General features: G+C 31.9%; 3 protein-coding genes and 1 non-coding gene across 5 annotated transcripts; 1 reads left to right on the forward strand and 3 right to left on the reverse strand.

Moving 5' to 3' along the window:
- Positions 1-7584: 7584 nt before the first annotated feature.
- Positions 7585-7659, reverse strand: Trnas-gga (transfer RNA serine (anticodon GGA)). Its single transcript has one exon. It is a non-coding gene; the product is annotated as a tRNA-Ser (tRNA).
- Positions 7660-19134: 11475 nt separating this feature from the next.
- On the forward strand, positions 19135-74232 carry LOC129615659 (NADH dehydrogenase [ubiquinone] 1 beta subcomplex subunit 2, mitochondrial-like). 2 transcript variants are annotated; one of them, XM_055530977.1, is made up of 3 exons: positions 19135-19269; positions 19342-19465; positions 74062-74232. In XM_055530977.1, exons 1-3 carry the CDS (start codon positions 19166-19168, stop codon positions 74128-74130), a joined length of 297 nt encoding a protein of 98 aa, XP_055386952.1. In that variant the 5' UTR covers positions 19135-19165; the 3' UTR covers positions 74131-74232. The 2 variants fall into 2 exon arrangements, with proteins under 2 accessions (XP_055386952.1, XP_055386953.1); XM_055530978.1 differs by lacking the exon at positions 74062-74232 and adding an exon at positions 21750-21906.
- LOC129615658 (uncharacterized) lies at positions 30483-54697 on the reverse strand. The gene is made up of 2 exons (XM_055530976.1): positions 54613-54697; positions 30483-31732 (listed from the first exon to the last, which is right to left on the reverse strand). Exon 2 carries the CDS (start codon positions 31315-31317, stop codon positions 30670-30672), a length of 648 nt encoding a protein of 215 aa, XP_055386951.1. The 5' UTR covers positions 31318-31732; positions 54613-54697; the 3' UTR covers positions 30483-30669.
- A 53079-nt stretch (positions 74233-127311) lies between the features above and the next one.
- LOC129615660 (probable Golgi SNAP receptor complex member 2) lies at positions 127312-143714 on the reverse strand. Its single transcript, XM_055530979.1, has 3 exons — positions 143483-143714; positions 143324-143429; positions 127312-127801 (listed from the first exon to the last, which is right to left on the reverse strand). The coding sequence occupies exons 1-3, from the start codon at positions 143611-143613 to the stop codon at positions 127406-127408; spliced, it is 633 nt and encodes a 210-aa protein (XP_055386954.1). The 5' UTR covers positions 143614-143714; the 3' UTR covers positions 127312-127405.
- Positions 143715-144179: the final 465 nt, after the last annotated feature.

Genomic DNA, 144179 nt, shown 5'->3' on the forward strand with positions numbered 1-144179 from the left:
CAGCTTTGAAGAGAACTCTCCCTTTTGGAATGTATAATCTTGATCCCCAAAAGGTGTTTTTCACATTGAAGTCGCCTCCTATTATGAAATTATCGCCTAGTTCTTGGATCATTGCTTTATAGTTTTCGTGTTTCAGGTTGTGTCTAGATGGACAATATATTGATGAAATTTTATATTCCTCGTTTTGGTTTTTATTTTAATAGATGAAATTTGTATACATGATTTTTCTATCTTTGTAGCCTCATCACACTTAATGCTATCTTTAATAATTAATGCCGAGCCCTCTCTCGATCTGTTGCTTGGGTATGTAGCTGATAAAGTATGATAATTTTTAGTTTTTACATAGGTGTTTATTACAATGAGTTTCAGTAATCTATCTTTCTTTCAGTAATCTATTTCTTCTCATCTTAAGCTCCTTCGCAACTTCACATCCCCTATAATTAGCTGGATGAGCTTTGTCACAATTAGCACATTTTGCTGGATCGTCTTTTGCTAACTTACACTCAGTAGTTAAGTGATTTTCGCCACATTTAATACATTTGGTCTCGTTTTTACAAAAACCTTTAGTGTGATTAAACTCCTGGCACCTCTTACATTGCGGGATCTGGTAATTTCTTCTTAGAAGTTCAATTTTGACAATAAGATTTAGTATCTCCCTTATTTCATTAATTTTGTTAATGTTTCTGTTTTCTCAAATGTTAACATAAATAGAAGAAGTGTTTTTCTTCGTTCACATCTATTCCCATTATCGTTTAAGAAAGTTTCTGTTTTAATAATATTACAAACATACTATTTTGAATGCTTTGTCTTTCAAGTCTTCTAATATTTATTTTTTTTCGCAATACCAGTGCAAACCACGCGCCATATTAATTGACCTACTATCTTTATTTTTTGCAACATCTCTGTAGTCGTCCGAATTTTACGTTTACCTTCCATTGGTTGTTGCTAAGTGAAGTTATTTTAAAAAAATTTTTTGTTTTTTCAATGGTTGATAATTTTTCCGAAATAATTCTTTTTTTTTTTATTGGTATGAAAAGAAAACTTCCTTTTATTCGGAATAAAATTATTTTATTTTTCGCTAATATATTTCTTCAAGAAAATCAGCTTTGATAAAGTGCGTATGTAGCGCACGAAATATGTTAGCGAAAAATAAAAGTATTTTATTCCGAATAAAAGGAAGTTTTCTTTTCATACCAATAAAAAAAAAGAATTATTTTAAAAGTTTCTGTAACGAATTTCTTTAATGTTCCTGTAATTTTCTTCACCCCTGATAGTAATTGGAGGCGGCTTTCTTGCAACGTTTGACTGTGTGTAATAACAGCTGGTTTTTGTTGCTGGGAATCATTTTTATGAATTTGAAGTTCATTATTTTTGTTTATAAAACTCATATTATCAATAACACTGACTTTTAGATTATCAATTTTAGAATATTTGTTATTAAGTTCAGGCGAGTATTTTGCTTTTTTTTCTTAGGATTTCTTTTGACTATATGCCAATTAAAATTATCCTCAGTATTAAAACCAGTAAGATCACAACTTGAACTGGTTGAGGCGGAGGAATTTTTTCTTTTCTCTTTTTTTGGTTTTGATTTTTTTGGTTTCAGTTTGTATTGGTGCCTTGTTTTCTTCTTTTAGAGTATTTAGTTCTTCTTGCATATTCTTTATAACATTTTCTAGGTACTCTATTTTTTGCGGAGTAGTATATTTTCCTGTACAACATTATTGGTAATCTCTATATGTATTTTAGTGAACTCGTAGCACAAAATGTTAATGCAAGACTTATTTTAATGTATAAAATATTTATAAATATCTAATTTTTGAATTGTGCTTAAAATTTTTGTTTACTAACATAGAACAATGCCAAAAGGTTTGAAAAAAAAGGATTAGAAATAGATGGTAATAAGAGTTGTGTAGGCAAGAAAGAAACAAAATATTGTAAACAAACGAGTGTATCAAAAACATTGAACTGAAATAAAATTAAATTAAGTTAGATAAAAATTTTGTTATTTTTATTTTGATAATAACAAAATTTATTTTTCATTTTATTAAAGTTAGGTAAAAAATTCGAATATATGAAAGCAAAAGATATATGAGTTTGAATTTTAATGTATCAATGTATACATGAATGTACCTGGTACAGTAGATACACAGTATCAGGTAGTGACATAGAAATAAAGTAATTTATAAAGAAAAAATAGGTGTATGCATGCTGATTAATACTTTATGAAATATAATTATTACCGATTAATGGGTAACATATTTTAAATTTATTAAGATTGAAATAAAAATAAAAAAAATGAAGATAAATTATTTATTTTATTTAGTAACAATTATTAATTACAAATGCTTAACTAAATATTTTCAAAAGTACATATTTACCTCTCCACATCTTTTGGCAACAAATGAAATTTTCGTGTCGGCTTTTCTTCATCCCAAACACTTCAAATAATGTGTACCCATTTTTATAAAAAAAAATATTTTTTTCACAACTACTTAAATTTTTTTTAAATATTATACGTCAAAACTTATTTTCATTATTTTTCAAATTTATATTATATAAATTATAATAATTTTTCTTAAACACTTTTTTTCTTCTTCGCTTTTATAATATAATACACATTTTTTACCACCTTGTACTGGAACAAGTTACAGAAATAAAACTCCCACCTTTAAAATTCTTAATATTTTTTCCTATACTTTATATAAGGGAAAATAAATAACTCCCGCTTTTAAAAATACATTATAAAAAAACAGGTGGACATCTACTGCATACTTTTTCCCTCTCCCAAAAATTCTTATGTGTACAAAAATGAAAATAAGAAGGTATACTGCTTAACTCTTTTAGCTAAGGGAATTTTTTGTATACAAACATTGGTGAATGATTGCATTAGTGCGATGTAAACGAAGAGTCGAACTACTTATTGGTAGATATACTTTGCTTCAAATGTTCATAGATATGCATAACTATGTAATTATAACCGAAAAACAGAAGTACAGAAGAAAAGTATTAAATTGAACGATTGAACGAGAATTCATGAAAAAAGGTAGTTCATTCAGAACGAATCACTGAAATTAATGATATTGTCCATTACTTCTAATTTCACTACATTTTAAATTACAAAGTTTTTTAGCTATCCTAGTTCTGGGAATTTCTATATTTGATTATAGTAGAATCTAAATTAATATATTTACAAAATTTAAAAAATTAAATTAACGTAAACTTTACAAAGTATCACAATCCAAAAAGTTTAGTAAAAGCTTTTGACATTGTACACTTTTCCAAAGTGCGTTCTGTACGTAGTGGATACGTAAAATAAAAGTAAATTGGGTATCGAAAAAATCGAGCATGCTCTTTTTATACAAGTCATATAAATGTTGTCAGATATAACCAATTAAATAAACTTGTACATATTTTCAGCAATAAAGTGCTAGTTATTAAGTTTTTCCCTTAAATGCAGCATAAAATTAACATTTGCACAGAGCTTTAAATTTAAATTTTCAAAAAAACGTCAAAGTATGTATTAATATTGTAAAAATTGTATTCCAAAATGTATCAAAAGCTTTAGCAGTTTTTTTTCCAATGCAAAGATATTGAATACTCTAAGTCGGTACTATTAGTTGACAGATTTTAAAGATCGGTAAAACTTTTAAGAGTATATAATTTAGTCACAAGTCATATTTTATGACTTTAGCAAATTAATAAAATAACTTGTCTATAACTTTGAAATTTATATGCTATTTCTAGTTCTTAAATAGTTAAAATAATTAAGCAATTATTAGCAGTCAAAAAATTTAGGAACTATGAGCAAAGTCAGCAGGATAAATTAAAATTTTCAAAACCCATAGAATTTGTGATTGATCTATTGATAATGAATAAACGTAAAATTTTTGATAATTAAGAACAGTTCGATAGTTTTATATTTATAGAAAAGTGAATGGGAATAATTGTGTGAATTGTACAACATTAAAATTAGCACGTAATAATTATGAAATTGAAAACTAAATAAATCGTAGAGCAATGAAAATTAACATATGGAAAGACAGCTAAGACTCATGTCTTTATATCTAAAAATTCCTAATGCTAAAAGAGAAACTTGAAAGAACGACTTTATTTTGTATGGGTTTTTTTAAATCATGCGATAGTTTAGGTAAATTTGTGAATTAGCCTTACTAACAATTTCAAAATAATTCCTAATAAAACTAAAATCACATATATACCTAAAAATATTTATATGGACTTTTAATTTAAGAAGAATTCACATATGAAATAATTTTTATGAATTATGAAGTGTATAAATTTAATTAATATAATATATACATAAAAATTATATAGATTATATTAGCATTCTGGGAGACATATCATACAAAATTAGCAAACTTGTTCATTTCAAATGTACATTTGCGCAAATTTGCAAGTCAACTAAAGCCACTTAAAACAACTTAATACCGTGACTTCAATAATGCGCTTACGACATAAATTTTACAAAGTACCAAATTCCAAAAAGTTTAGTAAAAGCTCTTGACATTGTACACTTTTCCTAAATGCGTTTTATACATAGTGGAGACGTAAAATAAAAGTAAATCGGGTATCGAAAAAATCGAGCACTCTTTTCTTATACCTTGCCATATAAATGTTGCCACAAATAACCAATTAAATAAATTTGTATTTATTTTCAGCAATAAAGTGCTAGTTATTAAGTATTTTTCCTAAAATGCAGCATAAAAATGCTATGTTTTTAATTATGTGGTAACGTTTTATAAGAATGAACATTTCAACAGAACTTTAAATTGAAATTTTCAAATAAACGTCAAAGTTGTATTGATATTGTAAAAATTTTATTCCAAAATGTACTAAAAGCTTTAGTAAATTTTTTTACAATGTAAAGGTATTGAAAACTCTGAGACGGTACTACAACCGTATTAATACCGTACTTAAATCTTTTTTAAAGCATTATTGAAGTCACGGAATGTCGGGCTTCTTTTCAATCACTAAAGTTCTCTTTTTTTTGCAAAATCGGTTATTTTGTGAAATTGCAAAGGACGCTTACGACGTAAACTTTACAAAGAAAGTTACATTCCAGAAAGTTTGGTGAAAGCTCTTTACATTGTACACTTTTTCTAAATGTGTTCTATGCGTAACAGGTATCGAAAAAAATCGAGCACACTTTTCTTATATATGTCAAAAAAATGTTGCCAGAAATAACCAATTAAATAAACTAGCATATATTTTCTGCAATAAAGTCCAAGTTATTAATATACAGGATTCTAATACAACATGTAGTTGTGAAATTAATAAGCAATGTGCTTATTGCACTCATAATATTAACTTAATGAAAATCTCTTCATACAACTGCAGAATAGATTGATGATGTAATCAAAGGAGCGAGTTAAAAGCAGAAAAATTAAAAAATTTTCTCCTCGAAATGGCCTACCGCTTTCTAGGCGGACGCTCTACCAATTGAGCTACAGAGGCATGAAGAAATTGCCGACGAAAAATGTTCTTGACATTGCTTTGTACGTAATTCACATGATTACTAAGTATTTGTTTACGTTGAATTGCTACATGCAATCTACTATTAGAAACACACAATCACAAGAACGGTTCCCTGACATCTCATCATACGAGACATTTCATCATTGTAACATTTCATCATTGTAACATTTCATCATTATAGCAATTCATCATTGCACATTTCAACATTATAAATCGGTTAGAGATGATAGCTCTCTCTGAGTCTAATTGGTTTGCAGAAAACAAAAAAAAGGAAACCCAAGAGGGTAATATGAGAAGGCATCTTATACAGGAGAGTAAATTGGATACTCATATTACCCTCTTGGGCATGGATGGACCCATTTAGAAGGAGATCAGGTCACGCGATCCCCCAATTGGTGATTGTCGAGAAAAATGGCAGAGTTAAAGATGATAACTCTGAGAAAAAGTCTAATTAGTTTGCAGAAGACAAAAAAATGAAAATCCAAGAGGGTAATATGAGAGGGTATCTTATACAGGAGAGTAAATTGGATACTCATGACTCAAGAATAACCGAGTTAGAGAGTCTTTATAAGGTGCTACAAAACGAGACCTGCCAATTACAGGCAGAGAATGTAGATTTAAAAAATCAAATAAAATCTGCATCAACAGAAAAGAAAAACAAAGATGCGGAAGTTATTGTATATGAAACCAACGAGGAAGAACTGGCTAGAGAAACTGACTGGATCCTAAAACTGAATAATGCAAAGAAGCGAAAAATGGAAAAGTCTCCTGCAATAAATTCAGAGAGGACAGTTAAAAAACCAATGAAAGCAGTCCTAAAATGAAAGCTGAAAATCCAAAAAAGCACAAGCCTCCTCCAGTTATATTGAGTAACATTAAAAACTACTACTAGTTGAAACTCAACTAAAATTTGATGCTCTTAGAAGCAGCAAAACCATTCCGCAATGCAAGAGATGCCAGAGATTTGGACACACACACAAAAGTTTTGCCAAAGAGAGGCTGGATGTGTAAAATGTGCTGGTAATCATGTGAAAACAGAATTCAGCAAGTAGGATAATTTTCAGCCCAAATGTTCGAACTGCAATGAGGCACACCCTGCTAACTATCGAGGTTGTTTGGTTGCAAAAGAATTGCAAAAAAGAAGGTTAAAAAAGAATGAAACCAAACAAAATCAAGTTAAATTTAATGAACAGAGAGCTCCCAAAAAAGGTTTTAAAGGTAGTATCGTATTCACGAGCGCTTTAAAACAAAACCCCACAAAGCAGGAAAAATTAGGAACCTGAGAACAAAACCCCACAAAGAAAAAGAACTGACGCAGACATTATGCAAATGATGTATAGTATTTTGATTAGAATTGACGAGATCTCTAAGAGATTTTTAAAAATAGAAAATGGGTACACTGAGGTGTATACGGAGACACCAAAGAAATTAAGAAAAGATGTACGTAAATGAGGTAAGTATAGTAACTTGGAATGCTAATTGTGTTCTTAATAAAAAACAAGAATTGGAGATTTTTCTCACAACGAGAAATATAGATATTTGTTTATTGTCGGAGGCTCATTTGACATATTATACGGGCCTTAAAATAAAAGGCAATGATTGCAATAATTAAAGAACATAAGGAAGAATTGAAGATAGAGACAGCTGAAATTCAGTTCATTTCGATTAAAATTAAATCGACTAAACAGGGCTTTAGTGTTGGTGCTGTATACTGTCTACCAAATTACAGCATTAAGAAATATACCTTTAAAAATCTCCTGTACAAAAATGGACATAGATATCTAATAGGAGGTTAACATACAGATTGGAATTCTAGAATCGCCTCAACTAGAGGAAGAGAGCTAAGAAAAGCTATTCAAGAACTAGGCTAATGCTATCACTCCACTGGCACTCCTACTTATTGGCCTACTGACAGTAACAAGGTTCCTGATGTTATTGGCTTTTTTATAACCAAAAAGATATCAGAAAGCTTTCTAAGCCTTGAAGATAATTATTTTATCTTAATGGAAATTTCTTCATGCAACTGCAGAACAGATGGATGACGTAATCAAAGGAACGAGTTAAAGGCAGAAAAATTCATTAAAAAAATTTTTCTCCTCGAACTGGACTCGAACCAGTGACCTACCGCTTTCCAGGCGGACGCTCTACCAACTGAGCTACAGAAGCATGAAGAAATTGCCGACGAAATGTTCTCTACATTGCTTATACTGTAATTCACATGATTACTAAGTATTTGTTTTGTTTACATTGATTGCTACATACAATCTACTATTAATATATTAATAAGTCAGTGGACTAGAGATTGGAGGGTGAAGTTGAATGAAGCAAAATCGGTTCACATAAACTTCAACAATCGGAAAATAGTGAATCCACCACAAATTTACGTAAATGGAACGAACGTAGCGATCCATAACTCGGCAAAATACCTAGGAATGACTTTAGATGTCAAGCTAAGGTGGAAAGAGCATATAAAGAAGAAACACATAGAATTAGAAAATAAATATAGAGAAAATTATTGGCTCCTAGGTCGTAAGTCCAATTTGGCAATTGATAATAAAATCTTAATTTATAACCAAATCATTAAACCAATATGGCGATATGGCATTCAGCTGTCGGGTTGTGCCAAGAAGACTCACATTAACAAAATGCAGACCTTCCAGAATAAAGTTCTACGGGGCATGGTAAATACGCCAAGGTATATACGTAACAGTGATATCCACAGGGACTTAGGAGTTCCTTTGGTTGTGGATGAAATTAGCAGTTGTGCTATAAAGCATAGGGCTCGTCTAGAACAGCACGTAAATATGGAAGCAGCTCGGCTGCTAGACAATGAACAAGACCTTTCGATTTAACACAGAATACCAATTTCCTTATGGAAGGTATTTAATTCCTGTACGGAAAAACCAAGTTAGCGCGGAGGTAATAGTTGGTCTGTAGAACCAGTTTTATCCATTCAGGGTAGGAACCGATTTTTTACGGTAGAAGTCACGCTCCCCCACTGTCGGAATGAAAAGGCAGATAGCGCCATCCCTCTTCGCCTTTCGAGATTTGTTCACCTAGTAGAAAAAAAATTACAACGAACAATAGATTGTAGATTGTAGATTCTAAGGGAACCGAGTGGGACAGGAGTATCCTCCCAAGCCACCGCAGTCATTTTTGACTTATTGTAGCCACCCTACTCTCCCGTCTATAATATCCCCGTCCCAATCACAAAGCCGGAGATATCCCTAAGGGAGTTGGACAACAGTTCCCGAACACTTAGGGACCCATGTCCAAGACAATTGCGGCGCCGAACAGCCAGTGCCGGACAGTCGCAGAGAATGTGCACGGCGGTTTCATCGCCACCCCCACGAAATCTGCACAGGGGGGAGCCCGACTTCCCCAGCCTATGCCGGTGGTACTTCACCGGGCAGTGCCCCTTGAAGAAATTCGCAATAGTGCGAACCCGGCTCCATCCCAGCAAATCCGCGGCGAATCCGCCGGAGCACGCCAGAAGAAACACTTTCGCATGACGGCACGCTTTCGTGTCCCGCCAGTGACGGCCGCATTCCGCCGCGAGTAGGCAGGCAAGCCTGGCCCCCACGGCAGAAGAAGGCAGACCGCAGAAAGGCAGCGGCTGCACAAAGGCAGCCCCAGATCCCCTCCGCGCCAACTCATCGGCAACTTCGTTGCCCGCATAGCCACTGTGGCCCGGCACCCAAATGAGCATCACTTTCTCATCATTGTTCTCTGATGCCAATTCCCTAAGTGCAGCAAGGCAGCTCCAGACCAGCTTGGATGTAACCTGAGCTGAACGGAGCGCCAGCAGTGCAGCCCTGCTGTCTGAGAACACATAGATGGTGCGGTTTCTATACCCCCTTTCCAAATTGATTCTCACACAGATCTCTATTGCATGTATTTCAGCCTGGAACACTGCAATACGGGTCAAGGGTTGCATATACACGCGTGTCCGGGCGGACACCGTATACGCCCGAACCAACACCCGACTCCGTTTTGGACCCGTCCGCATACCACACGCTCGAACCCGACCTAAGTACCGGACCACACCAATCCCACGTCCATCGATCGGGAAACAGAACCCTTGTCGAAGTTGTACCACGGCAGACAGGTATCTGACATGGTTATTCTTAGAATCGAATCGCCCTTAATGAAGTCTCTGTGAGTTCTGTGGGGCAACTTTAGCCCTGCTAATACGTTCACTAAACAGAATTGGGCTCGTTAATCTGTCCCTGCTTCTGCCTCTGGTGAAGGCGACCAAAGTGCTCTTGCTTGGATTTATGTATCCAAGTCCATTCTAGTGGATGATCTGTTAGATCGTGTGGTCCATTGTAGTGGATGATCTAATCGCTGCTCTCAGGGGCTCCGGAGCGCGTGTCTGGGGATACGCTGACGATGTGGCCTTCGTCGTACGGGGAAAATTTGAGAGCACTATTTCTGACCTTCTACAGCAAAATTTACGTGTTGTGGAAAGGTGGTGCAAAGGCGTTGCACCACCTTTCCTATATTTTTTCTGGGACTAATTCCCCAGGTCCCCCCGATGAAGCTCCTACACGTCCACAAGGCCGCCGCAGCTCTCCCGATAACTCTATCGATATGGGTATTCCAAGAGAAACGATCATCCAGGGTTACCCCCAGATACTTCACCTCCCTCGAATAACTAATACGTTCACTAAACAGAATTGAGCTAGTTAATCTGTCCCTGCTTCTGCGTCTGGTGAAGGCGACCAAAGTGCTCTTGCTTGGATTTATATTTAACTCAACGCCTTTGCACCACCTTTCCACAACACGTAAATTTTGCTGTAGAAGGTCAGAAATAGTGCTCTCAAATTTTCCCCGTACGACGAAGGCCACATCGTCAGCGTATCCCCAGACACGCGCCCCGGAGCCCCTGAGAGCAGCGATTAGATCATCCACTACAATGGACCACAGGAGGGGCGAAAGAACCCCGCCCTGCGGACATCCTTTTGCAGCGGAGACGAAGAGTATATCGTCAGCTATGGTGGACTTAATAATCCTATCCTGTAGCATCCGATTAACCCATCTGCTAGTTGTCGCACCAATCCCTCGTTTGTGCAACGACTCACAGATGACATGATATGGGGTGTTGTCAAAAGCTCCTTCTATATCAAGGAAGCAGCCAACTGCTACCTCCCGCACTTCCAGTGAGTTTTCAAGGACCCCCACCAGACTCTGCAGAGTGAGTACAGTAGACCTTCCCGACTGATAGGCGTACTGAGATTCATGCAAGGGATTGCTTCCCAGTGCACCGTCCCGTATAAATCTATCAATCACTTTTTCCATTGCTTTCAATTGAAAAGAAGTAAGGCTGATTGGATGGAAAAACCTTGGGTGGTTGTTTGGTCGCTTACCCACCTTCGGAATATACGTCACTTTAGCCACCCTCCATGCCTGAGGGATGTAACCCCACGCATAGCTGGCACGAAAAATTTCCAACAGTGCTCTAGCGATATGTTGGAAACCCCTCTGCAAAAATGCAGGATATATCCCGTCATCACCTGAAGATTTGAATGGCCTGAAAGAGAAAACATCCCATCTAATCCTGCCCATCGTGAAGAGTAGACGAGATCGTTGCCAGTCATCCCTCCTGGGCCAGGATGCCCTCGGTTGGATGACTGCATTTGAGTGATTCCAAAAATCTCCGAGTCAGGAAAGTGTGTTGACGCCATAAGCTCCAACGTCCGCTTTCCGTTCTCAGTCATGGAGCCATCAGGACGTTCCATTAGGCCCACCCCGCTAGTATACTTTTTGGAAAGCACCCTGTGAAGACGCGCACTGCTGGGGAGTTCATCAATGCCCTTGCAGAACGCCCTCCACGAGATTCTCTTCGCTTTCCTAATTTCTTTATTGTATTTTGTGAGTGAGTCCTTATACTCTTCCCACGAACCTGACGCCTTGGCCTTATTGAATATCTTTCTGGTCTTTAGTCTAAGCCTTGAAAGCTCTTCATTCCACCACGGGCACTTCCTATTGCTCCGCCTCGGCTTAGCACGGCAGCTCCCGTGATAGGCATTAATAATAGCCGCCGTCAGGGCCTCGCTGGCCAGTTCGATATCCATCACCGTTCTGACAGAAGCAGGAACGGATCCAATCCCATCCATGAGGAGCGCTTTGAATTGACTCCAATCTATTGGGGCACCCGATAAATTTCTTCTGCCAAGCCCCCGGAGACCATGATATCAAACCTAATCTGCCTATGATCGGATATGGATGTCTCATTTGAGACATGCCATCCACCAACCCTACTGCCAATAAATTCAGTGCAAAGGGTGATGTCAAGGACCTCTTCCCTAATTACATTTATGAATGTCGGCCTATTGCCCTCATTCATAATCATTAATTTATTGCTATATATAAATTCAAGTAGGCACTCATCTCTTTTGTTTATATTGCTGCTTCCCCAGACCGAGTGGTGGGCTTTGGCATCACTTCCTATTATAAGTTGGAAGTTCCACCTTCCACAAAAGCCCACTAGATCCTTCAGTTGCTCGTCCGGGTGGGCACAGTCCCCCGGGAGGTGGGATGAGCACACAATGAACTCTGTCCAGCCCCCGCAGGACTTCACCTTCACCAACGCAGCTACTTGATCCTTAGAACGAACAATATATTCCTATATAAAATATTGATAAAAGCAAATAAGAAGTAAAATAAATGAAATACTATTAGTCATGTGTCGTTCTCGATCGAACCAATCTTAAAGAACAAATCACTTCACTGAACTTAGCTGATTAGTTCACTTCTTCAAAAGCGAATCGTTCACTAAGAATTCCAATTCTCTTTTTTAGTTATTATAACAAATTACGGATCAAATATATTTTATTTACAACTGGTAATTGATTTACATTTTATATATTTCCTTATTTCTTTCTGTACTAATATAAATATAATACAAGTAAAATTTAACGATATACTACATCCAATACACATAAAAACGAACGACATATGCAATGTTGATAAAAGCAAATGATAAGTAAAATAAACGAAATACTATACACACAAAAGTTACCCAATCAGTTGCCTTATATAAATACAATACAAGTAAAATTGAACGATATACTAAATCCAATACACATGAAAACGAACGATATACTCGTATATGGAATATTGATAAAAGCAAAGGAGAAGTAAAATAAATGAAATACTATACACACAAAAGTGACCGAATCAATTGTTAATATATATACAATACAAGTAAAATTAAACGATATACTAAATCCAATTTTATAACAAGTAAAAACGTTTCAGTCGGTATGAACCGATTGAATTATACCCTGCACCTTTCATTGTTGTATAGCAGTTACTCAAACCTGTGAAACCATTCTATAGAAACTTCACGGATATGTCTGACCTATAATTGAACACACAACTACCAAGTTTCATGAATCTGACTTTATTATTTTTCCAAATATTTAAAATTAGCTTTTGGAGTTGTATGGCAGGTGCCCGAACCTGCCAAACAATTCCACTAAAACTTCGCTAATATATCTGATCTATAATTGGATACACAACTGCCAAGTTTCATGAATCTAACTTTATTACTTTTCCAAATATTTGATATAAGCTTTTGGACTTGTATGGGAGCCACTCGAACCTGTCAAGCAATTCTAACAAAACTTCAGAAATATCTTTGACCTATAATTGGACACACAACTGCCAAGTTTCATGAATCTGACTTTATTATTTTGCCGAATATAAAAAATTTGCTTTTGGAGTTGTATGGCAGCCACCCGAACCGGTGCAGCTATCTCATTAAAACTTTTAGAGCATATGTAGAATATGATTGGACACATGTGTACAAAATTTTATATTTGTACCTTTATTAGTTTTTGAAATAATTAAAATAGACTCTTTGAGTTGTATGGCAGCTACCCGAGCCCGTTGTCCGAATTGGTCCAATAACAATAGGGTTCGTCCTTGGCACAAAAGAAGCAACTTGTGAAAGTTTGGTGTCGATTGCATTATTCGTTTTTGAGTTATCGTGCGATCGGACGGACGGACGGACGGACGGACATGTCTAAATCAACGCAGAATTTTACGCTGAGCAAGAATATATATATATGTCCATACCGCAGATGACTCCTTCAAGTAGTTACAAACTCCATACCAAAGTTAATATACCCTTCACGAAGTGCAAGGTATAAAAACAAACGATATACTCCTATATGAAATATTGACAAAAGCAAACGAGAAGTAAAATAAATGAAATTCTATACATACAAAAGTGATCGAATCAGTTACAAATATAAATTCAATCCAAGTAAAATTGAACGATATACTAAATCCACACAAACAAATAAAAACGAACAAGACCTGAAATGAAATTTTATTCTGAACAAATAAAAGTATTGTATAAAACGAGGCATGAAGTATATGTGCAATACAAATAAAAACCAAAGTATATCTATTAATAAGTAGTTCGACTCTCCGTTTACATCACACTAATGCAATCACTCACCAATGTTTGATTTAAGCAGTGTACCTTCTTATTTTCATTTTTATACACATAAGAATTTTTGGGAGAGGAAAAGAGTACGCAATAGAATGTTTGCCTGTTTTTTTATAATATATTTTTAAAATCGGAATATATTGAAAATATTTTTAATTTTTAATGTTAAGCGTTTGTAATTTATCATTATTAATAAATAGATTATCTCTAAATTTTTTATTTTTATTTCAATCTTAATAAATTTAAAACATATGTCCTATAAATCGGTAATGATTATATTTCATAAAGTATTAATCAGCATGCATACACCTTTTTTTCTTTATAAATTACTTTATTTCTATGTCACTATCTGATACTGTGTATGTACTCTACCAGGTACATGGAAATGTACATTCATACATGAAATTTCAAGCTCTTTTGCTTTCATACATTCGAATTTTTTACCTAAAAAAATTAAAAATAAAAAATTAAAAATTATAAATAAATATTTTTTTTTAAAATGAAAAAAAAATATTGCTATTATCAAAATAAAAATAACAAAATTTAATTTACTTAATTTAATTTTATTTCAGTTCAATGTTTTTGATACACTCGTTTCTTTACAATATTTTGTTTCTCTCTTGCCTACACAACTCTTATTACCATCTATTTATAAATAAAAATGGAATATTTTTTTAGAAATTGGAAGTGAAATGCGAACGAAAACTAACGGAATGGAACGAGTCGGACTACTTATTATAGATATACTTTGATAAAAACGAACGAGAACTGATCAATTTTAAATAAAACGTGATACAAATAAAATTGACCGATTTGACCGAGTACGCTCAAATAAATAGGTGTTGCGTGATATAAATGCCCCGAGGGTGTTGCGTCAAAGGATGCAGAGGCAATAGTGCACGAAAAAAGGAGAACGTAAATGCTGCACTTACATTTACTTTGCCAAAGAACGAGGTCATCAGGGATAAAAGTGTACTAGCATTAGGAAAAACGAATTCGACACCACTGAAGTATTTTTAATTTGTAAGAACTTTAAATTTTATTTTGTTGTCTGTGGCAAATATAATTTATACAAGTACCTACTAATGTTAAGATTTTAACAATTAAAATAAGTATGAAATTTAATCTCCAATAAATGAAAATTAAAAAAATTTGTGAATTTAGTTGACACAGGTACATTTATGTCATAAAATTAATTGCTTTTCTTATCACAAATTACTAGTTTTAAGAAAAATGGGTAAAATTTAATTTTTTTATGTAAAAATCTCATGTAGTTTTTTCAAAAACAATTTTGTTATGTATTTATTATTTTGGTTTTAATTAAAAAATATAAAACCTGTAGTTTATTATACTGTAATTTGTTACCTGGAATAAGTAACTAGTTTAAACTAGTTAATAAGAACAAAAAATTTAATTTTGTTAATATTTAAACGAAATAAAACAATATCTGCATATTTTTTTTTATTTAGTCGTTTTTTTTCAAGCATTCAAAATCACCATGAACATTTCCAATTTTTTCGAAAACACCTAATACGAGAATATATTTTATATATGTAAGTCGCAAATAAAAGTGACCAAATTAAAAATCTACCTAAATAAGAAAATTTAAAGACTGGACTAATTGATTTATAAAATATTTAAAAAGGGTATAATAATTATGATAGTTTTTGACCTACATATGTTAAATAAAAGAAAAAACTAAAACAAAAAATCATAATAAGTTAACGCATTAAATAAATTAAACAAAAGTTTAAAAAAATTATGATAGCATTTCAGTTTTTTTTTTCGAGGATTAGAAATAAAAATATTTAATTATAATTATTTTTATTCTATAAATTTCTTATAAGAAATAATAAACTTAAACTCAAATGGTTAAAAATTTTTATATCTTCAAATTTAAGAAATTATTAACAGTTTTTTAAGTAAAAGTTTAAATTTTTCTCTACGTTTTTTTAAACTTTTAAAATAAATAAAAACATTTTGCGGTTCAAACCTTATTGTTAATTTATTATAAATTCGAAGAGCCATATATTTATAACCAAAAAAACATGCAATTACATGCGCAGAAGAGAAATGAACGAAATTAAAGATTGAACGAGATTTTATAATCGGTCAGTGAAAAAAAGTAGTTCGTTCAGAACGAATCTAATTTCAAAAATTTAACTAATTTTTTCTTGTATTGCAATCTTTAAATATTGAACAGAGTTTGGAAGACTTTTTTTAAAAAATTTTTCTAATCGTTTATTATCACTACCATTTATTATTATCACGTAAAACGTAAGCACTAGTAAGGTAGAAAAAGTTTGAATTTTATTTTTTTCTAATTAAAAATTTGAAAAAAGTTAATCTTGTGGAAAATTTATTATATTAAAAAGGGTCCTCTATAGATTCCATAAGGGCTGTGAACTACTTATTTGTTCGCGAACGAACTATTCTTAAAAAACAAATCACTTACCTGAACTTAGTTTACTAAGATTAATTCACTTCTTCAAAAATGAATCGTTCATTGTTTACTAAGAATTTCAATTCTCTTTTTTTCTTATTAAAAAAAACTACTCCATATACATATTTTTTTACAATATGCATAAATATTTAAAAAAGGATAATAATTATGATCGTTTTTTACCTAAAAATTTTAAATAATCAAAAAAACTAAAAAAAACTAATTACAAGTTTTCATTCTAACCCGTTAGGATTACAGCAAATTAAACAAAACCTATACTAATTTCGTATACTAAATCCTGTACTAATTTTTCTTTAGTTCTTTTTATTCTAATTATTATAATAGAATTTTTTTTCTATATCGAATAATTATTCCATAAATTTCCTATTAAAAATAAGAAATTTAAACTCAAATGATTTAAAATTTATATTTTTTGAAATTTAAGAAATTATTTACTATTTAACTGTCTCAAATAAAAGTTTTCAATAAAAGTTTTAATTTTTTTCTATTTAAAATGGTTTTAAACTTTTTGGTTTAAATAAGCTACATTTTGTGGATTAAAAATTATATAATATTACTAACAAAGAACAATGCTGAAAAGTTTGGAAAGAAAATGGACTCAGTACAAAGAAAATGCGATCATTATACCCTGCACTTCGTGAAGGGTACATTCATTTTGGCATGAAATTTGTAACCACTTGAAGGAGTCGTCTTCGGTATGGACATATAACTATATTCTTGCTCGGCGTAAAATTCTGCAAATTTAGACATGTATTTCCGTCCGTCCGATCGCACGATAACTCATAAACAAATAATGCAATTGACACCAAACTTTCACAAGTTTTTTCTTTTGTGCAAAGGACGGCTGCTATTGTAATTGGACCAATTCGGACAACGGGTTCGGGTAGCTGCCATACAACTCCGAAAGTTAATTTTAAATATTAAGAAAAATAATAAAGTTGGATTCATAAAACTCAGCAGTCGTGTGTCCAATTTCAGGTCAGATATATTTCTGAAGTTTTGGTGGAATTGCTTGACAGGTTCGGGTAACTGCCATACAACTCCGAAAGTTAATTTTAAACATTTGGAAAAATATTAAGGCTAGATTCATGAAACTCATGAAACTAGGCCATCGTGTGCCCACTTATAGATCAGACATCACATTCGTAAAGTTTCTATCGAGTGGTTTGGCAGCTTCAAGTAATTACCATTTAGCGATCAAAATTATTTCTAAATATTTCAAAAACAAATTTTTAAACTCAGATTATCAAAGTGTAGGGTATTATTCAGTTGGTTTATACCGACTGAAACGTTTTTACTTGTTTCAACTTAAAAATCTTATTAGCTTAAGGACATACTATTAGTAACTTTAGGATAAAATACTATTTGTTCCTAATTTTCATAAAAGAAAGTTTGATTAAATCAAAACTCATTACATATTTGGTCTGTCTGGAATAAAACTTGAAAAAACTTTAAAAAGAGAAAAAATGACGAAATTTCTGGAAAAAGGAAAAAAAAATTCACATTCAGAAAACTTGAAAAAACTTTGAAGAACTTTCTAAATATGTGACAAATGTCAAATTTAAAAGGATTTATCAAACATAAACATATATTTTTCGGTTGTACCAAAAAACGAAAATTTTAATTTTGGATTATAAAAGTGTGAAACTTAGAAAAAAACCATTTGTGAATACATTCTGTTTAATTATTTATATTATTTTTAATTAAAAATTTAAAAAAAAAATGATTGTTGATGAAAAAGTTTTTGACATAACCAAGAAAATGTTTGTTCAAAATGGCACATGTTTCCAGAGTTGTAAAATTTAAAAAGTTTTTAAAACACTAAATTTTACTTTACAATACTTGAAAAAACTTATTATAAACATTGAGAAAAAGAAAATGTCATCATTTTTTTCTCATTTTTGTTCAAAAAGTATTCCAGACGCTTTGCATGCAAAAACTTTATAAAGCTTTTAAAAGGTTATAAAAACTTTCTTATACCAGACAGACCTATTCTTCTCTTTAAAATTTACCATAAGTATGCATAGTAATATAATTAAATAAATAAAACATATGATAACTATATTTTATAATCGGTTAGTGAAAAAAAGTGGTCCATTTAAACCGGGTCACTGAAAGGAACGATATTGCCAATTATTACTGTGAACTATCACTCGCTCTTAGGGTACAAGCCTTTTGTCACAGCCATGTTATGGGAATATGACGTATGTATATGCGGTAATGTCGTTTTACCGCTATATTTAGGATTAGTTATTTAATTTCGAGCAATAAAATAATAATAATGACTTTTTAAAAAATTTAAAAACATAAATTTTTGGTTGCGTTCATTTGACTTTTTTAATATTACTGCGCGCATTTCTGTATTCTTTCTCAGCGTCTTCGTGTCAATCAAAGATTTTCAATCATAATTGAGGTTGATGAAGATTGACAATGTAAACATATATGCTCATAAAATGAACTTTGTGTTATATATTTTTATTGATTTTATTTTCTAAGAATTGACATTTTGAATTCAAAACCTGTGTTCTTTTCGATGTCAAATAACAGTATATATATTTGGTGGATTCTAGCGATTTTCTGTTCCAAAATTTATATGAGTAATCTAGCTACCTTTCTTGTGTGACGGCAACACTGTATTCATGCTATATATTCAAGTTTCAGAAAATATTTATTTGTCAACTCCTAGAAAAGCATTGGTTCATTTTGATATGAGAAATTGTTAGTGAAAAAACTCTAATTTAGCAATGGCATTATTATATAAGGTAATACCAAATCAAACCTTACGTTATGTTTTAAGTAAGAGTATATGGAATCTGAATAGCAGACAGCAGAGGAATTCAGGACACGCGTGAGTTAAATTTGTTTTACTAAATGCTTATGCAATAGGAACAGAAAAATTCAGTTTAATAATGTATTCTAGGGTATCATATCGTATTGCGCCGACTGTTCACTCTAAGGCAACTCATTTGGGAGCTAATTTAGTTGGAGCCGCAATGTGGTGGTGGATTATATGGCACTTATGGCATGAATATGAGCATATAACGGTAAATTGATTTATATGTATTATATAGGATTTGCAATATTTTCGTTGTCTACTTATTTCAAGTTAATTAAGTTGTGCATAAGTGCATACTTAGTTTTAATAATGCGAGTTCCATTTTTAGATTTGAGATATTCAAATTTAATACTTTATTACGTTTCGAATTATATAACAAAGCACCGTCCATCATTCTCACGAATATGTAGGTTTCATGGATAATATAAAACATGTATGGATTCAGTATCCATATATGTATGTATGTAGAATAGCATTAGATCATTTTGAGATTTACAGTTCCATCAATTTTACTTCTTAAGGGTCTTTCAGTCATTTGTTTTTGTAGTTTGCGCCGGTGATCTTTGTCAAAGCAAATGATAATACGGAAGTACATTTTTCCTAAAAGTTTCACAAAAAGAGATATTTTGCAAAAGAGGTATTTTGCCATAATATATCACATTTATATTGAATATGGATACACTTTTTGGACACAGTATAAAGGCGGTGTCACAATTCTATTTTGAAATTCAGAGTAGGTAGACACAATATTAAGTTGAAAATATGCCAAGAGTGCTTATTAACCGAGTTTTCCTAACATTGCTTTTTGCAAAATTAACTACCCCGAGAATATCATATGGCGTCCTTCTTTGATATACCCCTTGAAGTCTTTGATTTCAGTTATTTCAAATAGTAAAAAATTAGTTTAGATTGACTTTAAGTGTCTGTAACTCGAAATCTTTTAGGTTGTGATCATTGTATCCATACAAAAATTTTGTTTACTTATAAGGTTCTATAATATGGTATATAGCAGTGCACTTACGAGTCAGCTAATTAGATGACCGTATGAAGCTTGTAAGCAGATCAGAACACGGTCGATAGCGTAAAGATTCTCAAAAATCTCAATTCGCAACAAAATCAATTTAAGGAGTTTATTCAATATTTTAAGAAAATTTTTGATGACTATTTGTAAACTATTTTAGTCGGTGCAAGACAAAACTCAATTTTAGTTTGTTTTATATTGAAAAGGCAGAAATTGAAAAAATTCAACTGAAACTATGCCTATACTTATATTGTTGACAATTATTTTCTTTGTAAATTTTAAAGCGGCAATGTCAATGGTTGGTATAGGAAATACCCTTTTCAAGCAATAGTTGCCTAAGTATAAAATTTTGTTATTGCCTAAACATGAAACAGTGCAATTTCCAAAGAAAAATTTCATGCAATTCTATAACTTTTGTTTGAGTGTTACTTTCAAAGTGAAAAAGGCGAATTTTTATTATTTAACATACAAAGTTCATTGATTTATAGCACTAACTAGATTTTCGTTAGTAAAATTTCATTTTAGTTGTAAGAGTTTTTACAGCTGTTATACAACTCAAAAAACAAGTTGTTCATATATATGTATATTGAAGCTAAGGATTGCAATGATTTAAATTTTTAAGGAAAATATTGATTAATAAATTTCACCTACACAATCAACTATTAAAGCTGCTCTAAAACAACTCCAAAAAGAATTTATTCATAGAAGACTAACGTGGTGCTTGTTTCATAACGGAGTTAATGTTCTACTAATACACCCAACTCTTTTTTTACACGGTCTTCGTTGGAACGTATCTACCTGCTACTCATATTAAAATTGAGGATGTGTTCCACAATTTTAAAAACCCGTGTAAGATCAAAAAAAGAGTTTTAGGTTGACCTAAAAACCGTGCAAAAAAAGTATAATATTAACCAACAACTATTATAATAAAAAAAACATATACATATTTAATGTACATTAATATTAAAAACAAAAACAAAATACAGTTCAAACATGATTAAAAAAGTATAAAATAAATCTGTGGCAAAAAGAAATAATCGCTAAAATCGACTTTAGCGAAAATTAGATAAATATGCTATAATGTTCTCCATATTCATATCTATGTTCTAAAAAATTCTGGTGTCTCTATCATGTAATTTAGCAAAGGTATTAAAATTTTTCCTTTTTTATTTTAGTGTTAATAATGAAATAATAGCATATGGAATAATTGGTAATATATGTATAATTTAATCATTAAAATATTTTCAACTAATGTCTTTATATCTAACAAGTCCCAATACTCAATATTCAAGTCCCAAATTAATTTTACGAAATATTACGAATTTTTGGCTTTGTTGCTGGTTTTTTCTTTAAATGCCACTGATCGTGTCATATTTTTTATTATTTCTTTTTTTTTAAGTAAAAAAGAGTTTAATATATTAAAAAATCTCAGGATATTATTTTATTTTATTTGATTTTATTTTATTCTCAGGATATTATACACATTTTTTAAAAAGCTTCCCATTAAAATTCTGTTGCACGAAAAAGAAAGAAAGGTAGGAGGGAAGATAATTTCATTTTAAAAATTTGAAATTCATATTTCAGTATGGTTTCAAATGTTAATGAGGACGGAGGTATGTTTTTTCATGCACATTTTGTATTTCCCAATAAGGTAAGTTGAGTAGTGTCGGCTAACAAAAATGTTATTAAAAGTAATATAGGTTACTTATAAAATTGTTTCAAATAATTTCAGTTAGTTTTTAAGTTATTAAAAATAAATATGTATGTACCTACTTCCAATAAATTTTTTTTTTATTAATTATTTTAAAACTATTTCAAACATGTTATATTGAGTGCTTCAAAAATTTTGCTGTGTTCTTTTTTCATATTTTATTAGCAGGTAAACAAGAGCAATCTATTTATAAAATGTCCCTTCATGTGTATGTATGACCTATCTTAATTCTAAACGGAAAGAATATTATATAAAGAACAAAAATTTTAAAATACCTGTTATTTTACAGTCGGAATTTTTGAGTCATTTGGTAAAATACCATTTATTTCAAAAAATAAAAAAATATTCAAATCCGGTCATAAAAATATATGATTGTTTTTTCCAAACATTTTAAATATTTTTTTTTCTTAGATAATTGATATAAATGATGTAAGTTTTTAATATTTTTTCAAATAAAAATAGAGGTAAAATTTTGAAGTTTATATAAAATTTGTACTTAACAAATAGAATTTGATTGTATTTTAGATATTATTTTCTAATTCTCTCTTAAAATTTTTTCTTTACTATGTATTTATATCAATATTCATTAATTATATTTTCAACTTGACACCAAAGTTACTCCCTATATCTTGAGTTAACTTACCTTACGTTATGAGAAAAAAAAGCTGTTCACATGAAAATAATGAAATGTTTTCAGTAACATATAAAACGTTGAAGGCGAAGGATGTGCTTGTTGTTTTTCCGCTTTTTTTTTTAATTTTAAAATAATTATCAATGAAAATATTAATATATTTTCTTGATTTTTCAAATATATTTTCTAAATTTTACCTTCTTAAAAAATAGCCACTTCGATTTAAAAAAACCCATATAAAATAAGGTCGTGCTTTCAAGTTTCTCTCTGAACATTGGGACTTGTTAGATATAAAGACATTATTTTCAACGTAATTGTCTAAAATAGTTAAACCGTTTTTAAGCGTTTATTTCAAAATTATAGTTTATTTATTTTTATTCTTTTTTTTATTTTCATATTATTTTTTTATTTTTATATTATTTTTATTTATTTATATTCTTATTGTTCCTTATGATTTTGAACTTATTTGTATACTCAAGGAATAATAAGTAAGAATTACTTTAGCTTTTATTCCAAATTGCAAAATTTAAAAACATATCGTCCTAATATCTTAAACCCAAGTTAGATGAAAATAAAATTTTGGAACAAAAAGTTAAATAAACTTTAGTATCTTGACCTTGTGCGAAACAATTTGGAAGAAGAGACAAAGCTTTTAAATAAACATAAAAAAAATTTGAATAAAGGTCGTTTAAAGTCGTTTAAATTGTCGTTTAAATTGTACAAAATAGACAAAAGTTAAAAAACCAAATAACAATCATAAGTAGAAGAAAATTTTGCAACCTAACAAACTGCTTTTGAACCTTGATCTTATAAGTAACTCGTAGAAATTATAAAAAACAAGACAAAAAATTATGAAAATTTTTATTTTTATTCTTATGTAAATTAGCAAAAATCGATTTTAGAGATTATTCCTTTTTGCCACAGAAATAAAAAACAAAATATAATCCAAACATATTAATATTTAATTTACGCAATAATGTTACCTTTTTGTTTTAAGTAAATCCAAACAAAAATTATATTGGTACTAAAACTTATAAAAAACAAATATTTTTTTCTTCGACACACTTTTAAATACAATTATGTTTACATTCTTAATGATAACGCAATTTTGAAAAACACACATATAAAGTGCGACTAAGAAAATTCTGGGAATTTCCCCAGTTATATTTTTACCGACCGTATTGTGTAAACAATAGGTAGGTTTGTGATGGCAACAAATTTTGCATATCGAGTTTTCGGTGGGAACGTACTTCTCCATAGTAGGGAAGTGTAAATAAACTATTTTTAGCAACCTTTCGGTCAGTCGATCTGTCGGTCTGTCGGTCTGTCCGTCTGTCGGTCTGTGTGTGCACGCGTGTATCTCAAGTTCGGCTGAACCGATTTTGATGAAATTTTATATGCAAGTTTGTTTCCACCATGGCACGGATCGATCAACTTTTGGTATATATCAGGCCTCGGGAACTGCACTTTTTAGCGGGCCTGTTTTACATTTTTCACCATTTTGAAGAAAGTATTCAACCGATTTACTTGAAATTTCATATATAAGCTTTGCTCGATCATACGCAAAAATTCCTAACTTTTGGAAGAAATCAGGCATCAGCAACTGGGCGTTTACTACGGGCCAAATATACATTTTTGTGTATATAAAGAGAAATAATCAACCGATTTCATTGAAATTTAATATATGAATTCCCCGTATTAAAACAATGAACATTTAAATTTTTTGGAAAGATCAGGCATCGGGCCAAACATACACTTTTGTGTATATAAAGAGAAATAATCAACCGATTTCATTGAAATTTAATATATGAATTCCTCATATTAAAGCAATGCACATATAACTTTTTTGGAAAGATCAGGGCTCGAGAACTGATTTGCGGGCCGATTTTACATTTTTCACCATATCCACAGAACAAATTGATGGAATTTCTTGAAATTTGATATTTGAGTTCTGGTTGTTGCCGAAACTAAGTGGCGAGCATTTAAGGGAATTCAGATAGCACAAAGCGAAACTCTACTAAAAGCCAAATTTACATTTTTCTAAGTATGTTAACTATAAGCTTACTAATGTCCTAAAAATTGGAAAGAAGTATTTAACAGACATTTTTATAATATTCTGTAACACTTTCATTTAACTAGACAATACACAATGCGGTCGGTTATGTGCTGACCACATCAGATTTTTTTAACTGGGTGTACAAAAATTATTTGAATTTAGAATAAATAATTCGTGTAAAGAAAAATATTTTTTGCTTTTTGTGGACCGTGTTATTTCAAAATCAAGAGAGTTGGGTGTATGTTATTAGGAACTATAGAAAATTCTAGTATGGGCGTCTTCAATCATTTTCCAGTATATATTTTCATAATTATTTGTAATATGGCACTTTCTTTTCCCACATAATTTTCTCCCGAATTCGAGTACTTTTTGATCGTATTGATTGTCATTTTTTGATTTTGCTTGCATTTATTTATGTGTTACTTATACATTACGAAAATTAACTGTTAAAATTGGCTAATTTTGTAGAAAAGGAAAACAGGTAAGAAAAAATAATTTTTTTATTAATTATAAAACATCCCTTAACATATTAAGAGTTGCTTTATTTGCATATGACAGTCATTTGCGAGTTAAAACTGATTGACGTTACTGATTTGATCGTCAAATTAATGGCATTCTAGAAAAGCAAAAAGTAGTTGAATTTCACTCAAGAAACTAGTACGACCATATGTGTCTATAACTGTGCCTTTGTTGGGGAGGTGTTTAATGTTTTAATAAGTTTAATATCAGGTAAATTTTGCTATATATAATATATTACAGGGTGATTCAGTAAGAAGTTAGGATGCATATACCATCGGGTAAACGGTTGAAAATGAGTAAAATTTTTGTTCGGAACATATGTTAGTGTTGAATTAGAGCCATTTTTAAGCTAAAGGAATTTTATGTAAATTTGTCAAAATTTTAACACATTTAAGTTTTTTTTTGTTTAGAACTTCCGTCTATATACAGGGTGGCGCAAAAAGAACGATATGGTTTGAATTCTTGATAACTTTTTTATTTAAATGAAAATATTAATTTTTTTTTGGTAAATACAAATATACAAATGGCAATTTTTTTCGGTTTAAATATAAAAAATTATACCCGGCAAGTGGTAGCCATTAGCTGCTTCGCAAATTCGTGCTCTTTCCAGCACATTTTCCATCACTTTTCGCAAAATATCAGGCGTAATGGCTCTGATCTCGTCCCGAATATTGTTTTTTAGCTCGTTTATGGTCTGTGGCTAATTTACGCCTTTTCTTTTAAATAATCCAAAAGAAAACAGTCTGGTGCTGTTAAATCTGGTGAACGCGGAGGCCAACTAAAAAGACTTCTGCGCGAAATAATGCGATCACCAGAAATGTCCCGTAAAATAGCCATTGTTTCCCTTGCAATATGAGCAGTGGCTCCATCTTGCTGAAATCACAACTGTGGATGATTTTACACTGCTGGCCTCAAAAAGTTTTCCAGCGTAGTTCTATAGAGAGCGCCTTTAACGGTAACGGCGTCGCCATGTCCATCTGCAAAGAAATATGGGACAATTATCCTTTCGGACGATATACCGCACCAAACAGTACATTTAAGTGGGTGTAATTGGCGCTGATGTACTGCTCGTGGGCTCTCCGTCGCCCATATTCTGCAGTTTTGCTTATAAACAAAACCATTTAATTGTAAGTGAGCTTCATCGCTCATTATCAAATTGTGTATGAAATTTGGATTTTCTTCTGCTTTTTGTTGGAAAGAAATGGCATAATCAAGCCTTTGTTGATAGTCTATCGGCTTCAACTCTTAGCTGAATTTTATATGGGAACATGCGTATTGAGACCAAAATTCTCTGAAGGGATCTTCGTGATAGTCCCAGCTGTGTCGAACGTCTCCTTGTACGTTTCTTACTGATGCATTTTCTTCAAAATGTCTTACCAGGCGGTTTATTATTGCTGCAGAGGGCAGATTCCGCACATTGAAATATCACCGATATGCTCGCCGAGTTAAAGTAACTGACCTGTGATTTTGATAGCAAAATTCTATGATTTTTGTTCGCTGCAGCGTTGTGTACTGCTCCATTAAAAATTTTCCAAGCCTTGTTTACAAGATTCTGAAATAAAAAAAGAAAAAAATTAATAAATAAAAAAGTTATCAAGAATTCAAAACATATCGTTCTTTTTGCGCCACCCTGATGTACATATATATACCAAAAAGAGGAAATTTACTAGCACAAATAAAAAAAACTAAAAGACTATCAACATACCGACCACCAGACGCTGAAAAAGTTGGAAGAATACTAAAAAAAACGATAAGAAAGGAAAAATAAATAAATACGTTTTTTATTCTTAACTTCCGTATATATATTATGTCGATAAAATTCTATTATGTAAAGTTTGCGCAAAATTTCATACATTTTTTTACTACACAAAAGACCTTTTCATAAACACAGTATATCGCGATATATGGCGAGAACTGCGCTATATTTGTGTTCATAAACAAATGTTGCTAATCAAGTTTGTTCATAAAATTTGCTAATTTATCATTTCGTCTATTTTACAAAAAATATTTAAATTACCATGGCTAGCGCAGTTAAATCTTTAATCAGGAAAGTAGGAAGAATACTAGAAAAAGTGAAAGAAAAAATAAATAAAGGCGAACGTGAAAAAAGAATATTACTATAGGTTTAAATAAATAGCAAAATTCTATGTGTTAATTTTTGACCGATCAACTTTGACCTATTAGACAGGTTAGATTTCTTTTGAACAGATTCAATACGATAGCTTCTGACCCAATTACCTTATCAAGCTTGGAGTGTATTGTGAAGTGCGGAACACAGAACAAAACCAAAAGCATCGTTAGTCGCGAGTATAAAAAGAATGGGACCCAAATCTAATAAAAAGAATAAAAAGAATGAAAATTCTTTTATTTCTTTTTTTAAAAAGAATAAAAATTCAATAAAAAGAATGGGACTGCGGATCGCCGGACACAGTAGACATCAAACAGAGTCGAACGGAGGGAAACTTGATATGATCTACATGTAAAATAGAAATAGGTCCATATTAAATTACAAAAATAAAAACCTATACTAACCAAATGACATCGATTTGGCCACCCTCTCCTATAGTCTTAATAGTATCAGAGACAAACCTTATAAAGAACATATGCCCTTCGTTTGTACTGGTAACATACGATTTTCTTCCAAGCCGAAGGAAAAACGGTAGACACTAGTGCATGAATATACACTAAAAAGTGTTCAATATATTTTATATTAACAAGAACACTATCTTCATGTTGTTCTAGATCGTTGCACGACATAAAAAGCTTTATGTTATAGTTCTTGTTTTTTTTTTCTTTTTCTTTCGATATTAATTGTCGTTTGCACATATCAAGTAAAATAGAATAAAGCTTTCTCCAATTTAACGTATGTTTGTTGTGCACTGTAAAACTGTACACGATATTCAAATAACTGTACACTACAAGTGTTTGTTATTGTATATATTCAGTGATCGACATGCCAAAAAAGAAAAGCAAAATAAGAAGTTGAAAAACATAAAACAAAAAGCAAAAGGAAAAAGAAGTCAAGGACCAACAGCAAACCATAATTTATGGTTTGCTGTAAATAATTTGTATGTTTTTCCTCAAGTTATTTTCCATTGCAATTATTTTTTAGCATGGAAAAAACCATTGAAGAAGTTCATATGTCCTTTTTGTTTACTTAAAAGTTTTTATTTTCATGTATTATAAGAGAAATGAACAATTAAAGGCATTTAATTGATTCGTTTTAGGTTCTTAACTGAAACCTCTAATTGAAATCTTAAAATTAATATTTTGCTTAATTGTTGTTGGTCTTTAATAATTAAAAATTATATTTCTGTAGATTTATTGGTAAATGATAATAGTTATATATATACAAATGTAACCTATACCAACAAATCACAATATTAAACATGCTACGATTTTCTTGGATATAAACAAGTTTTCAGTAAACATTTGTAATAAAAGGAAAATATGTCCGTCTACCAAAATAGGAGCATAAGATCTACAGTCAATTTGACGTTCTTAATTTTGGTGAAATCTTAATTTTTAATGAAAGTTAGAATGTACTGAATTTATTTTGTACCATTAAATGAAAAGCAAGCGAAATTGACGCACCCTCGAAATTTGCCTTATCGTTTGTAATGCTAAGAAATAATGGTTTTAGATATAGACTCAAGTGTATGTTTTTGATCAGCTTTGTCTGTCCGTCCGTCTCAACGATAACTCAAAAACTAATTGAGTTAAATTCACCCAATTTTCACAAATGATTTATTATAGTAAACGAAATATTTGCAAGCCTTGCAAATATTATTTCTGTAGTTTTAAAATTGTGCTCCATTCTGTGTCTGAGATATTTTAAGTTTATTTTCTTTCTTTAAAATAAACCCGTAATATACATATGAATATGTTTTTTTCCTAATATTTTAACATAAAACTTAAAATAAGAAATGCTCTTAAAAATAATTACGAAAAAGTACATAATTAAACAAATAATTAGTTCCTTTTAGATCTAATATCTTTTGAGTAATTTATTTTAGAACCTCGCGTTAAGTTGTGTCGCACAAAATCGTAAATTACTTTTGGCAATAAGCACTTTAAGCGATCAATTACTGTATACGCATAAAATAACTCGCTACCAAAATGCATGCACGTATGTATAACACTAATAATGCGTAACGCTAATACTATATAGGGTAATGCGTCAGGGTAACCCTGAAAAATGCGATTTGCCAGATGATTTTTTTTATTGATAATTATATTTTAAAATGAAAATAAAAAAGCTTTATCCTTACAAATCAATATCAGCGAGTTTCCGTTCTAAATATTTTTTTGAAAATACCCTATTTGTAAAAAGTTTAATGCAATAGAATAACATTTTCTTATAAAATTTTGCCCTAAAAATATATTGTCAAGAAATTTAATGTACACTTATGTTTTGCTTACTAATACATTTTGCAGCAGATCGGGAAAAGAATACATAACTAAATGCGTACGTACATACTTATAAAACAATGTAGATTTCATTAACTCTTTAGAATTTTCTTAAGAAAGTGTTCACTTATTGTTATAACTCACACATATGAATTTCCAAATATGAATTTACATACAATATTTATACCTCCAAACGTAAATAAAAAATTACCCCAACAGTATGTAGTATCATTTTGTAAAAAGCGGACTCAAGCATCTTGCGGGGCGGTGAAGGGGAAGAGTGGGGAGAATGAATGCTTTTTCTGGGACCCTAGGACAAAACCATATCTAATGCCTTTTGTCCCTTGTCTCAGATAAGCAGATTAATATTATTATAAAAGTTTAAAGAAAATTTCCAAAAAAATATTGTTATAATAGTTTGGAAACATTCGCAAAAATTTTAAGTGTATAAATGTGTATGTAAGTTAAGAAATTATAGTTCAATTTCTTATAAAAAAACATTTTTCTGGACTGATGTTCGTTTTATTGATTTAATGTGTTTAATTATAATGAATAAAACTTAACTGAACTTAATTACTATTTTTGAACATATTTATAGCATATAATTGATTGTTAAGCAAAATATTACAATTATAAAGTTAAGGCTAAATTATAAAGTTAAAAATGCTTGTTAGGTATTTATTGTGGAAATTATAAAAATAAATTTTTCACAGGTAAATTATTTAACAATATTCTTATGAAAATTATGCTGAACTCAGTGTCTGATGTTATGCGCGTGTATCATATATTTGTATATGGCAATATACAAATTAATTTCAGTAATATGGCAATGATAATTAAGGTGCATATGGCATTGAATGTTATGTTAACTGCCGAAGTTGTAGTGAGCTCGCTCAGTTGTTTGACATTACCTAAGTGCAAATTGTGCAGATAATATAGGTTGAGTTTCATTTTTCCTGGGGATTTCTTGTCGCTCATTATTGATGGCAAAATGATTTGAGACGATTGAAATTCTTTGTTGGTATAGGTCTCGTTTTTTATTTGAATTGTTTCATTATAAAATTCTATGACGAAGTTAGCGTTAAGGTTTTTTGTTGTGTTGTTGGCTTTGACTGTTCCACTGAAATTATTGAGGAATATTGTATTTTCATTATTTCGACCGATTCCCTTCTGTTGAACTCGTACTCACAAGTATTGTTGCAGTTTCTCAGAATTTGTGTGATGCAGTGGTCATCAGGTAATTCTTGTATTTGATCCATTTTGTTGATGAAGGTGTTTTTATACTTGTTACATTCGTTGCTAATGCCAAAAATTTGTTTGAGGTTCGTTAGTAGACTTTTGTATGTTAGATGCAACTGCTTATTATTTTTAGTGGTGGCTCTGATTTTAATATAGTTATATTCGACACCGCTGGTTTTGGGTAGTGATAATATGTAGAGTACAGTCATGTCTTGGACTACTACTGTTGGTGTAGCGTACTCGATTGCATCAATAACATTGAAATACGGTAATGTTTGCATTTCAGAAATCAATTGGTTGATTTCCTCTTTATTTAATAAGTTGGTGTTCACTATTTTTCCTTTGGCTAATTGGACTGCTCTTACGATTTCTTTTATTTCTTCCTTTATCATATTAATTTGGTTGAAAAGCGTTTGGTAATTAGCTTCTTTTGAATTTTCATCGAACCTTTGAATAATTCTATTATATTGCATCAGAATATGTTTTGTTGTATTTGTTAGAACTTGATTGATATGATATTGCTCATTATCGTTCCATATCAAATTGTTATGGCTTCTAAGTATTTCATCCGAATAGGTTGCATGAGAATAGGCGCTGAAAATCCAATTTTTTTATCATTTCCTTATAGCGGAGTGTTCCGTGAGTTCTTTAACCAAATCTTCGGTTTGTTGAATTTGGAAGGTGAGTTGCGTTTTAGTAAACTTGTTGGAATTCAACTGATTTGCTTCCACTTTTGATCTTTGTAGTACGTCTTCGTAACTGGTGAAGTCGATCCAATGAACTAATTTTGGATTTTCATTTAATATTCGTCCCACGCCTTCCTTTATAGCCATGATGGGTGACTTGAACTCGTATATTTGAAAGACTGTTGATACCCTAAATAATAGGCTGAAAAGAGAAAAATGTTTTGTTAGTTGGGGGAATTCTTTTTGTGCGCCTTATGAATTCTTCTTCCGTTTTCGGTTGTGACTGTAACATTGTTATTTCTAGCTATTATTTCTGTTTTATAAAGGGGTTTGTTCTTGCTCTTTATTTATTTTTATTTTATTTATTTATTTATTATTAGTATCAATTTGCAAATATCTTAAGATTAATACAATACAACTATTTATTTTATAACTATGTATGCAAATTGATGATAAACTATACAGTAGTGTAAATCAACACTAACGATGTATAGTATTATGCACCGATGCTACCACATATTACTTAGTATTAATACAAATTTTGTGGGGTGGGTATATTTCTGGTTACTCAAAATTACATTTACATTTATTTACTTAAAATAAATTTTAATTGTTTTTTTTTTTTTTTTCTTTGAAATTAATTAATTTACTATTTTAAAGTTTTCTAATTGTGCAAGTACAAAAAGGGTAAACCGAGCAACATATATAATCTAGTATTATTTTAGACACCTTATTTTTATAAAATTCTTTATAACTACAATTGAAATATTTTTTTGTTATGTAATCTTTGAAAATTTCGATACCTTTCTTATTATCAATTCTTGAAATATGCATGTCAATAACGAACTTTGGTATTTGTAACATAGAGGGATTTATCTTATCATAAATGCCTGACCAAATTACCCATTTCAAGTGATTTATTTCATTTATAGTAAAGTCTTCTTTATAGTTAAAAGAAACTGCATTATAGCTTTTATTCACGAAACACTGTGACGGAACATCTACCGATTTTAGCATAGTTAATTGTAAATCATCTGCATTCATAAGTAGATTTAACAATTCGCAGCACGATTTTATACGGAAGAGAGAGGTACAAAAAACTAGTATTTTTTCAGGATCCATATCAGGGCGTACATTTACTACAGATCTACCATGAATATATATTGACTTTATGTAATTGTTTTTCGACAACGAAAATAGCTTTTCCAGGCTCATATGATTTAGTTTGTTTCCTTTTATTCTTTTCTCTATTTATTTTGTCTTTTTGGGTTTTACAAATTCTTTCAGTAAGATCTTCATAAACCTTGTCTTGAAAGTTTGTTAGGTTCTGGTAATTGATTCGTTGTGTTCTTCCATAAAAAATGTCTGATGGCTAGCCATTTCTTAATAAGGCTAGCCATTTGCGGAAAATAGTGTTTCTACATTATTCGTCCCTTATTTTCCTTCCAGTTCCTGTGTGCTCGTTTATGATCATGGCTGATGATTTGGTACTTATTTTCCTCATAGTTGGCATTTTGCACGATTCGTTGTGTTATGCGAATTTTGTATCCTTGGAGATGGTTTTTTTATAAGTCCTGCAGCAACTGAATTCAATTTTCGGGTATTTTAATACCATTGAGGATTGATAGCGATAGTGTTCTCTTTAATGCTTCTAATAGATTTGTGTTGGTGATATCCTGAAGACCAATATAATGTCGGTGGTAATTTGGATGAGGGTTTTCGTAGGCAGAAGGTATTGGTCCTTGTGAAACGATGATCTGATTTTTGAACACGTTAAGTGGAGCTTCGCAATGTGGTATTAAGTCGCTGCTCTCCTCTTCTGCGCTGTGCACTGCGCTTATTATTAACTCGTAGTTGTATTCCTCTATTCATGATTTTCATCTCTTAAGCTTGGCGTTGTTATTTCTGTTGTCTAGACTGAACGATAGAGGTTACTGGTCCGTTAAAATCTTTACTTTCTTTGCACCATAGAGATAACACCTGAACTTGTCCAGAGCCCAGACTATTGTTAATAATTCACGCTCGTAGGTTGCGTATTCTTCTTCTGTTTTGTTGAGTGTTGAGTGGTCGTGATGCGTATGATATTGAACGACCCTTGCCTATGTCGCCCTGCGACAACACTGAGGCTATGTTCGAAGTGTCGGTCGTAAGAATAAAAGGTTGTTAAAAAACGGGGACTACTAATAACTCTGTTGATGATAAGGCCTGTTTCAGCTCTTTGAATGCTCTGAGTTCCTCTTCATTGAATGTGATTGCTATTTTCCTTGATTGATTGGCCTTTACTTGGGCATTTTTACCTCGGTTAAGGTTGGTAAGTGGTTTAGCTAATTGTGAGAAATCCCTGATAAACTTCCTGTAATATGATGCCAACCCTAGGAAACCTTTCAGTTCTTTCAAATTTTCTGGTATCTTCATTTTTTGTATTGCTGTGATTTTCTCGGGATCTTTCATCAGTGTTTGAAATTTTTCGTTAAATGAGATCTCATTCATAGTTTTTTAAAACGTCTCATAAAGAGAAATACTTTATCATAAAAATATGGATTTCACCGGCAAAATAAAAAACAGAAAACACATCATGTGATACAACTCCTCATTTCAAGTAAATGTATTTTGTCATATAGACTTCTTACACAAACAAAATATAAACGAAAAAAAAAAGAAATAATCTGCGAAATTTTTGCAGCGTTTTTTTTGTTTTCTTTACATAATCTTTTAAATTATTTTAAAGCGATAAAGCGTTCTCTCATTAGTATAAAAAAGAAGAAAATAAAAAGAGTTCTGTTTTGCAGCATCGTTTTAATTCGCTTATAAATTTCGCTGTAGAAGTTAAAATGTATAAGAAATATTTTTTAGTATTAAAAAATATAAGTCGATTTCTCCTTTTTCGTTATTTGATCTAGTGAACGTAAAGCTGTGTTTTTTTAGAGTATATTTTAGTGGACAAAATCAATATTTTTACAATATAATATTTCTCTTTATGAGATGTATTTAAAAAATGTAAATGAGATCTCATTTTATAAACTAAGAATTTCACAATCTGATGAAAACTGTTAGTTTATTAAAAAATAGGTATCTATATTATAAAAATAATGAATATTGGATATTTAAGCTGTAAGTTGTATTGAAAAACTAAGTTTTAAGCTGTATTAAAATTAATTAAATAATAAGTGTTAAATATGGTATTTTAGTAAATAGAACATAGAACTTATGGATTTTATGTTTTGTTTTGTATTTTTTCTTTTTTTTTAAATAAAAAATATGAGTACTCAAAAATATTTATTTTTTTTAAGAAATAAAAATTAAATATATTGTTTGAAAATGTTTTTACTTTCAAAAAAAAAAAAAAAAATAGGAAACAAAAAAATTTTTAAATATTAATTTTTAAAAAATAAAAAAAATTATTTTGTTTTGTACATATGTATATTATATACGTATTAGTAATAAAAAGTTAAAACCTTTTTTAAATTGAAAATTTTAACTCAAAAAGTAAACAAAAAATTAAAAAAACCTTTCTAATAAACAAATATAAACCTACACTGAAAAGAATCCAACAAAATAAAAAAAAACCTTTACTCACAAAGCTATTAAAATCAATAACACAAATGAAAACCTTCAACTCAATAAAAAATTACAATCGCTTTCACGATATACATAAAATGTCTCATAAACGTCTCATAAAATAACGGATTATACTTTACTGATTGACTTTCTGATTCTCTTTCTTTTGGATTTTATTAAAAATTTTTGCAATGGTATCACGCCAATTGAATAAAACATTAAAATCTCTTATAATTTCGTCTCAAAATAATAAATACTATTGAAAACAAAAATAAGAATAAACTTCGGTAATTAGACTATTTCAAGATAAAAAAATATAAGAAATTTTTAAGGTGATCCATTCTTGTTTCAATGTTGTCTGGCCTCTTAACGGTATCGTAATGTTCGGATATATTTTCAACGTGTTTTCTTTGCAATCGATGATTGCTTCCAGTTGTTTCGGGGTATCGTCGCCGATGATCCCATCGAATGATTTCAGTCCTGGTAGCAGGAAGGAGTCTGATTTCGTGTTGTTGCCGTGTGGTTTGAAGAGTCTTGCGTTAACTTTTTGTGTGATAGTAATACGAGTATGACCTCCAGCTGAGCGTACAGTTAATGAGCGTACTGTGAGCCTTGGTTTCTTTGCGTGTTCTAGTTTTATAAAGTTTTTGTTTGCCCCAGTGTCTACAAGAAACTTGAGCATTTTGTTGTCGGCTGCGTTGTATTTTATGTATGGAATGCTCGAGAGGCTGGGAGTATAAAATTTAATTCGTCTTCTTCTTCGCATTCCGATTCCTCTGATTCGTGCTCGTACTTGGCGCTTAGTTGCTCTTCATACTGTGCCGCATCTTCAGAAGTTTCTTAATTATAAAATCTCTGCTGCTTACGATTCATGTAACTTGTGTCGCTTGGTTATTTGAAATTTTTACTAGACAGGTTTGAATAGTCCACCTGTGAGTTCAACTTCCATCAGGACATGACCATTGCATTGATTCTAGCTACCACTCTATTGCTTGAGCCCTTACTGTTTATCGGTATACTACGTACGCTGGCATTTTGGATTTTGAAGCATGAAGAATACGCTTCTGGTAAGGATTGATGTTGCTGAATGATGAGCATTCTTGATAAATCTCGGTTTAGCCCTCTTATGAACACATCTAGGGCAGTGTTCTGATATGTTTCACTTAGTGCTTGTAATGTGTCGATACTGTAATTTTCGGTTTTTATTTTGTTGATTATCAAGGACAGTTGATAATTTACGTTGGCGTAGAATTCGTCAATTGTGAGGTTCTTCTGAGTTAGATTAGATAGTTGGTGTACAAGTGTCCTGACATCTCGTTATCAGCATAATGAAGGGACAAACATGCCTTTATTTCGTCCCAGCTGTTGTCAAAAATATTGTGTGATATTAAAGCACCTTTCGCATTGCTTCAGATTTTCTCGCGAATGTTCTGTAATATTGCTCTACATATTGGTTTGTGTTTTACGATTGCTTAATCTGCCAGTATGCTTTCGACGCTATGAACCCATGGTACGTACTGCGTCCGGTTTCCATCGAATACTTGCAGCTCCTTTACCTCATTTGCAAATATCTTTTAAGTCCAGCTCTGTCTTTGGGCCTACTGGTCCTGACGAGAAAGGTTGTTGCGTTGGTCTTCTTGTATTTTGCAGTGCTTTGATCATGTTGAGTTGGGCGATGAGAGCCCCAGTCATCTCTCTCATTGCATTTTGTATTTCTTCGATTTTTTTCTCCATGTTTATTTTTTGTAAATAATGATTGGCTATTTTTTAGCTCGAAAAATGTTTTTAGTCACTCGTTTAAGTTTAATGAAAAATTTTTATTCTTGGTTTTACTTGTACTCACGTTAGGAGTAGAATGCTTCGCATTTTTTTCTTTAGATACGTGTTAGTGATCCTTTTTGGCCCAGAGCGTTGATAATTGCGGTAGGCCTACTGCGATACGATTGGTGTCACTTTCTTTATGTGATCTGCAACTAACTCGTTATGTTCCAATAGTGACAACGTTCTGTAGTTCTAGGTCCCCGTTACTCGGTCGCCAGTTAAGAAATTATACTTCAATTTCTTATAAAAAAACATTTTTCAGGACTGATGTCCGTTTGGTCGAGTTAATTTATTATAATAATAAAACTTAACTGAACTTAATTACTATTTTTGAACATTTTTATAGCAAAATATTACAATTATAAAGTTAATGCTAAATTATAAAGTTAAATATGCTTGTTAGGCATTTATTGTGGGAATTATAAAAATAAAATTTTCACAGGTAAATTACTAAACAATATTCTCATGAAAATAATGCTGAACTAAGCGTCTGATGTTATGCGCGTGTATCATAGTGTCTTAACTTGTATATTTTTTTAAAGCTTCCTAACTAATTTTCTTAAGATTTCTATATGAATTGAATATTCAAAACTGTGGTTTGGCATATAGAAATAAATTTTAAACACTTAATTATTTAATCATGGCGGTAACATACAGAAATAGATTTTTCAAATAAAGAAAAGGCTTAGGCATATAAAAATAATATTGCTATTCAAATATATTTATGTACATATGAATGTATTAAAATTTAGCATTTTACAGTTTTTCGCTTGGAACAATAAAAACAAAATTTTAAGTACATAAGTACATAAATTCTGTATGTATATTTTTTTAAAGCTTGCTGACGAAACATAATGTTCAAATAAATAACAAATGAAGCATTAACATTCAGATACACAAAACATCTGATATCTTATTCGATTTTTCGAACCAAAAATATGTGAGATCATTATTTTTTCAAATATTATTTATTTCTCGGTTTTTGTTTCTAATAATAAGAATAACGTAAAACGTATCATTTATTTTTTGGTTTGTGTTTCTAATTATAAAGAGTATAATAGAAAAACTGGCTTTTGTTATACAAAAATTTTTTCAGAAAATCTTAAAATAGAGCTAGTTCTAAAACTCTATTTTAGCTAGGGGCTAAAAAGCTCCAATGTCAGATATTCCTGGAATTTTAGAGGCAAACCATATCTAATGCCTTTTGTCCCATGTCTCTAGTTTTGAAATGTCATGCCTGTAGTTTTGAAATTGTGCTCCATTCTGTGTCTGAGATATTTTAAGTTTACTTTCTTTCTTCAAAAACACACCCGTAATATATATATAGATATGTTTTTTCCTAATGTTTTTTAAGATAAAACTTAAAATAAGAAATGCTCTTAAAAATAATTACGAAAAAGTATATAATTAAACAAATAATTAGTTCTTTTGAGATCTAATATCTTTTTAGTAATTTATTTTGACAATAAGCACTATAAGCGGTAAATTATCGTATACGTATAAAACAATTCGCTACTGAAATCAATGCACATATATATTTGGATTTTATAATACATGCGAATAAAACGCGTGAATGTATAATGTGTTAATGCTAATACTAACGTATATAGGGTAATACGTATAGCATATGATTTCTATCGAAAAAGTCCCTGATTCGAATCCTGAAATTTGTTTTTTTCTACTAGGTGAAAAAATCTCGAAAGACGAAGAAGGACGGCTCTATCTGCCCTTTTCCTTCGACAGTGGGGGAGTGTGACTCCTACCTTAAAAAATTACCTAAATTCTGAACGGATAAAACTGGTCCTACAGACCAACTATTACCTCCGCGCTAACTTGGTTTTTCCGTGCAGCAATTAAATACCTTCCATAAGGAAATTGGTATTTCGTGTTAAATCGAATGGTCTTGTTCGTTTAAGTCTTTCTGTCATAACGCCATTGTCTAGCAGCCGAGCTGCTTCCATATTTAAATTCTGTTCTAGACGAGCCCTATGCTTTATAGCACAACTCCTAATTTCATCCACAACCAATGGAATTCCTAAGTCCCTGTGGATATCATTGTTACGTATATACCATGGCGTATTTACCATACCCCGTAGAACTTTATTCTGGAAGGTCTGCATTTTGTTAATGTGAGTCTTCTTGGCACAACCCCACAGCTGAATGCCATATCGCCATATTGGTTAATTGATTTGGTTATAAATTCAATTCAATTCAATTCAGTTTTTTATTCAAATTCATTAACAGTGTAACAATATTACATAACAATAATAAATGAAAAATTATAAAACTATTACAAATTAACTTATAAAAATAATACTAAAAATTAAGATTAAATAAATTTAATATACAAAAAAATTTCAAATTACTTTTTCATTCAAATTTTCATTAAAACCATATAATTAAGATTTTATTATCAATTGCCAAATTGGACTTACGACCTAGGAGCCAATAATTTTCCCTATATTTATTTTCTAATTCTATGTGTTTCTTCTTTATATGCTCTTTCCATCTTAGCTTGACATCTAAAGTCATTCCTAGGTATATTGCCGAGTTATGGATCGCTACGTTCGTTCCATTTACGTTAATTTGTGGTGGATTCACTATTTTCCGATTGGTGAAGTTTATGTGAACCGATTTTGCTTCATTCAACTTCACCCTCCAATCCTTAGTCCACTGGCTTATTTTGTTAATTGCCTCCTGTAATTTTTTTGTCGAATCATTGTTCGCTCCTACTGCCAATATTGCAGTATCGTCAGCAAAAGTGGCTATCGTAGCATTTTCTATTTGTGGCAAATCACTCGTGTAAAGCAGGTACAACGTTGGGCCCAATATACTGCCTTGAGGCACAAATGCCTTTATTTCTCTTTGCGTGGAGTATTCAGCATCTTGTTTAATTCTAAATAATCTATCAGCTAAGTAAGATTCCAAAATTTCAACAAATGACGATGGTAACATTTGCCCTAACTTAGGTATAAGGCCCCTGTGCCACATCTTGTCGAATGCCTGTGCTACGTCTAGAAACATGGAAGAGCAGATTTCCCTATTTTCCAAGCTTTTTTCTATAATATAAGTTATTCTATGGACCTGGTCTATTGTAGAATGGTTTCTTCTAAAACCAAATTGATGGTTCGGTATTAGGCCACCATTTCCTATTATTGGCCCCAATCTCCTTAATAGCAGTTTTTCGAAAAGCTTAGACATCATTGGTCACAGTGAAATGGACCTGTAAGACTTTGTTTCCCTCAAAGATTTCTCGGGTTTCGGCACCATAATTACCTCCGCGACTTTCCAAGCACAAGGAACATACCTTAAAGCCATTGCTGCATTCTGGTTTTTGGTCAGATGTTCCAATGCCTCGTCTGGTAGCTGTCTCAGTACTTCCGCAGTAATAAGATCAAAACCTGGCGATTTTTTCAACTTCAGGGATCTTATCTCCTCCGCAAATTGAGTAAGTGGAACTATGCTGTCTGCTTTATTTGCGATAGATTCTACCAAACCCACATCTGAGGTTATTCCGTTTGGCGTGAATATGTTTTCCAAGTAATCAGCAAACAATTCGGCCTTCTCTATAATGCTCCTCGCCCAACTGCCATTTGCCTTCATCAGTGGCGGACCGTGCCTAATCGGTCTCTTTTTGCTTCTTGTAGCCTTCCATAAGACAAGTTCTTTATATAATTTTCTAAAAGATTTAAATTCTTGGAAAGCACCTGGGAAAGTCTGTTTAAAACAGTTCTATCATCAGGGTGACGCGAATGTTGCCATCTGCGTCTGGCCCTTCTCTTTTCACCTACTAAATCAGTTATTTCTCGAGGATAGCTATTTGCTGTCGGTTTGTACTTTGACTTTTTTGTATTGTTCCATGCAGCTCTTTGTATGATTTTAATAAATCCTTCTAACTCCACATCTAATTGCTCTCTTGATTGTATATTAATATTTACGTCAATATTGTTTATTATTTCGTATCTAAATCTCACCTAATCCGTAGTGCTTTTTGTTTATTTGGGCCTAAATAATGTTTTAGTTATTTTTTCAATTAGTTTTAATATGACAGCTGAGTAATCCGAATTAAAATCTAATATTTTTTTGGTTATAAAAAAGTCAATAACATCAGGAATCTTGTTAGTGTCAGTAGGCCAATAAGTAGGAGTGCCAGTGGAGTGATAGCAACAACCTAGTTCTTGAATAGCTTTTCTTAGCTCTCTTCCTCTAGTTGAGGTGATTCTAGAACCCCAATCTGTATGTTTGGCATTATAGTCACCTCCTATTAGATATCTGTGTCCATGCTTGTACAGGAGATCTTTAAAAGTATTTTTCTTAATGCTGCAATTTGGTGGACAGTATACAGCACCAACACTAAAGTCCTGTTTAGTCGATTTAATTTTTATCGAAATAAGCTGAATTTCAGCCGTTTCTATCTTGAATTCTTCATTATGTTCTATACTTTCTTTTATTAGTATTGCACTACCTCCTCTGGGCTGATTGCTGGGATGTACCGCTTTATAGGAATCATAGCCCTTTTTTTTAAGGCCCGTATAATATGTCAAATGAGCCTCCGACAGCAAGCAAATATCTATATTTCTTGTTTTGAGAAAGACCTCCAATTCTTGTTTCTTATTAAGAGCACCATTAGCATTCCAAGTTACTATACGTACCTCATTTACGTACATCTTTTATTAACTTCTTTGGTGTCCCCGTCTACATCCCAGTGTATGCATTTTCTATTTTTAATAATCTTTTAAGAGATCTCGTCAATTCTAATCAACATACTATGCATTATTTGCATAATGTCTGCGTCAGTTTTTTTTATTTGTGGGGTTTTGTTCTCAGGTTCCTTCATTTTCTTTTTTTGTGGGGTTTTGCTTTGAAGCGCTTGTGAATAAGATACTCCCTTTAACACCTTACTAGGTGCCGTCGTTCTGTCTATTTTTGGAGTTCTTTGTTCATTAATTTTAATTTGGTTTTGTTTGGTCTTATTCTTTTTCAATCTTCTATTTTGCAATTCTTTTGCAATCAAACAGCCTCGATAGCTAGCAGGATAAAATGGATTTGCTGCTTCTAAAGGCTTCAATTTTTACTCTCATGTGCTGTAAGTATTCTATTTTATAGATCTTGGTTATCTCTTCCGAATGGTCAAAAGATAACATAAAAAGCGGAAGTTTTACTGAAATATATTTTCCATTTTCCTTCTTCCTTTTGATTTATTTACAACATCTAGACATTTAAAGCCTTTGCTAATAAGCTCTTTTTTTATATCCTCTGGCTCACACGATGGATAGAGATTTCTAGCCATAACTTTAACTGGCCTCGTCAGTTTATTCTCATACGTGTGCCACTCCAGTCTAGCCTTATTTATAGCTTTTGTTAGTAATCTGTATTCATTTTCATTTTCCACATTTATTTTTAATTGGTCATTATTCATTATATTGACCCTAACGTTTATTCTTTCTTCTTTTAATATCTTAACTATGTGGGAGTAGTTTTTAATGTTGCTCAATATAACCGGAGGAGGCTTGTGTTATTTTGGATTTTCAGCCTTCATTTTAGGGCTGGTTTCATTATTTTTATTAACTGTCGTCTCTGAATTTATTTCTGAGGAGACTTTTCAATTTTTCGCTTCTTTGCATTATTCTGTTTTAGGATCCAGTCAGATAACTTCCGCATCTTTGTTTTTCTTTTCTGTTGATGCAGATATTATTTGATTTTTTAAATCTATATTCTCTGCCTGTAATTTGCAAATCTCGTTTTGTAGCACCTTACAAAGGCTCCCCAACTCGGTTATTCTCGAGTCCTGAGAATCCCATTTATTCTCCTGTATGAGATGCCGTTTCATATTACCCTCTTGGATTTTAATTTTTTTGTCTTCCGCAAACTTATTAGACTTTTTCTCAGAGTTATCATCCTTACTCTGTCCTTTTTCTCTGCAATCACCAATGGGGGTGATCGCATGACCCCCGATCTCCTTCTAAATGGGTCCATCAACGGCGATCTACTATGCAAAAAATGGGTCCATCAACCCTGAAAAATGCGATTTGCCAGATGAAATTTTTTTTTTATTGATAATTTTATTTTTTTACAATGAAATTAAAAAAGCAAATCAATATCAGCGAGTTTCCGTTCTAAATATTTTTTTGAAAATCCCTTTTTGTAAAAAGTTTAATGTAATAGAATAACATTTTCTTATAAAATTTTGTCTCAAAAATATGTTGTCAAGAAATTTAAGTACAAATCGCGATAAGAATACATAACTAAATGCGTACGTACATACTTATTATAAAACAATGTAGATTTTAACTCTTCAGGATTTTCTTAAGAAAGTGTTCACTTTTTGTTATAACTCACACATATGAATATCCAAATATGAATTTACATAGAATATTTATACCTCCAAAAATAAATAAAAATTACCCCTACAGGATGTAGTACCAAAAAGTAAAAAGCGACCACAAAGCATCTTGGGAGGTGGTGAAGGGGGAGGGCGGGTGTAATTCTTGCTTTTTCTGGGACCCTAGAGGCAAAATCCTAACTAATGGCTTTTGTCTCATGTCTCTAGCCCTTCTAGAAGTACCCGTACTTTTTGTCACCTTAGAAATAGCTATATTTTTATGATGTACAATAGTATGGTTTCTGAAGAGTTATACGAAATATGAATATAATGAAGAATTGTAAAGGGAAATTCAAGGTGCGTAGATATTGCCGTATTTTTAGCACTTTTCCAAAAATTTTTTGAAAAAAAGTGCTTATTAGTTTCACTCTGTCCGTCCGTCCGTCCGTCCGTCCGTCCGTCCGTCCGTCCGTCCGTCCGTCCGTCCGTCCGTCCGTCCGTCCGTCCGTCCGTCCGTCCGTCCGTCCGTCCGTCCGCCCGTCTGTCCGTGTGTCTGTTTACAAAACTTCTACATTCTTAAAGATAGAAAGCTGAAATTTAATACGTACATAGATCTTCACTAGAAACTTATTTCCGTAGAACAAAACTTTTACCTATCTCCCCCCCTCTAGAAGCTATACCCCCCCAAAGCACTAAAAATGGCCTATTTTAACTATTTGTTGCAATGAAACCATAAGCATTTTTGAAATTTTGCAAACGCAGAAAGGCAGTGGCTTGCTTCCCCTACCGCGGTATACTATAGTTAAACTTTAGAAAAACAAAATGGCCGTTAAAATTTACCGTTATCTAAAGTCCTTTTTTTCCAAATATTTAATGTCGTTTTTCTTCTAGACCCCAGCCTGCAGCAGCTTGAAATTTTAGGGGCTTTTAGACATTAACAATTAGTTCATTTTGTTCGAAGAAAATTTTTTTCCATCTCCACCCCCTCTCAAGTTATGGCCTCTTGAAATTTGTAAAATTTGCATTTTTGACACCTTATATTTCTGAAACCACAAGTTTTTCCAAATTTCTATAAACGCAAAAAGTTAACGGTAAATTCCATGACATTAAAAAATATAATTATTTTTCTTAACTCACACAATTAACCCTTAAAATCGAGCATTATGTTAACCCCTGTTTATATTAAATTTTGCTTTATTTCAAAGACTGCATAAATGGTTCATCCTAAATATATGCAATCCTAGAAATAGTTTCGTTTATAAATGAAAATAATTTTAATAGTGTGGTGGGTATACATAGACTGTTTTTAAAAGCAGTATTTTCACTTGTTGAAGGGAAAAGTGCTACAATACAAACCATTGGTTTGACCCAACTTTATTACTTGTTTCGATTATTTTAAAATTTTTTTTTTTTTTTAATTTTTTCTTTTACTTTTTAGCACTTTTCCAAAAAAATTTTGAAAAAAAGTGCTTATTAGTTTCACTTTGTCCATCCGTCCGTCCGTCCGTCCGTTCGTCCGTCCGTCCGTTCGTCCGTCCGTCCGTCTGTCCGTGTGTCTGTTTACAAAACTTCTACACCCTTGAAGATAGAGAGCTGAAATTACATACATAGATCTTTACCAGAAACTTATTTCCGTACAAAATTTTTACCTATCTCCCCCCTCTAGAAGTTATACCCTAAAAATGGCCTTTTTTAACTATTTGTTGCAATGTAACCATAAGCATTTTTGAAATTTTTCAAACGCATAAAGGCAGCTGCTTGCTTCCCCTAGCACAGTATACTATAGTTAAACTTTAGAAAAACAAAATGGCCGTTCAAATTTACCGTTATCTAAAGTATTTTTTTCCAAATTTTTGATGTCGTTTTTTTTCTAGAACCCAGCTTGTAGAAGCTTGAATTTTAGGGGCTTTTAGACATTAACAAATAGTTCATTTCGTTAGAAGAACTATTTGTTAATGTCTTTTTTCCATCTCCACCCCCTCCCTCTCAAGTTATCGCCTCTCGAAATTTGTAAATTTGAATTTTTGACACCTTATATTTCCGAAACCGCAAGGTTTTTCAAATTTGTATAAACACAAAAAGGTAACGGTAAATTCCATGACATTAATAAATATAATTATTTTTCTTAACTCACACAATTAACAGTTAAAATCGAGCATTATGTTAACCTCACTTTATATTAATTTTTGCTTTATTTTAAATACTGCATAAATCGTTAATCCTAAATTTATGCAATCCTAGAAATAGTTTTGTAAATGTATGAAAATAATTTTAATAGGGTGATAGGTATATATAGACTGTATTTAAAAGCAGAATTTTCACTTGTTAAAGGGAAACGTGCTATAATACAAACCATTGGTTTGACCCAACTTTATTTATTATATAACAGATAAATGTTATTATAAAAGTTTAAAGAAAATTTCCAAAAAAATATTGTTATAATAGTTTGAAATCATTCGCAAAGATTTTAAGTACATAAATATATGCGTATATTTTTTTAAAGCTTCCTAACTAATTTTTTTTAAGCTTTCTGTATGAATTGAATAATATTGAAAATTGTGGTTTAGCTATAGAAACACATAATTATTAAATCATAGGGGTAACATACAGAAATAAATTTTTCAAATAAAAAACAGGTTTAGGCAAAAATAAAATAATAATTGTATTCAAATATATGTATGTACATATGAATGTAATTTTTCAAATAAAGAAAAGGTTTAGGCAAAAACAAAATAATAATTTTATTCAAATATATGTATGTGTGTACATATGTTATCTGACCATTGGTGCAGTGGTTATGGCACCGGCCCTCTAACCGAAGGGTCTCAGGTTCAAACCCCGGTCAGGTCACTATAAAAATTATATTCAATATTATATAACTTGATATGCAATACTAATAAATATTATACAAGTAATTTTCAAATATTCATAATATTCGATACTAAAGACTAAGAAAAATAAACAGTAAATATTAATAAACTGAAATATTTAATATAAATAAAAACTACGGTAGGCTACCTAGCTAACTCTCTACGACTATAGAAACTAGGGCATAATAGATATCATGCACTAGCCCTGTACTCCTCCTAGGAGTGAAGAAGGAAAAAAAAATACATATAGATGTATTAAAATTTAGCATTTTACAGTTTTTCGCTTGGAACAATAAAAATAAAATTTTAAGTACATACGTATATATATTCTGTATGTATATTTTTTTAAAGCTTGCTGGCGAAACATAATGTTCAAAACAATAACAAATGAAGCGTTAATATTCATATGCCACAAAAAATCTGATGCCTTTGACAAAAGCTGACATATATTTACGTTAAAATTATTTCGATTTTTCGAACCAAAAATATGTGAGATCATTATATTTTCAAATATTATTTATTTCGCGGTTTATGTTTCTAATAATAATCTAATGCCTTTTGTACCATGTTTCTAGCCCTTCTAGAATTATCCGTTCTTTTTGACACTTGGGAAGAAGCTATATATATTTAATGGCAGAACCCCATTTAAATTGGATATGATCGGGGTACTGCTTCGGGTAGCTGCTTTACAACTTCAAAAGCAGCTACCCGTGAAAAGGTGTGCTATGGAAATTTCACAAAACCGAATATATTAGTGGGGCCAATGTGTTTGTTTAAATTCGTTGAAATTGCTTGGCTCTTTCTGGCAGCCGCCATGCAACTTCAAAAGTTATTTGCCAATATGTCAGAAACTATAAAAGGTTTGCTATTGAAGTTTCACACAAACGAATATATTACTTTGGCAAATGTGTTTGATAAAATTCGTTGAAATTGCTTGGCTCTTTCTGGTGGCCGCCATACAACTTCAATAGTAGTTTGGCATATCTAAGAAAATATTTAATACCCATTACTGAAGTTTTGCAAAAATTAATATGGTAACTTTAAGTTATAGTCTGTCCCATAGTCATCTATGACATATATATTCGCACATGGGACAGCAAATTCGTACGGGTATCACAGAGTTGACACGGTTAACTCTATTTCTTCTTGTTTTTTTTTAATTAAAGGTACACAGCTGACAACTGAATTGCCGGCCTGTCTACATTATATATTTGTTTTAACAAAATGTTTATTAAAGCAAATTGCATATTCTGCGCAAAAATTTTGCAGTTTTGGTACACCTATGTTTAGAATTTGGTGAATTTTCCCTATAAATATTTTACAATTTTAAATTAATTTTAATTTTTTTTCGTAATTTAACTACCCTTTGAAATGGCACTGAGGAAGGTCTGCATCGATTGATTTTCTATAAATTGTAGGATATATATTTTTAAAATTTATTTTTAATGCAAAGTTCCTTCTTTTGGAAATTTTTTTTGCAAATATTAAAATATAATTAAAAAAATTATTTATATAAAAATAATTTTTAGGTGTTTTTAGATGTAAATGACTTAAAACATAAAAGAATTTTTTTCATATAAACTTTAAACATTTTTTTTAAAAACCATAAAACGAAAAATCTAGGAGGAAAAACAAATTTATTAGGAGATTTGTTCACTCTACGTGGTGGCCTTATGCTTATCAGGGCAGTGTCTGTAGTTTTGAAATTACGTTTCATTCTGTGTTTGAGATATTTTAATTTACTTTTTTTCTTTAAAAGCACACCCGTAATATACATATAGATATGCTTTTTTCCTAATAAATAACATAAAACTTAATATATGAAAAGCTCTTAAAAATAATTACAAAAAAGTACATAATTAAACAAATAATTAGTTTCTTTTACATCCAGCATTTTTTGAGTAATTTATTTTTGGACCTCGTTTTGAATTATGTCGCTTAAAATCGTAAATTGCTCTTGGAAATAAGCACTTTAAGCGATCAATTACTGTATAAGCATAAAATAATTCCCTACTCATTAAAATCCATGTATATATGTATTTGGATTCATTGCTAATAATAGTAATAATAATAACAATAATAATAAAAATAATAATAAGAATAATAAGAATAATAATAATAATAATAATAATAATAATAATAATAAAAATAATAATAAAAATAACGATAAGAGTAATAATAATAGCAAGATCTATAACATTAACAATAATAATGATAAGATGGCAATAGTACTTATGTACCATCTCGCTTCAGAGATCGGGCTGTAGATGAGAATGTTAAATTGTACTTGGCATATCTTCACGACGCGGCGGAGAATATCCACCACGATGGTAAAACTAGATTAGGTGTTAAGGCTTTTATTGAAAGTGAGGGCCTTCCCTCTTACTATACTATTTTATATAGCTTGTCCAAAAAATTTCATGACACTTTAAATATATCTGCCGCTAGTGTCGATAAAGATTTGCAAACATTTAGGAGCCATATGATTGATTATTTGCAGAGGATGAGGGAGGCAAACAAGAAGTTCTTTCTTCAGACTCTTCTTCCTTCTCTTCTTGACTAATATTTATGTTCTAACGGAAACTTGGTTGTCCCCCTCCATCAATAATCTTGAATTATTCGACTATTCATTTTCTGTTTTTAGAAAGGACCGACATGCACTTCTCTTGCAGGGACACACACCACAGGGAGGTGGGGTATTAATCGCCGTTAAAAACTCGTTATCAACTAGTATTATTGACATTCAAGACTCCGATGACCTTGAAATCATCGCAGTTAAAATTGAGTTGAAATCCAAACCGCTTTTCGTAGTCAATTGCTATATACCGCCTAACTCAAGTAATGAGTTATATGCGAAATTTTCTTCGGCAATTGATTATTTATGCAATTCTTTTAACCCTAAGGATTTTGTTTTCGGAGATTTTAATCTCCCCAAAATTAGGTGGATGACTCATGATGAGGAACCATTTTTGATATCAATTGACTGTTTTAGTGAGTTGGAGTTGTCCTTTGTAGATACCTTTCATCTGAATAATTTTCAACAAATATCGTTAATAACAAACCGTCAATCAAGGCAACTGGATCTAGTCTTTACTTCCAATTGATACAATTGTTTACCAATAACTGTCCTGGATCCGTTGGTTAACGTTGATATCTATCATCCTCCGGTATCTTTCTCCTGTTGCATTGACGACCAACCAACTATTGAAAAGCCCGTTTTCTATCGGTTTGATTTTAAAAGGGCGAATTTCGCATTGCTAAATGATTTCTTTTCTACTTACGACTTCTCTTCAGTATTTAACTTTACTGATATTGAGTCTATGACGGGTAAGTTTTACGAAATCATTTTTGCTGCATTTGAATTGCTTATTCCAGTGTTGAAAACTAAAGATACTGGCTCTGGCCCTCCATGGTTTTCACAAGAATTGAGGGTACTTCGCAACAAAAAGAATAAAGTGGCGCAAATAAAAAGAGTGGCGCAAATATTGTCGTATGATCAATTTAAAGTAGCAGCAAGAGAAAGTTACGACTACTATATCTTTAAAACTTCGAATAACTTAATACGTATTCCCAAAGTCTTGGAAGTTCATAAGCCGGAAGAGGAAGAGTGATAGTTATAAAACCTTCTTGAAATTCGGCGGGAATACAAGCAATAATTCCGAAAATTACTTCCGAATTTTTGCGTATCTTTTTCGCCGAATCTTACTCTTTTTCATCTTTTCAATTAAACGTCGACAACTTTCGGCACATTGATAACTATCGTAAGACTACCTTCACAAATTTTGTCACGAAATCTTTTGCGGTTAAAAAATATCTTTCCAATTTGGGTTCTAGTCCTTCTCCTGGGCCAGATGGAGTTCCTGAGATTATTTTAAGCAGGTTCTGCTCTTCTCTGACGCCCATTTTAACCGTAATTTTTAGTAAGCCTTATTCTTCGGGCGTTTTCACGTCCCTGTGGAAGGAAACTTTCATTAGGCCAATCCATAAGAAAAACAATAAAAATGACGTGCAAACATTCGTCCTATAGCTAAACTGTGCAATTCCTAAGGTTTTTGAGTTGATGGTATATGACAATACTTATTTCCATTGTATACCATTCATTAGTGCGCGTCAGTATGGCTTCTTAAAACAGAAATCCACGGTGACTAATCTAGTGGAAGCCACGACAGTTTTCTCAAATAATATGGAAAATGGGTATCAGACGGACGTAATTTACACAAACTTTAGCAAAGCCTTTGACATGCTACCACATGAAATTATTATTTTAAAATTGAAACTCTTAAGATTCCCTGACAAATTGTAAGGCCTGGATAAAGTCATATCTCCCTGGCAGGATTTACAGAGTCCTCTCGTTCAGTAATTTCCTCGCCTCTTTCGTCTAATTCTGGTGTACCACAGGGTAGTCATTTAGGACCATTGTTGTTCATAATTTCAATTAATGATGTTGTTTCCAATGATGCTGACGCACAGTGAGGTATTAATATATGCTGATGACATGAAAAGTTTTAAAAAAATAAGCTCTACAACTGATGCGATGTGTCTTCATAATGATCTTAACCGCTTCTACGGCTGGTGCTGAAGTAATAACCTAAAAATCAATGTCAGTAAATGTGCACAAATGTGCTACTCTCGGCAAAAAGGGCCATTGTTTACAAACTATACTTTTAATGGCCAAGCTCTTAGTCGAGTTGATTCAATAATGGACCTGGGTGTTTGCTTCGATAGCAAGTTATCATTCATAAACCACTACAATCATATTATATGCAGACCAAGCTCGATGTTAGGTTTCATTAAACGCTGGTCAAAGGAGTTTAATAATCCTTATGTCTCAAAAACACTCTACACATGCCTGGTCCATCCTCTTCTTGAATATGCTTCACAAATATGGTCACCCTATTACGATATACATATTAATAGGATTGAGTCTATTCAAAAAAATTTTTTGAATAGACTCAATCCTATTTTGGTTCGCACTGCGCCTTCTTCCTTGGGAAGACCCCATCATTCTTCCACCTTAAGAGCACAGACTCAAATTAATTGACCTACCCACACTGGGTAAAAGACGTGAAGTCGCGGATTTGTTATTCATTTTTCAGCTTATGAAAACTGATTTAATCGCCCCCGACATTTTAAATAAAATTGTGATTAATTCCAACCTTAGGTCTCGTTCCCCGGATCTTTTCATGGTTCCTTTTCATAGGACCAATTATGGGAAACATGAACCAGTCAGCAGAATGCTGCGTTTATGCTTGACTTTTCACTGAAGAAAGACACGATGGAAAAGCTTCCATTAACTTATAGTTAAGTATAACCCTTTGCTTTATTTTAACAAATTCTTGTTTTACCTTTTCATTGTGTATATTCATATTTTATGGAATATTATTACTAATTAGTTTTATTTTGCATAATTTTTAAATTTAATTTTTAAGTCAAAAATTTGTTCTGTCTGAAAAATATGTATCTGTATATGCATTCTTTAATTTTAAGTTACGTAAAATGTTTAAGAACATAAATAAATAAATAAATAAAATGCGTGAATGTACAATTATGTAATATGTACTAATGCGCATAGCATACGATTTCTAGCAAAAGGTCTCCAGACCTTGTAAAATGCGAATTGTCAGCTGAACTTTTTTTTTTTTTAAAGATAATTTTATTTTTTTTTGTTATGATTTAAAATGGAATTAAAAAAGCTTTACCCTTACAAATCAATATCAGCAAGTTTCTGCTCCTAAATATTTTTTGGAAATACCCTATTTGTAAAATTTTAATGAAATAAAATAACTTTTCTTTTTAAATTATGTTTTCAAAATGTATGTCAAGAAATATTATGTTCCCACCGAAAACTCGATATGCGAAATTTGTTGCCATCACATAACCTACCTATTGTTTACACAATACGGTCGGTAAAAAGTATTACTAATATTTAACCTACAAACAATAAATACATAACTGCTGGTGCAGCAAAATTAGAAATTTTAAGTATAACGAAACAAAAGTGAATCAAAAGAAAAAACATAAATTATACAGAGTACAATATAGCGTAATATGATATTACAAAAAATTTATTAAAAAAAGTCGAAAATGTTTCTACTTATGACAATAAAAGAAACTATAATTAGGTCAATGAATTACTTAAAAATTGTGGTAGGTTATGGTTAGTATAAAGTGTCAAGAAGTTTTTTTTTTGAAAGTGTTCTTGGAATATGTAGGTGAAAAAAGATAGCTAAAACGATTGAATACAGTACAACACCTATTAATGGGCTCATTTTTACCATATTCAGTTCTATGTGTCTGTTCTTTTAGAAATTTAGTGTGTCTAGTAGGCCTGACGTCATTATTGATAATTATTTTTCTTTTAATGAATTCGACATTTATAACGCCAGTTATAACGTCAAATGTGAAACACGAAGAAAGCATAGAACGGCGGGATTCAAGGCTAATCATATTAAGGGACTGCAGCCTAACTTTGTAGGAAGGGATATTGTGAAAGTCATGTGGATCATAAAGATTTCTTAAAGCAAAAAGGAGAAATTGTTTTTGGACGAATTCAATTCTATTACTATGTGTTACAAAAGCGGGATCCCAAATAATACTGCCGTATTCTAAAATAGAGCGAACTAGAGAACAATAAAGTGATTTTGTAACACAGATATTGTCAAATTCTCTGACTCTACGCTTTATGAATCCCAGCATTTTGTTTGAATGAATGCGAATAGGTTTAGATTTAATCCCCTGGAATTTAACGAATTGGGTTCTCCCCGAGAAATAGAATTTCAGCCATCCTAGTAGAATTAAAACCAAACTTAACTAGTTTACGCTCCAAGATATTGTGATCGATGCGGTCAAAAGCTTTACTGAAATCCGTATATATCGTATCAACTTGAAAACCTTTTTCCATTAATGAAAGAACGTCAGATGTGGAAACTGTAAGATTTGAGGTAGTCGAGCGACCAGTTCTAAAACCATTTTGCTCGTTATTTAATAATGGATTGATGACTGGCGCAAGTATATTAGTAACTAATTTTACAAAAAATTTTGGGATAGCAGACTAAATAGCAATACCTCTGTAGTTTTCTATCGCTGTTTTGTCACCGTTTTTGTGAATTGGTATCAGATACGAATTTTTCCAAGCTGATGGAAAAATTCCGGTGGATATAGATCTGTTAAATGTTGAGGTAAGAGGATTTGTCAGGATGTAGCGACAATTGTAAAGAAATATTGGTGGTAGAAGGTCAGGACCAGATCCCTTCTTAACGTCTAGGTTAATGATGCCCTGAAAAACATTTTTAACCGATAAATGAAAGTATTCGAAAAGCGGGTTGGTATTGTTCACGAGGGGTACATGATTGAAATTAACATTATTAGAAGGTATCTCAGGGCGATAAATTTGCTGGAAGTTGTCATCAAAAAAGTTCAGATTTGCGTGGAAGATGAAGACATTTTGCCATTCATATACATCGAAATCGGGTAACCTGATGATTTGCGTTTAGTGTTAACGAAGTCGAAAAACTTTTTGGGGTTGCTCATTATTGAGTTACCGATATTTTGGACATAATTATCATATGCCTCGTTTGCCTTAATCTTAAATTCATTCGCCAACTCATTATAATCATTTATAAGTGAGTTGTTGTCATTACCAGAGTGCTTAATTTTGTGGTATAATTTATTTCTCCGGTTGTAAGATCATTATTTTTATCATTAATATTAGTATTATTATTATTATTATTATTATTATTATTATTATTATTATTATTATTATTATCATTATTAATATAATTATTATTACTATTATTATTATTATTATTATTATTATTATTATTATTATTATTACTATTATTAATATTATTATTATTGTTATTATTATTATTATTATTATTATCATCATTATTCTTACCATTGCTAAAGTTGCTACTTGCAACATTATTAGTACTATTATTATCATTATCATTGTTTATATTATTAGTATTACTATTATTAGTACTATTGTCGGTAGTACTGATAGTATTATTATTATCACTATTATTGTTATTATTATAATTATTATTATAATTATTGTTATTATTATTATTATTATTATTATTATTATTATTATTAGTATTATTATTATTATTATTATTATTATTATTATTATTATTATTATTATTATTATTATTATTATTATTATTATTATTAATATTGTTATTATTATTATTAGTGTTATCATTCCCATTGCAATTCATATTATTATTTATGTCGTTATACCGATTGATTGTATGAGAATAAACAAAGTTATTGTATTTTTGAACTTTTTGGTTAGATGAACCCAAAATATTGTTAACACAATCTGTTTCAGTCTCAGTTGAAGTAGTTTTAGAAGTGTTACTATTAGTATGTTTCTTATTATTGAAAAAGTTTTTTGTTTTGTTAGTAGTTGAATAAGATATTTTGTTAGTGTAATTAGTATGTCTAGGAAAAGTATCCTTACTTATATTTGTAGAAGCTAATTTAGAACTAGAAGTTGTGTCATACCTGTTTTTCCAACGAGTAAGAAAGAACTACTGAAGAACCAATCGTACTTTTGCGGGAACACTACTTTGAAGCATCTGTACTTGATCTTTCTTTTATTACGCAACCTCGCAGGATGAATTATATCGCAACTGTTGGCCGTTATTGAAAAGTTGCTTTGAAAGAATTTTAACATCCACTCCTTTTACGAAGTAGGTTGTACTATGGTCACTCGTTTCAACCATAGATGGAAATGGTACTTTTTTGCAAGCCTCGATCTCATCCTGAAGAGACTCCACTGTCTTTTGAGTAGCTTCATTATTCTTTGGCGAAGGTGGTTTACAGAATTTCGATGAAAACGAGTTACCTATGTCACATAGATTGCTTTCTATGCTGTCCAGACGTCTCATTACAGATTCAAGCACACCAGCAGAGTCAGGTTCCTTTGTAGTTTGCGAGCCCATCTTGTTATATATATCATTTATAGACATTGATATGCTGGACTGGTTCGTGATGAGTAACTTTAAATTATTAGATATGTCAGAATGGTTCTCGGTGAGACAGTTAATTGAGTCCATTATTTTCTCACATTTTGATACCATAAAGTCAGATAAAGATAAAATGCTTTTATCCAGAAGTGGAAATTGTTCTGCGTGTGTTATCTGGATCGAACTTTGCTTTTTCGGCTTCTCATCAAAAACTGATTGCGAGAGACTTTTAATATTTTTTGCCGTCTCAAGAAAATCATCCCGTCTTTTTCTTCATGAAGCGATGTAATTTTTTTATCAATGTTGTCGTACATCGCCCTTAAAAGAGAGTGCACTTGTTGGCAATCAGTGCAAACAAAGAACTTTTTCAAGGAATGGTGATATAAATCCCTTGAAGCTCCAATGCAGGCACCATGAAGAGTCCGGTGACAAAAGCCTTTACAGACAACCGACTTAGTTTTACTGTCAGTAGCTGTACAATTAACCATATTGCATTTGAAGAACATAGTTACGTTAGTGGTTTGTGTTTCTAATAATGTAAAGTATAAAAGAAAAATGTGCTTTTATTTTAGAAAAATTTTTACAGAAAATCTTAAAATTGAAGTATTTCGGCAGTAAAAAGTTCCAATGTTAGATTTTGCTGGGACCCTACTCGCAAAACCCGATCTAATGCCTTTTGTCCCATGTCTCTAGCCGTTCTATAAGTAACAGTACTTTTTTATACCTCAGAAGTCCCTATGTATACGTTATATAACACAAAACAAAAATAGCGTCATATATAAAATAAAATTAAACAATAATGGCGTTAAAAATAAATAAATATTTAACAAAACGAAAAAAAGAATATAAAAAAGGAGAATAAATATGTAAAAAAATGAAAACAATAAAATAAGGTAAATTATTAGAAAAGAAAACAACTAATAATATAAAATAAGTAACTTACTATACCATACCAGAAAAAAGAATATTAAAATATGGCAAAATTGGCATGCACATTATCACAACTAAGCTGTAAAATTTATAATAATTTTATATATTAAAATTATTATAAATTTTACAGTTTCACTGCAGTGATGTGGAAGGCGGAAAGAGAGCTCAACTCGCAATTGCTCGCCCTCACCTTTCCTTCCGTCAAGTTTGGATCCATCCGTGTAGAAATGGATGAAGCCATCCAATCCTTCCACAAAACAACCCCGCCAACCCCCTGGAAGTCGAAGGGCTGGTATACTGACGCCCACCAAGAAATACTGCCACCAGCTTCAAGACTGACTACAGTCAAGTCTTCATTGCTGTAAAGAGGTAATAGAAAAGCATTTCAGTTATTTTTAACAAGTACGCATGATCTTTTCTGCAAGCTGCTGTTGCTATAAAACAGCTTGTACACTGCCCTCTACACCCCGCAGATCTTTACCCCTGCTGTCCAAGCCTCCTTTATCAGAACTATATCGTCTCCGATGCTTTCTAAGCGCAGAAGGAGTGCAGCCGAAGCTGCTCTAAAGTGGTGGAGGTTGATCCGAATTCTGCGAAGCACTACTGCTTTCGTTAACTCCACCAGCGTCTTAAAGCATCCTCGTCCAGACCCAAGTCCTCTAGATCTAGATACATCAAGTCATCATCAGTCATTCCCGTTTCATCCAGCATTTTTGCTTCTAATGAGAGCGATCACTATTTTGTTGGGCCCCCTCCAACTTTATGTCCGTTTTATGCACTTTAAGGGTTACAGTGGAGAACCCATAATTAAAGGCGAATTCCTGCTTCTCCAGAAGTGAGATTCCCTATTTATTACGAGGCCCTGGCGATAGTCGTCCTTTTTCTCTTCCAATTTTTTGTCACCTTTCTTGGCTGTTGGCGAGTTCGGATTGCCCAATCTGATCATCTCCAGGATGGTATCAGCGTTCAACGGCTCAGCTGGAATTCAAGCCCAAGCTCGCGACCTGCTTGGGATTTCGTCTTTTGCAAGGACCGGAAGTCTAAACTCTGGCCAAGCTTCCCCTACTCCTGCCATCGCCTTTTTATAAAGGTTGAGAGACCTACCGCCAGCACAGGTCATAAGTTTCACAAATCTCTGGTGCCAACCTTGGTCTCTGCACGAGGGATATGGGCCTGGATTTTCCTTCATGAGTTGAGGAAAGCTGCACTGAAAAAAAAGTCTTAGCAAGATTGACAAAAAAAACATTTGATTCGACAAATTTTTTGTCTCTATACGGTCAACAAAAACTTTGTGAATAACAAAAATAACAAAATTTTACAAAAGCCTTACACTTTAGTCAGTTTGACAATCGGATTTGTCAAAATGAAAAAAAATTTTATTCTTATTGAAAAAGGGTATTTTGTTGAGAGGACAAAGTTAAATTATCATTTTGACAATGATTGTAATCAACTTGACAATTGGAATCGTTGAATAGAAAAAATATTTTAGTCAAATTAAAAACGTCTATGTGTTAAAATGACTAAATAAATTCTCAATCTGACAACTTTTGTTGTCAATTTAGCAAAATACTCTTTTCATCTAAACAAATTAGTATTGTTCAATCAACTAAAGATAGCTTTTCAAATAAACAAAATTTTTGAATTTTTTAATTCATCATATATTTTTTATTTTTACTTATTAATTCTTGTAATACAAAAGTTATTTCAGCATACCCTTTTGAAACTTACTGTATAATGTTGGATATTTTAAATCGAACAAATTAAAGATTTTGAAGCATGTATCAACATTATGTAAAATATTAGTGAATTTAAATTTAATTTCATCAAAATATACAATATCATCAGGGTCAAAAATATTACCAGCAACTATTCTAATTGATTGAATCGCTTCATGATTCAAAGTTTCAAGTTTTTATTGTACTTCTTCTGCAGACACTCCCCTCATTAGGACGGTATTTTGAGAATTTTTTATAAAGTACTTAACTTTAACTCTTTTCTCGTTTTCTAGTTTGAATTTTCCTCCAGTAGGAAAAAGAACTGCATGTATTAAGTACAAAGTTATGATAAATTTTTCGTCTGAAAAATAAGCAAAAAAACAAATGCTTAAAATATTGATATTACACATTAAAATATGTACTCGTATGTTCATTTGTACTTTCACATAAGTTTCTCGAATTTTCAAGTATTCAACATTTCAATATTACTTGAATTCTTGATTGTTTCTATATATAAAACCAACAATTCTTCGCAATATTCTGGGAATTCGTCTACAAAATTATTATCTGGAAAAGCGTTGCAAAAGTCCATGGAAATCTAAATAATACAGAAAACTAAAAACAGAAATTAAGGCAGGAAAAAATATAAATTACAAGTTTATAGTTTTTTGTATTGTCGAAATCAATTATTTCTGCTGTTGATTCAGCATGTTTTATTAATGCTAACCAGTGGCCTGGAGCAACTTTTCAATGCTATTCTAATTTATTCCAGGAACTATTGTCGTTGAAAATTGCTTGAAAATTTTTTTCGTATATCAAAAACCAAACAAAATTTTTTAAAAAAGCAAAAATACATGAATTAAAATGTTTTAAATTTTAAAGTTATTTTTACCTGAAACTGATTATTTTCTGAGAACACTAGCGAAGATTCGCTATGACTATTTTCAGGCTGCTTTTTTGCTGTTGATTTTTGAATAAGTCCAGTGTTTTTCAACAATCTAAGCTGATTATCTGTAGATCGTAAGAAATATGTATATTTCATAACAGAAGAATCATAAAAGAAGTAAATTAATTACAATATTTTTCCAAAATTAAAATTTTCTATTCCTTACTTTTAGTTCCTTAGGAAACAATTTAATAATTTGGTCTGCAAAGACTTTATTGAGAAATATTCACTACGGCATACGTGTATAACAAATAATATTTTATTAATAAAAATATTGCTCTTTTTTCGTAACACCAAATATCCAGATTCTGATTATCTTTAATAATACCAGACGCTATTGATAAACAATTTATTTTTTTTTATTTTTTATAGCTTAACTTTATAATTAGCACTTTTCCAAAAAATTTTTGGAAAAAAAGTGCTTATTAGTTTCACTCTGTCCGTCCGTCCGTCCGTCCGTCCGACCCTTGAAGATAGAAAGCAGAAATTTTGTAGGTACATAAATCTTTACTAGAAACTTATTTCCGTAGAACAAAATTTTTACCTATCTCCCCCCCCTCTAGAAGTTATACTGCCCCAAAACCATAAAAATTACCTTTTTTAATTTATTTGTTGCAATGAAACCATAAGCATTTTCGAAATTTTGCGAATGCAAATCAGCGGCTTACTTCCCCTAGCGCGGTATACTATAGTTAAACTTTACAAAAACAAAATGGCCGTTCAAATTTACCGTTATCTAAAGTCTTTTTTTTTCCAAATTTTTGAATTCGTTTTTTTTCTTGACCCCAGCCTGTAGAAGCCTGAAATTTTAGGGGCTTTTAGACATTAACAAATTGTTCATTTCGTTGGAAGAAAACTTTTTTCCATCCCCACCCCTTCTCAAGTTATCGCCTCTTGAAATTAATAAAATTTGAATTTTTGACACCTTATATTTCTGAAACCGCAAGCTTTTTTATATTTCTATAAACACAAAAAGCTAACGGTAAATTCCATAATATTAAAAAATATAATTATTTTTCTTAACTCACAGAATTAACCCTTAAAAGCGAGCATTATGTTAAAACCACTTTATATTAATTTTTGCTATATTCCAAAGAGTGCATAAATCGTTCATTCTAAATATATGCAATCCTAAAAATAGTTTTGTGTATGAATGACAATAATTTTAATAATTTGATAGGTATACATAGACTGTATTTAAAAGCAGAATTTTCACTTGTTGAAGGGAAAAGTGCTACAATACAAACCATTGGTTTGACTCAACTTTATTTTTTTTATTTTTAATATTCTACCTTTGAAATTCACTTTTATAATTATAAGTTATTGAAAACTCTAATTTTCAAATATTATGCTTCATAAATCAAACGACAAGTGATTTTTTTTTTAAGACTTAAACAAAATGTATAGAAAATAACGGTCCCTTATAAAAGAAATTCTTCGACATGAAGTACTTTTTATAGATGACGCCAATAAATTTTTGACGAACTTATATTGCAAAAATTATGTATGTATAAACATATGTATATTATAAATCAAAAAGTTTTACAAAAGAAAGGGAATAGAAAAAACAAGTTTAGTTTTGTTTTTTCTATTTTGTGTCTCTTAAAAAACTAATTTTTTTATATTAATAATTTTAGTCCAATTTTTTGCAAATTATCGGAATAGAAAAAAATTTTTACAGAGAATTTTGTAAAATGGACAAAATATGTTTTTTAAAAGCATGTAGCTCCAAAAATATATTTGTAATTTGACAAAAATTTTTTGTCGCAATAACGAAAACAGGGCAGTAAATTTGTAAATTGAAACTGACAAAAACATTGTTGAAGCTAAAAAAAATGATCACTTTAAAGAAATTATATTGTCAATTAAACAAAGTTGCTTTGTACGACATCAAGTTCTGTGATGAACAATATAATTTTGTCGTTATGATAAATATTTATTCAAATTGACAATGCAATCTAGATTCGATTGACAAATTTTAGTCTTATTGACAAAAATATTTAACAAATGACTTACAAATTAATTTTTGTCAATTTAACAATGGGTTGTGTGCCATCATCAGTTCAGTGTGCCATCTTCTTGCGCCGGGTTTACCACAGTGACAACAAGATGGTCCTTCAGGATCTCACTGAAAGGCCTCGTAGCAGGTGCGCTCGAGGGTCTGCTCGGTGGTCTTGGCTTTTTAGCTTCTCGAGGTGGTAGCTTTAGCTTCTCCTCTATGGGGCGCTGTCGTTTTGTTGCCCCCCCTACGCTTAATCGCTTGTTCACAATACTTCTGGCCCAGTTGTATGTGCGCCTTTCTTTTTTAGACCTGTCTTTTTCCGGAATCCGGCCGATTCTTTCCAGGTTCCTGAATGCAGAACGCCGTTCCCTATATGCCATTTGCGAGGGCGTTATCGTTGCTGACGTTGTTCTTTTCTTGCATTGGCTAGTATGTGGTACTGTATCTATCGAGCTACTACCAATACTAGGCCTGACTGAGTCACAGCTTTGTGTGCGGTAGTTCGGTCCCGGTTGGGACTCCTCTCGCATCTTGGGTTTTGCATCAGTGCTTTTCGCATTCTTGGTGCTCGCCTGCTGTTTTTGTATTGAACTCGCCTTCAGTTATGTTTCAGCACCGTTTCCTGAAACTGGATTGGCCAAATTTTTTTCCGGCTTTTTATGAGTGCCGGACTTAACCAAGTTTTTAAAATTTCTGCTCTCTATTGTGATACCACGAGTTGCGGAGAAAAGATCCGGAGGGCTCCAGGTATCCGAACGCTCCGTTAGCGAATGGACTATTCGCGTAACAACTTAATCCGGCCCAGGGGAAACGGAAGTGATAGGATATTGGGGAGGGATACGTGCGGGAGAAGGATTTGATTATCTTTTGGCTCCAGCCTCATCTGGGGATGCATCTCGAGACTCCTTGACCCTAATCAGCTCCTATATCGTGGCAAGGTAAATAATCCCGTAGGAGAACTTCAATTCTAACTTCAGTTCTATTTTAACACTAAATACTCATGCGGGACTATTTTTGTAGTTTATTTTATAACTACAACTGCATGTTAATATTTTGAAGATATGCGCGCAACAATTTAGTTTTGATTTTACTGATGCGAAAACTATTTTGCAATTAACATAAAATAATCCGGGATTTAGAGGATTTATTAAAATAATTTCCTTCAAAAAAATTATATTACTTCAATAAAAAATTTAAATTTATATTTCTTTGAATTGGAAAATGAAAAGTTCAGGGAAGAAGGAAACTTTTAAAAACACGACAATCTGTTACAACTCTCACAACAAGAAAAAAATTATTTTTATGCTATTGTCAAATGTGGAGTTTTCGAGCTACGTTCATTCTGTGGTCTAAGTTAATAAAATAACAGCTTTAAAAAATTAATAACAGGATAATGCAAACAAAAAAATATACTTTCGAACACAAAAATAGTCAAGTTAAGGTTAAAGAAAATTATATCATGATAAGATATTTTATTTAAAAATATAATTTAAATAAATTAGAAATAATATGGTTTAAGTCGTTATTTTAATTTCTTAAGAGTTTTGTTATTCTTAAGACCATTCTCTTTTTGCCTGATTAATTTAAATATGTAAAAGCAGCTTAAACGTAATAAAATAACAAAAAATTTATTTATTTTAGTAGTAACAAAAAACTATCAAAACTAAAAATATATGGTACTATACAAGTGAAAAATTTCATAAATATATTTACAAATACACAAGGTCATTCAAAAATATTGCAATGTATAAAAATGAACTAAAATGAACTAAAATTGTATAAGTTTTTAGTGAAGGTGCGCATAACTTTAAAAATAATTCAATTTTAACCTTAATAAAAAATTATTTAGGTTACAATGTTAAAATTTCACACAAATTGGTACTTATATAACGAGTTCATGCTGCAGTGTTAGAATTTTATCTAAACAAGTTTAAACCAAAGTTTTGTGTGCGACATACTCACCAATTTTTCTTTTTCTATTCTCATCAAACGATGACGATTTCGCTAGGCAATATGGTAGCTGCATTTTGTGACTAAAAGTTGAATTTGCATGATAATTGATACTTGTCCTAAGCGATTCGTCTAACATATATAACTATGTATATTCGTCATATTTGTATAAATAATAATGTGCTAAATATATATATATATATATTTTCCAAATTATTATTATTTTTATATTTGATTGTTTTTGTTTGTTTTGTAAAAATAAATTTTTTTATTGATGCCAAAAAAATCCATATTGATGCGTCCATATACAAAGTATTGGAGGTTTTACTGTATCTCCTCCCGTTTTATATACAAAGGTATCTCTTTAAAGACCACCTCTACATTCCGTAGGTTAAACACTATTTTCAGTCATTTACATTTTATTGCATATTAAAGAACACCTCATACTTAGACAAATTAAAACAAATATTATTTTGTTTTTATCTTCTCCCGTTTGTTTTGTTTTTATTTTCTTTCGTATTCTGAAAGTACTGTTTTCCCCTAAATTAAATAAAAACGAGAAAAAATAGAGTTGACCTTGTCAACTCTTTGATACCCGCTATGCTATGTGCGAATAAATGTGCCATAACTGACTATGGGACAGACTGTGACTTTAAGTTGCCGTATCATCATATTAATTTATGCAAAATTTCAGTACTGTGTTTTTCAAAATACTGTGTGTGCCAAACTACTATTGAAGTTGTATGGCAGCTTCCAGAACGAGCCAAGCAATTTCAACGACTTTTATCAAACACATTGGCCCTACTAATATAGTCGTTTGTGTGAAATTTCAATACCACAGCTTTTATAGTTTCTGAGATATTGTTAAATAAATTTTGAAGTTGTATGGCAGCTATCCGAATCAGTGTCCCGATCATGTCCAATTTAAATAAGGTTCTGGTACTTACTACAATAAATCATTTGCGAAATTGAAATTTGGTGAACTTAGCTCAATTAGTTTTTGAGTTATCGTTGGGACGGGCGGACGGACGGACGGACAGACAGACAGACAAAGCTAAATCGACTCAGGATTCGACACTGATCAAAAACATACACTTGAGTCTATATCTAAGACCGTTATTTCTTAGCGTTACAAACGGTAAGACAAATTTAGTATACCAGAATACGTTATAACAAGTGACAGAATACGTGTAATTCAATATGGATGGCGTATACCTTAATAAATGTCATGCTTTAAGTTTTTGTTTAAGTATTTTAATAATATTTCTTTCTAATTGAAAGCAAATTTTGAAGTTTTCTGCTATAAATTGTATAGTTGAAAACTACATTTTTTAAAATATCAAGCCTACACATTCTATTTTTGTTTAAAAAAGTGTATTGAAAAAATACAAATAGTGCAGCGGTTACAGTTGCATTAAAACATTTTTAGTAATTTAAAAATTTGGACGTCTTCTTATTTACATATAAATATATAAAAAAAAAAACTGATGTGTTCAGCACATAACCGACCGCATTGTGTATTGTCTAGTTGAGTGAAAGTGTTGCAGAATATTAACAAAATGTCTGTTAAGTACTTCTTTCCAATTTTAAGGACATTTGTAAGCTTATAGTTAACATATCTAGAAAAATGTAAATTTGGCTCTTAGTACAGTTTCGTTTTGTGCTATCCGAATTCCTTGAAATGCCCACCAGTTAGTTTTGGTAATGTCCAGAACTCAAATATCAAATTTCATGAAATCCCATCAATTCGTTCCGTAGATATGGTGAAAAATGTAAAATCGGCCCGCAAATCAGTTTTCGAGCCCTGATCTTTCCAACAAATTTATATGTTCACGGCTTTAATATGAGGAATTCATATATTAAATTTCAATGAAATCGGTTGATTATTTCTCTTTATATACACAAAAGTGTATGTTTGGCCCGTAGTGAACGTCTAGTTGCCGATGCCTGATCTTTCCAAAAAATTTACATGTTCATTTACATGTTCAGGAATTTTCGCGGACGATCGAGCAAAGCTCATATATGAAATTTCAAGTAAATCGGTGAAATATTTTCTTCGAAATGGTGAAAAATGTGAAATCGGCCCGCAAATCAGTTTTCGAGCCCTGATCTTTCCAAAAAATTTATATGTTCATTGTATTGATACGAGAAATTCATATATTAAATTTCAATGAAATCGGTTGGTTATTTCTCTTTTTATACACAAAAATGAATATTTGGCCCGTAGTAAACGCCTAGTTGCCGATGCCTGATTTCTTCCAAAACATAGAAATTTTCGCGGACGATCGAGCAAAGCTTATATATAAAATTTCAAGTAAATCGGTTGAATATTTTCTTCTAAATGTTCAAAAATGTAAAGCAGGCCCGCTAAAATGTGCCGTTCCCGAGGCCTGATATATCCCAAAAGTTGATCAATCTGTGCCATGGTGGAAATAAACTTACATATAAAATTTCATCAAAATCGGTTCAACAGGACTTGAGATACACGCGTGCACACACAGACCAACAGACCGACAGACCGACAGACCGACGGACCGACAGGTTGCTAAAAATAGTTTACTTACACTTCCCTACTATGGAGAAGTGCATTCCCACCGAAAACTCGATATGCAAAATTGGTTGCCATCACATAACCTACCTATTGTTTACACAATACGGTCGGTAATAAATCATGTCAAAGAATGAAAACTTTGTGTTTTAATTTACACTTATAAAAATACAAAAGAATTTTACAAAAATATATAATTTTATAATAATATTTATACAATAATAAAAATTTTTTTATTTTTTATAAATTGGCATAAATTTTCAAAGATATGATGAAATGCAAAAAAAATTTTTCTGAAATTGGACCCCCTCTATATGGTGACCATTTCTCTTCCGCCCTTGACCCGTCAACTTGTGGAGGCTCTACTGATATAGCATTGTTACGCACTAATAACAAACAAATAGAAAAAGTTTGATATTTTATTTTTTGCTCTGATTTGCGGAAACAAAAAAAAATTATTTGAAAATTTTCGATCTACATATATGGATAATCTATGTCAATACATCATCTTCAATATAAACCTCCCCGCCCCCCCCCCCCCTGGTGCTTTTAGCCCACTCTCGCTTTTGTCGTTGTATTGTGAACTCAAATATAATTTCAACATGAGAAATTCATTTTCTGTAAAATCATTAAGACTTAAAAAATTAGCACAATTTATTCTGGATCTTTCTAGATAGTTTTTGATCAGCAAAAATATTAAACAAAACCATATTCAAAAATTAATTTCAACAAATTTACTACACCTGTCTGCTTAATCTCATACTGGCAATTATATCAATATTTTTTAAGATCATCAAGCTTATTTAAGGTTTCCTTCAATATGAAAGTTCGCTATGCTTAATATTTAAATTGCTTATGCCTCGAGAAATTAACTTCTAATTTATGGCAAAAGAAATTATGAAATTTTTTCCAAATATTAAATCAACCAGACCATTTAATAGGAAACCTAGAATTAAATTTTTACGTACCCACAAAATATCGTAAAGCAAAAAAAATTAAATATAGTAGAAAAAAAGTGAATTAATGTTTAATTGATTTACATGACCTAAGGTTCTAACATTTGAGTAAACAAAAAATTTTTTCCTTTAAAGATTTCTATGTATATGGAATGAAAGCTAAAACAATCTATGAAAATGGAAAGCCTTTTTCTTTTCCTCTGCTATTTAATTCTAGAATTAAAAATAACTTTAAGCAAAAAATGAATAGAAAAAAATAAAAAAAATCAAAATTCAACAAAAAAAATATGTTGAAGAGGTATGAAGGTTTTTGAGGAATAAAAAAAATTATGAAACTAAAAACTAATACTTGTAAAATCTGAAATTAATTTTATGCAAAATTTTCTGATTATAAATGACCATTTTTGCTTCCCACTAGCCTTTTTATTTATTTGGAACTAACTGGACTATTGATCTTCATGAAGAATAACTAGGCTTTATAATACATTTATAAAGCATGTCATTTTATATGCCGCGTTACTTCTATTTAATGTGCGAGGGGCATGACATCACTGGCCTTGATTCAATAGCTAATTCTATTGGTGAAAGTCAACTTTTGTCCTTTTGTAAAAAATATATCAAATTCCTTGCTTCTAAAAAGAAGACATTTTTTCTCTTTATTGTTTAAGAGTTTAATTCTAACGAGATCAGCTATATTGCTATGGTTATTTGTTACTTATATAAGGTTCGGTGCATTGTATGTTGAAGTAGCTTATTTCATTGAAATTTTTAGAAGAATATTTTCTTATAGGCAGAATTTCTATGTAACATTGAATATTATCCTCTTCACTGGCGCAGTAGGTGCTGGATACTACCTGAAGAAAAAAAAGATGTACCTTTTTGTTCAAACCCAAGAGTCAATAAAGGAAGATGCACCTGTATAAATTAGAAATTCTAATGACCAAGTAAGTCTTCTGGCAAATTATTTTAGAAAGAGTCTAAGTTTTGAAGTTCTCATTTAAAATTTTGTAATCTGTGTTAGCTTTAATGACACCAAAGTTTCTATGATCTTGTTTTGTTTGGTCTGGCCCGTTTCAATTATGTGGAAACATTCACTATTTGAGAGTTACTGTCTGCTTGTTAAATCAAATTAATGTCTAATTTGTTAGTTAAAGAAGTTCTTAGTTCTTATTTGATTTGTCGGTTCCTCCTTGTGTTAGCAGAAGTTATATCCATTGATTCTAGATATGGTGACGGTTAACGTTGAAAAGAGTTTCGTTTAAATTATTGTGAGTTCAATTGAGGGATTTGATTTTAGAACTAAGATCTTGGTGGCTTTGTTCTAGGCTGTGTGTAGTAAAATCTGAAAAAAATTGGAGCTTGCTTTGAATTTTGGGTTCTTAGAGGGATTCTTTAAATGAAGGTTTAAAAGATGGATTTTGCCTTAATGTAGACGTAAAACTTTTTTACTTTTTCACTCCTAGAAGGAGTATAGGGCTAGTGCATGATATCATAGATTCATGCCGTAGTTTCATTATGTCATAGAGTTTTAACTAGGTAGGTGACTAGCTCGCAGTAGTTTTTTTATATTAAATATTGAAGACATATTAATATTTATTGTTTGTTTTCTTAGATTTTTTTTAATATCGAATATTATGAATATATGAAAATTACTTGAATACCATATTTATTAGTATTGTATATTAAGTTATAATAATATTGAATACAATTTTTATAGTGACCTGACCGGGGTTTGAACCCGAAACACTTCGGTTAAAAAACGGGTGCCATAACTAGTGCACCAATGGTCAGGCGTAGGACTTGCTTTAGAATAAATATATCTTATTTCCTAAAACAAAATGAAGAGGGCTCTACTAAGATGTCTAATTTCAAGTCCGAATTGAAGAACCTAGGGATTTCTCCGTACCGATGTGGGTTAAGATTTTCAAATGATATTTAAATTTTTTATTTTTATAGGCTTTTTCCTTGAATTAAGTAACTAATTTTGTTTATTAATTGTTTATAACGTTTATGTAACTAATTTTATTGTTATATATCTTAATAATAAATAAAAATGAATATATATTAAGAATATCTTAATAAAGAATGCACCAGAATAAGGTAAGCACTTAAAGAATAGTATCGTTATTAATATTGTATGTTACTATGGTTGATTTTTGTTGTTAACGCTCTTTTGACAGTAGTTTACACTGGCAAAATTTAGCGCAACACTGTTTTTTATTTCGGTCTTTTGTGATTGTGGAGTATTTTTTCCATCATTTTGAATAAGAATGATGTGAGACTAATTGGAAATTACCTGCGGAACAAATTCTTTCTCCCTATTATTTGGTTATTTCTGGCAACATTTATATGACATGTATAAGAAAAATTGCACCAATGGTCAGGCGTAGAACTTGCTTTAGAATAAATGCGTGTTGTCCCTTAATACAAAACGAAGAGGCCTCTGCTAAGATGTCTGTTTTCGAGTCCGAATTGAAGAACCTAGGGATTTCTCCGTACCGGTGTGGGTTAAGGTTTTCATATAATATGTAAATTTTATATTTGTATAGGCTTTTTCCTTGAATTAAGTAACAAGTTTTATTTATTAATTGTTTATAACGTTCATGTAACTCATTTACTTGTTATATATCTTAATAATGAATAAAAATGAAAATGAACTCGCAAAATTTAGCACAACACTGTTTGTTATTTCGGTTTTATGTGATTGTCCAGTTTTTTTGCATCATCTTGAATAAGAATAATGTGAGACTAATTGGAAATTACCTGCGGACCGAATTCTTTTTTTAGCATTCTAATGAGAAAGGGCAAAACGTGTTAAAAGCCCCTCTGCTGAAGCAGTGAAGATGCCTAAAACATTCCCAGCGCCTTGAATTTCCAATTTTCTTCTACATAAATTGTTCAGTACATATAAGAACTGCCCCGTCTTAATCATCAAGATTCGGCTTTATGCCGATTTTCGGGACATCGTCTGTTCTTTTCGCCATCAGTTTTAGGCCTTTACATGTCCATCACTTTTAGGCCTTTAGGTATCCGTCACCAATATGACAGATACCTACGTTAAACGGATAACGGGTATCTGAGAACTCTGCAACTTTTGCTTGACGACCGCTCTAGAAAGACGATCTTGTCCGGGTTCTAGAAAGGTGATCTTGTCCGGGTTAAAAACAGGTATGGGTTTTACGTCGCATCCATTAAAAGGTACATATACTCGAAAGCGGTGCGCCCAATATGCAAAGTATGCATTTGCTAAAAAAAAATTTATATCAATTTACAGTAAAATTAAGTTGATAATGTGCCTATATATAAACATAATTTTTTATTCATAATAATGTAAAAAATGTACATGAAAAAAAGTCAGTTACGCAAAACACTATATATTTAAAACACTATATATCTACATATATTTTCCAATATACAAAAAAAATGTTTATAAAATTGAAATTTTACATACATTTGATTACTCTACGCACTACTCTAACATTTTTATTTATTATATAAATACACTAAACACTTTTTTGAATGATATGAATCATCAGAATTACAATTATTAATTATTCCTTTTAAATTATATTTTCAACCTGACACTACAGTTACTTCCCATATCTTGAGTTAACTTACGCTATGAGAAAAAAAGGCTGTTCACTTAAAAATATTTGACTTCACTTAAAAATAATTGCTTTCAGTACCATATAAAATGTTGAAGGTGAAGGTTGTGTTTGTTCTTTTTCCGCTTTTCTGTATGTATTTTAAGAATATTAAAATAATTATAAATGAAAATATTAATATATTTAATTGATTTTTTACATATATTTTTAGAACTTTACCTACATATAATAAGTGTGAATTTATTTTAATACTTCTTCTCAAAAAACAGCCACTTCGATTTAAAAAACCCATATAAAATAAGGTCGTGCTTTCAAGTTTCTCCCTTAGTATTGGGACTTGTTAGATATAAAGAAATTACTCCAAAATTAAAATAACCTGAGCGACTTTTTGAAATTTCAAGAACAAAGTTTATCATAAGCTCATGTAGGTAAAAAATATAATATAATGAAAAATATTAAAAACTTATACATAACCCGCTTAGTTTTTTAACCATAAATTTTATGTATTATTATGTATAAAATACTTCCAAAAATCGCACTATTACCTCCAAGTGGTGGTCTCGCGGCGAATCCCTTGCAAGATGGAACACCATATGCTGATGACTGCGTGGCTAAGGGGGGCTTAGTCGTTAATATGCGAACTCTGGATACGAGGCGCCATCCAGTTTAAATTAGCCTTCCCATGGTATGCCGGGCTCTGCCATGGTTGACCGTATTTCTCGAGCTACTCGTGGGACCACAATGAACAAAGAAACAAAAAGCAACAACAACGATAACAGTTGCGACCACGACAATAACTTCAGCAAGGACAAAAGAGAGAACAAAAACAACAAGGACAAGAGCGAGGTGGCCGGTACTGCCATGATCGATGCTCCAGGGTCTTCGGAACCAGAGCTTCTTACACCGGTGGAAGATGGAACAGCGGCTCCAGCGGAAACGGGTAAGCAGGATCCTATGGGACCTTTTATTCAGCAAGCCGAAGAGGAAATGAAAAGATTGAAGATCAGTGGAAAGAAACATCATTTCTCTGGTGTCTCCAAAAGACTTATCGCGGCGTACATCAGGGAAGGTATGTCTCCAGAAGAAACCCGCGAACACAAAAAAAAAGGCTGAAAAGCTCAGGGCCTGCGAAACGGTTGCACCAATCAACCATCCCCAGAAGAGGGAAAGGTCAGAGAGTAACACTCCTGACGCAGGACCTTCAAAGAGAGCAATGCTGAGAAAGAGGTCCCTGGGAACATTTATCAACAGAGCCCAAAAAAGACCTCTTACCGGGATGCACTGGGGCAAATCAAAGTAGCTATTGCGCATGGTTTGCACCCCAATGAGAGGCTATCCGACGTCCAGATGGGGAAAATAAAAGTAGCTATCATGGACGAAATGGACAAGGTTCGCATCTCCAGTTTACTGCGGCGTGGCAAAGGGACTGATGAATATCCGTCACATGCAGCAACAGGGACACCAGGGATTGGATTACCAGTATCTGCAGCAGATTACACCTTGGGACGGCTGTAACATAGCTGTGCTAACAACGTTTCCAGACAGCATATCTGTGTTACCTATGTCCCAAAGGACGAAACAACCGAGCTCTTGGAGGGTGCTCCGTATGGATAGAGAAAAGAACGAGGAGTGCTCCATCATCTTCTCCGTAGACGACTCCGGTTTGGAGGATCTACGGAAAGCGAAGCTCCGTCTTTTTCTTATCTTCTTCCGAATAACGGTCAGTGTGAAAGCGAGAAAGTCACTACAGTGCCTGGCACAGAAATAACGAGCTGTTCAGGGGAACCTGAAACGGCTCCAAAGGCGGCAGCTGGCGCAGAAAGAGCCTCCACCTCAAAGGAGAGTGCCGGGCCGAAAAAGGAAAAACTCGCTGACGCGCTAGTCAAGAAAGCCAAAAGGAGAAGCGGGTCCCATGTGGAGCCTTTGTCTAAAGGGCTAAAGCCCATAGACAGGAGCCGAAAGAAATGATATGGCTGTGAGGTGCATCCCAATAAATCTACAGCAAGCCAGGCCACCTACGGATGTTCTGGCTCATAGATTTGTGAAGGATCACCTAAACGTCGTCCTTATCCAAGAGCCTTTCATAGTGAAGGGGCTAACGGGTGAGATATTGTATGATCATTCCACGCAGGCAGACAGGCGAGCCTAGCCCGCACAGCGAAGGAAGGCAGACCACAGAAAATCATCAGTTGCACAAAGTTATCCCCAGATTTCCTCCGCGCCAATCCATCGGCAACCTCGTTGCCCGCATATCCACTGTGGGCTGCACCAAAATAAGTGTCACTCCGTTTACCGATGCCAATTCCACAAGTGCAGTAAGGCAGCTCCAGACAAGCCTGGATGTAAGGCCGACTGAAGCGCCAACAATGCCGCCCTGATGTCTGAGAACAAATAAATGGTAAGATTCCTATACCCCCTTTCTAAACTGACTCTCAGACACATTCCCTTTGAATGTATTTCGGCCTGAAACACTGCAATATGGGTCCATTCTCACATATGTATATACGCGCGTCCAGGCGGACACCGCACACACCCAGACCCACACCAGACTCCGTTTAGGCTCCGTCCGCATATCACACGCTTGAATCCGACTCAAGTATCGGGCCGCCCCGCTCCCATAGATAGTCATCGGGAGGGCTGCTGTAGCCCTATCTATGACTATCTATGTCGGTATTCCAGGAGAGACGATCGTCTAGGGTTACCCCCAAGTACCTCACCTCCCTAAAGTAACCAATACGTTCACCAAAGAGAATTGGGCTCGTTAATTTATCCCTGCAGAACGTCTGGTGAAGGCAACCAAAGTGCTTTTGCAGGGATTTACATTAATTATCTGCACCACCCTTCCACAGCACGTAAATTTTGCTGCAGAAGGTCTGAAATAGTGCCCTCAAATGTACCACGTATGACGAAAGCCACATCGTCGGGGTAGCCTCAGACATGCGGCCCAGAGCCCCTGAGCGCAGCAATTAGATCATCCACCACGATGGATCCACCCCTTTGCAGCGGAAATGAAAAAAGTGTCGTCAGCTATGGTGGACCTAATGATCCTATCCCGTAACATCCGACCAATCCACCCCTGTCAACATGGGCAGGGATGAGAAGGGACGGGTTCACGCTATTGCGAATTTTTTCACAGGCCATTGCCCGGTTAGATATCACCTGCATAGTACACGTGCTCTGCGCTTATTTTGGACAAGGTTTCTTAAGTGTTCGAGAACTGCTGTCTAACTCCCTTAGGGATATCTCCGGTTTCATACTTGGAACGGGGTATTGTAGGAGGGACGTGGAGAGGCTACAATAAGTCGCGAATGGCTGCGGTGGCCCGGGGGATACTCCTGCCCCACTCGGTTCCCTTGAAAAATCTACAATCTACAATGTATAAAATACAAAATTTCACTTGTAAGTTTAAAATTACGAATAAAACTTACAATGATTTATTTTTCTTTTAAAAATATAAAATTTCGAAATGTACAATCATTTAAGTACATCAGTAAATAAATTTTTACTTTTCTTATTTTAAAATAAGCTTTGAAAAAGTTCGTTTATTGATATTGTTTTTTTTAGAACCGTTTATAGTTTAGTTTCACTTTTACCAAAAAGTGAGTTTTTGGTTGTGAAAACCAAAAAATTAAGTTTAAATGATTGAAATAAATCTGATCATAGCTATTTAAAATATATTTAATTAAATGAATTTGTTGTTGAATTTATAAAACAAAAAACTAAGTTTAGTGTCAGACTTTAATTGGAAGTTTAGTTTCAGATTTTGATCGGCGCCCCAAGCGGACTGGAAACTGCTTTGGGCGCCGAATAAATTAGAATGGAGCCTACATATACTCCTAAAAAGGAGCTCCAATGCCTTTTATTCTGGAGAGGCATTAGCGATAGTATTCTGATTAGAGTCCTAGCAAATTCTGACATTTATATTTTTTAGCCTCCAAACAACTCTACAACCGTTTTTCAGAAAAAAAATCAAAACGGCAAAAGGTATCTTTTAGGTATTTTCTTTTGCCAAAATTAAAACAGGATTTTTTCCTATCAATTCCGTTCACCCTTTTTTGAGAAAGTGCCCACTTAATGGAGCTGGAATATATTGACTATTCAAAATAATTTAATATTAGTAAAATACATTGAAGTATATTTTGAGAATACACATACATATATGTAGTATTCACATATGTATTTATATAATTTTTGTTTTAATTGATAAATTAATTTTGTCCGTTCCAAAAATAAGTTGAGAATAGGTGTGTGTAGATACGTGCAATTTGAACAATTGTAGTACAACCACACATTACTAGTTGCAATTAGAAATTAAACATTATTTTTTTTTTAGGGGGAGTTTCATTACCCAGATCCAGATTATTGGTCGAACCGAGAATTGGGGATTCCTGATGACAAGTAGTAAACACAGTTAAAACTTATTTGGTAAAGAGTTCCACTTATAGTGGAATCGTTAAAATTTTTCAATGTAGTAAAAAATTGAAAATAAATTGCAATATCAAAAGTTTGTAATAATTTATTTCTAAACTTATTTGGTGGCCTACTACGTAGTGCTATTTCGCTAAACGATTTCCGCATTTTAAATTTCGACGCTATGTAAATCGAATATATTTAATAGTTATAAGTATTAATTACAAAACTTCAGTTAAATGCAACACTTACATTAACACTTACATTTTTTAGTTTTATTTTTTCAAAAACTTAGACTTCTACAATAAGATTTGTAAAGAAAATGGCAAGTGAATGAAAAGTATGCGAAAGTAACATTCTGTAGTACGCATATTTGCGACGTTCGATTTGCATAGGGTCAAAATTTAACATGCAAGAATTGTTTAGCGAAAGTCTACATAGTAGGCCACCTGCATAAGTCTTTTGCTATCCATATTTTCTTACAAATTTAACAATAAACGTCTCCTTAATATTATACATACAATTAAATGTATAACTATTTTAAAATAATTCAAATATTTACTTTGAGAAAACCGTCAGAAATGTCAAAAACAAAAGATTTTAGAAAATGCTGCCAGTTTAAATTTTTTACGATGCTACGATGCACACTGCTACAACAGAATTGCAAACATTTCGTATGATAGTCACTTAATGCTCTTAGCTATAACAGAAAATCAAGATTCCGCACTGAAAATCCGATTTAAATAACTATAATTCTAGTAAATTGAAAATTTTATAATAGAAAAAAAGGTAATTAATAAAAAATAACTAATAAATAAAATATGTTGATGTTCCAAAAAACAGATAAAACTGGAAAATAGTACTTATTAAGAAAAGCGAATACAAAAGAAGCAAAGATGTTTCCTGAAATAAAAAAAGTATTACGCGAACCAAATGTAAATAGGATTAGGATCCAGCACATCGAGGTTATCAAATAGCAATAAGAATAAATACCAAATCACGCAAACACATTGTCATAATAACAGATTCACAAGATATACGTAAGTATGTATTGCATTCTGTTATTTTTTAGAAAAGACCCACGAGATAAATGTACCACAAAATAACAATTACCAACAAGAGATTCAGGAAAAGGCTAGTATTTTTCAACTAGAAAAGGCTAGTTGAATTTAACAATGAAAGTAGGACCTCAAATCCAACATAAGAAAATTAACATTTCACGAATTTCTACGAACAAAACTTAAAATTTTTAAATATAAGTAAGGTTTACGAAATAATAATTAACTACAAAATTAACAATATTTCAAAAAATAAGTATGTAGTTCTTGAAAATCAACACAACGCAGAATCTACAACGCAATGTCTAATAAAAGATTATATATACGTAGCTAACTTCCAGAATATAAAAAAAAAGATTGTAGAACAACAGTTTGTTTTGTGTATTAAGCTCGGAATGTCTTCCAAGAAGCCAATACATGTTTCTCAATTTGATGTTCAGCTTAGTTTTCTTTTTAGGACTTTTCCAAAAAAATTTTTGAAAAAAGTGCTTATTAGTTTCACTCTGTCCGTCCGTCCGTCCGTCCGTCCGTCCGTCCGTCCGTCCGTCCGTCCGTCTGTCCGTGTGTCTGTTTACAAAACTTCTACACCCTTGAAGATAGAAAGCTAAAATTTTATATATGCATAGATCTTTACTAGAAACTTATTTTCGTAGAACAAAATTTTTACCTATCTCCCCCCCTCTAGAAGTTATACCCCCCCAAAACCCTAAAAATGGCCTTTTTTAAATATTTGTTGCAATGAAACCATAAGCATTTTTGAAATTTTGCAAACGCAGAAAGGCAGTGGCTTGCTTCCCCTAGCGTGATATACTATAGTTAAACTTTAGAAAAACAAAATGGCCGTTCAAATTTACCGTTATCTAAAGTCCTTTTTTTCCAAATTTTTGATGTCGGTTTTCTAGATCCTATATTCTAGAACTTTGAAATTTTAGGGCTTTTAGACATTAACAAATAGTTCATTTCGTTAGAAGAAATTTTTTTTCCATCTCCACCCCCTCTCAAGTTATCACCTCTTGAAATTTGTAAAATTTGAATTTTTGACACCTTATATTTCCGAAACCGCAAGCCTTTCCAAATTTTTATAAACTCAAAAAGCTAACGGTAAATTCCATGACACTAAAAAATATAATTATTTTTCTTAACTCACACAATTAACCCTTAAAATCGAGCATTATGTTAACCCCTTTTTATGTTAATTTTTGCTTTATTTCAAAGACTGCATATATGCGTCATCCTAAATATATGCAATCCTAGAAATAGTTTTGTATATGAATGAAAATAATTTTTATAGTGTGATAGGTATACATAGACTGTATTTAAAAGCAGAATTTTCACTTGTTAAAGGGAAAAGTGCTACAATACAAACCATTGGTTTGACCCAACTTTATTTTTTAACAATTTGATGTTCAGTTTAGTTTTCTTTTTTTTAACATGCTCTTTTCATTTTAATTTAGCATCCAATATCATACGAAGGTATTTAATTTCGTTGGCGTACGGAATTGTTGCTCCATAAGTAAGATACAAAAAGTATCGCCTCTTCAGTTGGTCTAGTTTACATGCACTGATCTAGCTTCGTTGAGTTTGAAATTCTATTTTTTTATCTGAGTAGACACTTCGTTCAATGAGACTTGCAATTTATTCGTAACTTCTTCAACAGTTTGACAGGTCGCTAATATTGCCATATCGTCTGCAAAAGTTGCTAAGAAAGTTTCGTCACTTTGCGGGATATCTCTGGTGTAAAGCAAGTACAAAAGAGGTCCCAGTACACTTCCATGAGCTGGTGTGCCTCAAATTTTTAAAGATGGTACTCCTCCTCAAATTTTACCCTGAACATTCTTGCAGAAAGGTAGGACTTCAATATTTTTGGAAATGGCTCTGGCAGACACTCTTTTATTTTGAAATTGAAGCCCCTGTGCCAAACCCTGTCGAACACCTGGGCCACGTCCAAAAAGACGATTGGAGAGTGGTCAGAGTTTAAGTCTTAACTTTCGATTATATATGTATAATTGTCTGAAATTTTTTCAATAGGTCTCGAATTCTGTTTTTATATGTTGGCCAATAAATTGGCTTTCTGCTTAAGTTAAAATTACAGCCGTCAATAAGAAATCACTAATTTCTTATTTTTAAGGTTGTCTTTGATCGAAGCAATTTGCATTTTTTGTTTTTTAACACTAAACTATTCTTGATGCTTAATATTACTTTTAATAAAGATTGAAGAGCCGCCTTAAGCTTTATTATCAGGATGTATTACCCCGTAGCACTTATAACCACTTATTTTTAAGTTATTTTCTTTGGTAAAATTTGTTTATGTAACTAAGAAAGCGTCAATTTTTTCTCTGTTAAGAAAGATTTCAAGATCCTGAATATGTTGCAGAAGATCATCAGCTTTTCATGTTATAATTCTAAGAGTTTGTGACATCTTTTATTCAGTCTTGAGTTTATTTTACTTTCTAGTCTGGCCAATCTATAATTGAATTGTTTTCCAGCAATTTTTTGATCGTCAAGTTTTTTTAGTATAAGCTCTAGAATCTCATCTGCTGTAGGTTTTGCAGCGTAGGTCTTTTTCGTCAATTTTGCTGTTGGAACTGCCTTCTTCTCAATTATTTTGGATGTCAAAGGCGGCCCTACACTTTTTTCTTGACCCTGAGTCACTAATAGAACCCTTGCTCCTACGTTCCCTCCCAACATAGCATCCCCTATAATTGTTTCGACGTTTATTGCAAGCAGAAGTGAAATGATTTGACCCACATTTTACGCATCTAGGATCTTTATTATAGTATGACTTGGTATGGGAATTCCTGGTATCTTGTACACTGTATAGCTTTTGTTTTTTTTCTTACTGGTTCAATTTTGACTCTTAGAAATAGAATAGATTTGATGTTATATAATTTTTCAGTGCTTTTATTCTTATCAAATGTTGGCATAAACAAGGATAATTTTTCATTGTGGACGACGATGTCTCCTCTATCATTTAATGACCTTTCTTTTTTTATTGTATTGGTGGCATCTTTTATTTCGAAGTCTTGCTGTAGGAGATCGTTGATGATGTCAGCTTTTTGGTTTTGATGTCAGCCTACTACGTAGTGCCACTTACGTTAAACGATTCACGCACTTTAAATTTTAACACTATGTAAATCGAATATCGCGAATTTTCGTATGTGAAAGTAACAAAAGTTGTACTACTTTCGCATACTTTTCATTCACTTGCCATTTTGTATACGAATATTATTGCGAAAATCTAAGTTTTTGAAAAAATAAAAATAAACAATGGAAGTGTTATTTTTATTTTGCTTTATAAAATTAAAAAAACTTACATTTCAAATTTACTGCAATCAACTAACTTTTTGTAATTAATAGTTATAGGTCACTTAATATCAAAAAAATTAAACTTAAATCTTAACATTTAAATCTTAACCTGCATAAAAATCTTTTGCATATTTCTTTAAAAAATTAACAAGCGCCTCCTTAATATTATACATACATTAAAATGTATGACTTTTTTGAATTATTTTCAAGTGCTTACTTTAAAAAAACTCTCAGAAATGTCAAAAACAAAAAAATTTTACAAAATTCTGCCAGCTTAAATTTTTAACGATGCGGTTTTGTTACATAGTACCAAACCACTTGCGAATTGCAAATCAACTTACGCAAATTTACGACTTTCGTATTTTTACATAGTAGACCACCTGCATTTTCATCCTTCATTTCGTTGATGTTTTACCTCATAATAGCAATTATTTCTTCCATTGACATTATTTTCTGTCGAAGTTTTTCATTTTCCTCTTCTAGAGTTCTAGACTTTTCTGAATAGCCAGGATCCAAGTTGGATGTTGAAGAACTAATTGTGTTAATCCTCTTTTCAGCCTCGTGTGTGGTGTTTCTGGCTGATTCCGATAAACGTTTGTAACTTGCAGAGGATGTATCGTTCGATAATATTTTAGGCAGAGTTCTCGGTGTTAATTTACTCCTACAGAAAAGCAATGCTTGAGTGGATCAATGAATAGAATGGATTTTCAAGATTAACTGGTCTGCCACAAGGGTTATTAATCCTTTTGTTTTCGATATTGCATGTGTTATTGGGGCTATCAACAATTGGAACAGACGCTCCGATTTAAGCCTTGACACTATCTCCCCTTAACCACCAATCTCGTTTGCTAGCTGATTCGAATTACAGCATCTGGGTTTGAACCAGATGTTTCACAGCGTAACAGAAGGTTAAATGTGGCGCTGAGCAGCTTAGGCTAAATTGTAGTGACAGGAAACCCAACAGCTGTATTATGCAATACTACCCCATTAAACCTCCAAAAAAAAAAAGTTTTAATCTACAAGTTATACGAAATTATATTGGACTTGTTAATATATTATTGGAATTCCATTTGTTTTAATCTACATGTTATAAGAAATTATGTTAAATTTGCTTATATATGTACATTTTATTTAAATTACATTTGCTCTAATTTCCATGTTTTGAGAAAGTATATTGGATCTAATGCTATATATTTGAAGTTTTGGTGACATAATATGTATTGCATTTGTTGGTATTTTATTGAGATTGTATCATTGCTTTAATCTAAATATTTTTCGAGTGCACTAAGTCCACGAGATACGACATCTTCTAATACGACATTTCGAGTTACGACATGATATAAATTTGGATCATTTTTATTCGGCTTACGACATTGTTCCTAATACGACATTGAAAATTTAAAAAAAAATTGTTTTTTTTTTTGACAGATTTTACTGTTTTTTGAATAAAAATCTATACCAAATTTAGTTATAAGACGAGACTAAAGCACATACTTCAACAATGAACTCTTTCTATTTAAAAATTCTAGTTAGTAGTTAAGAATACGAATTGAAGTATAAAATATCAACTTAATCAGATTTTATTTTATTTATTTTTGTAACCACATTGAATTTTTTTGGTTTTGTTATTATTTTTTGTTGTTTTTTTTTCAAACTTTGTTAAATTTTTTTTGCGAATGAATGGTATTCCTGAAATTTAAGCAAAAGCAACACCAAAGTATTTAGCTAAATTCCTATTTAATTGTGTATATGAGAATTGTGTGCATATAATAAAAGGAGAATAGAATGATTTATATTGGATTTTTTTTTTGATAAATGTTCACTTTTATAACCAGTCGTTGGTTCTTCTGAGGTCAAGTTTTGCATTTTCATATTTGGAGGTTTGGGTTTGAAATTAAGCAAATTTAAAAATGGCTGAATTTGAAGAAGCAATTAGTGAAGAAGTGATGCAGAGAGATGCGATGCTAACGTTCATTAGAAGCTACAAAAAAGATGGTGCAAACAGAAAAAAACAAATTTTACTACCAAAAAAAACTAAATATTTTGATTATAAGGTTATAAGAAAATATTACTCAAAATATTAAGATAATCTCTCCCCGTGTATGTGATCACTCGGAAGATTTACAAAATTACGTCCTAAGCTGATGGACTGGTACGTTTGTCAGAAAAACCGAAGAATTCAGAACTTGCGACCTACAATAAAGGTTTCCATTTTATTTACTATTTTTCTGAGAATCAATTTGGAAAGGGGGTATAGAAATCGCACCATCTATGTGTTCTCAGACAGCAGGGCTGTACTGCTGGCGCTCCGTTCAGCTCAGGTTACATCCAAGCTGGTCTGGAGCTGCCTTGCTGCACTTAGGGAATTGGCATCGCAGAACAGAGTGATGCTCATTTGGATGCCGGGCCATAGTGGTCATGCGGGCAACGAAGTTGCCGATGAGTTGGCGCGGAGGGGATCTGGGGCTGCCTTTGTGCAGCCGCTACCTTTCTGCGGTCTGCCTTCTTCCGCCGTGGGGGCCAGGCTTGCCTGCCTACTCGCGGCGGAATACGGCCGTCACTGGCGGGACACGAAAGGGTGCCGTCTTGCGAAAGTGTTTCTTCCGACGTGCTCCGGCGGATTCGCCGCGGAGTTGCTGGCGATGAGCAGAGGCCGGGTTCGCACTATTGCGAATTTCTTCACGGGGCACTTCCCGGTGAAGTACCACCTGCATAGGCTGGGGAAGTCGGGCTCTCCCCTGTGCAGATTTTGTGGGGGTGGCGATGAGACCGCCGTGCACATTCTCTGCGACTGTCCGGCACTAGCTGTTCGGCGCCGCAGTGGTCTTGGACGTGGGTCCCTAAGTGTTCGGGAACTGTTGTCCAACTCCCTTAGGGATATCTCCGGCTTTGTGATTGGGACGGGGATATTATAGACGGGAGAGTGGGGTGGCTACAATAAGTCAAAAATGGCTGCGGTGGCTTGGGGGGATGCTCCTGTCCCACTCGGTTCCCTTTGAATCTACAATCTACAATCTACATATATAAACAATATGAATGATTTCTTAAATCGCTATACGACCGAGAGATAACCCGCAAAGAACTTCTAGATACACCTAATTAGCTATTTCACCTATTGCGCGCCTATATGTGTACTTACATTTAAAGTCTACTTAAAACTACGATTAAATACTAAAAACTGACAAAAAAATTTAAATTTTGAAAACTAACACTACGACGTTAAATCTAATATTCGTACTATATTAATCCAATGAAACATTCTAACGCTGAGTTTGAATAACCGTAGTTCTTCGTTGGTTTTTTTCTTTCTTTTTTGCTCTTCTCAGTTCCAGATTCAAAGAGGTTCAAGATGTTCAATAAATGTATGCATATAGTCGACATACCTTTCGGCTTGAACATTTGTTGAAGGATGATTGATATGGTGCTCCAATTTTGTGAACAACCCCATTCATTTTAAGAAATTGTTGAAATTCCCTCGATGTTAATTGTGGTTTATGTTCAGACACAAATATTAATGGAATTCCAAATGTACTAAAGAACTCTCAGCAATGTTTCACAATATTTTTCTTAATAATATTTTCAAGAATTTTTTATATTCAAATGGATTTCAGCCCATTTTGAGTATGCTTCAATTAAAATTAGAAGAAATATGCTCTCATCATCGGACTCGCAAAACCTGCATGAATTCCATAAAATTGCTTGCATTAATTGATATTCGGTACAATTTCGTTACATATCTTCAATATTTTTGTCAATGTTTCGCCACTAGTTATACCCTTTGGCGAAAGATTTCATACGAAATGCAATGTGCCAAATGCAATTTTCTCTCCTGGACGTAAATCGGGCGGAACGTAAACATATATATCCCGCATCAAACAACCTTGCTGTAAAGAAAATTCTATTTGTTTTATACCAAATTTGAATTTTACATCAATTACTTTTCAATTTTTAAATCCACACAATAGTATTTTTATACCCTGCACTTCGTGAAGGATATATTAACTTTGGTATGGAGTTTGTAACTACTTGAAGGAGTCACCTGCGATATGGACATATATATATATTCTTGCTCAGCGTAAAATTCTGCGTTGATTTAGACATGTCCGTCCGTCCGTCCGTCCGATCGCACGATAACTCAAAAACGAATAATGCAATCGACACCAAACTTTCACAAGTTGCTTCTTTTGTGCCAAGGACGAACCCTATTGTTATTGGACCAATTCGGACAACGGGTTCGGGTAGCTGCCATACAACTCAAAGAGTTTATTTTAATTATTTCAAAAACTAATAAAGGTACAAATATAAAATTTTGTATACATGTGTCCAATTATATTCTACATATGCTCTAAAAATTTTAATGAGATAGCTGCACCGGTTCGGGTGGCTGCCATACAACTCCAACAGCAAATTTTTTATAATCGGCAAAACAATAAAGTCAGATTCATGAAACTTGGCAGTCGTGTGTCCAATTATAGGTCAAAGATATTTCTGAAGTTTTTGTAGAATTGCTTGACAGGTTCGAGTGGCTCCCATACAAGTCCAAAAGCTTATTTTAAATATTTGGAAAAATAATAAAGTCAGATTCATGAAACTTTGCAGTTTTGTGTCCAATTATAGGTCAAAGATATTTCTGAAGTTTTGGTGGTATTGCTTGACAGGTTCGAGTAGCTCCCATACAACTCCAAAAGCTAATTTTAAATATTTGGAAAAATAATAAAGTCAAATTCATGAAACTTGGCAGTTGTGTGTCCAATTATAGATCAGATATATTTGCGAAGTTTTAGTGGAATTCCTTGGCAGGTTCTGGTACCTGCCATACAACTCCAAAAGCTAATTTTAGATATTTGGAAAAATAATAAAGTCAGATTCATGAAACTTTGCAGTTGTGTGTCCAATTATAGGTCAAAGATATTTCTGAAGTTTTGGTGGTATTGCTTGACAGGTTCGAGTAGCTCCCATACAAGTCCAAAAGCTTACTTTAAATATTTGAAAAAATAAAGAAGTTAGATTCATGAAACTTGGTAGTTGTGTGTCCAATTATAGATCAGACATATTTCTGAAGTTTTAGTGGAATTGCTTGACAGGTTCGGGTACCTGCCATACAACTCCAGAAGCTAATTTTACATATTTGGAAAAATAATAAAGTCAAATTCATGAAACTTGGCAGTTGTGTGTCCAATTATAGATCAGATATATTTGCGAAGTTTCAGTGGAATTGCTTGGCAGGTTCGGGTACCTGCCATACAACTCCAAAAGCTAATTTTAGATATTTGGAAAAATAATAAAGACATTTTCATAAAGCTTGGCAGTTGGGTGTTCAGTTATAGGTCAGACATATCCGTGAAGTTTCTATAGAATGATTTCACAGGTTTGAGTAATTGCTATACAACAATGAAAGGTGCAGGGTATAATTCAATCGGTTCATACCGACTGAAACGTTTTTACTTGTTATATTTCTGTCCGCCAATGTAAAATTTCCTAGTTCTTTTACCGTAAAAGGTAAGGTTCCAATCATATTAATTTCCATGATGTCAATTTCTTCCACCGTAGTACTAGAATCTGTAGTTGGTAAGCATGACATTTCACCAATTCTCCCGTGATCTTTCGTATTTCTAAATTTAGAATGTAATCAAAAAATATGGCATAATGTTGTATACGCATTGCAGACATGGCAGAAAAAAAATTCAGTATAGTATTGTCAGTAATCAACGTAAATTATTTACGACTGTACACGTACTGATAAAATTTACGCACACCATAAATTATAGCATAAACTTCGATGTTAAAGTTTGAGACGCATATTAAATATATAGGACGTTCCGATCTATCAGGATGCAAAGGACTAAGAACAGCCCTCAACCCATGGGCAGATGCATCCGTTGCTAATCTAGCGCAAATATGGAATCATAATGAACTAAAAATTTATTCGAGCATTTCGTAAAAACGTATAAAAGCATTTTCGTATTTAGTATTCCATATAAACAGACTATTATTTTTAAATAAGTTATTTTTCAAGTCGCTTTAAAACTCCTACAAGTCTCTATAAAAAGTTTTTTATGTCCTTCAATATCTTGTAATACTTGTTCCTTTTTCTTTACCATATGGCAGGTGCAGATGCAGCTCCATATGTTAAACGTTTTGTTTGATGAAGCGCCTTTTGTATACTTAAGGTCAAATTTTCCTTCCGGGTGCACTTCTAACTGAAAGCGTTCCTTAACTAAATCGATTTTTGAAAATTTTAACTATATTTTCAAATAATTGCTCTATAATAGGTAAACGATTATTAAATGTTCTTCGAACCTTATTATTTTTGGAACTGGTACTACGAAAGTAGCCCACGTACTTGTATATACCTTCGTCCTAATACCCTTTTTCATCAATTCATCCATTTCCATAATGAATGTCAATCAAGTTCAACCACGTGCAGACGCCACACCTTTGTATCAAAATTAGAGTAATTTAGCAAGAACAAATTGCCATTATAGGAAGTCCTCCACATCGTAAATTTGGACGACATTAAATATACAATAAATTTGATAGAGTCGCAACTTTTCTTGTTAGAAAATGACGCAACTTTTAAAATATTGAGCAATCATATTAGTACACTAAAGCATACTTTTAAGGCGTTGATTCCGCTTAGACACATATAAGATATCACTATTTAATATTGGTGGCTCATTTCAAAAATTTTGGGACAATGACCGAAGACAACAAACTTGAACTGGAAGAGCATTTAATAACACTAGATTTTAACACCCATAATCTAATAAATAATCAAAACAATCAAATAAAAATTAATAACAATTCAATTCAATACATACATATTTATTGTTTCAAAATAACTTTCAGATTTTTACAATAATTTTAATTTAACATTTAAGTGCTAGAATTTAAACAATTCTGTACTATTCTGATTATCTCACTCTCTAGTTATACTAATTTTTGCATTTCTGAAAAATAATATATTCAATTCAAGAGATTGTTTAGGAAAAATTGAGAGAAAAACTTATTAAAACCTTTTTTTTCAGCTGAAGTTATATACTAAATATAATACTAACAAGTAAAAACGTTTCAGTCGGTATAAACCGATTGAATTATACCCTGCACCTTTCGTTATTGTGTAGCAATTACTCGAACCTGTGAAATCATTCTATAGAAACTTCACGGACATGTCTGACCTATAATTGGACATCCGACTGCCAAGTTTCATGAATCTGACCTTATAATTTTTCCAAATATTTAAAATTAGCTTTTGGAGTTGTATGGTAAGTACCTGAATCTGCCAAGCAATTCCATCAAAACTTCACAAATATATCTGATCTATAATCGGACACAAAACTGGCAAGTTTCATGAATCTGACTTTATTATTTTTCCAAATATAAAGAATTAGCTTTTAGACTTGTAAGGGATCTACTCGAACCTGTTAAGCAATTCCACCAAAACTTCAGAAATATATGTGACCTATAACTCGACATACAACTGCCAAGTTTCATGAATCCGACTTTATTATTTTTCCAAATATGTAAAATAAGCTTTTGGAGTTTTATATCAAGTACCCGAACCTGTCAAGCAATTCCACTAAAACTTCACAAATATATCTGATCTATAATCGGACACACAACTTTCAAGTTTCATGAATCTGACTTTATTAGTTTTCCAAATATGTAAAATAAGCTTTTGGAGTTGTATGGCAAGTACCTGAACCTGTCAAGCAATTCGATCAAAACTTCACAAATATATCTGATACATAATCGGACACACAACTGCCAAGTTTCATGAATCTGACTTTATTATTTTTCCAAATATTAAGAATAAGCTTTTAGACTTGTATGGGAGCTACTCGAACCTGTCAAGCAATTCCACCAAAACTTCAGAAATATATTTGACCCATAATTGAACACATGACTGCCAAGTTACATGAATCTGACTTTATTATTTTTCCAAATATTTAAAATTAGCTTCTGGAGTTGTATGGCAGGCACCCGAACCGGTGCAGCTATCCCATTAAAATTTTTAGAGCATATGTAGAATATAATTGGACACATGTATACAAAATTTTATATTTGTACCTTTATTAGTTTTTGAAATAATTAAAATAAACTCTTTGAGTTGTATGGCAGCTACCCGAACCCGATGTCCGAATCGGTCCAATAACAATAGGGTTCGTCCTTTTCACAAATGAAGCAACTTGTGAAAGTTTGGTGTCGATTGCATTATTCGTTTTTGAGTTATCGTGCGATCGGACGGACGGACGGACGGACGGACGGACGGACGGACGGACATGTCTAAATCGACGCAGAATTTTACGCTGAGCAAGAATATATATATATGTCCATACCGCAGATGACTCCTTCAAGTAGTTACAAACTCCATACCAAAGTTAATATACCCTTCACGAAGTGCAGGGTATAAAAATATTATACTAAATATTAAAAACCGATACTAAAACTAAAAAATTTTCATTATAATACTAACAAGGCTATTAAATTGTTTGAGGAATTAGAACATTTTCCAAAAATTTATCTTTAATAAACTGAGTTTTTTTAGTGACCATCATAATATTGGTTAGTTTAAGTAAAGCAAAGGTGGAGTAAAGGTAAAGGAGGTGAAAAGGATTGAAAGGAAGGGAATATGACTTTGTTCTCCTCGCTATAAACATTACCTGGGTCTTAGAAGTTTCTATCTTTATCATTTATTTATTAAAATAAGATGACGTTTAACTTAAGGAATATTGCAAATTAGATATTACAACGTATGGTAAAGTATCACATCTGCAAATATTGATGAAAAACAATCATCCAAATTGGGAAAATCATACATAAATATACTATATAAAATAGATCCTAGTACAGATTCCCGAGGCACACCTGGAGGTATGTGTTTAGGTTCTGATATGTTTCCACTTATGAAATATCTTTCATGTAAAAAACTTAATTAAAACAACAATAAGAGCCGGAAAATTTTATCGAAGCATTTTTAAAATTAAGCCTCCATGCCAAACAAAATCGAATGAAGCTTTAACATCTAAACAAACAACAGCAACTGATATTTTTAAGGATAATTTATTTTAAATGAATTTTTTTAATTTAAGTAAAGAATTGTAAGTATTATAATGTACTCCCTAAAGTCGAGCCGAAAAAATTTAAAAACACTTAGGTGTTTTAGTTTTTCTAATATTTTGTTAAATGTACTAATTGTACGAAAACTAGAGGCTTTGTGTTAAAGCAGAAAAAAGCAAAGCCCGAATTGGGTAATTATTTAACGACATTATTCGAAATATTGTCCATGCCGGGAGATTTGCGATTTGCAAAATTTAACACTATTTCCTTAACAACTTCAACCCTGATTATTAAGGATTGATTTCGCATTTCTATAGTTGCAGTACTAAAATCAGCAACTGTGTCAGATATCTTTTCTTAAGTATTACTATCATCATATACAATATAAATCATTATTTAGTATTAGCTTTTTTTCAAATGTTTTTGCAAAAATATTGACCTTTTCGTCCGCTTTAATGTGGCTATTTTCATCTGAGACAAGATAAGATATTTTATGATTTTTTTCTTCAATATTTTTACAATGGCTTAGAACCCTTTCTCAACTTGGATAATCGATTAATATATTTCTTATTATTATAATTAAAATGTGGAGATCTAATTTTTTTATTTAGAATCTAGTTAAATAATTACAATAAGAAAACCTATGCCTGACAAATTTACGTCTATACATTGCAAAATTTTACGAACATTTCTGTCTACTGGCTTTTTTTACTAATTCATTGAAATTGGTAGGTAAATGTTCTATTTGAATCTCTTCGGTTATGTTATTAATACACACAATATTATCAATATTGGAATCTATATATTTTTGGAAACCACTTTTATAATTTTTATGATTGTAATATTTATAATCATTAAGTTTTGCATTTTGAAATAATACAAACCAGAACACGATTACAAAACAAAGCGATTATAGTGAATGGCTGGGACAGAATACCAGGACAATTGGTGAGGAATAATATATTTAAGAAGGAAGGAGACATAAGTGAATTTGAAGGTGTATATGCAAAATAATCAGGGTATAATAGAGCGCTTGCAGTTGACAAAAGCAAGTGATTCAGCACGTTACCACAATTATCACCACAATTAAAAATTTAATATTTGTTGGTTATTTATTGGTTATTTAGTACATGTGGTTAAATCACCCTCGACTAAAAATTTAGTATTTCTTGAGCATAATTTCAGAATATCTCGTTTAAAGATATTTTTTCTGTTATTGTCCCGACACGCCGCTTCTCCAGGGAAATGAACACAAAAAATCTTAACACGCGAGCCATTTCGCATAGAAATTTCAATGCGAAAATTTTCAGTCAAGTTAGTACCCACTATTGGAACCAAAGAATATGTTATGCCTTTGCGAATTAAAATTGCTTTACCATCTCCTCTACCCGAATATCGGTCATTTCTATAACGATTATGATGTGGAATATGAATTTTCTCTCTTTTAATAAAACAAGTTTCAGTTAATAAAAATATATCTATTTTTTCTGTTAACATAAAATTAAATAACTCCATTTTTACCGACCGTATTGTGTAAACAATAGGTAGGTTATGTGATGGCAACAAATTTTGCATATCGAGTTTTCGGTGGCAACGTACTTCTCCATAGTAGGGTGTCGGTCTGTGTGTGCATGCGTGTATCTCAAGTTCGGCTGAACCGATTTTGATGAAATTTTACATGTAAGTTTATTTCCACCATGGCACGGATTGATCAACTTTTGGTATATATCAGGCCTCGGGAACTGCACTTTTTAGCGGGCCTGTTTTACATTTTTGAACATTTTGAAGAAAATATTCAACCGATTTACATGAAATTTTATATATAAGTTCAGCTCGACCGTCCGCAAAAATTCCTATGTTTTGGAAGAAATCAGGCATCGGCAACTGGACGTTTACTACGGGCCAAATATACATTCTTGTGTATATAAAGAGAAATAATCAACCGATTTCATTGAAATTTAATATATGAATTCCTCGTATTAAAACAATGAACATATAAATTTTTTGGAAAGATCAGGGCTCGAAAACTGATTTGCGGGCTGATTTTACATTTTTCACCATTTTGAAGAAAATATTCAACCGATTTACTTGAAATTTCATATATGAGCTTTGCTCGACCGTCCGTGATAATTCCTAGCTTTTGGAGCAAATCAGGCATCGGCAACTGGACGTTTACTACGGGCCAAATATACATTTTTGTGTATATAAAGAAAAATAATCAACCGATTTCATTGAAATTAAACATTTTAATTCCTCGTATTTAAACAATGAACATGTACATTTTTTGGAAAGATCAGGCATCGGCAACTAGACGTTTACTAAGGGCCAAACATACACTTTTGTGTATATAAAGAGAAATAATCAACCGATTTCATTGAAATTTAATATATGAATTCCTCATATTAAAGCAATGAACATATAAATTTGTTGGAAAGATCAGGGCTCGAAAACTGATTTGCGGGCCGATTTTACATTTTTCACCATATCTACGGAACGAATTTATGGAATTTCTTGAAATTTGATATTTGAGTTCTGGTTGTTACTGAAACTAACTGGCGAGCATTTCAGGGAATTTGAACTTTACTAAGAGCCAAATTTACATTTTTCTAGGTATATTAATTATAAGCTTACTAAGGTCCTAAAAATTGGAAAGAAGTATTTAACAGACATTTTTATAATATTCTGTAACACTTTCATTTAACTAGTACTAGACAATACACAATGCGGTCGGTTATGTGCTGACCACATCAGATTTTTTTTCTATAAGAGAGATTTTAATGTTTTATTCAATTGGCGTGATACCATTGCAAAAATTTTTAATAAAATCCAAAATAAAGAGAATCAGAAAGACAATCAGTAAAGTATAATCCGTTATTTTATGAGACGTTTATGAGACATTTTATGTATATCGTGAAGCGATTGTAATTTTTTATTTAGTTGAAGGTTTTCATTTGTATGACAGGTTTTAATAGCTTTGTGAGTAAAGGTTTTTTTTTATTCTGTTGGGTTCTTTTCAGTGAAGGTTTATATTTGTTTATTAGAAAGGTTTTTTAATTTTTTGTTTATTTCTTGAGTTAAAATTTTCAATTTAAAAAAGATTTTAATTTTTTATTACTAATATGTATATAATATACATATGTACGAAACAAAATAATTTCTTTTATTTTTTAAAAGTTAATATTCAAAAATTTTGTTGTGTTTCCTTTTTTTTTTTTTTTTTTGAAAGTAAAAACATTTTCAAACAATATATTTAATTTTTATTTCTTAAAAAAAATTAATATTTTTGAGTACTCATATTTTTTATTTAAAAAAAAAAAAAATACAAAACATAAAATCCATAAGTTCTATTGTTCTATTTACTGAGATGCCATATTCAACACTTATTATTTAATTAATTTTAATACAGCTTAAAACTTAGTTTTTCAATACATCTTACAGCTTAAATATCCAATATTCATTATTTTTAAAATATAGATACCTATATTTTAAAAATAATGAATATTATTTTAATAAGTTTAATAAACTTACAGCTTTCATCAGCTTGTGAAATTCTTAGTTTATAAAATGAGATCTCATTTACATTTTTTAAATACGTCTCATAAAGAGAAATGTATTTGTCATATTGTAAAAATATTGATTTTGTCCACTAAAATATACTCTAAAAAAAACAGCTTTACGTTCACCAGATTAAATAACGAAAGAGGAGAAATCGACTTATACATTTTAACTCCTACAGCGAAATTTATAAGCGAATTAAAACGATGCTGCAAAACAGAACTCTTTATTTTCTTCTTTTTTATACTAATGAAACAACGCTTTATCGTTTTAAAATAATTTAAAAGATCATGTAAAGAAAACAAAAAAATCGCTGAAAAAATTTCGCAGGTAATTTCTTTTTTTTTTCGTTTATATTTTGTTTGTGTAAGAAGTCTATATGACAAAATACGTTTACTTGAAATGAGGAGCTGTATCATATGATGTGTTTTCTGCTTTTTATTTTGCCGGTGAAATCCATATTTTTACGATAAAGTATTTCTCTTTATGAGACGTTTTAAAAAACTGTGAATGAGATCTTCAAACACTGTTATGAAGCTATTGAATATAATTTTTATGGTGATCTGACTGGACTTTGAACTTGAGACCCTTCTGTTAAAGAACTAATACAATAACCATTGCACTATTGGTCAGATCAAATAGTACAGTTGGGTCAAACCAATGGTTTGACGAACGATTTATGAAGTCTTTTAAATTGAACAAAAATTAATTCAAAGAGGGGTTAACATAATGATCGATTTTAAGGATTAATTGCGTGAGTTAAGAAAAATAATTTTGCCTTTATAGAAATTTGAAAAAAACTTGCGGTTTCGGAAATACAAGATGTCAAAAATTCAAATTTTACAAATTTCAAGAGGCGATAACTCTAGAGGGGGTGGGGATAGAAAAAAAAAATTCTTTCAACGAAACGAACTATTTATTAGTATCTAAAAGCTGCTAGAATTTCAGGCTTCCACAACCTGGAGTCTAGAAGAAAAACGAGATAAAAAATTTGGAAAAAACGAATTTTAAACTTTTGAAATTAATAATGTCAAGTTTTCAAATAAAAATGGAGGATTCAAACAAAATATTTTAATCCTAAATTATTTTCATATGGGAAATCTAGCAAATAGTATTAAAACAGAAACTTTAAATTTAAAACAATTAGAGAATAATAAAGAATTGAGGAATTAATAATTTATTTGTCTTATTATATTTTCAAATAAAAAGAAACAAAGAAAAGAAGCAATTTATTGACAATAGTGTTGATTCGAAAGAAATTAAAGGAGTTGTTCAGGAGAACAAGAATCTTAACGGTGAGAAAATTATTTATTCAACTAATCGAACCCTCGAAGGAATCATAGAGACAAATTCCAATATTTCTATTAACTCTGAAAACTAATTTTAATTTTTTATCCGTATAAGAAATTTAAAACTTAAAATTATATTTTTCGTTTTCTTTTATTTTTAATTTTACTTTCAAAACCGTGTGAAAGACGGTTTTAACTAAATAAAATTTTCTTATTATTACTACCTATGAAATACTATACTAGAATCTAGTTAAATAATTACAATAAGAAAACCTATGCCTGACAAATTTACGTCTATACATTGCAAAATTTTACGAACATTTCTGTCTACTGGCTTTTTTTACTAATTCATTGAAATTGGTAGGTAAATGTTCTATTTGAATCTCTTCGGTTATGTTATTAATACACACAATATTATCAATATTGGAATCTATATATTTTTGGAAACCACTTTTATAATTTTTATGATTGTAATATTTATAATCATTAAGTTTTGCATTTTGAAATAATACAAACCAGAGCACGATTACAAAACAAAGCGATTATAGTGAATGGCTGGGACAGAATACCAGGACAATTGGTGAGGAATAATATATTTAAGAAGGAAGGAGACATAAGTGAATTTGAAGGTGTATATGCAAAATAATCAGGGTATAATAGAGCGCTTGCAGTTGACAAAAGCAAGTGATTCAGCACGTTACCACAATTATCACCACAATTAAAAATTTAATATTTGTTGGTTATTTATTGGTTATTTAGTACATGTGGTTAAATCACCCTCGACTAAAAATTTAGTATTTCTTGAGCATAATTTCAGAATATCTCGTTTAAAGATATTTTTTCTGTTATTGTCCCGACACGCCGCTTCTCCAGGGAAATGAACACAAAAAATCTTAACACGCGAGCCATTTCGCATAGAAATTTCAATGCGAAAATTTTCAGTCAAGTTAGTACCCACTATTGGAACCAAAGAATATGTTATGCCTTTGCGAATTAAAATTGCTTTACCATCTCCTCTACCCGAATATCGGTCATTTCTATAACGATTATGATGTGGAATATGAATTTTCTCTCTTTTAATAAAACAAGTTTCAGTTAATAAAAATATATCTATTTTTTCTGTTAACATAAAATTAAATAACTCCATTTTTACCGACCGTATTGTGTAAACAATAGGTAGGTTATGTGATGGCAACAAATTTTGCATATCGAGTTTTCGGTGGCAACGTACTTCTCCATAGTAGGGTGTCGGTCTGTGTGTGCATGCGTGTATCTCAAGTTCGGCTGAACCGATTTTGATGAAATTTTACATGTAAGTTTATTTCCACCATGGCACGGATTGATCAACTTTTGGTATATATCAGGCCTCGGGAACTGCACTTTTTAGCGGGCCTGTTTTACATTTTTGAACATTTTGAAGAAAATATTCAACCGATTTACATGAAATTTTATATATAAGTTCAGCTCGACCGTCCGCAAAAATTCCTATGTTTTGGAAGAAATCAGGCATCGGCAACTGGACGTTTACTACGGGCCAAATATACATTCTTGTGTATATAAAGAGAAATAATCAACCGATTTCATTGAAATTTAATATATGAATTCCTCGTATTAAAACAATGAACATATAAATTTTTTGGAAAGATCAGGGCTCGAAAACTGATTTGCGGGCTGATTTTACATTTTTCACCATTTTGAAGAAAATATTCAACCGATTTACTTGAAATTTCATATATGAGCTTTGCTCGACCGTCCGTGATAATTCCTAGCTTTTGGAGCAAATCAGGCATCGGCAACTGGACGTTTACTACGGGCCAAATATACATTTTTGTGTATATAAAGAAAAATAATCAACCGATTTCATTGAAATTAAACATTTTAATTCCTCGTATTTAAACAATGAACATGTACATTTTTTGGAAAGATCAGGCATCGGCAACTAGACGTTTACTAAGGGCCAAACATACACTTTTGTGTATATAAAGAGAAATAATCAACCGATTTCATTGAAATTTAATATATGAATTCCTCATATTAAAGCAATGAACATATAAATTTGTTGGAAAGATCAGGGCTCGAAAACTGATTTGCGGGCCGATTTTACATTTTTCACCATATCTACGGAACGAATTTATGGAATTTCTTGAAATTTGATATTTGAGTTCTGGTTGTTACTGAAACTAACTGGCGAGCATTTCAGGGAATTTGAACTTTACTAAGAGCCAAATTTACATTTTTCTAGGTATATTAATTATAAGCTTACTAAGGTCCTAAAAATTGGAAAGAAGTATTTAACAGACATTTTTATAATATTCTGTAACACTTTCATTTAACTAGTACTAGACAATACACAATGCGGTCGGTTATGTGCTGACCACATCAGATTTTTTTTCTATAAGAGAGATTTTAATGTTTTATTCAATTGGCGTGATACCATTGCAAAAATTTTTAATAAAATCCAAAATAAAGAGAATCAGAAAGACAATCAGTAAAGTATAATCCGTTATTTTATGAGACGTTTATGAGACATTTTATGTATATCGTGAAGCGATTGTAATTTTTTATTTAGTTGAAGGTTTTCATTTGTATGACAGGTTTTAATAGCTTTGTGAGTAAAGGTTTTTTTTTATTCTGTTGGGTTCTTTTCAGTGAAGGTTTATATTTGTTTATTAGAAAGGTTTTTTAATTTTTTGTTTATTTCTTGAGTTAAAATTTTCAATTTAAAAAAGATTTTAATTTTTTATTACTAATATGTATATAATATACATATGTACGAAACAAAATAATTTCTTTTATTTTTTAAAAGTTAATATTCAAAAATTTTGTTGTGTTTCCTTTTTTTTTTTTTTTTTTGAAAGTAAAAACATTTTCAAACAATATATTTAATTTTTATTTCTTAAAAAAAATTAATATTTTTGAGTACTCATATTTTTTATTTAAAAAAAAAAAAAATACAAAACATAAAATCCATAAGTTCTATTGTTCTATTTACTGAGATGCCATATTCAACACTTATTATTTAATTAATTTTAATACAGCTTAAAACTTAGTTTTTCAATACATCTTACAGCTTAAATATCCAATATTCATTATTTTTAAAATATAGATACCTATATTTTAAAAATAATGAATATTATTTTAATAAGTTTAATAAACTTACAGCTTTCATCAGCTTGTGAAATTCTTAGTTTATAAAATGAGATCTCATTTACATTTTTTAAATACGTCTCATAAAGAGAAATGTATTTGTCATATTGTAAAAATATTGATTTTGTCCACTAAAATATACTCTAAAAAAAACAGCTTTACGTTCACCAGATTAAATAACGAAAGAGGAGAAATCGACTTATACATTTTAACTCCTACAGCGAAATTTATAAGCGAATTAAAACGATGCTGCAAAACAGAACTCTTTATTTTCTTCTTTTTTATACTAATGAAACAACGCTTTATCGTTTTAAAATAATTTAAAAGATCATGTAAAGAAAACAAAAAAATCGCTGAAAAAATTTCGCAGGTAATTTCTTTTTTTTTTCGTTTATATTTTGTTTGTGTAAGAAGTCTATATGACAAAATACGTTTACTTGAAATGAGGAGCTGTATCATATGATGTGTTTTCTGCTTTTTATTTTGCCGGTGAAATCCATATTTTTACGATAAAGTATTTCTCTTTATGAGACGTTTTAAAAAACTATGAATGAGATCTTCAAACACTGTTATGAAGCTATTGAATATAATTTTTATGGTGATCTGACTGGACTTTGAACTTGAGACCCTTCTGTTAAAGAACTAATACAATAACCATTGCACTATTGGTCAGATCAAATAGTACAGTTGGGTCAAACCAATGGTTTGACGAACGATTTATGAAGTCTTTTAAATTGAACAAAAATTAATTCAAAGAGGGGTTAACATAATGATCGATTTTAAGGATTAATTGCGTGAGTTAAGAAAAATAATTTTGCCTTTATAGAAATTTGAAAAAAACTTGCGGTTTCGGAAATACAAGATGTCAAAAATTCAAATTTTACAAATTTCAAGAGGCGATAACTCTAGAGGGGGTGGGGATAGAAAAAAAAAATTCTTTCAACGAAACGAACTATTTATTAGTATCTAAAAGCTGCTAGAATTTCAGGCTTCCACAACCTGGAGTCTAGAAGAAAAACGAGATAAAAAATTTGGAAAAAACGAATTTTAAACTTTTGAAATTAATAATGTCAAGTTTTCAAATAAAAATGGAGGATTCAAACAAAATATTTTAATCCTAAATTATTTTCATATGGGAAATCTAGCAAATAGTATTAAAACAGAAACTTTAAATTTAAAACAATTAGAGAATAATAAAGAATTGAGGAATTAATAATTTATTTGTCTTATTATATTTTCAAATAAAAAGAAACAAAGAAAAGAAGCAATTTATTGACAATAGTGTTGATTCGAAAGAAATTAAAGGAGAACAAGAATCTTAACGGTGAGAAAATTATTTATTCAACTAATCGAACCCTCGAAGGAATCATAGAGACAAATTCCAATATTTCTATTAACTCTGAAAACTAATTTTAATTTTTTATCCGTATAAGAAATTTAAAACTTAAAATTATATTTTTCGTTTTCTTTTATTTTTAATTTTACTTTCAAAACCGTGTGAAAGACGGTTTTAACTAAATAAAATTTTCTTATTATTACTACCTATGAAATACTACTATACTTATAAGAAATACGTAAAATTATCAAATTTGGAATTATTTTTCCAAAAATAAATTTTCTTTAGGTTTAAGACTAGCCATAAGCCAATAAACATCTCAGTAAAAAAAAATAAAATAAAATTTAAAATATAAGTTAGGACACTATGACGCACGCGACTTTTATGTGCAATCCCGAATTTAATATAAAAAAAATAATTTATTATTATTTTTTCTTTATTTATTATTTTAAAATTATTAATACAATCTTCCAACCTTATTATTATTATTTTTATTATAAATCATTAATTTTGTTTTACAGTGAATCAACCTTAACACTTTTAACCTTTATTAAAAGGTTAAAAGTGTTAAGGTTAACCTAAAGACTTAACAAAATATTAATATTTATGTAATTGTAAATAACAGAGAAAGACATGTTTCTTTTACAGTTATCTTTTATGCAAACATATCGATTCTTGTTTTATGTTAGAGAGGTAGATTTAACATTTTTCTTTGTTCTCTTTGTTACTATTTTATATGACTCGCGCATAATATCACACGCTGATGTTATAAATATTATTTAGTAATTTACCTGTGAAAACTTTATTTTTTAATTCACAATAAATGCCTCATAAACATTTTTGGCTTTTAACTTTATAATTGCAATATTTCCTATATCAATTTTGTTATAATCAATTATTTGCCATAAATATGTTCAAAAATAGTAATTAAGTTCAGTTCAATATTGTTATTATAATTAAATACATAATCTCAATAAAACGGACATCAGTCCAGGAAAATATTTTTTTATAAGAAATTGGATCATAATGTCTTAACTGACGCTCGAGCAGGGACCTGGAACAACAAAACGTTGTCACCGTGGCAACACGACGAGTTAGTTGCAGATCACATAAAAAAGTGATACCAAGCGTACCGATTGGACGTGTCTAACCAAATCGCACCGATTCGACCAAAAAGATCACTGCGACGTATCCAACGAACACCGATGCGAATCATTCCACTCCTAAAGTCAGTACAACTAAAACCAAAAAATAAAATTCTTCATCAAACAAGTGACAAACAACATTTTTCGAGCTGAAAAATAGTCGACAACCAATCATAATTTATAAAAACAAAAATAAATATGGAGAAGAAAATCGAAAAAAGTACAAGATGCAATCAGAGACATGACTAGGGCTCTCAACATAATAAACACATTGCAAGCTAAAATAAAATCCTTAGAAAATTTAAGATCACCAACCCAACAACCCTTCTCGCCAGAAACAGTAGGCCCAAAGACAAAGCAGAATCTAAAAGATATTTGCAAATTGCCAGATGCGAAAGCGAAGGAGCTGCAAGTGTTCGATGGAAACCCGACGCAGTACGTATCATGGCTTCACAGCGTCAGTGTTACGCAATCGTAAGACACAAACCAATATATAGAGCGATGTTACAAAATACCGCCAGAACATCCGACGAAATGCAAATGATGCTTTAATATAACACAACACATTTGACAGCCGCTGGGACGAAACGAAGTCATGTTTACCCTTTCATTATGCTGAAAAACGAGATATCAGAACACTGGTACACCAACTCTCCAGTCAAACTCGGAAAAACCTCACTATTGACGAATTCTATGCCAACGTTAATCATCAGCTGTCCCTGATAATCAAGAAAATAAAACCGATAATTACTGTATCTACACGTTACAAGCACTAAGCGAAACATATCGGAACACTGTCCTAGATTTGCTCATAAGAGGGCTAAAAAAAGATTTATCAATGATATCCTAGATGATATTCTTCAAGCCTCAAAATCCAGAATTTCAGTGTTCGTAATATACTGATACACAGTAGGGTAAACTATCACTCTGTCAAGCAATAGAGTGATAGCCCCAATCCATTCACTTTCGAAAAAAACCGTCATTCAACCAATTACAGCCAATAACCTCTTCATTATCAACAGCCATACAATTACAACTGATAAGCATTTAGAGAAACGAATGAAGAAACACCCGCCAGGCATAGCCAACCAAAACCGTAGGTCCCGATGGAAGTTGATCACTCAATACAAACAAAACAGGTAGACTATTCAAGTCGGCCAAGTCAAAATTTCAAATGGCGAAGCGAAACCAGCTACATGAATCGTAGAAAACAGATAGTTTATAACTTAGAAACTTCCGAAGCCGCCGCGCAGTATGAATAACAGCTAAGATCCAATTACGAGCACGAATCAGTAGAATCCGAATTTGAAGAAGAAGACGAGTGAAATTTTATACTCTCAGCTTCTCGAGCATTTCATACATAGTATACAGTACAGCCGACAACAAAATGTTCAAGTTTCTGGTAGACACAAACAAAAAATGGATCATCTAATCAAGAGGCAAAATCATCCGGCTCCTAAGCAAGTACCAGAATCTCTTCGGCCCTCTGAACTCTCAAGAAACTATCGAAACTCAAGTTCGAGTAGAAATCAGAGCCTCAACTAGTAAACCGATCTATTTGAAAATTTACCCATATCCAGTAAATATGAGGAAAGAAGTGAACAACCAAATTCAGAATCTGTTAGAGAAGGCGCCTGTCTGGATCGTCAAGAAGAAAAGGCAGTACAGAATGGTCGTAGATTTCAAAAAACTCAGTGCTGTTACCATATCCAACGCATATCCAATACCGGGTATTAGCTCTAAATACTACATCATGATAGACCTAACTTCCGGTTTGTACCGGATCAAGATGAAGATATAATGAAAACTACGTTCTCCACATTGAATGGTAAATTTGAATTTTTGCGCCTACCGTTTGGGCTCTAAAATGCACTCTCGATTTTCCAGAGAATGATTGACGACGTATTAAAGGAATTTATTGCGAAAATGTGCTATGACGTGTAAATCGATGATGTGATAATATTCGGAAGGACGAGCATCTGAAAAATGTCGAGAATAGTGTTGATACATTTTGATTGAACTCAGACAAAATCGAATTTATGAAGGTAGAAACAAAATTTTTCATCATCACGAATGAAGGTATAAAAACAGATCCCGAAAAAATCACAGCCATACAAAAAATTAAGATACCAGAAAATTTGAAAGAGCTAAAAGGTTTCCTAGGGTCAGCATGGTATTACAGGAGGTTCACCTTTCTCACAATTAACTGAACCTCTTACCAACCTTACTCGAGGAAAGAATGGACAAATAAAGAACAATCAATCAAGGAAAATAGCAATCACATTCAATGAAGAGGAACTCAGAGCATTCAAAAAGCTGAAACAGGCCTTATTATAAACAGAGTTATTAGTAGTCCCCGTTTTTTAACAACCTTTTATCCTTACGACCGACACTTCGAACATAGCCTCGGTGCAGTTTTGTCGCAGTGCGACGCATCACGACCACTCAACACTCAACAAAACAGAAGAATACGCAACCTACGAGCGTGAATTATTAACAATAGTCTGGGCTCTGGACAAGTTCAGGTGTTATATCTATGGTGCAAAGAAAGTAAAGATTTTAACGGACCAGTAACCTCTATCGTTCAGCCTAGACAACAGAAATAACAACGCCAAGCTTAAGAGATGGAAATCACGAATAGAGGAATACAACTACGAGTTAATAATAAGCGCAGTGCACAGCGCAGAAGAGGAGAGCAGCGACTTAATACCACATTGCGAAGCTCCACTTAACGTGTTCAAAAATCAGATCATCGTTTCACAAGGACCAATATCATCTGCCTACGAAAACCCTCATCCAAATTACCACCGACATTATATTGGTCTTCAGGATATCACCAACACAAATCTATTAGAAGCATTAAAGAGAACACTATCGCCATCAATTCTCAATGGTATTAAAATACCCGAAAATTGAATTCAGTTGCTGCAGGACTTATATAAAAACCATCTCCAAGGATACAAAATTCGCATAACACAACGAATCGTGCAAAATGCCAACAATGAGGAAAATAAGTACCAAATCATCAGCCATGAACATAAACGAGCACACAGGAACTAGAATTAAAATAAGGAACGAATAATGGAGAAATACTATTTTCCGCAAATGGCTAGCCTTATTAAGAAGTACACATCCGAATGTGAAATATGTAACACCAGTACATATGATCGCCATCCCAACAATCCATGGCTATCGGAAGCACCTGTACCAACCTAACCATCTGAAATTCCACACATAGATCTGATAAATAAGGAAAAAAATAATTAACATTGACGTCGATCGCTACAACAACAGCATTCACTCCGTTACCGGAAAAAACCATCAGACATTTTTTATGGAAGAACACAACGGATCAATTACCAAAACCTAACAAACTTTCAAGACAAGGTTTATGAAGATCTTACTGAAAGAATTCGTAAAACCCAAAAAGACAAAATAAATACAGAAAAGAATAAAAGGAAACAAACTAAATCATATGAGCCTGGAAAAGCTATTTTCGTTGCCGATAAACAAATAAAGAGCAAGAACAAACCCCTTTATAAAACAGAAATAATCGCTAGAAATAACAATGTTACAGTCACAACCGAAAACGGAAGAAGAATTCATAAGGCGCACAAAAAGAATTCCACCAACTAGCAAAACATTTTTCTCTTTTCAGCCTATTATTTAGGGTATCAACAGTCTTTCAAATGTACGAGTTCAAGTCACCCATCATGGCTATAAAGGAAGGCGTGGGACGAATATTAAATGGAAATCTAAAATTAGTTTATAGGATCGACTTCACCAATTACGAAGACGTACTACAAAGATCAAAAGTGGAAGCAAATCAGTTGAATTCCAACAAGTTTACCAAAACGCAACTCACTCCGCTATAAGGAAACGATCAAAAAATTGGATTTTCAGCGCCTGGAAATGGTTGGCAGGTAACCCTCATGCAACCGATTCGGATGAAATACTTAGAAGCCATAACAATTTGATATGGAACGATTTTGTTTTTTTTTTTTCCTTCTTCACTCCTAGAAGGAGCATAGGGTTAGTGCATGATTTCTCATGCACTAGTTTCATAGCGTCATAGAGTTTAACTAGGTAGGTGACTAGCCTGCCGTAGTTTCATTTATATTAATTATTTGAGGTTATTAATATTTACTGTTTATTTTTCTTAGTTTTTAGTATCGAATATTATGAATATTTGAAAAATACTTGTATAATATTTATTAGTATTGCATATTAAGTTATATAATATTGAATATAATTTTTATAGTGACCTGACCGGGGTTTGAACCCGAGACCCTTCGGTTAAAAAGCCGGTGCCATAACCACTGCACCAATGGTCAGATATGGAACGATAATGAGCAATATCATATCAATCAAGTTCTAACAAATACAACAAATACAACAAACGCTTTTCAACCAAATTAATACGATATAGGAAGAAATAAAAGAAATCGTAAGAGCAGTCCAATTAGCCAAAGGAAAAATAGTGAACACCAATTTATTAAATAAAGAGGAAATCAACCGATTGATTTCTGAAATGCAAACATTATTGTATTTCAATGTTATTGATGCAATCGAGTACGCTACACCAACAGTAGTAGTCCAAGACATGACTGTACTCTACATATTATCACTACCCAAAACCAGCGGTGTCGAATATAACTATATTAAAATCAGAGCCACCACTAAAAATAATAAGCAGTTGCATCTAACATACAAAAGTCTACTAACGAACCTCAAACAAATTTTTGGCATTAGCAATGAATGTAACCAGTATAAAAACACCTTCATCTACAAAATGGATCAAATACAAGAATAACATGATGACCACTGCATCACACAAATTCTGAGAAACAGCAACAATACTTGTGAGTACTAGTTCAACAGAAGGGAATCAGTCGAAATAATGAAAATACAATATTCCTCAATAATTTCAATGGAACAGTCAAAGCCAACAACACAACAAAAAACCTTAACGCTAACTTCGTCATAGAATTTTATAATGAAACAATTCAAATTAAAAACGAGACCTATACCAATAACGAATTTCAATCGTCTCAAATCATTTTGCCACCAATAATGAACGACAACCTTTCCCCAGGAAAAATGAAACTCAACCTAGATTATCTCCATAATTTGCGCTTAGGTAATGTCAAACAACTAAGCGAGCTCACTACAAATTCAGCAGTTAGCATAACATTCCATGCCACATTCACCTTAATCATCATACCCACAAATATCAAAGCCGAAAAAAATTGAACATCTCTTTGAAAACGTCAGAACTAGGAGAACTGGAGTGAAAACTCCAACCACTAAAATTAAGCTTATGATCCACGTGGACGCGAATTTTAGAGGAGGGAAGACTTAAGACACTATGATACACGCGCATAACATCAGACGCTGAGGTCAGCATATTTTTTATGAGAATATTATTTAGTAATACACCTGCGAAAATTTTATTATTATGATTCCTACGATAAATGCCTAACAATCATTTTTAGTCTTTTAAATTTATAATTGTAATATTTGCTTGATAACCAATTATTTGCTATAAATATGTTCAAAAATAGTAATTAAGTTCAGTTAAATTTTGTTATTTTAATTAAATACATCAACTCAATAAAACAGACATCAATCCAGGAAAATATTTTTACAAGAAATTGGACTATAATTTCTTAACTTATTTATATTTTTTTGAGTGAATTTTTTTTTTTTTAATAAAAGTTTTAAAAAAACAAATGAGAGCAATTAATGATTAATGACTATTACTCGTAATATCAATAATGAAATAAACAATTTACTTAAATAACAAAATATGGAATGCAAAGAAGGAATCCAACAATTTCAAAGCAGAACATTGCATGTCTTTGGAGTAGTTCCAAAATTAACGTTATTAGGAGAGGGGCATTAACTATCCCCCACATATACTAGCAAAAGTAAAACGAAGCAGGCGGGCGAGAAAAAGGTATTGTATTAGAAAATACAAAGAGGATTCGGTTGCTGATTATGTTCAAAATTTGACGGCGTGTGAGAAAACCAATTACTCACTGTGGAGGGCAACAAAGAAAATGAAGCAACCTATCAAACATCTCGCTCCTATTAAAAACAAAGAAGGAACGTGGGCAAAAACTGGCCCGATATATTATGCCCGCATGACAGCCGGAGCGTGTATGAAAATGAGGAATCTGCTTTTGTTGGGGATAGCTGGACTATTCCAATTATCAAGGAAAGAGAGGTCATAGAAGAAATCAGGACTCTTAAACCTAAAAAGGCCCCAGGATTTGAACTAATAACGGCCGATATTTTGAAAGAATTACCCAAAAGGGGTATAACGATGCTTACGCGCCTAATAAATGCGTGTATAAGGTTCAATTACGTGCCTGAAATTTGGAAAGTTGCAGAGATAATCATGCTGCACAAACCTGGCAAACCTATAGACAAGGCGACTTCTTATAGACCAATCTCATTGTTGCCGATGATTTCAAAACTACTACAGAAACTTTTATTGAGAAGACTTCAACCTATAATTTAAAGTAAAAGGTTAATCTCGAATCATCAATTTGGTTTTCGCCGGAACCACTCAACCATAGATCAACTTCATAGAATAACTGACCTAATAGAAAATTCACTGGAAGAAAAAACAATATGTTCTATCATATTTTTGGACGTAGCCCAGGCCTTCGATAAGGTTGGGAAATTAAAAAGCAAGCAGCCAATCATAATATGCAATTATCCAATCACGTCAACATCGAGGCAGCTGGATTGGTTGACAATCAAAACTTTGTTAGGAGACTTAAAAGTACGAGACCTCTCGAGTTAGTTTAAAGTTTTTTATCTGGAACAATGAGTACTTAGTACGCTATTGTGCCAGATTAAAAGCTTGTAAATAATAAAAAAGTTTAGAGCAAAATTAATGGTTAGTTGTTTCCGACTAGTTTTATTAATTATTTTGAAGAGGGTGTTTTTTAGTGGATTAAAGTTCCACACTACTGCTTTTTGTCTGGCAGTGTCTTTCGAGATTTTTCACCCTTCCTCTCGGTAAAAAAAAAAAAAAAAAAAAAATTTTGACTAATAAGTGGATGTAAGTATGAACAGTGCTTGTGGATATCAAGTTTAGAATTTTTTTCTAAAGAAAAACTTTTGTTAAGTAAATCAGTAAAGCACCAAACATTTAAATATTTATATCAAAAACGTAGTTACACAAAAAAATTATATATGGTGCATATAATGATAGATTTCCAATATTTTTTACCTTACATACATGGGTACATATGTGTGTTTTGTTTTTTAATATACTTATTAAAAAATTTAATATAGGTATACATATTATATGGACGCGGTTCGTTTTGTTTTTAACCCCGGATTGCCAGCCATGAGTAAAATTGACTCGCTTGGAATTTTAATAGCGAATATCTTTAATATGTCGAGTTTAATTTTACTCGAATATTACTATGGTTCTGCATATTACAATTCTTACCCAGTGAGTAAATTTTACTCACAGTTGGTAATATTTATTACCAATAGATGGTATTAACTTCATAAACAAATTCAAATTTTTGTGTAGTAGGTAATATGGCGCCAGTATAATAAAAAATTAATAAAAAAGCATTATTTTATCTTAATTTTTTTCTTTCTCTTCCAAAATCGAAATTTTGACAACACTGAGTAAATTTTTCTCACTGTTGGTATTATTTCAATAAATACGTTTGTAGCAAAAAAACCCAAAAAAAGGGCGAATAAACGAAAAAAAAAAATCTGATGTGATCAGCACATAACCGACCGCATTGTATATTGTCTAGTTAAGTGAGAGGTTTACAGAATATTATAAAAATGTCTTTTTAATACTTCTTTCCAATTTTTAGGACATTAGTAAGCTTATAGTTAACATACCTAGAAAAATGTAAATTTGGTTCTTAGTAGAGTTTCGCTTTGTGCTACCTGAATTCCCAGAAATGCTCGCCAAATTCCATCAATTCGTTCCGTAGATATGGTGAAAAATGTAAAATCGACCCGCAAATCAGTTTTCGAGCCCTGATCTTTCCAAAAAATTTATATGTTCATTTTTTTTTGAATACGAGGAATTCAAGCATTAAATTTCAATGAAATCGGTCAATTATTTCTCCTTATATACGCAAAAATATATATTTGGCCCGTAGTAAACGTCCAGTTGCTGATGCCTGATTTTTCCAAAAGTTAGGAATTTTTGCGGACGGTTGAGAAAAGCTTATATATGAAATTTCAAGTAAATCGGTTGAATACTTTCTTCAAAATGTTCAAAAATGTAAAACAGGCCCGCTAAAAAGTGCAGTTCCCGAAGCCTGATGTATCCCAAAAGTTGATCAATCCGTGCCATGGTGGAAATAAACTTACATATAAAATTTCATCAAAATCGGTTCAGCAGAACTTGAGATACACGCGTGCACACACAGACCGACAGGTTGCTAAAAGTAGTTAATTTACACTTCGCCCTACTATAGAGAAGTGCATTCCCACCGAAAACTCGATATGCAAAATTTGTTGCCATGACACAGCCTACCTATTGTATACACAATACGGTCGGTAAATATATAACATAAATTAGATAAGCAACATTAAGGTGAAAGAGCATAAATTAAATAACAAAAAATATACCAAAGACACGGACACACATCTATATTATATTTTACAAGATTTTTCCAGTTCATGAACAGGTATACATATAATCTAATAAATAACAAAAACAAAGAAATGAAAATAGCAAAAGAGAATACTGGGTACATACATTACTCAATTGATTATACATACTGTAAAACAAAAACAAAAAATGAAAAGCGAAAAGCGAAATAGAATAAAAAAAGAGTAGTAATATTTTTTTTGTTTTTTTGCTTTACTACCATAAACAAAAATAAAAAGCAAAAGGAAGCGAAATATTTTAAATGAGTTAAGTAAGAGTAAAATAATTTTTTGTTGTTGTATTTAACATGGAATGGAATTAAAAAAAATAAAACTAAAAATTGTAAGAGATATAAGAACACGAATAATGTTACGTACTAAGGCAATTATTCTTCGTGTGCTTGCGAAATTTCAATTGAGTAAGTAGCCAAGCCAGGTCTGTATAAAGAAAAGAGGCATTGATTTTTTATTAATTCACATTCACTTTGGTTTTAAAGTTTAACGTGAAAGGTACTATTTCCTTTCCTTTTAATTTTGTTCGGCATCAGTTCCCCATCCGTCTTGCATATGCCATGACTATAAATAAGTCCCAAGGGCAAACTTTTGAAAAGGATGGCCTCTATCTCCCCAGCCGTGCTTTTCGCATGGGCAATTATACACAGCATGTTCAAGAGCCATAGACTCCAATTCTTTAAAAATTCAAGTCAAAGATACGGTTCTACAGGGAAAAATCGATGATGGAAATATGTTAACAGATAAAGTTGTTTATAAGGAAATTTTTCGTTCTTAATTGTTAACTAATTCTTAAATTGAATTTTAATCATATCTATGTAATTAACAGTGACACATATTACATCTTAAAATTTATTAAATTAAAAATATTTCCATTACTTTTATTTGTTAGTATTCAAACCAATATGATATTTATGCATATACAAGTATATACCTGCATATGTATGCCATAATATGTACAAATTTTTCTAAACTTATTTTAAAATTGATTGCCACAATCCTGTTTTTACAACAGACAATGCTGCTTATAAGCAAACCACAGGGGCCCCTAGCCTATATTATATTTTACAAGATTTTTCCAGTTCATGAACAGGTATACATATAATCTAATAAATAACAAAAACAAAAAAATGAAAATAGCAAAAGAGAATGCTGGGTAGAAACATTGCTCAATTGATTATACATACTGTAAAACAAAAACGAAAAATGAAAAGCGAAAAGCGAAAGAGAATAAAAAAAGAGTAGTAATATTTTTTTTGTTTTTTTGCTTTACTACCATAAACAAAAATAAAAAGCAAAAGGAAGCGAAATATTTTAAATGAGTTAAGTAAGAGTAAAATAATTTTTTGTTGTTGTATTTAACATGGAATGGAATTAAAAAAAATAAAACTAAAAATTGTGAGAGATATAAGAACACGAATAACGTTACGTTACGTACTTATCTAGATAACGTTGTTTAGAAGGAAATTTTTCGTTCTTAATTGTTAACTAATTCTTAATTTGAATTTTAATCATATCTATGTAATTAACAGTGACACATATTACATCTTAAAATTTATTAAATTAAAAATATTTCCATTACTTTTATTTATCATTAGTATTCAAACCAATATGATATTTATGCATATACAAGTATATACCTGCATATGTATGTATGCCATAATATGTACAAATTTTTCTAAACTTATTTTAAAATTGATTGCCACAATCCTGTTTTTACAACAGATAATACTGCTTATAAGCAAACCACAGGGGCCCCTAGTAAGTATTGTAATAGGGAACCGAGCTGCGTTACAGTATGTACTTAAAGCAAAGATATGCCTGCGAAATGTGTTAATTGTAATGAGTCGCACCCAGCAAACTATAAAGGATGTATAATAGCAAAAAAACTTCAAAAGAGAAGAAACGTGCAAAAGAACATAAAAAATGGTACGAGCACACGGGGTGGAAATTTACATAACTACAATAACAACATAAGTCAGAAAGTCGTAAAAGAGATAACATTTGCATAGGCAGTAAAAAAAAATACAAACACAAAAGAAAATGATTTCAACGAAGTTCTAAATAGTATTTATAATCTAACACATAGACTAGATAATATTGAGAACTAACTGGTACAGCAATACTTCAAAATAATAAATAAAGTTGGGTCAAACCAATGGTTTGTATTGTAGCACTTTTCCCTTCAACAAATGAAAATTTTGCTTTTAAATACAGTCTATGTAGTCTGTGTACCTATCACACTATTAAAATTATTTTCATTCATATACAAAACTATTTCTAGGGTTGCATATATTTAGGATGAATGATTTATGCAGTCTTTGAAACAAAGCAAAAATTAATATAAAGTGGGGTTAACATAATGCTCGATTTTAAGGTTTAATTTTGTGAGTTAAGAAAAATAATTATATTTTTTAATTTCATGGAATTTACCGTTAACTTTTTGCGTTAATAGAAATTTGAAAAAGCTTGCGGTTTCGGAAATATAAGGTGTCAAAAATTCAAATTTTACAAATTTCAAGAGGCGATAACTTGAGAGGGGGTGGAGATGGAAAAAAATTTTTTTCTAGCGAAATGAACTATTGGTTAACTATTGGTTATATATGAAATTTCAAGTAAATCGGTTGAATACTTTCTTCAAAATGTTCAAAAATGTAAAACAGGCCCGCTAAAAAGTGCAGTTCCCGAAGCCTGATGTATCCCAAAAGTTGATCAATCCGTGCCATGGTGGAAATAAACTTACATATAAAATTTCATCAAAATCGGTTCAGCAGAACTTGAGATACACGCGTGCACACACAGACCGACAGGTTGCTAAAAGTAGTTAATTTACACTTCGCCCTACTATAGAGAAGTGCATTCCCACCGAAAACTCGATATGCAAAATTTGTTGCCATGACACAGCCTACCTATTGTATACACAATACGGTCGGTAAATATATAACATAAATTAGATAAGCAACATTAAGGTGAAAGAGCATAAATTAAATAACAAAAAATATACCAAAGACACGGACACACATCTATATTATATTTTACAAGATTTTTCCAGTTCATGAACAGGTATACATATAATCTAATAAATAACAAAAACAAAGAAATGAAAATAGCAAAAGAGAATACTGGGTACATACATTACTCAATTGATTATACATACTGTAAAACAAAAACAAAAAATGAAAAGCGAAAAGCGAAATAGAATAAAAAAAGAGTAGTAATATTTTTTTTGTTTTTTTGCTTTACTACCATAAACAAAAATAAAAAGCAAAAGGAAGCGAAATATTTTAAATGAGTTAAGTAAGAGTAAAATAATTTTTTGTTGTTGTATTTAACATGGAATGGAATTAAAAAAAATAAAACTAAAAATTGTAAGAGATATAAGAACACGAATAATGTTACGTACTAAGGCAATTATTCTTCGTGTGCTTGCGAAATTTCAATTGAGTAAGTAGCCAAGCCAGGTCTGTATAAAGAAAAGAGGCATTGATTTTTTATTAATTCACATTCACTTTGGTTTTAAAGTTTAACGTGAAAGGTACTATTTCCTTTCCTTTTAATTTTGTTCGGCATCAGTTCCCCATCCGTCTTGCATATGCCATGACTATAAATAAGTCCCAAGGGCAAACTTTTGAAAAGGATGGCCTCTATCTCCCCAGCCGTGCTTTTCGCATGGGCAATTATACACAGCATGTTCAAGAGCCATAGACTCCAATTCTTTAAAAATTCAAGTCAAAGATACGGTTCTACAGGGAAAAATCGATGATGGAAATATGTTAACAGATAAAGTTGTTTATAAGGAAATTTTTCGTTCTTAATTGTTAACTAATTCTTAAATTGAATTTTAATCATATCTATGTAATTAACAGTGACACATATTACATCTTAAAATTTATTAAATTAAAAATATTTCCATTACTTTTATTTGTTAGTATTCAAACCAATATGATATTTATGCATATACAAGTATATACCTGCATATGTATGCCATAATAGTAAGTATTGTAATAGGGAACCGAGCTGCGTTACAGTATGTACTTAAAGCAAAGATATGCCTGCGAAATGTGTTAATTGTAATGAGTCGCACCCAGCAAACTATAAAGGATGTATAATAGCAAAAAAACTTCAAAAGAGAAGAAACGTGCAAAAGAACATAAAAAATGGTACGAGCACACGGGGTGGAAATTTACATAACTACAATAACAACATAAGTCAGAAAGTCGTAAAAGAGATAACATTTGCATAGGCAGTAAAAAAAAATACAAACACAAAAGAAAATGATTTCAACGAAGTTCTAAATAGTATTTATAATCTAACACATAGACTAGATAATATTGAGAACTAACTGGTACAGCAATACTTCAAAATAATAAATAAAGTTGGGTCAAACCAATGGTTTGTATTGTAGCACTTTTCCCTTCAACAAATGAAAATTTTGCTTTTAAATACAGTCTATGTAGTCTGTGTACCTATCACACTATTAAAATTATTTTCATTCATATACAAAACTATTTCTAGGGTTGCATATATTTAGGATGAATGATTTATGCAGTCTTTGAAACAAAGCAAAAATTAATATAAAGTGGGGTTAACATAATGCTCGATTTTAAGGTTTAATTTTGTGAGTTAAGAAAAATAATTATATTTTTTAATTTCATGGAATTTACCGTTAACTTTTTGCGTTAATAGAAATTTGAAAAAGCTTGCGGTTTCGGAAATATAAGGTGTCAAAAATTCAAATTTTACAAATTTCAAGAGGCGATAACTTGAGAGGGGGTGGAGATGGAAAAAAATTTTTTTCTAGCGAAATGAACTATTGGTTAATGTCTAAAAGCTCCTAAAATTTCAAACTTCTACAAGCTGTAGTTTGGAAAAAAAACGACATCAAAAATTTGCAAAAAAAGGACTTTAGATAACGGTAAATTTGAACGGCCACTTTGTTTTTCTAAAGTTCAAATATAGTATGCCGCGCTAGGGGAAGCAAGCCGCTGCTTTTCTGCGTTTGCAAAATTTCAAAAATGCTTATGGTTTCATTGCAACAAATAGTTAAAAAAGGCCATTTTTAGGGTTTTGGGGGGGTATAATTTCTAGAGGGGAGGAGATAGGTAAAAATTTTGTTCTACAGAAATAAGTTTCTAGTAAAGATCTATGTACATATAAAATTTCAGCTTTCTATCTTCAAGGGTGTAGAAGTTTTGTAAACAAAAAAGTGTCCACGGACGGACGGACGGACGGACGGACGGACAGACGGACGGACGGACGGACGGACGGACGGACGGACGTACGGACGGACAGACGGACGGACGGACGGACGGACGGACGGACGGACAGAGTGAAACTAATAAGCACTTTTTTTCAAAAAATTTTTGGAAAAGTGCTAAAAATGATTAATAAACCATTAAGAATCGCCACCTGGAACGCCAACAGTATAAAAAAAACAAAATACAAGATCTTGAAATATTTCTGGTAACGTACAACATAGATATTTGTTTACTTTCGGAAATTCACCAGACGGATCTTCTAAGAAATGTATTTGAAAAAAAATATTATAATCACCTAAGTGGACATCCTTTAATCAATCAAAGGTTAGGAGTGCTATGATAATTTAAACTACAATGTCCAGAATAGCACAGAAAAGGTGAAATGTCAACCAACGTCAATTGAGATAAAAACGGAAAAACGGAAACTCGTTGTTAGTGCAATATACTTACCTCCCAATTTTAACTTGAAAAAGGATGATTATATTAGAATTCTACACGAACTAGGGGAACATTCATATTAGGTGGGCTGATGGGGCTCATGAAACATGTCTCATGGGGATTTAGATTGTCTTCATCAAAAGGAAAAGAATTGAAAGCAGCAGCAAATTGTGAAGGTTGTCATATCCACTCGACTGGAAAACCAACATTCCGACCCACTGCCATTAATAGAATGCCAGATGTATTGGACATATAAGTATGTCCAATACATCTGGTTTTTGATAACAAAAAAAATAGCCATAAATTCCGTAAGTTTAGAAATTAGTTATGACCTGAACTCTGATAATTCTGCTGTCATCTTAAACCTGAATGAAAAGGCGATACCAACGGCAATTGAAACCAACGTTAACGAATATAACAACGGATTGGATTAAACTAAGATGTACTATAAACACACCACAACAACAACTAGAAGGAGAAACGGAAAGATTTACAAAAATGATACAACAAGTAGCATAGCAAAATACTAAAAACTATATATGTACAACAAACAAATAACATCGCATACCCTAAGGAAATGCAAGAATTAATTAGTGAAAAGAGAAAAGCTAGAAAAAGGCGTTAGTTGATGAGAAATCCGGCAGATAAAAATATGTTAAATAGAAAGGCACAAGGGAAGAAAAGAGAAGTTCTAAATTTTAAAAATGAAAACATAGAAAATGACATCAAAAACTTAACACCAGATGAAAAAACTGATTATTCGCTGCGGAAGAGTACAAAAAAACTGAAGAGACTCACAGTGCACACTCAACCTATAAAACAACAAACAACACTTGGGCAAAAGCAAATGAAGAAACCATACATTTGCAAGTATCTAGAAGAAGTATTTAAACAACATATAGTAACAAATAATAATATAGTAACAAAATGAGAAACTACGCGCTGAAGCTAATACAAGTCTGAAAATTTCGCAAGTATAACCAAGGCAAGTTGAAGATGAAATCGAAAAAGGCTTCTAAAGGAAAAAAGCTCGAGTGCACGATTTTTTCACCGCCAAAATACTAATGCAGCTGCCAAGGAAAGGTATATTTTTCTTAACAAAACTCATCAACACATGCTTTAGAGCAGGGGTGGGGAACCTTTTCTCTATATAAGGCCAAATTTTAGTCAATGCAAAGTCAATCAGGCCGCAAAGTTTAAAAAAAGTCCAAAGGTTATAAATTTTTGCTTTGTGTAGGTTGATGAAAACAAAATTATGTCAGAATATAAAAAATAACATAAAACAGTTTATTTCATAAATAAAAATAGATAAGTAAGTATGTACATTATTAATAAAATAATATGGTTCATTATTTCAATGACTTTTCTGTGATTGTTTGTTGCTCGATAACAATTTTATATTTGGTTCCAGCCTCGTTGTCTTCAATCTTAGTTGGTCTTCCAAATGAGCGTTAGTTAATTGGGATCTCAAGCAGTATTTAATTTGCGTCATATGTGAAAATGTTGATTCACAGCAATAAGTTGTGCCGAAACAGGAGAGGATACGACGAGCATGTTCACGAAGTTTTGGGTAATCAACGGCATTCTTCCATATTTCAATTGGATTCTTCTTATCGTTTTATCAATATTCAAATATCAATATGTGTTTGTTTTCAAACAATAAATAAATTTTGAACTCAAACAAATGTGTGAAAGCATTTTTTTAAAATTATTGAAAAAGTTTACTAGCGTGGCATACAATTATTCTGAAAGAAGCCCGGACATAGGATTCAAATATTAATATGGGTTTGTTTTCAAACAAATATGTATGTAAATTTTGAATTCAAACGTTGTTAGAAATTTCATGGCTTTGAATTTTCCAATTTTTAGTTTTCAAATTTGAAAGTTTATGTCCACGGTTTATTTTTCTAAATGTTTGATTTGTTTTCGAAAATTTGGCAGCAAAATTTTAATTTTTAAGAAATATAAGAAATAAATTTTTTTAAGGACAAAGGCCACTAAAAAACAGTTAAAAGGCCGCACGCGGCCTTAAGGCCGCAGGTTCCCCATGCCTGCTTTAGAGTAAAACATATGCCGATGAATTAGAAAGTTCCTGAAATGTGGCTGAATGCTATTAAGCCAAAAAACGAAATAAAGTCATCACGATCATTAGTCAATGATAAAGTCATATTTCATTATTACAAACGCTATCGAAGCTGGTTGAGAAAGAAAATATGCGCAGCAAGTTTACTGGACATGACACAAGCTTTCGATAAAGTATGGCACACAAGCCTAATCAACAAAATTAAAAATTTTTTATCATCATTCGTGCGTAAGTTTTATATCATCATATTTAAAGAACAGACCATTTAGGGAAAAAATTGAGGATCAATACTCTGAATTAATGGAAATAATTGCAGAAGTACCGCAGGGAAGTATCGTAGGACCCTTCTTGTACCTGCTCTATACTTATGATTTACTAACCTTCGATAACGTACCGGTAGCTACATTTGCGGGTGACATGGCGTTATTAACAGTAGACGAAAATATAAATACATCAACACAAAATTTACAACACACAACAACAAAATTTTGGAATGGACAGATAGATGGAAAATGAAAATAAATGACCAAAAGTCAATATGCATAAGTTTTACAAATAAACAATGTTACCAAAATTTACCAATATATATAAACGGTAATACCAGACGTAATGATGAAAAGGTCAAGTATCTGTGACTTCAATAATGTATAAAAAGCTTAAGCAAGATATTAATACGATTGTAGTACCGTCTCATAGCTTTCAATAACTTTAAATTGTAAAAAAAAAACTACTAAAGCTTTTGATACATTTTAGAATATAATTTTTACAATATTAATACCTACTTTGACGTTTGTTTGAAAATAAATAAATAATAAACTTTTAAGTTTAAATAAGTGTGAAAATGTATAAATAATAAACTTTTAATATATAACTAGATATTAAAACCGATAGGGCTTTATGGAATACAATTATGGAGTTGCACTAGTAAGTGCCATATAGAATATGGGGGTTTTCATTTATGCACACTGCGCTAAAAGTTCTACTTTAGAACTAAAATTTCTAAATTGCAGCGTTAAACAGTATGCAAAAACTTTATCTTAGCTTTTTTTTACGTGGTCTACAAATTCTGAAACTTCTAAAAAATCGAAAATTACTTAAATTACTTAAATTAAGGCACTCTTTATGAAATTATATTCCAATACTTTTGGCCTTCTAATTCTTTAAATTTACTTTAACACCCTTCAATATCTGAATCTGCCATTTTCAAATTTAAAATTTTTTTTAATTTTAAATTAAAAGAAAAAAAAAATTCATGAGGCAGCAACATAATGTATACTAGAGGTCTGCGCTACATTTCTAACTTTTCTTTGTTTCAGATTGAATTTCCGAACGCACTTTATTATAGCCAGTAATTTCCAAGCGATCTATATTTTTAGTGTGTGTAGCGTGAATCTCCGAACATACTACGAGTTAGAACTATTCCAGAACTGAAAAAACAAAAACCTCCTATGTCATCCAGAGATTTTAATTGTATATAGTATTTACAAACATCGTTAGAGCGCCATGGATCGTTAGAAATGCTAACTTACATAGAGACCTTAAAATAAAAACAGTACAAGAATAAAGGAAACTATTCGCTGTAAAGCATTATGAAAGGTTAGCAACACACACTACCATTGAAGCATCAAAAATTAGTTTAACAGTTTAACAGGGGATGAAAAGGTTTCTCCCTTTAAAAAGGAAGAAACCTTTGGATTTACTATAAATTTTGATTGACCTATATTAAATAGTTATAAAATATTAATTAAAGTGACATAAACAGAAAATGTTGGAAAACGATTGCAAGTTTCAGTAGGCATCGTTGAATTAATTAGGTTAAGATTTATAGAAACAAGCTTATGGTTAGTCAATTAGAGTAGTTTTAGCGCTACATATACATACATAGATAATGAATCTAAATAAAAAAACAAAAAAAAATATATTTTATGTAGATATATACATATATGTAAGTATATTAAATGTGCATATGTTCGAATTCAATTTTTTTATTTTGTTTTTAGTATTCCCCATTTATACCGGAACATCGATTCAGCCAAGAATCTAACGATTAGGTAGTAAGTTAATAAAATCGCATCAAAAAAAATTTGAACTGGCAGCATTTTAAAAAAATTTTTTATTTTTGGCATTTTTGACAGTTTTTTCAAAGTAAACATTTGAATTACTTTAAAATGATGATACATTGAAATGTATATTGCGGAGGTGCTTATTGTTATTTTTTTAAAAAAATGCGGATTGAAAAAGATTTTTAACAGGTAGGTTAAGATTTAAATATTGCTCTTGCTCAGTAAACCATTTCGTTTATTATAACCGAAGTTTGTAGGGCTATGGAAAAAAAAATGCTATAAAAATAAAACTGGAAAGGAGCATTAGCATAAGCCGAGATGTTTTTATATTTTATTTTGATCTAAAATTACAACTAATAAATACAAAAATTTAGTTAAATGCAAGGTTTTTTTAATTTAATAAAGCAAAATAAATGTAACATATTTATTGTTTATTTTTATTTTTTTAAAAAAATTAGACTTTTGATATAAGATTGGTAAACAAAATGGCGATTGAATGAAAAGTATGCAAAAATGGCATTCTGTAATACCACTTTTACTACTTTCGCATACGCAAATTCGCGATATTCGATTTACATAGTGCCAAAATTTATAATACGAGAATCGCTTAGCAAAAGTAGCATTACAAAGTAGGCCACCTGGATAAGTAAGAAACCTCTATGTATGGAACAAAATGTGCGATCCCTTGAAATTCTGCTTAAGCAGTTTCATCTGTACATATCTTTATACAAAAAAATCTTTAGTTTCGTGTTAAAACATTAGAACTGGTATTCGTACTAAATTAAATGCTTATTCAGGCGCTCCAGTTAAGTAATACTATGCACATAATTCAATTTATTAATAAGATTTTATTTTTTCTTTTATTTTTTTTTTTATTTATTTTATCCTATTATTATTTATTTAAGGATATTTTGTTGTGCGACTCTTTGAAATTTTTCTTAACCTAGAAGTTAATGAGTCAGATCCAATGGCTTTGTCCTTTTCAAGCAGCGTAAGTCATTGGAGTATCTCTGGATCTCCGCATTTCGATGCAAGCTTTTGCAGGCATTGCGCACTCTAGATTTTCTCTTTGTTAGATATCTTTTCAAATGCTTGCACAATATCCAAGGAAATAACTGATAACATTTGATGATAGATTTTTTTTAACAACTTATTTTTATATTTTTACTCACTTTTTATTTCAGTTTCAAATCAGAATTCTTCATTTTTCTATTAATTTTTTCAATTGGATTTCTGTAATTTATTTCAAATTATCGACTAAACGTCTCACTTTCAAAAACTAAGTACATAAATAAATTTTGTATATATTTTACAAAAGACACGACGTAAGCAATACCGAATAATTCTATTCTTTCGAAAATTACATTATACATATATGTATGTGATAGTCACTCACTTTCATCTCACTTGCCGAGTGAAGTAGCAAAATAGACGATCAGGCCCTAAATATTGAACTTTGAATTCCAATAACCAATGTCATAAGAGATCAAAATTCCGTGCTCAACATAGATTTTTGGGAGACAAAGGTTGGCATGGGTCCTATTCGATTTCGCATTTTCCTCTTTCACCTCCTAGAAGGTAGGTAACATAGTTATCTGCCGAGTGTCTCCTCGCAAACTTTCTTAGTAAGACTGACTAGAGCGGGCAAAAGCGAATACTCGGCGCTTAATCCGGGTTTCGTTGGCTAGGAAGCGCGCGGGCGATAAATGCAGAAGTGTCTGACCTAGAATAGGTGACTCATTGGTCTGCGTTTGATCCCTGAGGGACGGCAGTTTTTGAGTCCTGGCAGTAGGCATAAAATGTAAACATTAATCATTTGTGCAATGGAGAAAACAAAAGGGTTTAGTAGCCCAGGTGGAAATGCAACTACGTTGGAAAATCCACCCTCTTCGGAGGTCGGCTCTACGGATTCTGGGGAGAGCCATTTATTGCATATGATTTGCAGGTCCGTTTAGGAGGAACGCGAAAACCCGGCGTTCACCATCTACATCTATGTACGGATTTTAGAAAAGAATAAAAATGTAGAAGGTGGAATACCGAACACTCAAGCTCCACAGACCAATATGGATATAAACATGAGTAAAACTCAAGTCAAAAAAAGTGATGATCAGAACGCTGACATACATAAAAGGATTAGCCAACTAGAACAGCTCCGTGTGGCTTTGAAAAACGAGATTCTTAAACTAAGGGCTGAGAATGAGAATCTAAAGAGAGAGAAACATGTGCAAATTACAAACAATAAGTCTAGTGATAGTAGTCATAAAGAAAAAGACGCTACACCACAAGCAAAGCAGGTGAGGTCAATCTTGGACGCCTACTCAACAGATGAGGAAGAACTCGCCAGAGAAATAGATTGGATCCTAAAGCAAAAGAGGTCCAGTAAAAGAAGAAAAGCGGAATCATCTCCGGAAGTGGTCCAGATGATGATCAACGCTGAGAAAGCAGATGTCCCTGATTCTAAAAGTCGAGGCAATGTCACGAAAAGCTCTAGGCCGCCTCAAGTAGTCATAAGTAATGTTTTTAATGTTGACTATTATCAAATAGAGTCAACATTAAAAAATAAGGACATGAATTATAAGGTTAAAATGATGAATAACAATCAATTTAAACGTATTGCCAAATTCCGAAATGGATTGCAGGAATCTTACCAGGGCCATGAATGGATCTGGACTAGAATGGCATACCTATGAAAACAAGCAGGCCAGACCAATAAAAGTCATGGTAAGAAATCTTCACGCCAGTTGTAAACCGGAAGATAAAAAAGAAGACCTAAGCTCTAGAGGTTACAAGATCTTAGATGTAACAATAAAATTAAAAATATAAAAGAAAATGGGATGAACATTATGGTGCCTTTACCGCTGTTTATGTTAACATTCTCAAATGACGAGGAGATGAAAAAAATTTATGAAATCGATCACATAAACAGGGTGAAAGTTATGGAACTGCAAAAACGTAGAAATAGCAACAGCAACAGCAACTTGAAGAAGAATTCTGACCGGCCACCAAGGCAATTTACCTCGAGAATAGTCTCAAAAGATGTAACATACAAGAACGTTCTCCAAACGAAAATTGATGACGGTGGCACGAGCAATAATGCAAGGCCCAGTGATGTAAATATTTTGTTTAAAATGCAAAATATGATGGAGAACACGCTAGATATGATGGAGAAAATGAGATTGAGCATTTTAGAGAGCGAAGGGAAAAAATCGAATACCAAAACACCTGGTAAATGATGGCACGAGGTAATTTTAAAATAGCAACATGGAATTGCAATGGTATTGCAAATAAAAGGATATGCTTGAAGTTTTTCTACATACACAGAATATAGACGTGTGCCTCGTAACTGAAACACATATGGCCCTAAGAAGCAAAGTATTGGCCAACCAATGTTAATAAGTGTCCAGATTTAATAGATTTCTTCACAAAAAAAACGGATTGCAAAAAATGTCATCGAGAATTCTTAGAAATTGAGCGACAAATAGATCTAAGGAAAAGAATAAGAACGACCCAGCACATAGATAAGGAAGCCGAAAACTTTACTAAAATTATTCAAAATGCAGTTTGGAGTAGTTCGAAAATTAATGCTATTAGAAGGGAAGGCAATAATTATCCCCAACATTTACTAGCAAAAGTAAGACAAAGTAGGCGGGCGAGAAAGAGGTGGCAGCAAACGCGTGATCCTACTGATAAAACCAGATATAATCATGAATCGCAGCAACTAAGACGCTGTATTAGAAAACACAAGGAGGATTCGGTTGCCAATTATGTTCAAAGTTTGACGGCGTGTGAGAAAACCAATTACTCACTGTGGAGGGCAACAAAGAAAATTAAGCAACCTATCAAACATCTCGCTCCTATTAAAAACAAAGATGAAACGTGGGCAAAAACTGACAAGGACAAGGCAAATGCGTTTGCGGATCATTTGGCCGATATATTCTGTTCGCATGACAGTCAGGGCGTGTATGAAAATGAGGAATCTGCGTTTGTTGAGGATAGCGTGACTATTCCAATTGTCAAGGAAAGAGATGTTATACAGGAAATCACGACTTTTAAACCTAAAAAAGCTCCGGGATTTGACTTAATAACGGCCAATATTTTGGAAAAATTACCCAATAGGGTAATTTTTTAACGTTGCTTCCGCGCCTAATAAATGCGTGTATAAGGTTTAATTACGTGCCCGACATTTGGAAAGTTGCAGAGATAATCATGCTGCACAAACCTGGCAAACCTATAGACAAGGCGACTTCTTATAGACCAATCTCATTGTTGTCTATGATTTCAAAACTACTACAGAAACTTTTATTGAGCAGACTTCAACCTATAATTTAAAGTAAAAGGTTAATCTCGAATCATCAATTTGGTTTTCGCCGGAACCACTCAACCATTGATCAGCTTCATAGAATAACTGACCTAATAGAAAATTCACTGGAAGAAAAAACAATATGTTCTATCATATTTTTGGACGTAGCCCAGGCCTTCGATAAGGTTGGGAAATTAAAAAGCAAGCAGCCAATCATAATATGCATTTATCCAATCATGTCAACATCGAGGCAGCTGGATTGGTTGACAATCAAAACTTTGTTAGGAGACTTAAAAGTACGAGACCTCTCGAGTTAGTTTAAAGTTTTTTATCTGGAACAATGAGTACTTAGTACGCTATTGTGATAGATTAAAAGCTTGTAAATAATAAAAAAGTTTAGAGCAAAATTAATGGTTAGTCGTTTCCGACTAGTTTTATAGTTTATTTTGAGGAGGGTGTTTTTTAGTGGATTAAAGTTTCACACTACTGATTTTCATCTGGGTAATACTGATGAGCATTCAAGATGAAGATAAAAATTAACATTAAAAGAAGTAGAACAGACAAGAAATGCTGAACAGCAAATAAATACTGATGAGCATTCAAGACGAAAAGAAAATTTAACATTAAAAGAAGTAGAACAGACAAAAAATGCTGAACAACAAATAAATACTAACGAGCATTCAAGATGAAGACAAAAATTAATATTAAAAGAAGTAGAACAGGCAAGAAATGCTGAACAACAAATAAATACTGATGAGCATTCAAGACGAAGAGAAAATTTAACATTAAAAGAAGTAGAACAGATAAGAAATGCTGAACAACAAATAAATACTGATGAGCATTCAAGACGAAGAGAAAATTTAACATTAAAAGAAGTAGAACAGACAAAAAATGCTGAACAACAAATAAATAATGATGAACATGCAAGACGAAGAGAAAATTTAACATGAAAAGAAGTAGAACAGACAAGAAATACAGCAGAATATTTTGTACGAAGACTAGATGAAAGCTATAGAAATGCTGAACAGCAAAGAAATATTGATGAGCATTCAAGACGAAGATAAACTACAACATTTAGAGCAATAGAACAGTCAAGAAACACAGCAGAACGTTTCAATCACAGATTAGATGAAAACTATAAAAATGTTGAACAGCAGAGAAATACCATCGAACATTCAAGACGAAGAAAAAATAAAGTTCTTAAAGCAATAGAGCAATCAAGGAATACAGATGAGCATTCAAAACGACGACAAAATTTAGTTTATGAAATGTTTGAACAGCGGAGAAATACCAAGGAGCACACTCAAAAAAGAAATAAGTTGAGCTATAGATTAGATGAACAAAAGCGGAATACTCTTAGACATGTAGAAGAACGCATAGACATAGAACGTAGAAAACATGAGCAGAATCGAAAAAGTAAATAAAGATTTAATCGTAAAGTACCCGAACATTGAAGAAGCTTTTTATCTGGCTGGCAAATTTCCTGTTGTAGAAAATAAGTTCAATTTTTGTAATACCTGCTACAAGATAGTAATAACTGGCAGAGTTCCCAAATTGTGCCTTTCTCACGGCCTTGATTTTCCAATCCAACCAGAATGTTTACTTTAATCAGAATTAGTTAGTCCCAGAATACCTTTCATGAGAACTTTCGCTTTGTGCTATGAAAGATAATCTGCATTAAGAGGTGCGGTTGTCAATATACCAATTTCTGTTACTGACACCGTCAAAATTTTACCCAGGACATTTAATCAAACACACGTTATTCAAATTCATCTAAAACGTCGCATGCAATACAATCATAATTACATTACGGAGACAATTCGCCCAGCAAAAGTAATTGAAGCTTTAAGATATTTGATAAATACCGAGCTGTACAAAAAACATGGTATAAAGATTACAGAAAACTGGATACATAATTTTGGCAATGACACAAAAGTTAGATTTGTGGTTTCAAGAGAAGATGAAGAAATTGTTAGCAATATGGTTGAAAATAGAAATCGAAATATAATAGGAGGTGAGGATTTTGAAGTAAACTTAAATCCAGGAGGAGAAGAAACGCTTTTGGAAAATTAACCTATAGGAAATTTACCAATCAACCAAGTAGTAATAGCTTCTGGCGAAGGAAAGCGGCCTCAGGATATGTGTCTTGATATAGATTCAGAAGAACTATCTTATCCCACGATATATTGCGGCCAGAAACGATTATGCAATGAAAGCTATAGCAAGATTGCTAGGTCCGAACTAAGACGTTTCGATCGCCATTCTGCGAAAATTGACAAATTACTATACAAAAAGTACGAGCTGTTAAGAATTAAGAATGCCATTTCAACATACTTGAGCAAAAATTAGGACAAGTACAATATACCACTAAAAACATATTAGATGAAGGCTTTGTCAATAATTTGATACAACATAACGATGGTTATCACATTTTAATAGGTCTCCGTTCAACATCGTGTCATTGGGATGCTGAGAAAAAAAGAAGTTATAGCAATGATACGACAATTTGGCCTTCCAACGTTTTTTATAACACTCTCAGCAGCTGAAACCAAATGGAATGAATTATTAGCAATACTGTGTAAATCCGGTGACATGTGCTAGATATTTCGACTACAGGGTTAGGCAATTATTTAAGCTATTTAAAACGAGTGGAGGTATTTTTAACGAAAGCTGTGTAGAAAAGTTTCTCAGGCGAGTTGAATTTCAACAGCGCGGATCTCCTCATATTCATGGCATGTATTAGCTCAGTTACGCCCCTAAATTAGATTTAAATAATAGAGAGACTTCCGACTCCGTTACAATTTCATAGGCACATATGTGGCAACCGGCAGTTTTTATCCTGAATTAGCAGATTGTGTTCCATATCAAAAACATGCTCATGGAAGATCATGTTGGAGAGAAATCAGGGGAAATAAAATATGCCGATTTAATATGCCTCACCCCCCAATGCCAAATACAGAACTACTTATGCCATTAGAAGGTGGAGAAAATACGAAAATTCACAGAGATAATTTAAAAAAAATTCAAAACTTTCTTTCAAATACTATAAATGAAAGTGAAACGGAAAATTTAAATTGCTTCGAAAATATATTGCAACATGAAAACATAAAACTTACTTATAATCTATATTATATTTTACAAGATTTTTCCAGTTCATGAACAGGTATACATATAATCTAATAAATAACAAAAACAAAGAAATGAAAATAGCAAAAGAGAATACTGGGTACATACATTACTCAATTGATTATACATACTGTAAAACAAAAACAAAAAATGAAAAGCGAAAAGCGAAAGAGAATAAAAAAAGAGTAGTAATATTTTTTTTGTTTTTTTGCTTTACTACCATAAACAAAAATAAAAAGCAAAAGGAAGCGAAATATTTTAAATGAGTTAAGTAAGAGTAAAATAATTTTTTGTTGTTGTATTTAACATGGAATGGAATTAAAAAAAATAAAACTAAAAATTGTAAGAGATATAAGAACACGAATAATGTTACGTACTAAGGCAATTATTCTTCGTGTGCTTGCGAAATTTCAATTGAGTAAGTAGCCAAGCCAGGTCTGTATAAAGAAAAGAGGCATTGATTTTTTATTAATTCACATTCACTTTGGTTTTAAAGTTTAACGTGAAAGGTACTATTTCCTTTCCTTTTAATTTTGTTCGGCATCAGTTCCCCATCCGTCTTGCATATGCCATGACTATAAATAAGTCCCAAGGGCAAACTTTTGAAAAGGATGGCCTCTATCTCCCCAGCCGTGCTTTTCGCATGGGCAATTATACACAGCATGTTCAAGAGCCATAGACTCCAATTCTTTAAAAATTCAAGTCAAAGATACGGTTCTACAGGGAAAAATCGATGATGGAAATATGTTAACAGATAAAGTTGTTTATAAGGAAATTTTTCGTTCTTAATTGTTAACTAATTCTTAAATTGAATTTTAATCATATCTATGTAATTAACAGTGACACATATTACATCTTAAAATTTATTAAATTAAAAATATTTCCATTACTTTTATTTGTTAGTATTCAAACCAATATGATATTTATGCATATACAAGTATATACCTGCATATGTATGCCATAATATGTACAAATTTTTCTAAACTTATTTTAAAATTGATTGCCACAATCCTGTTTTTACAACAGACAATGCTGCTTATAAGCAAACCACAGGGGCCCCTAGCCTATATTATATTTTACAAGATTTTTCCAGTTCATGAACAGGTATACATATAATCTAATAAATAACAAAAACAAAAAAATGAAAATAGCAAAAGAGAATGCTGGGTAGAAACATTGCTCAATTGATTATACATACTGTAAAACAAAAACGAAAAATGAAAAGCGAAAAGCGAAAGAGAATAAAAAAAGAGTAGTAATATTTTTTTTGTTTTTTTGCTTTACTACCATAAACAAAAATAAAAAGCAAAAGGAAGCGAAATATTTTAAATGAGTTAAGTAAGAGTAAAATAATTTTTTGTTGTTGTATTTAACATGGAATGGAATTAAAAAAAATAAAACTAAAAATTGTGAGAGATATAAGAACACGAATAACGTTACGTTACGTACTTATCTAGATAACGTTGTTTAGAAGGAAATTTTTCGTTCTTAATTGTTAACTAATTCTTAATTTGAATTTTAATCATATCTATGTAATTAACAGTGACACATATTACATCTTAAAATTTATTAAATTAAAAATATTTCCATTACTTTTATTTATCATTAGTATTCAAACCAATATGATATTTATGCATATACAAGTATATACCTGCATATGTATGTATGCCATAATATGTACAAATTTTTCTAAACTTATTTTAAAATTGATTGCCACAATCCTGTTTTTACAACAGATAATACTGCTTATAAGCAAACCACAGGGGCCCCTAGTGAGTATATAATAGCATTAAGATCCAGTTTGAAAAAACCTTGTATTTTTTATAAAAGAAAATTTGCAGACAAATTGGTGAATACATTTAATCTTAAAATTTTGAAACTTCACAGAGCCAACATGGACAACAATCGTGAAGTATCAAGATTACTGCAGGAAGCGTTGGAAGAAATAAACTCAGGCAATTTTTCTATTAAGCAAAAGCTGCAACACATTGGAAACAAGTTTATTAGTGGATCCGAAACATCAGCTCAAGAAGCAGCTTATAACGTTTTAGGATTACATATGTCTGAATGCAATAACGCCGAAACATCCCCTTTTCAGGTAGAATTCCGAGGGTTGTTCCATGTCTCGCAAGCTCATCCGCCTTGCAATTCCCTGAGATCCCAATGTGTCCGGGAACCCAAGCCAAGTTTAATTCGAACTGCCTCGCCATCTCGTTAAGTGACGACCTACAATCAAGGACCGTTCTGAACGTAGAGGTCTCCGACTCCAGCGGCCTGGCCATCCGTGAAGATGCTAACACTGCCAACGGACACCACATGCTCACCAAGCCAGCGCAGAGCCTCTCCAATTGCAACCACCTCTGCCTAAAAGACACTGTAGTGGTCCGGCAGGCAGAAGGAGAGCTCAACTCCCAATTACTCGGAGTAAACACTCCCGCCCACCCTCCCGTCAAGTTTGGATCCATTCGTGTAGAAATGGACAGAGCCATCCCTGACCGCGTCCCACCAGCTTTGCCGCGGCAGGACCGATGCCCCGAAATTAGTCACGAATGAGACCACGGAAGGAACCAAATCAATTGACCCCACACCGTGCCCCCAGTCCGCAAGAATTGAAGCGTGACCCGTGGGGAAACACGACCACTGTGATGCGGCCCCAAGGCGCCCTGCAGACTCCGCAGCCATCTGCCTGCCCAATATATCTAATGGCAGCAGATGCAAGAGAATCTCAAGAGCCTATGTAGGGGTGGAGCGCAGAGCTCCACCAACACACACCATTGCCATCCTTTGAACCCTGCTGATTAACCTCAGGTTTAAGGAAGTACGGAGCGCCGGCCACCACACCAGAACTCCGTACATCAGAACCGATCTCACCACCGCGGTGTACACCTCTTCCCGATGGCCCTTTTGCACGAGTAAAGCGCAATAGTTGCTTTCTTTACTCTTTCCATGATGTTAAGTCTCCAGTTCAGCTTTGAATGCAGAACAAGCCCCAGGAATCCAGCCGTCCTGCTGAAGTATAGGCCAATTGCATCTAGTTTCGGAGAAGCCTCTCGAGTTAGTTTGATGTTTTTTATCTGGAGCAATAAGTACTTAGTACGCTATTGTGCCAGATCAAAAGCTGGTAAATAATCAGAAAGGTTAGAGCAAAATTAATGGTTAGTCGTTTCCGACTAGTTTTATTAATTATTTTGAAGAGGGTGTTTTTTAGTGGATTAAAGTTTCACACTACTGTTTTCGTCAGGCAGTGTCTTTCGAGATTCTCGGTAAAAAAAAAAAAAAAAAAACAAAATTGATTTTTAATGTAGTAATTGGTTCTTTCAAAAATGAACAATGTAAGTTAAGCTGATGTAGGTAATTGTGTATATAAACATTTGGAATTTAAATAACTTAAATTTTCTATTTTTCGATTTATATTTAAAAAAACTCTTATAAATTTTTTATCCGTTTAAAGTACAAAAATGTATGTTACTAAGCCCATTACCGCAACGGTCATGATCACTCCACAAAACAAAACTTTTTTGTCCTCAGTAAAACGTTTTTCAATTAATCTTAACACATGGTTCGAAAGATTTAAAGTATTTCCTATGCTCAATATCCGATTTTTTGCGTCACCTAGCTTTCCCCGTTGGTTTTTTAAACTTCCTAATATATATCCTCCCGTAAATATCATTTCATCAATACCTTTATGTGCATTTTCCAAAGAATTGTTGTGCTCTAAGCTATTATCTATAATTATTTTTGTTTCGAAATGACCTGTGAACCGATGATTTAATAATTGTTCTCTTTCATCCAAAGATAATTGTTTTCTTTGTTTTTTTTTTTGCCAAAGTTGCAATGCATTCTGTAACAAAACAAAATATAAAAATAATAAATTATTTTATCGGTACATACTTTCATGGTGCTTTTTTAACAGAACCATAATTGGCATAATTCTAGGGTTTTCTGTCAGAACATTATATCTACGTTATTTTTGTTTTACTAAAACATTAACTAGTTTAGTGAAGATAGTTTAAAAAGCCAGCATTTTAAAATGTCGCTATTACAAATTATAGTTTTGGTTATCAAATAAGATATACACTCTTTATATTATGAATTTTACTAATACAACATCATAGTTGTGAAATTAATATGTGCTTATTACACTAATAATTTAACTTAATGGAAATTTCTTCATGCAACTGCAGAACAGATGAATGACGTAATCAAAGGAACGAGTTAAAGGCAGAAAAATTAATTACAAAAATTTTTCTCCTCGAACTGGACTCGAACCAGTGACCTACCGCTTTCTAGGCGGACGCTCTACCAACTGAGCTACAGAGGCATAAAGAAATTGCCGACGAAATGTTCTCTACATTGCTTTATACTGTAATCCACATGATTACTAAGAATTTGTTTACATTGACTGCTACATACAATCTACTATTGAAACACACAATAACAAGAACATATATATTTACAGGTATTGTGCCTCTTACACTAATTATATTATGAATTTTACTAATTTGTATCAATCAGGAGCTGAATAAGTTCATTGATCTAGTTTTAAATGTTTTTAAACGTGCGTTTCACTTATATGAAAATAACCAACATGAACATTTAAATATGAAATGTAGAAATGAATATCAGCAGATTTTTCATTTCCAACTTGAAATGAAACGGTAAAAAAACTAGAATACATTTTCATTTCAAAAGTGTATAACATGACATATCTACATATAGTTCAATGCTTTCTTGCAAAATTTGTGATTTCGAGAAGTGAAGAACTGTTGATAACTAATTTTGTCCGAAAAGTATTTGAAATATTTGGTTAGTTATTATTTTCTTCAAGAAATTTTTTTTGAAACTACTGGAAAAACTAAATTTTTGCATTCATAACTTATTTTTTATCAAAAATGTAGGTATCTTGTTCTGATGGAAAACCCTAGAATTATGTATTAATTATATTTCCTGAAACAGTGCGTATAGAATATATGTACTATATGCATATATTTAAGTGAAAAATATTATGTAGTTAATATTTTTTACGCAAAGCTATTGAAATATCATTATTATAGTGCAAAAAAATGTAAAATAAAAATTAAATATACCTAAACAAACAACAAATGTACTGTAACGCAGTAATATGTACTAAACGCAGTAATATGTATTAAGCACCTTAATGAAAAAGTTTTTTTGTAAAGTTTTTTCATATTTTTTTTCATGTTGGGTTTTGATTTACTTTAGTTCAACTCTTGACATAAAAAATTTTCAAGAAAAATATGGTAATACAGATTTGCACCTTAATAGAAAGTGAAAGCTCATAACTGATGAATTACGTATTTTTACAGAAGCTATACAGGGCCGTTTTTAACCTTATAAATCCCTACAAGATCAATTCTTGTCAAATTTTTAGTTAGAAAAAGTTAAATTTAATATTTTTCTATTTTATTAGTGCTAACCCCAAGTAACAATTTTTATCTCGTAAGACCCAAGAATATTACTCTTATAATTTCAGTCTATAAGAAGAAAAGAGCGCAATTACTAGAGTTATTAATCCTTGTAATGCGAAGTTTAGCTCGCATTAAAAGAGTTTTTACAGCATATAACTCTTACAAGCCATTTATAATAGTATCACTAGAAAGAGAAAGCAATACATTGTAGAATAAATACATCGGTCTTACTTCGAACTTTATAAAAAATATGTCTATTCCGCTTTTAATAATTATTTTTTTAACAAAAATGAAACAAAATATACATATGTTTACATATATGATATGTAATCAATAAATATGTAATATTTGTATTCAAAATTTTAATATTATAAAATTATAAATATTATATTATTAAATTATAAATCAAAAAGTTGCTGACATTAAAATTTTATTGATACAAGTTGATATTGTACATTGTTCGAAAAAAAGCAACGCCAACTAAAAATAATTAAAATTTGAAAATTTTTATACATATTATTTAACCTTATAATATCTTATATCTTTATTTTTACATAAATTTTAAAATTTAAGAATTGTTAAGCAATAAATAAATATACTAATTTGTATAAATTCCAACTAAAGCTTTATTATATTCAAGTAAAACTATAATTTTGCATTTCATTAACTTTAATTTAATAATTTCTGAACATTTTTCGGACTTCTTTCCAAAAAAAATAATTCTCAGTGTTATTAGGGTTAAAATTTATATATTTATACAAAATTCTGTAGTTGAAACCGATTAACGACACAAGTCCCAAATAGAGATAAAAAATTATATGCCTAGGACCGCATGGCTAAAGTCATTAGTATGTGAATTCCGGATACAAGGCGCCAGTTTCAGTTTTAGCTACCGTACCTGTGGTACTGAGGGTTTCTGCCACGACTAATTGACTTTTCTTCGCCATCATGCCAATCCAGCATAGAAGTATCTGGGCAGGAGGTTCATCAAAGAAAACTTCCAGATAGGCTTCATTCAAGTACCATGGGCTTATGACAAAAAAAAAGAAGAAACGTAAGTAAGCTTTCCCATATCAAACTGAAACACCAAGACCCGCATTTTGGCTTAATAAATCTATTGAATTTCTTCCAGTTGAGACCGCAATCCGGCAAACCAACGGAAGTCAGAGGCTAATCTGTACCTTAACGTATCCTCCCGGAGAGCAAAACGATTCCCTCCAAAGGACGTTAAGAAATTCGTTAGGTGGTAAAGACGGAAGAACAAGAAGCTCATTATTGGCTGTGATGCTAATGCTCATCATTTAGTGTGGAGAAGCTTCTATGGGAACCCCAGAGGTGAATGCCTTTTTGATTTTCTTTCGGGAAATAATTTAGATATTGCTAGTAAAGGTAATGAACCGACCTCTATAAATGTAATACGTAAGGAAGCCTACGATTTTTAAATACGTTATGTAGTCCTCTGGTGACCCTTCTTATAAAAATTGGCATATATTTGCGAGGGTCACCCTTTGCGATCACAAGCATATTGTTTTCGACTAATCAACCTCTGAGGGTTTGAGGTAACTTGTAAAAGGGCATAGCAAAGACCAATCCTCTTAATAATCATTCGAAGTCATATCGACCAACTGGCCTGACTTCGTTTCTTTTGAAGTAGATGCAGACATGTGAGACCCACACTCGAACAGAAACCCAACCTTGCACCAAAAGCAGTTCACCTATCGGGAATATCTAGCGAAATTGCTCTGCGTCGCTTTACTCAAGAAATAGAGAGAACGTTGGAGGCTAAACAAGTAGTTTTTGGGACTGTTCTCGATATGGAAACAGCCTGAAAAAATACTTATTTAGATAGTAAAGGCGGCCGCGAGCAAGGAAATTGAGGAACTCATTTTGGAGTAGATCGCGCCATGTTCGACTCTCGAATCATCACGGCCAATATGGGGTGCGCTGATATCGCCATTCGTAGCATGATGACGATGTAGTGGACAAATCATCCAGGACTAGCTAGGAAATTAATGAGCCATTTACCAGAATGCGGAAATTAAGTCATCGTCCGATGTTGTTGGGAGTCAAAATAATTGGGCCCTCGAAGAAAGCCAAGTATCTGGGAGTGATCCTGGATCAATAATTGAGCTGGGAACCTCATCTAAGGAAAGTCAGCGATGGAGTCATCCGAACTTTAAAGGCTTCCACGAGGTGCATGGGAGAACATCGAGTCTTAGGCCTAAAATGCTTCATTGCATCTACACCACTATTGTTTGACCAATTGTAACATACACTTCTTTCATGTGGTGACAGAAGGCCGGGCAGGAGACGGCGCGTTGTACTCCCGCTGCAATCCTGTCCGTGCCTTGTTATAAGAACAAAACAGTGGAGCACTTATTGTGTGAAGGTGATGCGGTGAATCGCCTGCGACTGCGTTGTTTCGGAAGGGGCTTTGTAACTCAAATGGAAGCATCGCAGCATTCAGTGGCCGCCACACTGAAATTTGTTGGGGGCCTAAATATAGTGTCAATGTAGGTCGATCGATATAGTGCCAATGTAGGGAGATCGAAATCATAAAAGATCCTATAAATCGACGTGCACAGGGCTTATTGGTCTCGGTCCCCAACGGAAAAAAAGTGCCATATATCACACTAAATTCAAATAACTTTGAAGATATTGGCGCAAAATTCCATCTGGAAAAGATGGTCAAGGCGAAGGATGAGATCCGCTGTGTCTGGCTGAAGGGCGACAAAGCGGTGGAGCACCTAGGCGGAGACTCGTTCGCCACTGAAGTATTTCGGAAGGGGCTCTGTGACTCAAGCTTTGCAGCTTAAAGTGGCTGCCATACTGAAATTTATTTGGGGCCTAGATATATTGCCGATGTAGGTTGGGATGGGAATCATAAAAAATCCTAAGTTGACGTGCACAGGGCCTATGTGCTTCGGCCCAAACGAAAAACAAAATAAAGATATTGACACAAAATTAAGATATGGATGTATATATCACCCTACGTAAATCAATAATTTAGTCTAGGAAGAAAAACTTAAAATTAAATAATGATTTGCATGCAGTTGATTTGAAATGATCTTGAATTTTACATCACAAAATATAAAAATCTTTCAACTCTGTACACCTTATCGTTTTGCTTTAGCCTGTATAAAATCCATGAATAGTATGTTCGGTTTGAAGTTCCGCAAAAATACATTCATATTGAAATTGCTACTATATAATATGGTATACTAGAATCGTATGGGTAGATTACAATTGATAAGTCTACAAAGCAGTATACCGATGATAGGTGTCAGACCTACTCCTTTAATATAAGAGCTACACAAACACAAAATTGGGAATTGAAAAACTGAAATTTTTTAAAACGCTTATTTATTATCTCTAAATAGCGCGTTTTTCTCGATGCGCTACATCTACTTCTACAACTTTGCAACATATAACTTTCACTGCACGCTGGCACAGTGATAATTGACAAAAAAGTTCCCGAACACAACTTTGCTCCAGCTTCAACAGCTTCGAAGCTATAATATATATTTTTCGGACAGAATTTTTTTCAATCCAATTTTTGATTTTTTTAAACTTAACAATATAACGATAATCAAATGAATATTATGTATCAAACTACTTTTACTGCGTTTTCAATTCAATTCAATTTGTAATATGTGCAATGTATAAAACTACAACTGATACTACTAATTCTAAAATATTAAAATTTAAAATTCAGCTTGCAAAATACTTAAACTAAATAAAATTAAATTATTAAATTTTCTGAACCCCTTCAATCCTCTGTATGTGTACAACAAGGTGCTCAAACCTGGCTTGCATATTCCAAGTACGAGCCAATGACACTTCCAAAGATCTCAGAATTTACGGATGATCAAATTTTTCACCCCACATTTCCACAAAAACGAGCATTGAGTTGGACTATTGATTGAATTGAAATGAGCGCCAAAAGACGATTTTCCATCAAAGACAACGCCGAGGTCTTTGAAAATTTGACATCTGCCTATAAACTCATCACCAATAAAATAACAAGAATTGATTTGAGAGTATAACTAATAACCGCATATTTATTAACATTAAGAAGTAAATTGTTGGGATTACACCAAACCAAAAAAAACAACAAATCACCTTACAGTTTAACGGTATCTTCCCGGAAAATGACCCTAAAAATTTTCATGTCCCCAGCATAAATCATGATTTTACTATGAATGATGACAAAAGTAATCTGAAGGAAAAAGATCTAAAAGAAAAATATTAACTGCGACCCACTTAATGTGATTGAACCCCTTTTAAAGGCTTTCCACTTCTTCATTCTATCACGAACTTCTCACCAAAAACTTCTCACCATTTCATCTATCACGCCTAATCGAAGTACATAAGGAAAAGGCATGATTGTGAACGATGCAACTTCTCACCACTTCATCGAGCTCCAAATTAGAAAAAAGAGAAACCAAATTAACTGTTTCCAATTCAAATTTGAACCAATTATTCAACAAATTTTCGCCCTTCAAATTATAAAACTAAGAGCAACAAATTACACAACAATCATTTACCATTAAATTACACCAATCAGTAGTAAAAATCAAATTAAATTGTTTGTTTTGAAAATTAACTTTGTCAGAAATTGCTTGGGAACCATTAACGACCACCTATGAAAATTGCTTCGGAATTATTTTCAATATGATCAGGTATTAAAAAGCATTTCTCATCATGAGGCATTCAGGATTAGGAATGCAGGAAATATTTGGAAGATTAATATCTCCAAACAAAAGTAATTTATCACCTGAACTCAAGAGAGGTAAAATAATCAATACCCTGGCCCAAATTTTCATAGGTGGAAATATCGAGGAGGACTTTCATAGGAAAATATCGAGGAGGATTGTAGCAATTTACTACAAAAATATTCTAGTAAATCAAGTGAACTTTTATTCTAACAATTTCCAAAAACGAAAATTTCTCCAGATCTATTTGACCTTTATTAAAATTATTTTTAACCAAAATTAGGACTCCATCGCCTTTTGCGATCAAAGGTCTACCAACAGAACCATTTGAAACAGGATTATAGTTATCCTTTCTTTAAACAGAATAGTTTTTTCCAAATAATTCAAGAAAATTAAACGAGTGGCAAAGACAAAATTTCTGCTAAAATAAAAATATCACAATCTAGGACAGTTTAACTTTGTATTAACTATTTAAATTTTAATATTTTAGAATTAGTAGTATAAGTTGTAGTTTTATACATTATCACCCTCCTCAACCGCTTTTTGTATTAACTTCACTATATGTGGGACTAAGGGATTAGCAAAGCTATGACAATTTGAAATCGAAGGTACCAGGCTTTGTTCAGAAGTAACACTTTTAGATGAATTTAAAATAAACCTGAGACCTTTGCGCCGAATAAAGTTAAGATACAATGTATCTGACAAATTAATCGGACGAACAGAGGAAATACCACACTCACAAGTACTACTTACAAGTTTATTATTGTTGTTATTATTATTATCATTATTTTTATTATTTTTATTATTATTATTATTAAAATTATGATCATTATTATTATGATTGTTATTTTTCTTTTTATTAATATTTTTTTTATTATTCTTATTATTATTATTATTATTATTATCGTTAATATTGTTTTATTGTTATTTTTTTTCTCACTTCTCCTCTTTTTATTATTTTTATACCTGTAGGAACGTATGTTAGAAGGTCTAAATTTGCCTTACCATTTGTAACACTAAGAAATAACGGTCTTAGATATAGACTCAAGTGTACGTTTTTGAACAGCGTCGAATTCTGAGTTGATTTAGCTTTGTCTGTCTATCTATCTATCTATCTATCTGTCTGTCTGTCTGTCTGTCCGTCCGTCCGTCTGTCCGTCCCAGCGATAACTCAAAAACTAATTGAGCTAAGTTTAGCAAATTTTCACGAATGATTTATTGTAGTAAGTACAAGAATCCTATTTAAATTGGACATGATTGGGATACCGGTTCGGGTAGCTGATATACAACTTCAAAATTTATTTAGCTATATCTCAGAAACTATAAAAGCTGTGGTATTGAAATTTCACACAAACGAATATATTAGTAGGGCCAATGTGTTTAATAAAAGTCGTTGAAATTGTTTGGCTCCTTCTGGTACCTGCCATACAACTTCAAAAGTTATTTGGCTATATCTCAGAAACTATAAGAGCTATGGTATTGAAATTTCACACAAGCGAATACATTAGTAGGGCCAATGTGTTTGATAAAAGCCGTTGAAATTGCTTGACTCCTTCTGGTAGCTGTCCCATAGTCAGTTATGGCATATTTATTCGCACATAGGATAACAAATTCGTACGGGTATCACAGAGTTGACAAGGTCAATTCTATGTTTTCTCGTTGTTATAATTATTACCATTACAATTATTATTATTATTATTATTATTATTATTATTATTATTATTATTATTATTATTATTAATATTATTATTATTATTATTATTTTATTATTATATTTTTACTATTTGTTTTATTTTCCATAAATTTATTAAAATTTATATTTCCATTATTATTAATATTATTTGTATTTTCATTATATTGGTTACTAATTATAATACTCTTAGTATTAGTATGATTTTGAAGCCAAAAAAGGCTTCACGTGGTGGACTCTATAATCTTAGTAACCTGTGGAACGATTGGGTAACCAACCCCAGTGTAGTAAACAAATTAGGGACGGAGGAGACAGGATGAACAGTATTGCGTTGTACATCCCGAGACTGGTTTCTCAAAGGCTAGGAGACAGAAACTCCGATAACAAATGACTTGGTCCCCCAAGTTGGGGGTTGATCATGCTGGCTAATTACAACACATCGGAAAACATACTATGTTCTGGAATCTTCCGAACAGCCTCGAATACAAATTAAACTTAATGGTAACAGAGCCTAGCGACCAAATAAGAACTGTGATTTAAGACTTGCAACATAGAACCTAAGATCAATGCTACAATCAAGTAAAATGCATAAGATAGTCTGTGAAATTCTAAAATATAAGACTGATGTTGCTGCTATACAAGAAATTAAATGGAAAGGAAAAGGCAGATTTAAGAATACTCAGTGTATTATAGTGGCAACGATAGCAGAACAGGAAGTCAGGGTACGGGATTAATTGTAAACAAGCTTCTTTCTGTATTTACAACAATTTACAAAATCTGTACTAGTTTTTACTCCTGCAAACAACAGATTGTGCAGCATTAGAATTAAGGGTAAATTTTCAAATATCACCATCATATCAACATAATATGCACCCACAGAAGATGCGGAAGAAAAAGAAAAAATTATTTCTCTGAAGATTTAAGTTACTGTTCTTTTAATTTTTGGCATTATCGATCATCTTAGGAGTGCTACACCAAGCTGCTTCTTGGATACTTCTAACTAGGTTATCTAACTCGTCTTCAATTCCGTTTTTTGACTTTAGCAAAATTTTTCCTGATAGTTTCCAAATTTGTTCCGATTTGTTTTGTGATTTGTCAGAGCTAGTAAGACGTCCTTAACTATTATGGACTTGCTAATAGTGAGAAGTATTGACGTATGGTCAGAGTTTAGATCCACACATTCCTCAATGAAAGTTTATTTCTCCGATAATCCCCTTAGGATGAAGAAATCGAGAAGATCTGGGATTCTATTACTATCTGTTGGCTATGTTGGATTCTATTACTATATGTTGGTTTTCCCGTTGATACAAATTTGCAAGCATGATCTTTCTCTGCTTCATACAATGCTCTACCTTTTTGAGTAGTTAATCTAGATCCATAATTTACTAGCTTAGCATTAAAATCCCCTCCCGTGAAAGTGACCAAGGCTATTCATTTGCCAATTATAATCCTCTTTGTTAAGATTGTGTTTTAGTGGACTGCAGAAAGCTGACGTGTTGAAGTGTTTACTTTTAAGCGAGTCAATCCTTATTGTTGTAACTTGCAAAATTTTCAGCTTTATTTTGTTTTCTTCGTTATGCTTAATACGACTTTTGATGAAAATTGCTGATGTCCCCTCAACCGCTTGAATGCCAAGCTTTGTAGAAACTATAATCCCTTATACTGATGTGCGAATTTCTAGGTAAATATGACTCAGATATTAAACAAACGTCGATATCGTCGTTTATTAACTCTAATTCTAGTTCATGTTTGTATTTTAGAATACATTAGCATTCCAACTCAAAATTCTTAAATCTGGTTTTATCTTATTTTGGCTCTTGAACTGGTGAACTTCCCTTGTTGATCTTCTGACTTGCTGCATTGATTTAATAGATTGATTCCTTCTTTTTTGGAATTCTTTGGAATAGCAGATCTAAGTTCTACATTTTTGCTATGTTACAGTTTACCGTCATATGACTTCCGGCACATCTAACACACTTTGGGGTTTTTCTTACAATAAGATTTGGTGTGATTATAACTTTGGCACCGTTAGCCTTGAGGAGTACGAGTATATGTTGAATTCCTCTTTGAAGACTGTATCTTAACGACCATATTCAAAATAGCTTTAATACTGTATACCTTCGCTATGTTTTCTTTGTTATTAAAAGTAAGCCTGAATAAAGGAAGTATTACTTCTTAGTAATAATTTATCCTCCACCTTGTTATTAACTACCTTCTCTTGTCTAAGGATATTAACTGTATTTGTTATTTTAAATTCCTGCTCCTTAACATCAGATATGATATCCACTATATGCAACAGAACCCATCCAAACCTCTGGCTATGACATTGATTGGTCTGTCATTTTATTTTAAACAACTGTACACTGCGTATCTAAACCACTGTACTTTTTCAGCTTCTAATTTTCTAGCTAGTGCCCGGTAGCAATCCGGATTTTCTATGTTAATTTTCCACACATATTACTCACCAGAGAAACCATTTTATATTTCTTTGTTACAGACTGAACTAAATTTTGTGGAGAGTTAGATTCATCTATCCCCACAATGTTTATTGGAGGCGGCGGATGTTGTTTACTTGTTTCTTTACCTCCATAGACACCAGTTGGTACATTTTCAGTAGGTATATTTTCTACGGTGGTGCTAGTTCCAGATGTCGTGGGAAAGTTGCTTATATTTTCAATTAGTGTGAATTACGGAAGGTGAACTAATAGTTCCAGGTGGAATACGTTTGGTTAATGTACTTCTAAAATACATGTTTTCAGTTTTATCTGCCGCAGTTTATGCCGTTACTGTAGCACCTACCGACGTTGGAGTTGCATTAATTGGCAATAGTTGACCCCCAAAAGAATCCGGTGGGGCCGACCTCCGCAGATGGTGGATTTACCGTATTACATGACATACCCCCTGGGGAATAAAGTCCCAGTGTTTTTTCCATTGCATTTTAATGTACGTGTGATCCTCGCGAGGAGCCCTTACAAGATGCTATCAGCCGGGCAAGCCAAACCTGGGTTTGTTAGCGAGGTTGCTAGGTGTATGTAATGGTGAGGGGAGGAGGACTTGTCTCTCTTTCTCTTTCTTGTCTTCCAAATGGAAGGGTACTGAATTACAGAATAAAATTTTTGAATAAAAAATAGAATTTAAAAATAAATTCAAAAGCAAAAAAATAATAATTATAATCTAGATGGCTTATAAAACTATACTTAAAATGAAATTCATAAAAACCTAAAAATTTCACAAAAAATATTTCAATCGGCATACTTCGAAAGCATAAAACATTAAGAATTGTTTTTGTATTTTTTTTCGATTCAAAATTTTAGTAACGCCATAGATATATACATACATATATGGCATTACTATTTTCTTCAAAAAATTATGCCGTTTTTCTCTTAGTTTAAATAATATAGTAACTAAAAAATAAAAGAAATTTCATCGGCAAAAATAATATTTTGATATGAAATATTAATGAAAATTTATGGGAGGCGCTTCTCACCAGATGGATCTATTTTGATGGAGCCTGCTTTGAATGTTGAAGGAATTTTTAAAAATTATGAAGAAACTTGAAGCTTAGCGTATTATCTCGTTGTATATTGGCAGCTCCATAACAACTTTTATAAACTTGTTTAAACATCTTAAAATTCAGTTTTTTATCAAAATAATGATTCTTGAAATAATCAACTGCTTTTTAGAATGACTATTTCGATCAAAAATCAATAGCAATTAAGAATGAAAGTACCTTAAGTTTCAAAAAGCAGAAATTGTAATTTTTTCTAGTTTATGCATTTTATTGAGGCCTTTAAAATCTTAAAATACAAATGTTGTTTTTGCTATATTTCCAAGGCCATAAAAATTTTCGTAACACTTGATATTTTCAACTTAAAACTTAAGAGCCTGCACAAAATTCCTTAAAAAATTTTAAAATTTCAAAAACAATGGAAAAAGTTGGAACTTTCCTAAAATTCGAATAGTTGTTTCTGAAAGTAAGTAAAATACAAAGAGTATTGTGTTAATTTTAAACCTTTTATTAGCTCTTCAAAAGCAGTTTGTTTGAAGCCCTTTTTTTCTGAAACGGAAAAAAGTACTTGGAAAAATAGATATTTCGTGAAAGTTCTTTAAACCCCTTTAGCTCGGAGACAATTGAGATTGAACCCACAGCGTAACAAACGTTTTACCCCCAACTTTTGACCACTTAACCAATGGTATATGTTGTTGTATACCTATCTATCTAAGAAAAATATATAGTTTTTTATACAATTTTTGTTGTCGATTGTATATTGTTTATACAAACTTTTTTGTATACAATTTTTGTCGCGTGATACAATTTTTTCCTAAACACTCCAAAGAATCACCTTCTAAAGATTTAACTCTTGAATCGGATTGTAGTGTAATTTCCTATGAATATTCTAAAAATAAAAGGAACCTAGTCTTAGATGACAAAACATGATGAACATTCGTTCCAAATTTTCAAAAAAAAAAAGATTCAAATTTGCTAAGTGTTCAATTAAAATTTCAGTAAATAGTTCCTAAACATGATTGAACGGACACATTAAATTTATCAATAAATCTAATTATTAATACTTGTAATAAGTTCATTGAAACAAAGTCAAATCAACTTTATTTCAAAAACAAGTAACTAGAAATAAATTCGATATGAAAAAAATACTAAACTAGAACTCAAAACTCACTTTTCCGACATTTGGAAATAAAATCGTATTTCAATTTTGACGTTTCCACAAAAATTAATATTTCAGACGCATTACCCAATTTAAGCCAATATGTTATTTCAATTAGCTAAAATACCAACTTCTTTCTGGAAATAAAGTCGATTCCACAATTTTTCAGTTTTTAGTCAATTTCGAAAATTTTAGAAAAAAGTGCAAATTTATTTCAGGTAAACTTACAAATCTACTGAAACTAAAAATGATTTCGTTACCAAATTTCATTACTTCTAAATTCTGAAAGAATCATAAGATATTTGCCTTTCTATATAGAACTATAATACGTAAAATATGAATACTGTTGCGTGTTCCTTACAGGTACAAAACTTAATTTTTAATATTAAAATGCATTTAAGACATTTTATATTAAAATAAAAATGATTTCGGTAGCAAAAAAAAATATTTTTTAATTTTGTTAATTTACAAATGAAGGAACTAACAAGCCAATTTAAATAGTTTAAAACTTCTTACATGCAATAGAAAATTTGAAACGTGCTCGCAGTATTTCAATAAAAAACACACATTAATCTTTTTTCTAAAAAAAATTGGAAATTTAAGTTTTAAAAATGAATTAATTTTGTTCTTTCAAAATTAAAACAAAAAACCATTTAAATAGGTGTAAAACCCTGCCTCGAACATACATACCTACAAAATGTATGTTATTAAAATATTTCAATAAAACTAATATTGCACATCTAATATTATTAAGTCAACGAAGACACAAACGTTACATCAGAAATGTACATACACTACATCAAAAAATTGTACATATGTATAGCAAAATTTTTTTAGAAAAATTGATATTTTTTTAACAAAAAAAGAATTTTTTGAACTTCAATTTCAGAAAATAAATAAGAAAACTTAATAATTACTAAAAAGTAAATTTGAAAAAATTGTAACATTTTTCAATTTTTTAAAATTTAATAAAAACATAGTCAAAAAATTGTAGATACACCAAAAAATTGCACATTTTTTTTTTTCCTTCTTCACTCCTAGGAGTGAAGGGCTAGTGCATATCTATCATGCCCTAGTTTCTATAGTCATAGAGAGTTAGCTATGTTGGTGACTAGCCTACCGTAGTTTTTATTTATATTAAATATTTCAGTTATTTACTGTTGATTTTTCTTAGTCTTTATTAGTATCGAATATTATGAATATTTGAAAATTACTTGTATAATACTAATAAGTATTGCACATTAAGTTATATAATATTGAATATAATTTTTATTGAGACCCTACGGTTAAAACGCCGGTGCCATAGCCACTGCACCAATGATTAGGTAAAAATATTGCACATACATTGCAAATATTATGAAAATAAAATAAAATTAATAAAAAGTGCGGTTTCCTTTACTTTTTATAACTGCTGATAATCTATTTTTCATTGATAACGCCAACTTTTTTGTATCTCCAAATGAAATTTGTTCAATTCTTCGGTTATTTTGCACTTTAGGCTTGCAATACCAGTAATTGGATGTTGCCGTAATCGTTTATCCAACATATCCCAAGCATGCTCATTTGGATTGTGGTCGGGAGATTGCGGAGGATGTGGCAAAACCCGTTTCACGTTGTAAAGAAGCCAGTTTCTAACAATATATGACGAATGCTTTGGATCATTATCATGAACAAGCATAAAACCACCAGCAATTTCGATTTTCCTAGCGTTTTTGATCAAATTTTTTTCAAAATATTCATCTATCCCATCTTTTCCATAGTTGACACCACAAATACTAGCTCTCCTACACCATTTGCTCCAAATGCCCCCCAAACCATAACGTTTTCGCGTCCATGTTTGATATTGGGAGTTAAAGTTTTTTTTTCAAAAAGGGTATTGACTTTACACGAAACGAATCATCGGCCATCAGACCCGAAAATGTTAAATTTGGACTCGTCAATAAATATTACTGACTCCCAAAAAGAATCAGGCTGTGAAACAAATTGTTTAGCATACTCTAAACGTTTTTCAACATTCGTTTTAGATAATAATTCTCTTGAGTGAAACACAACCTTTAAAACCTTTATCGTAGAGGAAATTACGTACAGTTTGAGGATTTACAGACATGTTTAGGTGACAAGCTATTATCCTAGGAGCACTAGTTTTTGGATCAACTTTCAAAATTTTTTCAATTTTTAGCTTTGCATGTTCTTAAAGTATAGCTTTGCGACCTCTACCAGGAGATACTTCAAAAGAAATGTTTGTCTTACAGTTTTTTATAAAGCTTTGCACGGTAGCTCTTGGTCTTTCGACGATTTCTGCAATTTCAGCATAACTTTTGCCTTGCTTTTTCAGGTTTACAACTAGTTTTCCTACATCTATAGGAACTTTTAATCGGTTACTATTTATTTTAAAGCAAATTATTTTAATATTCTAAAATGATGTGTTATCATATACTATACCGTGCCATGGTTAAAAATTTTTAAAAATTCAGTATATTTTTGAATCTTAGAAGACATACAAATTGTTTAGTCGCTCATTTGGCGCATGAAACTAACGGTTCTACAATGTTGGTTTTTGTTTTTCATCTGTATGTGCCATTTTTTGGTGAATGTACAATTTTTTGACTATGTTTTTATTAAATTTTAAAAAAATTTTAAAATGTTACAATTTTTTCAAATTTACTTTTAAATAATTATTAAGTTTTCTTATGTATTTATTTTCTGAAATTGAAGTTAAAAATTTTTTTAAAAAAAATCAATTTTTCTAAAAAAATTGCTATATGTACAATTTTTTGATGTAGTGTACCTACGTTTCTGATGTATTTTCTTATTCTTATATTAAATAAAAATATTCATATTTGGCAAATATTTTTCACTTACAGTTAAGTGTCTAACATCGTATTTCAACTGATCCACCCTCATTTTAGCTTGTGCTCTTTGTGAAGCTGGAACTTTGAACACTAATGCATCCAACTGAACACAATAACTAAAAAATGGAAGACTTATTTTACATTTCTATATAAAATTTTGAATTTTTACGAATCAACTGTATTGATTTTTTGTATAATTTCATTCTCAACTTCATTGCTCTTTTGCGAGCTTGGCAGCAGTTGAAAGCTGTGTTGAAGCTCTTGAATAATTCCATTTGTTTGATGATACAATTGTTCCATTTGTCAAATTTCCGCTAAATAGTTCTATATATATTTAAAAATTTTTAAGTAGTACTAATATTAACTGCTACCCATTATAAACACACACCAGTATTTAATCAGACAACAGGGATATCACATTAATAGAATAAAATCAGTTTTTCAATTATAGTGAACCAAGAACGTCTATTTTGTAGAATCTACTTTTGTTTTGCATTTAGTAATAGAAAAGAAATATGAAATGTCACTATTTTTAAAAATAAAATAGAGCACTATAAAACTTATACATATACATACTTTATTTTTTTTTTGTAAAAATGTAAATAATGAATCTTCATTCCTTAAGGCTGATAGGTTACATAAAATTTGTTCTTGAAAAATTTTTCAAGTTGACTTGGATTTGATTTTACTTTGACGATCTTCCAAGATTGCACCAAAATTTAAAAAATTGAAGTTGACGTTAAATTGCTTATTTGCTAGACCAAAGATAGTGAAAGAAGAAAGTACATACACATACTATTTGTGCAAATGTTAAAATGAGCTGAACAAGGTTCAAACAAAGAGCTTACAATTCCAATCGTGCGATA

Source organism: Condylostylus longicornis, unplaced genomic scaffold (genome assembly GCF_029603195.1).
Source record: "Condylostylus longicornis isolate FDR11 unplaced genomic scaffold, ASM2960319v2 ptg000143l, whole genome shotgun sequence".
Taxonomy (NCBI): domain Eukaryota; kingdom Metazoa; phylum Arthropoda; class Insecta; order Diptera; family Dolichopodidae; genus Condylostylus; species Condylostylus longicornis.

Coding starts and splice junctions, on each gene's coding strand:
- LOC129615658 (XM_055530976.1), bottom strand. CDS start 31,317: ATGCAATATAATAGAATTATTCAAAGGTTCGATGAAAATTCAAAAGAA.
- LOC129615660 (XM_055530979.1), bottom strand. CDS start 143,613: ATGGAACAATTGTATCATCAAACAAATGGAATTATTCAAGAGCTTCAA. Junction 143,430..143,482: donor AAAATCAATACAGTTGATTC/GTAAAAATTCAA, acceptor TCCATTTTTTAG/TTATTGTGTTCAGTTGGATG. Junction 127,802..143,323: donor ACGATGTTAGACACTTAACT/GTAAGTGAAAAA, acceptor GTTTTGTTACAG/AATGCATTGCAACTTTGGCA.
- LOC129615659 (XM_055530977.1), top strand. CDS start 19,166: ATGGCATTATTATATAAGGTAATACCAAATCAAACCTTACGTTATGTT. Junction 19,270..19,341: donor CAGAGGAATTCAGGACACGC/GTGAGTTAAATT, acceptor AATGTATTCTAG/GGTATCATATCGTATTGCGC. Junction 19,466..74,061: donor ATGAATATGAGCATATAACG/GTAAATTGATTT, acceptor TTTTTTTTTTAG/GGGGAGTTTCATTACCCAGA.